Below are 144,179 nucleotides of genomic sequence, written 5' to 3' on the forward strand. Positions count from 1 at the left end.
AAAAAAAAAGCCATATCACTTTCTCATTAAATATGGTATCACAAGCTGTTCAAATACATTCAACTCATTTAATCCAGATGTTGGTTAAAAACGTCTTCTTGATTCTGGAACCTGAACGTTCATTTGCAGTGGAAGGAGTCAGTGCAAGTCTTGTCTTAAGTCTAGAAATTTCAGTAATCTTGTAGGATGAGAGGAAGCCGTGCAGCTTCTCACGGCCTTTTATTGCCCTTTGGTAGCACAGACAGATATTATTACAGTGTTGTTTACAAAGCACTTTAGGTTTCAGAACCAAGGAACATTTAAGTAAGAAACACATTCCATTTGTTCGCATTCCAGTGCAACTTACGACCTCTTTAGTGCCATTTTCTATGAGAAACATGTCAAGCTTTTCATAGTGCTCTTCTGGAGTTAGCCGGTCTGATTTTCATGTATTACAGAACCGACGTACTATCCAGCATGTTACTTACGTACAGTATGAAATAAATTTCCAGGCCTGAAGCTATAGAATATGAAGTTCTCTAGAGCTAAAATAATTACTCTGTTTTCAGCCTGCTGCATAAATAGCGCACTCATCCTAGAGCTTCCAATTCCCAACCCAGTATTTCCTGAGAGTTCCTAAAATTCGTGTCATAGGTTTAGTCCAATACATACTGATGTCCCTATCCAGGCTGCCGCTGCACTCCGCCGTACATACATGTAACAGTCAGGGAAACACGATGTTAGTTTTAAAAATTTGAGATAGGAAGGACAAACCTGATGTAAACAGGCACTGTCAGAGAACTTGCTTTTAAAAACTTGTATTTGGAGGACAATGAAGGTAGAGGTTTGTGTAACAGTTCACAAACCATGGCTGTGAGCTGGCATCAGTGTATTTACTTACATTTAGCGTACATATATATATATATATTTATTTGACATCAGTATATATCCAAAAGTAAACCAAGTTCCTAAACTCAGAATACGGTTAAATAGATACTGTTTTGTGTTGATAAATTTCACTAAGTTAAACCACTGGGGAAATCTAACATGTTTTAATTTCTGGGTTAAAGGCCAGAGTCAAAACACTCTCTGAAGACAACAGCTGAGGCTGGCTGGAGCAAGGTGCTTCTCCCTTCAGTGGACTCCTCACAGCTTGCAAATACTCACCTGAAACAAACTTGTCTGGCTCCCATTAACCTTAAAGGTATTCGGTCAGCTTACAGTAACAGAGAATCTGGTCCTGAAAATGGAATTTGTAAATATCTTCTATGATATTGCACAAATGGACACATATACTACAGGGGTTTGACTATTTCATTAAAATAAACCATCTACACGTACTTACAAAGTACATCCAGGTTTTTTGTTGCTGCTGTTTATCTTTTACTCAAAAAATAGTGTACTTTCCTCCCTCTCCTGAATTACTTACCATTACATAATGGTGAGTATTTGGGGTAAAGTCATACCCCAAAGAACTCTTAGAGAGAATCTGATCACAAAACCCAAGAAAACAAGGAAAAATGAAGAAGGAAAAAAAGGCAGACAAGGTAAGTCTCTTTCTTGTTTACTAGAATTTGGATACCTTTTAATCCATGTAACCTTCTGTTCATATATATTCACATATGAACATAGCTCATACCTTTTTAAGCATCATGCATCACAAATAGTGGTTTACTCTCCCCCAAGAGCATCAACTCTGAGCCTCACAGAAAAAAAAAACAACAACAAAAAAAAAAAAAAAAAAAAAGGAGAAAAAAAAGACCTGGCAATGAAACAGCCTGGCTGTTTGAATCTAGGTTGCGGCTAGCAATTACTCGCACAACTGAATAAAGAATCCCCAAGGTATGGTGTACATTACCAAGTTTCCTTTCGTAACCACAGGTTTGCAGGAGTCCACATGCAAATTTGTGACAAGCAAGCAAAATCCAGCCTGTCCAAAAACTACAACCGACCACAACAGAGCGGTCACTTCCCAGATTACATCCCCACCTAACCAGGCTGGAGTCTACAAAACAGGTATCTTTCATCACATCTTTGAGCAGGCATGACTGAGTGAAGCAGAAAGGATTCCGTTTAAAAACATGGTGTAGGAAGATAAGGAAAATGGCTGTTACCTCACTCTTTACTGTTTCAAAGTCGTCGTTTGTAACATCAGCTCCCCATTGATTTCCAGTAGATGGGAAGAGTCAAATGACTTGGGGAGATGACGCACAGAGGTTCTTTAGGGGCACTGAGTATGTAGAATTTAAAAAAGACTGTTATAAAAACTGCCATGCCAAAATGAAATAAAATCTTCTACCCAGACTCCAGTACCTCTCATCATCATGGCTCCAAGAACCAGGACTCCAAAGAACAAGCACCTTTACAGCTACTTCATCTGTTCACGTGCTAAAACACAACTACCATGTTATCAGGGAAGGGCAACGTAAAGCTTTAACCAGTGACTGAAAATAGATTCTATTTAAGTACATCTGAGTAAAAAGCTACAGCAGATTGGTAAACCAAGGAAACTGCAACAGTTTGTTCACAGAAAAGTCTAGTAGTTGACTCCACTTTCCAGAGGAACTACATTAACAAGAATTAAAAACCATACATGCAAAAACTTCATGTTCTGCTTCACTCATTTGCTATGCCATATGTTAAAAAAAAAAATAAACATCAACAGCAGAGTTTTCTGATCATGGTGTAAAATTTGCTTGATTTTTCAACTCTTTCTTTACTGCATGTTTTGGAAGTTAGATTCCTCCAAGACGAGAATGCGGTGCGACCTCAAAAATGAACACCACAGTTGTTCTGTTTGAGGTCTCTGGGCTTTAAAGAGTGTGCTCAGGATCTTAAGCAAGAAAAACAGGAACGTCACAGGGGATTACTTCGATGTCTCTCCTGCTTTTGCAGCTACCCTGCAAATGTGCACCAGAAGTACATGCATTTTTTATGCTCAGTAATCTAAAACTTTTATAAGAATTCTTAACTGTTATTCTACCCAACGTGAAAAACAATACAAACAGATACATTTAATTAGGCAGCCATCCGATACCTTACACTGCAGGACGCAGTCATGCTGCTCTTAAAGCATCCGTAATCTTAAATCTTATCGAGGAATGCACAACTTATACTTTCCTCACTGTATGTGCTGTCATATAATTATTAAATAAACGTATGTAGTCCCCACCCCACTGACTTCCACTGAATAAATCTGATTCATAAAATTCACTGATAAAACTCCTTGTTGGGTGGCAAAACCCTGTCATACCGCTGACCATCATGTTAAGAGCAAACACCTAACAAGCACACGCAGCAGTGAGCTTCTTAAACCAAGTCAGTAAGGTTTTAAATAACTCATTCTTAATTCTGTGGGTTTTTTTCTATTAACATCACGTTTTATTAAAAAAATAAGTTTCCTATATTTAACATGTATATTAGCTTGCTGTATATGACTGAAGATCTCGAGACCTTTAACAATAAATGATAATAAATCAAACACTTTCTTCACAGCTTTGAAAAAGGGGAGGGAGGAGAAGGGGAGGACAGGAAAGAGGAAGGAAAAGGAGGAAGCACCAGGCCATTCCTAGCAAAAGAACCAAACAGTTCTACAGCATCAAATTATCAACCTGCATCACAAACGTTAGAAGAAGGAAAACTATTATATTGATCAAATTTGGATATATTCCATATAATTAGAACAAACCATTGGGAAAGACTAGACTGGGAAGGACTGCTTTCTATTTGCAATTGTCTCTCATCTGTATTTCCAAGAAGTGCTTCTCCTGCCTTTACAACGAGCCATCACTGATTTCCGTGCATTTGTACGAACTACTGTTCCAGTACGTCAGTCCCACTGAAGCCAGGCATACAAGACCCTGCAGGGAAACAACCTGAAATCACACATTTTCTCCAACAATGGCAAGAACACTGGGTAAATGTGACGGAGGAAACACCTCAGTGGTGCGCATGTTACGTATTTAATTTGTAGTCCAGAAAATTGCCCCCACTTGCTTTCGACAAGAAACCTGTGTAGGAGTCATCTCTAACACAACGTATATACGTGGTGCTTACGTACTCTCCATGGGGCCCAGGGTCTAGGCAAGAAGAGAGAGATGAAGGAATGAACAGCCCCTAAATCCCACGGGTTGTCCGTGCAGAAGATCAGCAACCCACGGCTGCATTGCTCTGTGTGCAATCACTCAGCCCTGGTGAGTGAAGCCCCTTGTAACCAGAGGGTTTCACAGAGATAGTCACCCGTGCAGAAATGCCCTGGCAGTAACACCGTTAGCAGCCGCGTTTTCAGGGTTTAGTGAGAATGAAAGCTCATGGAGAACCTGATGTACTGGGTTAGACTTGATCTTGAGTATAAAAATTGATCTTGGGGGACACAGAGTTCAGCTAATTAATTCTCTGCTGCTTCTCTTTGGGAGAAAGGAATGACAAAGGACATTCCCAGTAGAAAAATCAGGAGAGAAAATGTATCTGCAAGGAGGAATAAAAGGTCTCTCTCTTCCCCCGACAGATTCCTTCCTGGGTAGAGACCGTTTCTGGTTCCCTTCAAAGATGTCGATAGCAGCAGAAGACTGGACATAGATATCCTTGCACAAACTGTCTCTTGCTTTCCTCACTGGAATACCAAAGCCCTTCTCTGTAACACCGATAAAAGGCTGTGTCTGCGGTTTAAGCAACGATGGCATTTGAGGTTGTTGTAAAATCAAACTACACTGGAAATATCCAAACAAATCCCAACACTAGTCTGATGCTACCTAAAGCCAAGAACAAACAAGCAAGCAATGAACACTGGTATTTTGGTTTTTTGCATGGATATTACAAAAAATAGTAATCATACACTTTTTTCTTTTTAAATGTTCATTACTTAGATAAAGCACATATGAATGTAACATTCAGAATTGTAACATAGAAAATGTAATGTGGGCAATCTGCTATTCCAAGTACACTTACCAAAATACAATTTTATAATGAAGAAAGTCTCAAAATACACCTGTACAACAATAGGGATCCACAAAATATGATTTAATAGTATCACTCAAGATCACTTCATTGAAATCACTTTATAATACTGTTTGAATAGTCATCCTTGGTCAAAGAGCATTCTCCCCCTTTCCCTAGCCAGTCCCACTAAAGCAAGGGTGGAATTTTAACTGCAATGTGTATCTTTTAAAACCCCAAATCTGAAGCAGTCCTATTGACTATGACACTGCCTACACTTAGTTACTGGGAGGATGGGAATCACCCTCTCTGAGGCCATGGTACATTGAGACACTTACCCATATTATTGTTTGTAGCGCAAGCAGAACAATCTTGTAAAGGGCAACTAAATAGGGTCAAAATATGAACTATTTATCTGACTACCAAATCATTCCCTATGTGTTAATTAAGCCTGTAACATTACATCTTTACTGAAAAAGAAAAAGTTAACCATTTTATCCTATAAATATTTTCTTTATTTGCTTTATGTTTAGAAGTTGCTATTTAAGTTCTATTAACAGAAATACATAACAAAAGCTCCCTAACAAGTGGAAAAAAGTAATTACAAATGCTGAAAAAGTTGGCCTCATTAACATATGTACAGACTTGCTTACTTAATACACATCTTTGTGGGAATTAAATCATTTTATGACACACATTTATACAGGCATTAAACATTCCCAAGTAACTTTGAGCAGAGAATACGCCAAATCTTTAGTCTGGGCAGACAAAAATGTATATTTCAGTTTTGATTGTGGAGCTAACATGCAACAGACACAACATTCAGTCTGAGCTGCTGTTGATAAGTTGTTCTGTTTTTTCCTGCAAAGATCTTTCCATTGAACTTGAGTCCTTTTGTCCCTTCTTTTCCTTGTTCTGCTGTTCCTGCAGCTTCAGGATTATGTTTCGTATTTCTTCTCTTTTGGTTTTCATTCTTGGGCGTGGAAACCAGTCTGTTAAGTTCATTGGTAGCTCAAAACTCAGAATAGGATTCTGAAAAGAAAGGTCATTTGGATATTACAGTAAAGAGTTACTACCTTAAAGACTGGAGAGAACTGTAGGGGGAAAAAGTACGTTCGCCCCCCACCTCATTCCATCATCATGAAACAAAGTTTCTACAATTTGCGTATTTGTGTGTTTTGTACATGTACAATTAAGGTAAAATCAATCAAGCTTCAGTATGTTACAGAGTAACATTCATCTAGACCAGGGTTCTGGTTATAAGAGTGCCCAAATAATCTACTCAGTTTGCTACATCTTTTTTTAGACAAAGCATTTTACTGAATAAATGCGTAAAATTGTTCTAATTAAAAAAAAAAAAAAAAAAAAAAAAAAAAAAGAGAGAAAATTATTGTAATGATATAGCATTTTTTTAAAAAATTATTTTTAAAAGATGACTAGCATCAATATCTAGAGCTGATTAGGAATCTGTTGCTAAATACTCCTGGCCTTATAAATACCTTTAGGACCGCAACCAACTAGTAACGTTAGTTTTGCATTTTGCCTTAAAAAACAGGGCCTGTGAAAAGCCCCCAGCTACCACCAGCCCTTCTTTACACTTACGTTCTGTTTTCTTGCTAGAGGTCATTCACCCAAAGAATTAAGAGAATTATTATTATCAGACATTATCTATGCCACTGCTGTGATACTGTACAAGGATTTCACCCTAACCAAACAACAGTTGGTGGAATAGTGTTTTCTCTCAAAGAAATTCCTCCCTCTGCGTATTCCAGTTTACATGGCTAACAGGGTTAAGAGCAAACGGCATTCATCCCTTGAGCCGACCCTAGCAAGCAAACACACACACATAGAACTACGCAGGAACATGTCAATGCCTAACGTTGCACTAGCAACACCACTCCACATCCAAAGAGAACACCAGCTGGGTAACACGGCAATAAAAACCCTACGTTGAACCGACCTCGCCAATGAAGCTACTTAACAGCAGCAGTAAGCAGCCTTCAGAAGAACGATGCTGAAGATGCAGAAAACCATGGGTGAAAACCGAATAGGTTTCCCCATCCTCTCCATGAGGAAACAGGCCGGACAAAGGAAGAACATCAACGACACCTGATTACCCACAACAGAGAGATATTTCAAACTAATCTGAACAAATCTGTAACTAGGGCTTTCCGTTGCTGCTGCTCCGTTTGGGGCAGACCAGCACGGACGTGGGGCAGGACCGCTGAGCGCTGCCCCGCTGCCGCCGAGCTGCGCCCGCCGCTTCCCGCGCACCGGCAGCGCCGCCCCGCCCCGGGGCCCTCAGGGCGGCGGGTGGCCCCTCCGCAGGCCCAGCCCCGCCGGCGGCCCCAGGGCGGCCCCTGGCGGGCCTCAGGCAGCCCGGCTGACCGGCCCCGACCGGCCCGGCGGGCCGACGGGCGGAGCTGAGCAGGCCCGGTGCGAGGGAGGGCTGAGGGAGGGCGTGGGTGGCAGCTGACGGGTTCGCTCATCAGCACACTCCCTGCCCTGCCAAACGAGTCTCGGTTTAAAAAACACACACCGTGATTTTAACCCTTACTGTTAAAAAGACGATACTTTAAATAAATCCACAAAGAAGAAAAAGATGTGCCTGAAATCCACAAACACCTAAGTAAGCACCCCTCCCCAGACACCCCCACTCAGCCTGTACAGCTGGGGAAAACAATGACACTTTGTCCAACTCGAACAAAAGCATTAGCAGCTGAAATGGTTAGTTCAACAATGGTAAGACAGCCAAGTACCGTGCAGCCAGGGCAGGTTTTCCTCTCCCACTAGTGCTACTTCCGAGCATACCCTGTGCTTTGCCCTCTGACATCCACGTGCCATCCCTCTTCCCCAGCAGACAAAGCTGCTGCACGCTGCAAGACCAGGCAGGACAAGGGATTCAGCCTGATGTAATTCAGCTATCGGTTTGCAAGAAGGAAGGGGGTAAGATTATTAAAACTTGGTCGCTCCTCATATCCCCCGTGTACAAACCAAGAAGCGCTCGAGGATGGTTCTAAGCTCTCAAGGACTCATTGGTAAAGCAAAAGCTTTCGGCTTCGATATGCACAAATGCACTCTGCTAAAGCCCCGCTGCTCTCATGTCATGTATGAACGAGGGGAGGGTGGAGGAATGGAGAAGAAACCACCAGCTTTCCCAGGAAAGGTCAGTTACAGGCGAGTTCAGGAATAGTGCTCCGAAGTACTATAGACTGTAAACAGAGTTAGCGTCCCATGCAGGCAACATCTCACTTGACCATCATTTCTTCTCCCAACCCAGCTCCTTAACTGCTACAGTCTCCACTGCTTGTGAAAGCAGATGTACCTTGAAGACCCAACAGTTAAAGTAACATTTTAACCAACTTCTTCAGTGGAATCAAGATTTGGCATTTAGCTTTAATGATTCCACTTAAACGTTTTAATGCAAGTCAAAAATACTAGCTGTAACACATTAATGAATTTATTCAGTCATATTTCTTAGGGAAGAAAGAACAATGTTTTTGTACCACATCTTGAGTTCAGATTTTGAACTCAAATTTGAACTCCGTTTCTTACCAGATAATTTTAAAGGGTATGCACTGTAAGAACACAACAGAAGACTAAATATATTTTCTTAACATTCTCTCAGCAAATTCCATGGCTTCTGATTTCTGATACATATGTGCAACTAATAATAATAATTAGTTTATTTTCCAAAAATAATAATTATGTATGTTAAGGTATAAACTAGTTTATAATGCATAATCTAATAAATAGGTATAAGAGCTACACCAGACATCCTTTTATTATTGTAAGAATCTTTCTAGCTCATACTTGATTGCTGCAGGAGACCCAAAAAAATAGGTACACAAACAGGTATACATACCTCAAAAAAGCTCTCCACATACTGCAGTATGTACACCCCACAATCACTGAAGTTATTCTGTTGTGGCACTTTTGGGTTGGAACCTTTCATGACGTCTTTGGAAAAGCTTCTTTTGGTGCCTTTCCTGACTTCCCATTCCACCTCTAAGTATCTATGATAAAAGACCATGCAAATTCAAACTTTCATCTTCTTGCAAAATTTTGAAAAAAAAAAAACAAAAACCCCAAACAAACAAAAAACCCAAACCAACCAAAACCAAACAAAACCCCAAATATGAAACTTACTCCCTTAGTGTTTTCACAACATTTGACCGGGAAGGGCCTCTCAGTGAGTCCATAAGCAAAATGCAAGGCCTAAGAGAGAACACAATTGTAAGCACACAATATTTTAGAGCAAGTTGGAAAACACGTTACACAGCTAGCTATGAAATAGTTTGTGGGGTGACCTTAAACAAAACTAGATCAATACTACTAAGTTTTGCCAGCAATGCTGTAATCCCCTAACTGGGATGGCTAAATGTAAAGTTACCTTTGGATTTAACCATACACTAAGAACAGCGAACCTCAGAATATACTTCGAAAACCTAGTGCTGTCAGACTGAAAGCAGTTGTTACAGGGAAAATCTAGTTGCCTAAAACCCCCTTGGGTGTCCAGCGCTCTTTTGATGCACAGATGTCTGGGACACTGGCAAGAGACTAGACAGTAAGGCACACAACCCACAAACATCCCGCAGCAGCCACGGGAGGGCAGATGCGACAGTCCCCAGCACCTAAGAGGACACCACGTACGCATGTTCAAGAAGCAATCCCAACCAATGAGTCTGAAAGTCTACCTGACAGTCACCCACAACCCACACATGTACATAAGCATCATAAGCACGTATGTGAAAGTCTTCACCTTTCTAGGAAACATTATATTCACAAAGAAGGAAATATAAAAATGGATAAATAAATTGTGAAAAAATACAAACAAAATTGTGAAGACAGCAATACTAGTAACAGTATTTCTAGATTTGGAATCATGCATTTCTGTCCCACCAAAATGCAAGCAACTGCAATCAATGACTATTAATAAATAATTTCTGGGTTTCAATCACCAAAAAATAAATTTTAAGAGTTTTGGAATCCAAAACAGGTTAAAAAGTAAACAAAAAAGATGTAATTGAACTTAGAATTGTGGAACATTCTTATTAGAGATAAAAGAACAGAGAGAGAAAAAAGAACAGAGAGAGAAAGAAAAGAATACTGCTAAGAACAGAAAGAGACAATAAAGGGAAAACAGCTAGAACATGTTTAGATAAGAAGTGGGGGCAGTTAAAATTATTCCCACTTTCCTGTACTAATGTGACTGGTGACAAAGGTTTTCTTTAGCATTCATTTCAGTTAATGATTTTCACTTCAAGACATTTTTTAATATAGAAGGATACATGTAAACATGTTTCTGCACTTTCTTTTGTAGGAATCTAAGTGCAACATATCAAAGAACAGCCTTATTTGAAGAAACAACCTTCAACTGCCTGAAGCAGCACACAGGCTTAACAGAAACCCAAAAACCTGTTACTTCATTCATAGCTTCATTCATTAAATTTTCTGCTCACTGAAGATGGTGATACTACAAGGCGTAAAATTATCTCCCAAAACCACTAATATACTACAAACTACAAACATACTAATTAAACTGTCTGAAAACTGATATATGACCTTTTCCCATAATTACTGTCTTTTAAATTTCATAAACTTGTATGAAATTTCCATTTTAACTGTTTTAATACTTACTGTTTGCAGATAGTAGGCTTCAGGTGCCACTGTCCCATTTCTGAATTACAGTTATCGTCTACAAGGCCACCATCATCACTACTGTCTTCCTACAGAAGCAAGATGTTTACAGGTGTTTAAAAGCTAATAAGTGTTTTTCAAACAGATGCAAAAGAAATCGCTTACACTTCCCATTTTTGTTCAAGACCAGTAACATAAGTTTAATAAAGTAGTAGTAGCTGTAATCTGAAACCATTCACTGTTTGTCAAGTTTGCATTACCAACTTTCAGTCACATGGTTTCTCAATCCCAAACTGGAACGACTCCGAGTGAACACTACTATTTATTTAAGGACTGCTAAAACTAGAAAAAAGCTGCAACTGACATTTTCAAAGCATTGCTGGCTTAAAAGGCATGCACCTCCACGATTTGGTTATAATCCATATTATTAATACTTTCCCTTGCTAACGATTACTAGAAATTTGCTTGGTGGCTTCATGTATGGTATCTCCTAGATGAAATGAGACAAAAGCTGACATGAACTTGGAAGTAAAATTTGGTCTTTGCTCTAGAACGCACCAACTTAAATCTAAGGGCAAGGGAAATTAAACTGCCATATTACATAACATGGGTTGCAAAAAAAGTCATGCCACAAACCTGGGAACATCCTTCGACCTTCTGATTTCAATAGATGGCTATGAAGAATATGGAAGTTTTAGGAACAAAACCACTAAGGTCTTGTATCTAAAAAATTATCCGTGGTTTCCTACCCTTCTACCAAGTTCACTATTACTCCCACAGACCATTGCATTATAAGGAAAGAGATGCTTTCCAAAAATGGGAAACCCTGGATCAGCATGATTTGTGAAATTTTTGATGAGAATTATGTACATTTCACTAACACACAGGATCCTATGACTGAAATCCTCATGCTATGCCATGAAGACGTTATCATATTAGAAAATACTGCCTAGTTCCTAATACACTTGTTTCTGTTGCAGCCTCAACTCCATTTTTGGCAGATGTGAAGGTGTCCTCAGTCCGTCATGGTCTACCATTTCTATACTTGCTTTGTGCATTCTATAAGCTATCAGTGACAACTTCAGCCTGAGTTAAGTTCATAGAAACACAAAATAATTTGGGTTGGAAGGTACCTTTAGAGGTCATCCAGTCCAACCCCCAGCAGCAAGCAGGGACACCTTTAGCTGGATCAGGTTGCACAGAGCCTCGTCCAACCTGACCTGGAATGTTCCCAGGGATGGGGCTTCTACCACCTCTCTGGGCAGCCTGTGCCAGGGTTTCACCACCCTCATTGTTAAAAATGTCTTCCTTGTATCCAGTCTAAATCTAACGTCTTTTAGTTTAAAACTATTACCCCTTGTCCTATCACAACAGGCCCTGCTAAAAAGTCCCTCCCCACCTCTCCTGTAGGTCCCCTTGAACCACTGGAAGGCCGCTCTAAGGTCTCCCCGGAGCCTTCTCTTCTCGAGGCTGAACAACCCCAACTCTCTCAGCCTGTGCTCACAGGGGAGGTGCTTCAGCCCCCTGATCATTTTTGTGGCCCTAAGTTCTAAACTACACTGCAACCAGGGAACTCGGCATCTTTTCCTCCTCTCAAGGAACACAGCTGGCCATGTGTTTTCTTCCCTGCCTTCATGCCATGTACTTGGAAACACTCTACTACTCTTTCTCCATCTTCATGAACCCCTAACTGCTACAAAATAGACAGAAAGGGACTTCCATCAGGTGAGAATCGCAGAATGTTTGGGCAAGTGGCATGACAGGAGAGGTGGGTTGAGTCTGTTATGAAAAGCATAGCTAGGTTTCAACATAAACTGGAGCTTTTATATGTATGTGCACAAATACATACTATTTGGAAGCCATTAGAAATAGCTGCAGACTTTGGAAAGTAATTGATTGTTCTGGACTCAAAGGTGAAAAAAAGGTAATTCCTAGACTGTATATTTGATAGCCTCCGATTCTTTATTTTGGACAACTTGGAGTCATACACCTGGAATATGAACAGGAAGGCTAATTAGGAAGAGTAAATGTGTAATTCCTAGCTTGCTCACATTGAACTTAACACTGTAGAAGCAACAGGGCTATGGAATAGTGTCCTCAGACCCACCAGGGAGTCAGTAAAGGACATTTTAATGATCAGTCTTTCCATAGCCCTAAAACCTAAACGTCTTCCAAACTGAACAAGAACACTACTCGATTACAAATCCATGTTGTTTAGATTTGATTAGGAGAAGCACCAATGAAGCAAAACAGCAGAGCAGCACACACTCGTAAATGTGTCTGTTTATGTCCAGGAAATGCAGCTGAAAGAACAGTAACGTGTTGTTGGGTCTGGTAGGTAAACATGGGGGTGGGGGAGATGAAAGACAGAAACGTGTTGACTTTCAGAGTTTCCATTAAAATCATTGTGTAATATTGTCACTACGCAAAAGACTCACAAAATTAAATGCAGGATCAGTACAGCAGTTTCCTAGTAAACAGATTAATAAACAATGTACAATCCTCTCCTGTCAGCTAAGTAGCAACTTTTTGTAGGTAACTAGTGCCTTGGATGTGACACTTGTAAAGATAACTAGCTTCAGACAATGCACTTTTACAATGTGTATACAGCTTTTAAGCTGCCCATTCAAAAATACAACACAATAGTTTGTATTTCCCAAATAAAATTGCTAAGTTCTTTACCTGGTTATCCTGGTCTTCAGAAAAATCTATAAGCTCATCTTCATTTAGTTTACTGCCATCAGCGGAGTCTTCACTATAGTTTAGCCTGATTTTGTGCAATCCATCTGCATCAATCACAGACAGTAGTATATTTAAATATCAAATACTATGGCATCTTTGAAGACCAAACTTAACTTTAAACACCACAATAACTGTGATACACCTGACATAACATTTTATTAATGCATATGAACAAAAGTTAAAAGTTTCTTTTAAGTAACACGGCAGAAATTGTTCCTTATTCTGCAAAATGCCTAAAAAAATTCTAGAGACTTGGACTAAAACCCACCACGAAATTACCCTGTAGTTCCATGAAGCCTTTACGACAGTATAAATTGGTATTGCTATCAAAAGGGGCAGTCTCATTAGGTCCCTAATATAACTGTTTATTCCCATCCCTAGCTCGTTTCTTCCACGACACCAAATACATCCACACACAGTGGAGCAGAGAGAGAAAGTTAGTCACAAGCTTATTATTTTCTAACTTGAATCAGTTACTTGGTCAGATTCACTGTGCAGTTATATGAAGACTTGTGCTGGTAAAAGGGAAAAGGCAGCTTGGGGAGACGCTGCTAAGGAGGGCAGAATGCAGGATCAGCTCTCGCGGGAGCAGCAGCTTAGAAATGTTTGTGAAACTTCACTGTTTGATACATAAAAAGATTATCTGTAAATTCACTTCCTATCCCCTCTACGTATTTAGTCACTTGAGTAACAGCATCAGAAGAAATAAAGAGTAATGAATGTTATAGCTATACCTGTGACAGTAGCAGGCACAGCAGACCTACTATACTACCATGCAAGATTTCAGAACAGATTTTCAGGGGAAAAATAAACTATGTGAGAATAAGTGAAAAAATTAATAACTCATGCCAGCAAAACCTGAAATCTTCATAAGCAAACTTTTCCTAGAAGGCAGCTACAACAGGGAACCTGCGTGCTCGGTTCCCTCTCTAAAATGCCTGTACACCAATGCATGCAGCATGGGGAACAAACAGGAAGAGCTAGAGATCTGTGCGCTGTCACAGGGCCATGATCTCGTTGTGATCACAGAGACATGGTGGGGCAGCTTGCATGACTGGAATGCTGTCATGGAAGGCTATGCATTCTTTAGCAAAGACAGGCCAACTAGGTGAGGTGGGGGAGTTGCTTTTTATGTGAGAGAGCACCTGGAGTGTATCGAGCTCCCCTAGGGGGGGATGACAAACGAGTCAAGAGCTTATGGGTAAGACTTAAGGGGCAGGCTAATATGGGGGACACTGTTGTGAGTGTTTGCTACAGGCCATCTGATCAGTGGGAGGAAGTTGAAGCCTTCTACAGACAGCTGAAAGCAGCCTCCCAATCACAGGCCTTGATTCTTGTGAGGGACTTCAACCACCCTGATATTTGCTGGAAAAGCAACACAGCCAAGAACCCACAGTCCAAGAGATTCCTGCAGAGCGTTGTTGATAACTTTTTGACACATGGTGTCGAGGAACCAATGAGCAGAGGTGTGCTGCTGGGCCTTGTGGTAACAAACAACAAAGGACTGGTTGGGGATGTGAATGTTGGGGGCAGCCTTGGCTGCAGTGACCATGAGATGGTGGGGTTCAGGATGCTCCATGGAAGGAGGAGGGCAATAAGTAGGATTGCAGTCCTGGACTTCAGGAGAGCCAACTTTGGCCTCTTCAAAGACCTACTTGGAGGAATCCCATGGGCTAGGGTTCTAGAAAGTAGGGGGCCCAAGAAAGCTGGTTAATATTCAATCACCACATCCTCCAAGCCCAAGATTTGTGCATCCCTATGAGTAAGAAATTAAGTAAAGGAGGCAGGAGGCCTGTTTGCATAAGCAAAGAGCTTCTGGAAAAACTGAAGGGGAAGAAGGGAGTTTACAGAATGTGGAAAAAAGGACTGGCCACTTGGGAGGAATATAGGAATGTTTGTCAGAGTATGCAGGGATGCAACGAGGAAGGCTAAGGCACACTTGGCATTAAATCTGGCTAAGGATGTCAAAGACAACAAGAAGGGCTTCTTCGAGTACATCAGTAGCAAAAGGAAGACTAGGGAAAATGTGGGCTTGCTGCTGAATGAGGGGATGAGGTGACAGAGGATACCGAGAGGGCAGCATTACTGAATGCTGCCTTTGCCTCAGTCTTTACTACTAAGACTGGCCCTCAGGAATCCCAGACCCTGGAGGTAGGAGAGGAAGTCTGGAGGAAGGAAGACTGCCCCTTGGTCAAGGAGGATTGGGTTAGCGATCTTTTAGGCAAACCAGACACCCACAAATCCATGGCCCCCAATGGGATGCACCTGTGAGTGCTGAGGGAGCTGGAAGATGCTGTTGCTGGGCCATTCTCCATGATCTTTGAAAGGTCATGGAGGACAGGAGAGGTATCTGAGGACTGGAGGAAAGCCAATGTCACTCCAGTCTTCAAAAAAGTGAAGAAGGAGGATCCATGAAACTATAGGCCAGTCAGCCTCACCTCTATCCCTGGAAAGGTGATTGAACAGCTCATTCTGGCTGTTATCTCTAAGCATGTGGAGGAAAAGATTATCAGGAGTAGTCACTAAGGGGAAATTATGCTTGACCAATCTGACAGCCTGGCTGGGTGGATGAGGGGAAGAGCAGTAGCTGTTGTCTGCATTGACTTCAGCAAGGCTTTTGACACTGTCTCCCACCACATCCTCATAGGTAAGCTTAGGAAGTGTGGGATAGATGAGTGGACAGTGAGGTGGGTTGAGAATTGGCTGAAGGACAGAGCTCAGAGGGTTGTGATCAGTGGTGCTGAGTCCAGCTGGAGGCCTGTGGCTAGAGACGTTTCCCAGGGGCCAGTACTGGGTCCAGTACTATTCAACATACTCATCAATGACCTGGATGAAGGGACAGAGTGCACCCTCAGCGAGTTTGCTGATGATACACAACTGAGAGGAGTGACTGACATATGCCAGAAGGCTGTGCTGCCATTCAGTGAGACCCGGACAGGCTGGAAAGCTGGGTGGAGAGGAACCTAATGAAGTTCAACAAGGGCAAGTGCAGGGTCCTGCACCTGGGGAGGAATAACCCCATGTACCAGTACAGGTTGGGGATCAACCTGCTGGAGAGTAGCTCTGTGGAGAAAGACCTGAGAGGTCCTGGTGAACAGCAAGTTGACCATGAGCCACCACCGTGCCCTTGTGGCCAAGAAGGCCAATGGTATCCTGCGGTGCATTAAGAAGAGTGTGGCCAGCAGGTTGAGGGATGTTTTTCCTCCTCTACTTGCCCTGATGAGGCCCCATCTGGAGTACTGTGTCCAGTTCTGAGCTCCTCAGCTCAAGAGGGACAAGGAACTACTGGAGACAGCCCAGCGGAGAGCTACGAAGACGATTAGGGGACTGGAGCATCTTTGTTATGACCGAAGGCTGAGAGACCTGGGGCTCTTTAGCCTGGAGAAGAGAAGACTGAAAGTGGATCTTATCAACATTTGATCTAAAGGGTGAGTGTCAAGAGGATGGGGCCAGGCTCTTCTCAGTGGTGCCCAGTGACAGGACAAGGGACAACAGGCACAAACCATAGCACAGGAAGTTCTGCCTCAACATGAGGAAAAACTTCTTTACATTGAGAGTGACAGAGCACTGGGACAGGCTGCCCAGGGAGGCTGCGGACTCTCCTTCCCTGGAGGTATTCAAAACCCGTCTGGACGCAGTTCTGTGTGACCTGCTGTAGGTGAACCTGCTTTGACAGGGGAGCTGGACTAGATGATCTCCACAAGTCCCTTCCAACCCTTACCAGTCTGTGATTCTGTAATGTATCTAAACAACCACAAAAATAGATGTGTTGGTTATGGTGTCAGTGAAGGACATATTACTTATTAAAGAAAACCAGGATTTCTATAAGAAATAATAAGTAAATAGGGCAATGAACTAGCTAACGGAAAAAATGGAGAAGACCTGCATTTGAGAATACTTCAATAGAGAATTTGATGTAACACTTTGGAAAGAGGTTACCAGTGGAGTTCCACAGGGAGAAACTTGGGAATTAGTCTTACTCAGTACCTTTGAAAAGACCTTAGCACAAGAAGTAGGCCATATACTAATGTGACTTACTGCTGACAGATTCCTAGAAGATAAAAATTGATATTGAGAAGAATCACTTCTCATACAATAATCTAGCAATAAAACCAGGGTTAGTTAAGTAATATATATATATATATTTCGGATTACTTCTTCAAAGTTATTTAGGTATCAACTTCTACTGATTTACAAGTCCAACACCAGGATTTAGTTTCAGATCAAGACATCTAGGTTTTGACTCCCACATATAGTAGGCATCTAGGGTCTCACAATGTTAAGTGGAGACCATAATCAGAGCAGAGCGCTACTCAACTGAACAGCTCCTCTATGTCTGCTTTAGGGTGAGAAGAGCAGGTCCCTTGGTTTCATTGACTATACTATCAAAGAGGCACCTGCTGTATTTTGAGATATCGTAGGATATCCAGGACGTACATATGGATTTGGTAGAGTCAAGAGTGGAGACCCACACCCTTCTGGAGCAACAGCTGAAAGCTGGGCATAAAACCCAAGGCCTACATCCTCATCTTCCACGTGGTTGAAATGGAAATTTAGATACACAGCACATCTAAATTTAGCTCCCTAAGCATACGCTTAGTGTCAATCTCCAACTGAATCTCACCCTTAAACCAGGATCATGACCCATAAAAATGTCTGCACTAATGAAAGGGTGCATCATCTGCAATAGCTGAGCAACAGAGTGAGTGTTTTAGTCAGCAACAGAATGACCATCAGCCACCAATACAATGCAGCCATAAAAATACCCTGTAATCCTAGCAAAAATGTATGTCATAAAGTAAGTTCCAGCTAATTACAGACCAGTAACAACAGCAGCAATCCAAGACACATGAGACCGTATCATACAGCAGCAATATCATAAACAGTAACACACATAAAGTGAAAATTCAATTCAAACAAGAGCAGATCTACACACGTACCCAATCCCCCACCAAGACCTTCTAGCAGAAGTGACAATGTTACCACAAATGAATAAATTCAGATTAGAAAGCAGGAGAGTACTTATACCCACAAAGATATTCAAGTTGCAATGGCCTGCAGTACACAGATTAGACCATATGATTGATAATCTTCTCAGAACTTGTACTGTAGGTTAGGCGATTACTTACTGTGAAAATTAAGTCAGTAGGAACACTATTGGTGACTAAAATGAAAGTTTCTGCATGACGAGATGTTGTGTACTCTATGCCACAAAGGGATCAAAACCTTGCAGCGAGCAGAGAAAACAATCTTTTCCTAAATGCTTCATTTGTTTTTAAAAGGTCCTTTGTTCACTTTGGTAAAAACACTGTTGCAGATCACTGAAATCAGCCTCCACAGCAGCAATGCATGGAGAAATCCTCTCTACATGTAACATGGAGGTCATGCAAGAGAATTATTTTTTTTAAAAATATTTTTGTCTTACTCATTTTATGTATCTTCTATCAGGACATTAAAGAACTTAATGGTGTTGAAGCAAAACCTCAAATGCTAGAAGACACTGGAATTAAGGTTGCTCACACAATCTTAACTCAGTTACCCCATGCACATGCATTATGAGGATCCGTGGTCAACTACTATTCTTGCCTTAACAATTATGGTCTTAAGTAGTATCTACAAAACGATTTTGTGCAAAAAAAGGTCACAAAACTGAAAAATTTATCTGATTTAGAAAGACAGTGGTTTAGCTCCAGCCCTTTGCCATAAGAGCTACGTCAACAGCCACAAAAACACTTTAAATGCAATGGCTATAAACTACTTATATTGCAAGCACTCAAACTTCAGCCATGTACTAAACTTTCAAAGTAAGAAGTTTACACAATTGCAGAAGTAGCAGTAGATGTGAAATCTCCAAATTTTTCACTAAAATGTGCGTATTTTTTACAATTACATACCCATAGACTGGCTAGCAGCTGTGAATTCACCCTGTATACCATTTTCATCTGGAGTCCTATGGTCTAGTTTATGGCATGCTGATTCCACAGTGTTAGGTTCTTCCACATCACTGTCTATTTGATTTAGTTTTTTGAAAGCAGTTTTTCCCCTAGAAGGACTTCTTCTACAACATGAAGATTCACTGTCCTCTGTTTCAGCATTTGGGTCAATTAAAGCTGTATTATATTTTTTGGTCAATGTCTTCTTTACTGTGGACTTGGAAGGCGAGTTTTGTGCATCTAACTCATTTGGCAAAGGAGAAGGTGTGTTGCTCTCTCCATCTGAAGAGGAAGATTTTAGCTGTGTTGTAGCATTTTCATGATAGTGGGGATTTGGTTCATATCTGGGTTTTTCTAAACCAGGAAAACAGATGACAGCCAAAAACCAGTGGGCACTGCAAAGGAAAAAATACATTAAAAACTAGTAATTACATTAATGCTCACAGTTAAACCTGAAGCTGGCAAAAAACAAACAAAACACTGAGTGTACATGCACACACACACAAAAAACCAAATTCTGTCCCCCCATTATCTAACATAGACTGTAATAGCTGTTCACTCTTCTGAGTAGGTTTTACTCAAGACTTCATGGTCTTCTCTAAAGGCAAGATCACTCCATGCAAGTAGTCACCAACAAATTCATTAATATGATGCAGTTAGCTGAAAACAGGTGCTGCCTGAATATTTATGTCAATTTGCTCATACTTTATACGTTCTTTTCCTTCTTTGAATTAAAGCTTATTCCTTTGTTAACATATTATTTACCACTGCATGAATTAGAGATTGTAGAATTCATGTTTTATGGCTGTATAAAGTTTTCTAGTATTTCAGCACTAGCAACACAAGTAGTCAGATCTAATGGTATAGCTCAATTGCCCGTATTCTTCCACCTATGAGATCTTCCAGTTGTATATGACACTTCACAATTTAAAGAAATCTTGTCAACAATGAATTAAAGTAGGAAACAAAAGAGAATGTTTGTAATACCATCACGACTCTGTTGTACTCCTCACCCTTCACAGAACTGACATTCTAACCCTTACAGCATCAAAAATAGTTATAACCCCCAAAATAAAATAAGATAGGAGATTAAGTTTTGCCCCAGTTTCTTCCTTATCTCCTTGCCTCTTTGGACTTCACTGACCTGCCACTCAATCAGAAATGGAGCAGCAGCAAATTCAAGGATTGAGGCACTGCAAATAAATATCGACTGACCTGACTTAGAGATTTTCTGAAGGTTCTCCAATTCCCTACAGCAAATAACAGAATAGAACCTAGCTATGTATTATGCAAGGGAAGCCACATTTCAGTGTGTTTTAGAAAAAATAAAAAGCAGTAGCTAAAAATGCATGCCTAACTCAGATATTGAAAAATTAATTAGATTATTATGAAGCCTAAATTAAATTGAAACCAAATGGCAGTTACAGTAAGTGGCCTTTGAAAGCAGTAAGTGAAGTATGGAGGCATTTTGTCTTGAATGATTCACCACACTTAGTAAATGAATATGTTAAGTGTTGCCAAACCCTGGAATTTGCGTGTGCTCTATTAATATAGTCTTTATGTACCAATTATGTAAATAGACTAGCAAATTAACCTGGATCTAAAAAGAAAACAGCTCACAACTTTTAAAAGAACAACCTATTTCCATTGGGGCTTGCACAAAAAGGACTGTACTGCCAAATGCCACTGATGCAGTCATGGTTAAATCAGCCATATTATTCCGATGTTAATTCTCCCCTAGATTCATCCTGCCCACCTCCAGTTACAGCAGTTTCACAACTTGTTAGACGATGAGCCCACATTCCCTAAACTAGTGGTTATGGAAGAGTCTGGTAAGACTTTCTGGAAGCAGATAGTGAAGTCCAGCAACTCCAAAGCAATCATTTCTAGAAAGTACTCTTAAACCAGATGGCAGAATAAATAGCTGTGTCCTAAAAGAAAAAAAAGCATCATTCTAGGCAGCACAGGAGAAGTGTTATCAGGAGTATCCATTAGCAGCATTCCTGTAATGTGAGAGAAGCTCTCAAGGTTTCTCAAATCCTAGAGTAACTTGTTTCACATACCATTTAATTCAAGACACAAAGAAGCAAAAGAAACTCTGAGATTGGTTCTCAACCAGACTAATTTTGCCACAGATTAAGGTCTGAGACCTTTTATAAATAGTTATGAATGCAGATTGTTCACTGGAACGAAAGAAACTCTTACATAGCTTTGATCTGCTATTGCACAGAGAAAGTTCTGTTTACAAGGACTAATTTCCAGCCAAACCAAGTGGAAAATTCCTGAAAAATATCTGCAGTGCTGCAACATGTCAGGTTGCAAACACTGGGAGAGTCTAGACAGCTCAAGGCTGTATGGGAGTTCTATGATCATAATCTATGAGGACAAGGAACAAAACGATGGAAGAGAAGTAGGTGGTAAAAGCCTTACTGCTCTGCTTTAGGCTGCACATACAGGTGTCCAGGCAAAGACATGTTGAAAAAATTCTGAAAACCAGGTTCTCCAAAACCCACACAGAATGGCATGTACTTTGTTCTCTATATACCACAGGCATTAACTGGCTCTCCCTCCTCACCACTGCTGCTCTGCTGCTAGTGTTTTCACTGATCCCTTGAAGTTATGACACAACGCCCCGATTACAAAAAAGAAAACCCTAGACAGCTAAACACCAAGTAGTTGGAGGTTATATTCTACTGAACATACAGCATCTAAACATCTCCATTCTGGTCAAAGCGCGACAGTCCTCATTTTGCAAGTAAGGAACAGGAGCATGGATGAATTTGGGGAGATTACATAATGCAAAAGAAGTCACACAAGGGGGTTTCTGAAAAAGCTGCAACTTAGTACAGATGTTGAGTCCCAGCCCACAGCCTTCATCATAAGGCCTCCATATTCGAAAGACTGCAGATTAAGAAGCCAACTGATACACAAATCAACACCACAAGTATCTAAAAACGTTGTATTTGGCACAAAAGCAAGGTTTCACAGTCCTGTTAACAGAATGCTACCTGAGGCTCTAACCTAAACATGATCTATACTGTATTTGCTAACCAGATCAGAAATCCTTCAGGTTAGTATTTTGCCATTAAGAAACAAAAACCAGCACTGATACTTATTGCCTCTTTTGTCAGCAGTATGTTTAGTTCTAAAAAGAAAACTTCCTGGTTCTACATCTGTATATTCTTGAAGCAGTACCGTACTGAAGTTAATGAAAATGAAACAGGATTTACGTGTCAATTCAACATAAAGAGGTACGTGTCAAAGAGAGATACTTGAAATAAAGTAACCAGCAAAACCTCGAAACATTTTTTGACTGAAAAAGTTAAAACAACTCTAGTTCCCTGCTCGTGACCCATTTTGAAACACAAGAATATATGGAAAAAAAGCAGCCAAATACTCAGTAACCTGGTAAAACCTGCTATTTTTCTGTGCCATCACTTAGCAAGTGACAGCTAGACAGAGGCCTAGAAGCCTTCATACTTGCCAGGTTTTGTGTTCTTCCCCAGGTAGCTCCCCAGCCTCCTCTCTGTCCTGCAATACCAATTACTCGCCATAATGACTATAGTTCATTGTCAAGTCACTGACTCCTTCCTAAATGTTAGACTCTCCCCCTAAAAAGTTCGGGTTTTTGTTCCTCAAAACTGAATGCTGGCTTTTGAGGGATGGGGGGAGTGACATGTTTGAGGGGAGACAGCATAGCAAGGTGTATCCAAGAAAAATACTGGCAGCTAATAACAATAAATAAATAAATAAAAAGAAGATCTAATTTATGCTTTCTTTGCCAGAAAGCAGGTCAAAAACAACAATAAGACCCAAACCCGCTCCCCCTGCTAAATCACTACTTTCTCCTTGCCCTGGATACTTGGGTTTTTTTCTGCTCTCCAATGTTCTTACTGTACGTATCAGGAAACCACATTTGCAAATTGATGTCCTACTATCACCACTTATCAAGCTTCAGTCCACAGTGAAGGACAGTTCCACAAGTGTGAGCAGCATCATTTCCAGATGAACGATGCACACAAAGAGTACATTTTTCATGCTTTAATCACTACTGGATGAGTGCATGAAACCAAGGCTAGTCCAAAGCATAATCCCCAACCCACACATGGTGTGAACATCATGTCTTCAGTACGAACTGTTTTGCTCTGCAAATTCACTCCGACTGAGCTGTAATACTCGCTAAGGTAGACGTTGCTTTAGTTGCTTAACAGTAAATGAACAAGACAGTGAAAACTATGTGCTAAGTTATTAGCAATATAACTAGTTCATATAACTTTCTTTTCATTTTCAAGTGACCTTAAGTCACATTGTCTGGTATTTGCAGCATGATCAGTCTCATTTCTCCATGCAAAACCAATGTGGATGTGTGAATGACACCACAGAGGATGGTGGGAAGTAAGCTGTATAACAAGCTCTAAGGCAACTAAAATTTAAGCAACAGACACGTCAACGTTCTGGCACTTAAAGATTTCGGGGAGAGGGATGGCAAGGACGAAGTCTGCAGTGGACAGCAGGAGTATCTCATATGTGTCATTTTCATCACCTATGGACTGTCTGTCTTGCCATGGCTGTGCAGAGGTCACAGCACCTCAAATTCTGAAGTCACTGCTTGTGAATAGCTTTCTCAGGGATTTATTCATGACTTTGTAACAAAGACAGATCTATAGTCAGTTACCTCCCTCATAACTGCCCCTCTACAGCAAGCCTCAAAATTCAGCTGGGGAAGAGGTGGGTAAAGAGAAGATTCAGAAATTCTCCTCCCACTGCACAACGGCACAGGATCTAGATAAATTTATTTTCAGAGCTTTTAATTAAAAAAGAACCCCCATTCTTTGAATTTTCAAAGATAAGTTAGGTTTGCCTATGATAAGTCAGTTACAATTTCCCTGTCTCTCTGTCCTTGCTTTATTTATGCTTTTACTGTGTATTTTTAAGGTGTAGTAGTTTAACTTTCCTAAATAGTTTGGCTTAAGAAATGTTTATTTCTTTTTGTGAAATGTAGAAATGTGTTTGTGACAACTTGCTTGCTTTCCTTAAGATCAGAGCATCATCAAAAGTCCTTAACAGCCATTAGAATGCTAACAGTCTGCTTCCTGACCCATGAAAAATAGCAGGACAAAAGGATGCACAGAAAAAGAATAAAGCTCCCAATACAGGGCAGTAGAGATTTTCAGTTGCATTTTCTTGCAATATGGGTTTATTGTAACTAAAGGATGTTCTCATCTATACCAAAGAGAACTCATTAGAAGAAAAAGGCGTAAGAAAGGTAAATCCAAAAGTTATCAATGGCAACAGCTTACAAGGAAGAACTCCAGAGAACCAGGTAAAAACCTAAGAAAAGTACCCAGAAAACTTCATTTTTGCTGTCTTTCTATTGTCCAATACTTCTTATACTACAACAGTGCACTTCAAGATCTCACATTACTATTTTGTTTCTATCGCCTGGAAAAAGATATTTATTCTCTTTAATTTTTAACTTCAATTCACACTATAATATAAATATAACTTTCAATTTTAGAATTACGAAGTTTAAGCTTTTGCCATGTAAATGTGATTAAAAAGTATATTTACTTACGCTTCATTAAGGGGAACAAAAATGAAATCTTTCTCAAAAATGTCAACATGCCGTGTCCATGTTTTTACACGCCCATGTCGTCTTTGTTGTATTCTGCAAGAAGAAACCAACACATGGTTTGTCGGGTGGCTTACTTTAACCGAAAGACTGCTTTTTCAAGTATTTTCACCTTGACAGCTTCTTAAAGTTTTCAAGGCATACTCTATGTTTGTTACAGGTCTGGATGCTTCCTAGAGTTCTATTGGTATCATAATATTGTCTGTATGGATTTTATCTCTGTAAAGCATCTGTTCTTGTAGTCTTTAGGGTACTTAGCTCTTAGTAAAATGGACTTATCAACAGACTTACGAAAGGTTTGAAGTTTCATGAATATTTCTTCTCTCTCTTTGATTAAGGCGTTTATAGAAGAATGAACTGAACACATGTATCCTATCAGCATCTTCTTTTTTCAGTTTTTCAAGTACCAAATACCTAATTAGTTAAAAAAAAAAAAAAAGAAAAAAATTCATGGAGGTGTTAACTCAAAGTATTCATCACTGGAGTAAAAAGGACTGCCAACAGTGCTACCTCCCCACCAAACTGTTGCATCCTCCCGCAAAATAGCTAGAAGAACATTAGTGCTAACTAACCACAGAAACTCGTTAATGCAGTACCTGTGTCAATATTTCAAGGTATTAAGTACTCTGCTCAATCAACAAGTTGTTCTGTTGCTCTTGTATCTCTATCATGGTAGGAAATAAAATTTTCAATGAGTTTGTTACATACAACCTACCTAGCTAAGACCCATATTTTGTAACTGAGTCACTAAATCTCCAAACGCTCCCAGAGCGATGCACTAATTTTCTTTCCACCTCTAAAATAAAATTTTAAGACTAAAAATTATACACATGCACCTTACGTGTAGCATAAACACCGCAGCATATAAAAATGTACTATGTTCCTAACATCTGTATCATGAGCGACACTAAAAAAATTAATTTATGTATTATGTTAATCAAAACTAATTAAATTCCAGGAAACACAAATACTCTGGAAAAATCAATTTAACTTAAAATATTATTTTTTCCTTGCAGTTCAAATTCCTCTTCAGATGCTAAGAAATTTTAAAGAACCTTTTTTCCAAGTGAGAAAAATGTCACTGTCAAGTCAGATAGGAGAGAAACCAAAATTCCTTGCAAAAACTACAAAACACCTTTTAAAACTGGAGCTATGCATAGTTGGAGACCAAGTGCTATCAATTGACCTATAAATTTTCAATGTCAGAACTTTTAAAATTTCAAAGTAAAATGTGACTAAAAACTGATGTGAAAGAAAACTTACTTTAAATAAAAATCAATAATAACATCATTTAAAAATTCTCCTTCATTCAGACAATGGAGGTCTTCGTTGGTCACAGAAATACCACCTTTAGCTGGAGGAGGTGGATAAACTATCAACCTGAAAAGAAAAATACATTCAATAATAAATATGAAATGCCAAAAAACCTCAGAAGATTGTTACAGGGCAAAGATAAATATCTTACTTTTCTATAGGACCAATAAATACTGTATGTGGTTCTCCAATTTCTTCATCATCATCAAAATATGGTAACTGTTTATTTCGCTGCGGCATTTTGGACTCAGAAGCAACCTTGCAAAAATAAAGTCAGTATTAATTTGTATACTGTGCTCAAATTTGCCAAAAAGATAAAAAAAGCTTTATAAAGTGCAGTGGTGTAACATCCACTGCTTTTGAGAAAGACTTCCAGTCAGTTTTTTACCTTTCCTAGTTCATTTATTACACTTAGGTCCACACTTATTTCTTGCAGGGCCACAAAACTCTCAAATTTTTTAAGAAGTAGTTTTGTTTAAAGAAGGCATTGATTAAATTTAACTACAACACTGCAACTTAATTTCTGGTTTGAAATACTATAACTTTTACCAGCAGATTAATTTGGAAACTATTATATCGTCTAATTAAAGTACAAATTTCTTGTCTCTGAATAGTTTTCACATGACAGCATTATTTGTGGACCATTGTACAACCTTACAATCAAACTAAACATGCTAAAATGTATTGTGAATGCACAGACTATTTCCCTTAGTCTCATAACCCACCATGGCCCAGTCTGGGAATCCCCATATAAAAGCCAGCAGCAGTGGTTTGGATTATTTTTGTTTGTTTGTTTAGGGATTAGCACACTATCTTCAGAGTATTTGCAACCCAAATAATATGACGACTTTGTTGTAAAACAAAAATATAATTACATTTTTTATTTTGTTTTCTCTGTGAGATGGACTTCCTTTGGAATTGTCTTCCAAGCACTTAGTAAATGCAACAAGCCGGCCATTTGCTTCTTCAAAGGAAATTTTCACAAAGAAGTCAGAAATATTATTTCTAATACCAATATCAGTAATTATTTTTTCAAATATTGAGTTTGCATGAGGATCAAGACCAGTTTCAAAAATCAAAATGATGTACTGTTCTTCTTGACCTACGAAAAAGCAGAGAGAAAATTTTTCATTTAGAAACAAAATAAAATGTCACAGTTACAAACAGATTTCAAAGAATCGCTGCAGGCCAACATGTGTACACACTGCTGACAGTACGTGCAAGCAGTAATACACATGTATGCAGACAGACTGAAGGATTAACAACCAAACACTTCTACCTACATTTGCAAAAAGAGTGCATTCAACTTCTGCCTTAATCTAGAGATGTTAATTATTACACCTGATAAATTTTGAGAAGACACTGAATGCAAAGCCAAAACATGTTCTGAAATAACAGCTTCTCTGATTGCTGACAGTAAGACTGTAATTGATACTTCCTCTTCTTATTATTACAGTTCCTATTCTATTGTTTCAATGCAATTGCAGAAATTATGTATTCAGCATAATTTCCTCTCTATATAGGGAAACAACCTATATAGACCTAATTTCTCCCAGGTCAACACTAAAAAGTCTAGAGCAGCTCTCTCAAAAACCAATGAAGATACAGGAATCTGTGGAAATTTAACAGAAAAAGAGAACTGTATTAAGAACGTAGATGAACTTTTCTTCCCAATGTAAATTGCTTTCATCTACTTAACCCCTTCAACATCTACACAGGATTTTATTTTCAAAGTTTTCACCCTGGTTTTCTCCTACTTTCAAACAGATGTGATTGCAAAAGGGGAAGGAAGGAAAAAAAAAAAAAAAAAGAGAGAGCACTAAGACAACACATACTAAATTAAACATATACTAAATTAAACAAGCAACAGTATATGAGACTCCATGATGCAGGTAGATTCATGGTCTGTCCTGATCCTAGAAGGCTACGCTATAAAATATTCTTGCTTTTTGAAAATTTTACATATTAAAGTCATTACAGCATATAAGCCTGAGGTCCCCAGCCTCACAGTCCATAAAAATCACTTTTACATGGATATACAGCACTGATATCTACACGTCAGCTGTTTCAGACAATAGAGATTCTCCAAAACAGTGACAGGCTGGAAAAAAAAAAAAATCATACTTTAACCTGGGGTAGCTAACAAGTAGGATGCAAAACTTGAACCACTGCTTAGAAACTAAACGGAACAGAATACTGAGGGGGACCAAAAGTACATTTTTGAGACGACTGTTTCCAGGCTTAAATGGGAAAATAAGCACGATGCTTTTTTAAAATGCAGATACAAACTGTATATCACATATTAGAAGCACAAAGTTCTAACAAAACTGCTTATACTGATTCTAGGCACATCTGTTGTTGGGCACATAAGTACAAAAACCTGTAATGGCAATTTCACAAAAGAAACAGTTATTTTTCTCTGGTCAGACTTCGGTTACCATAGAAACAGAAATCTCTTAAGGATCTCTGATCCACTGCAACCAGTTTTCATTTCTAAAAAGTGCATCTGAACAATGAAAGGAATCTAAAATGTCACAGTAATCAAAATTTTCATCTCCTTATGCAAGTAGACCACCCAGAAGAGCAAATCCCTGCTTTCAGGTCCTGTAATATAAACAAAACCAAACCGCTCTGCCCCTGGTGAACATTCTGTGAACAGAATACCATCAGGTGCTCTCTCGTGCTTACTCTTGCTAGCCCTAATAAACCTTCTATTTCTTTCGGTTCAGTGGCTTAGCTTCAACATGTCAGCCTACACTTTTACCAAAAGTTGGAGAACGGGAGTTGGGTCAACCAGCTACTGTATAAATAACACCTGCTCACATCATCTGAAAAATAAAAAAAGGCAGGAAGTTGCGCTATGAGGAATAATTTAGGCAGTCAGACACAGGAATAGCATTCAGGCTGCAAATCCCAGTTTCACGTAGCTGGCTAACTCAGAGCTGCAGGGACTTGCTTTTCTGTAAGACACACTCACAACCATTTCCTTTTGGTTATTCTTAACCTGGCATGCTAACTGTTGTGAAAAGTAATTTTTCAGCAGCATGTTTCCCAATTCACCACACACAAATTTAGATGTCCACCTGGATTTTGGGTGCTCCTGTTTTGGGAAGTGGGCATCTACACACAATTGCTTATACAGCTATGGATTCAGGCTTAAAGTAATTTCATTGCTCACAAAGCAAAGAGCAACTGTGTTAACACAAAAGTACTCATAAGTATCACGTACAGTAAAGCAGTTGGGTATAAAACTAGCTCAGCGCCGCAGCCTGAGAGGGAAAAGCTGGGGGGAGAAAGGCTGAGAGATATGGAAAGGGATTTTTTATTACCCAGACAACTCAGGAAGTTTTTCCTTTTCTCACTTGTGAACACCTATGTTCACCTGGGGTCTAATGCCTACTCCCAGGACTGTCTCTAGCTCCCACACACACTCTCCAATTACTCCTGTAATTATAATATTCCTTACAGCCCATACTTTTTATAGGAGATGGATGAGATTATCAGAACAGTATTACACGTTGGAAGCACACACAGTTCTGAGATTGTTGAAAGGATTATTCCTCCATTTGAACACATCATGTTATCTATGAAGCTGAGTACAAGTATAAATAACCACAAAATTTAACCTAAAGAAAAGCCTATTTAAGGTGAAAAGAACTTCACGCTAATTTAAAAAAGTGTGCATATTAAGATGCTAGACCATTATGAAAACTATGTTGAAATTAGACTTAATTTTAAGATACATGAAAACAATCCACTTATTTTCCAAGCAGGTATTTGTCCACATCACAACGTCCCTATAAGCATATGGGAAAAAACCGTAAAGTGACCCACACAGCAGTTTCTACTGAAACTAAGGCCTGTAAGCAGAACAGCACAGAAAGCAGAAGTATACCAAAAGCTGTCGTATAAATGTAAAGGTCCATATACAAAAGCTAAACAATCCAACCTGCTTTCATTAAGTACAAATATTAGAGAACAAAAGTTATACTAAACTGACTAAATGTTGTAACTAGCATGTGTCTGGACAAACAGAAGACTACCGTTTTGCTGAGCTGTTCTGTACTCCTCATCAGCCTGGGAATGTGACAGTGTCTGGAAAAACACTACACCTGTCCCAGGCAGTGATGCCAGTTTCAGTCTTTAGTGCATTCAGTCATGATCAAAACCATTAAAACACAATTTAAAGTTAATAGTAGACTAAAATTTTTACTTACTGTCTCCTTTACATTCGTACCAGACATTATCTTTACTCATTTTCAGCTGGTCTCTCAGGCTGCTACAGGTTGATGGTACTGTTTGTAGGAAAACTACTGGTAATTTTCGGACACTACACCATTCACATTTGGTAAGTTCTGAAGTTTTCAGGTTAATCTCTCGAATATCGCTTTCTGATTCTAGGAGAAAATAATTACATTATACTAAATTATAGTAAAAATATGTAGGTTTCCTTTACAATTTCCCCCTTGATTTTAACAAGAGATCAGTATGTGCTCATTAACTTTTAAAAAAGTTTTTAAAAGTTTGAAATTAACATATATCTAGGAAGTGACATCTGTTAATATCTTAAGAGGTCAAACTGAACTCCACTGTTACCTGTCAGGAAAGTAATCAGAAACAAACTGTTTTCTTCTCACTAACCTTAATCTAGTTTTTATTGCACAGAAAAACCACCGTTTCCAGTGACTTAAATTTGCAAGTATGGATATGACACATTTTACAACAAGCTTGTAAAACTTTCTTTGTAGATTTATCTTTGACCAAGTTCCCTTATGAAAAATAACTTTAAAATGAAGAGGAGAATAAACACATGCAGAGAAATGACTTAACTGCCTAAGGAAAATAAGGTACTGCTTTCCATTTACTACCAAAGACAAATGCCAGGAATATGGTAAAGTCTTGACACTACTTCTGATGCCGCCAATGCCAACGTTGAGTATTTTACAGATTCTACTGAATTATAAAAATGGAAGGAAAATTGTGTGAAGTCAAAGTTCTTCAAATATGGTGAAAGGATCCAAAAGTTCAATGCCAGTAATTATTTCTAGATCAGAAAAACTGTTAATAGTAGTCACTTAAAGCTTTAGTTAGTGACAGCTTCCACACATGCTTGATGGCAGTCTCCATCACAAAACACTATATCCCCTTACATAGGAGACAAAACGTAGACAGGACAAAAGGAGAAATTATGCCAATAAAGTCCTTCTAATAAATAAAAATCAATACAACAAGTCTGTCTCTTCCTCCTTTCCCTGTAAAAGGGAGGAGACACTGCAGGGAATCCTGAAAAGAATAAGTCTTTTCTTAAGTCCCCTCCCCGCCCCCACCATCCTTCTCTTGGCATTTAGCAGTCAATGTTCAGCAGCCACCTTCTACATCCTCCCCTCTTGCTGGCAACTGAATTCACACCCCTGTGTCTGCCAGAAAAGGAGCCTGCTGCTTGTAAAGACAGGGCAAACAGTTACCCAAAGCAAAGTATCCACTGGCTGCAGACCGGACGCGGTGGCCACCACAGCTCCTGCAGAGCAAAGCAGCTCTCCTTTCCTTCTAAACCTCCAATACCCCTGTCCCACCAGCTGGGGAAGAAGCAGCCCACCTCCGAGTCAGGCTGCAGCAACAACATGCTTCCTTCAAACTGACCGGGCAGCATTTACTGCTCAGAACAGCAGTTTGCCATCTCATCAGGAAAAGAGCAGCAGAAATATGTTGCATGGATCTAACTCGTCCATCTCCTTGCACTGATTCTCCTTTATCTCTGTAGCAACTTACATGGGAGAAAATGAAGCTAGTAACTAACTAAAGATTTATAGATGACTCCTAGAGTCTTCTTTTTATTTAAAACAAACAACAAAATAGCTTTCCAAGGCTAGGCTGTAATATCTCAGCCTCTATAATAATACTTCAGTTTTCTCCTTCCTAAATGAAAAGGCTTTCCTTAATTCATTTTACCTAACTTCCCGCTTTCAGAGGCAAACCGTAGCAATGACAATCCCAACTTAAAACCCAATTCAACCCATTTAACTGAGGCATACAGGTCCTCCCAATGCAGTCCAGATGGAAGGTCCTTGACAATACATAAGCTAGCTGGTCTTTGGAGAAAACCCTGAATCCTTGTAACTGTTTGCACTGAGATGAAGCATACTGAATTTCATGTGCGAGGAAGACTGTCTACTCTTCAGATGAAAATTTAAATTATATTCATCCTTTTGTGTTAAGACAGGCATCTTATAATACATTTCACCTTAACCTGTGAACAGTATTTCCTGTAACACTGACATAAGACAGACAATAGGATTTATCCTTATAGTTTTTTATGTGTTCAAAATAGAAAGTTGTTTCCTTGAAACACCAGTTGAGAGTTGCACAAAACTGACAAGGGACATGGAGAGAATTTTGAGAAGCTGACATATATTTATACACGCAAAACCAAGTTCAAGGCCGAACAGTACTGCTGTTTCTACAGCTGTTTAAACCATTTGCCTTTCCCTGAAAGAGCATGACCATTGTAATCAATCTAAAGAACAAAAAAAAAAGGTGTTACTTTTATTTCAAGACCCTTATTTGTATTAAAATCATGCAATGATTAGGAAGTTAACAGAAATGGAGGTAGCTGGGAATATACCCATCTTCCTCCAGATGCAAAATTCAAAAAAAAATTCAATGGAAAAGTGCTAAATGTTCCAAAATCCACAGCATTTAATGAGTCACCTTTTTTTAGGCTATTGAGGGAATCAAGCCCCATGGAAATAATTTCACCATGCAGCCGTTTTGACTAAAAATTGAAAGACCTTTTCGACACATTTTACTAAGCTTTTTAGTGTTTTTTTAAAACACATTTAATACATGAAAACTGGTAGTTTCTACGCATTCTGTATATTAGATGCAACAAAACTTGACTGAGCAAAGGCTATACTTATCTTTACAGGTTCTGAGACACCTTTTTGCATATAATAATGACAAAATACGATAGTTCTCTTTTACAAATAATAAAAGGCAAAATTCAATAGGACTGCATCTTCATGGAAACTTAAGATTAACAAAAGGAAGTAAAGCTACTTTTCAGGCCCAAAGCAAAACCCTACAAAAGAAAACAAAGGAAACACAGCAATAGTTGTAAGCTCACCACTTCCTAAACTATGTCACTGTATTTCTTTCAGTAACATGAAATATACAGCCTATATCCTAGAGAAGAAAAAACTTCAAAGGGAGATACAAACAGGAGAGGTCTAAGACACCTGTGTGGTTTTTGCTCTCTGCTTATGCACGTGAAATAAAAGACCTAATAAAGCACTAAAGAGGTAACATGTTTTACAGGAGGTTACTCTCGCCTTTTGGTTTTGTTTATCATTTTCAAGACAATCTTTGCCAACCATCACCAGAATATCTACAGTTCTTCAACTAGGACAAAGGGGGAGAACTAATGACCCAGTTGCACCCCCACCACCAACTGCTAATTCCCACTATCTGTGAATTTTCTTTCTGTCAGAAGGCGGCAGAAATAATGCAAAATAATTGGGTTTTGTTCACCAGACAGTTCAGGTCAAATTTATACTCTCGGGGTTTTTTTTCTCTTTTCTGACTACAGGCACCCAGTATAATTCATTACATACATACCAAAACCAGGACTGACATTTCATTATTATTCACTCGTTAATTCCTTTGACAGTTACTTCATGCAAAATACACATATTGAGTACTAACATAAACTGAAAGACATACTCACCTTCTAGACTTTCCAGGCGTATTTTGATATAATCCAGGCAAAACTGTGGAAGACAACACAATAATAAGAATTCACATCTTCTCCAAACAAAAACTGACCTAATGCCTTGTAACTGTTAGTAAACATCTTTCAATTGACTAAGTACTTAAGTAACGAAAATTTTAAAATAAAAATGTAAAATGTAATTTAAAAAAAAAAATGTGCATTTTAGCACAACTCAAGGAAGCAAGTATATTCTTTAGCATTCAGTGTCTCTTTCAGTCATACTGACTGTTGTAACTTAAGACCTCTCGTAATCTTTCAATTTCCAAAAAGGTATAAAATACTCTGAAAAATACCAGGAATTATAGGGAGAAAAAAAAAAAAATCTTCAAAAGATAATGTCACCCACCAGTATTTAAGCAAATCAAATAATAGGGTTTTTGCAGGGAGCTTGAAAGAACAAGTAACACCTCTCTGGTATTTATGTGGTTACTTACGCAAGAGGTATGCATTTTATCCGGCTTACTGCATACAACTAACATTCCATGTCTCCTTGAAAGTCTCCATGTAATTTAGACGGATAACAAAAAAATATTGTTCTACAGAAGCAAAATTATTCACCCGCAGACACGCTTCCTCCTCCCACCTATCAGTATCAATTTTTTGGTAATTGTTGCCTCCAGTTTCTCAACAAATGCATGCTAATCCATAAGCCCCTCCAGCCAAGTCAACAGCGTTTTCAAGGCTTTTGCAGGCACCATGTTTTTCTATTAAACACCAGAACTAGTCATATCTGTTAGTACGTAACAGTACTTTGGGATTCTTTGGGAATCAAAGCCTCTGAAATTAGAGACAAACTTACTGTTCCACAAAGGCAAAATATTATGTATGAAAAGTATGTCCATCAAAAGTATGAAAATAACAATGTCCGTCAAAAACTGAAAAGAGATTTGTCAAGTAACAAGCTTACTTACAATCACAGGTTCCACTACCATTCTTCGTAGTGTTCCTATTCGTATACTTCGACAGTTCAGAATGACACTTTCACAGGAATTTTGATAATTTAGAGGTACAGCCTCGGTTACAATCTCTTGAGAAATAACTTTTCGGCGTTTTATTGGAGTGTTAGACACAATGTTCCCAAACTGAAAAGTAATTTTCAAGGTTTCAGAATGTCTCACTAAGATTTATTGCTAAAACAAGCCTGTTACAAACTAGTGACTAAATTTTTGGCTACTTTTCTGTTAGCTAAAGGGACTACTTACTACAGCATCCACCTCAACCATATACACAAGGTAGAAATTTCTAAAAGGACTTTTCGGAACACCTGAAGATATTAATATTTCTAGATGGAAGAAAAAAAAAACATACGCTGACACTTGTAGACATTTTGTTAACACTTCCAAAACACAAATAATGCTTCTAAAATTGCCAAAACCGGTTTTAGTTTTTGTCATTTTGAAACACTGTTCAGCCTGGCAAAATGAGGTAATTTTTAATACATTTTATTTGTTTATTTATATAAAAACACTAACTCTGTAAAAGCAACACAGTATTGGTGGTTTCATTTTTTCTTTCAGTTTTTATTAGTCCAAGCTTTTGGTCACTGAAAACACTAAGTTTTACTGAAGTACAGTGCATCACCACATTAGCAGACATAGAATCTTCAAGAAATATAAATAAATAAGCCAAATCAAAATTCCTTAAAGCAACTCTACAGAACGGTTAAGATGCTTTTAGGATACACTGCAGGGTCAAAAGACTAAATACTGAAAGAAGGCCACGTGAAGCTTGGCTCCAGTTCAATAAAGTCTCTAGATGCTGACTGAAGTTCTAATGTCAATGAAGTCTCCTGTGTACCAACAGGACAACCTTAACAGAACCTATTAAAATGAAAGAAATCTGGCTGATAGCTGTCAGATTAATACATTTATTTGTTGTATTGCTACTATTGCTGTACTTTGTTGAAGGACTTTCTGTATGCTAGTCTTTTCTTTGGTATTTATATTGTTTCATAAAGCTGTCCATGAATAAAAATTATTTTGAGTTACAAAATACAATTAAACTCCCACAGAAAAACATTTTAAGGGATTCAATATTTCTATTAAGGCTAAATCTCAACAATTATTTTGAAGTCCCCAACCACTAGCCTATCTTGGCCATAATTCAAAATATACTTTTGGATGTTTCACCTAAATACAGTGGAGAAGTCAAAGACTGTAAATCCCTGCAATTAAAATACTTTCCTAGGACTCTTGTTGAAGACAGCTTTTCAGTTTTTCTGCTGGACTAGCTAAGTACTATCAAAAGCTTAAAACCCAATGAGACAAACAGTAAAACAGTAAGTAAACATTAAAGTGGTGCAATAGTCAAGTAGCATCTTCAGTAAAGAATTAATGTATATTTTAAGAGAAAAACAAATGAACAAAGCTTGTTAAAGCTTCTTCTACCATATCTGACAAAAACATTGTGATACCTGCAACTCTTGGTAGCTTCCTTGAGTCAATGCAGTTTGTGTTAAGTACCACCAAAGATATTTCTGTTTCCCGTGTTTTCAAAAGCAAGCTCTTTCCTACTTTTGTCTAAAATACGCAGTTAATTTCCAATGTTACAACTGGTTCTTAAAGACTAGTGAACAGGAACATAATGGATATACAAAGGAAAACATCTGTAACAGTTTCAGAAGTCTTAAGACACGAGTGCCTTCGCAATGCAATGCTTTCAGTTAATCCAGCACATAATGCCAGAATAACTGAAATTCAAAACTATTTATCATGCAAGCTTTTAGCCCACAGCTTTATCGTAGGCTAGAGGTTCACAGTTTTATACTGATAGTGGTGACTGATCATACACCACATTATAAACATCCATAATTTCATCCATTACAGCACTAGAATGTTGGCTTGTGAATCTCTACATAGCATGAAGGTTTTGGCATCATTACTTTAACCGTTCTAACTCAGAAAATACAAAGGATTTGAGACTGGAGGTGGAAAGCTGATCAGATACTCTTATTGAACCAAACTCACAATAGTGAAACCGGACAAGTGACCCAAGAATGGTTTTAATCAGCACTATTAATTCCACACCAATTGCCACATGGAATTTATTCTTCTTAATGGCTCACTATCGAGGTGATTAAGTTTTTAACACACCATGAAAGCTGTCCCCTTTGAAGCACTTGAGGAGTCTGCTCATAGTGCATTTTTGGTCATTGTTTATCCAATTCTTGCAGTGGTACTCAACTAAAAAATCAAAAGACCCACCATGCAACCTTTAAAATAAGTGCTACTGATTGGGACAGTTGTCACAGTATTTTACTGGGCCAATACTATTCCCAGTGTCTCTTTCCATGTGTGGCTTCATATGTTCAGAGTCTTACCAGACAACAGCTGGGACTGACATTCTTCTGCAAACTAAGCAAGCCTCTGAGTTTCATACAGATACGCTGCCCAGTCTCAAAGAGTAAACATTCAACGCAGAAGTCAAATCATTATGAATGCTTGTAAAAATATAATTAACATATTTTCTTATGTTTTCAGTATTATGTAAGCAGAGATACTATTCGATGAGCTGCTAAATAAGAAAAGCAATCAAATTTAGACAAATTCTGACAATGCAAAACAAGCCTTTACATTTTCCATTTATGATTTGATTTTTGTTTTCTTTAAACAAAGCATTAAATAGTACCTGATCTTTCATTCTTGCTTTTCTTGGTAGTGTGACTGCAATTTCTGTATCTGTTGTTATACTACCTATTCTCTGTTCTATTCCACAACTGTTTTCCTTTAATGCTGCTTCCACCTTTCCTGTAGAAGGAGCTGGGGAGGAGCGGGCTGAATCTGCAGGACGAGGTGAAATGCTTTCCATTCTCCTAGTGCTGCCACTATCCTCCTCCTCATCATCATCACTAGACAAAACAACTAAACAGAAAATATTAAATTCTCAACCGCTACATTCTTCTGTTAACAAATTTCTTTTCAAGCAATAGCTTAAAAGTAATTTATGTAATTGTCCTGCAGTGCCAAAAAAAAGTCCACATTTATCATTATATTATGCTTTTATTAATGTTTATTTGGAATCTGCTCGCAGGCGCTCTCTCCCTCATTGTTTATTTCTCTCAACTAATTATACAAGAAAATGGGTATCGTTAATCCGCCTCTAGATACACAAGTGAAACCATACATTTCTTGGTTCAATCAAGAATGGACAGTGAATAATAAAATTTAAGAAAAACTGACATGAGAAATTACGACTGAAATTGTTCAGATCAGTAAGACGACATCGTCTAGTAAACTAAGCATGGAACTAGAAACAATTTCCTAAATTCCAGTTCCTTCCTGCTTATGAACTGATTTCAGTTTATGCAGAGAAAGCACAAAAATTAACATTTTACAAGTCATAAAATTTAAATAAATGCATAGCTACAAAGAAAAGAGGGGAAAAATATAAAAGGAATCAAAGACTGCCTTTCCCTTTGGGAGAAAGAATAATGGAATTCTGCTATGAGTGGGGTTTTTTGTTAATTATAAAGTGTTAAGTCTTTAAAAAAAAAAAAACGAACCAATCAACCAACCAAAAGATTCACGAAATCATTTTTCTTGTCCCCAGTGTTCACCTTTCTTAGAGAGTACCTCAGTATATGAAAAGGCTATTATAAAAAAGTCCGTCCCTCTTCCCCAAGAACACATCCACAAAAAAATTCCATGTAAAATCAGTAATGGAAACTTGCAAGGACACTTCCTTCATTAGAGAATTATTTTGGGTTTCCCGTTTATGGCTATATTCATAAAAAGGTACTTACTTGGATCATTTAGTTCAGAAGGTCTTGTACTCCTCTGCCTTAAGCTTCCTGTAATTTTAGGATTTTTTGTCCCAGTTATAAGACCAACTTTTCCATTCTGTCGCAACATAGAATGTCCTACAACTTCATTATTCAGCAGAACATCCGTTGGACCTTTCCCAACAGCAGAACTATAAAACTTCTTTGTGTTGAACCCTGTACCTGAAGATTTTTGCCCTGCTGAATTCTGATGTATTGAAGAACGTGATAAAGGTCCCACAGATTCACTTAATGACACAGTTTGTCTGGAGACTCTTTGCAAATCCTTTAGAGAAGCACTTTCGCAATGTCGGCATTTGGTCTGATTTTCATTCGCCCGCCCACAATTTGGGCAATCAGTAGAATAATCAATTTGTTCCAAAAGCTAGAGGGGAAACACACAGACACAAAATCAGTAACTGTATAAGTACAAAAATACTATTTCCGTATCTTAATTTCTGTTCAGAATGAAGGTTGACATTATTACAGTAAGCAGAAAAAGCAAACATTAAAATACAGTTTATTTCATTTAAGAAAACGAAAAACATTCTAACAGGAACAAATTTATTTGTGGCAATTTTTAAAAAGTGATTAATGTTGGACAAGTCAGAATCTCCTTCTTGCCTTCTTTCTTTCCATATGTAAAAGGCTGCACACCATTCAGATATATCTATCTATCAGCAAGACGTTCCAGTTACATCGTTTCTGTAAAAATACTTTCACTGGACAAAAATAAAGTAACCTAAGGATTCACAGAGCAATGCTAAAGAGGACTAGAAGCAACCTCCCAGGTCATGAAGTTCATTTGTCCTCCCAAGATATCTTCTAACAGCCTGGCAAAGCATGCAGAAAAATCACTCAAAAAAAAAAAAGGAAAAAAAAATAGAGAAAGAAAAAGACAAGGAAATACATTGCTCTAGCGTCCAGTATCTCAGAAGAGAAAACAGGACTTGAAGAAAAGGAGTTCCCCAAACTTTCAAAAGGAAAAGGTAAAATGTATCCTGTCACTGCAAAGACAGAGATGTGTGTTGTTTCTCTCACATGTACTAGGTCCCACTGAATTACGTATCACAAGTGCAGAACTCGGACGTCTAAATCTAAAGGATTCAATACTAACACATAAGCTACTAAATGTGTACCGAGTTGAATACGTGACGCCTCTAAACAGAAATTCAATGTATGTTATTGTCTCCTGGAGCATTGAGCTCAAACGACATAACCACTGTATCGTGAACTACTGATGCTACTAAATACCTGCATTCCACCAAAAACTTTTTGAACCCATTTTCAAAACACAGCTATCACAATTTGCATCCCCCCACACCCCCAGCCATGAACGCCTTTCCAATGAAGAGGACATCCTCAGGTGTGGGATCTTTAATCATTTTTAAAAACAAAGGCAAAGACAAAAGTCATATAGACTATATTATTTTTACAGAGTTTCTGCAATTTAACAAAGCTACACATACAGTAGTGAAAAAAAATACCAAAAAAAACGTGTATAAAATGTATTGGACTGTTAAAACCTGAGTGGTGGGGTTAAGATAGCAAGTGACATGAAAACCAGCGCAGTGCCTCAGTGCTCAGTTAGAGGATGTAGTTCTTACAAAGCTAAATACATTGAAGAACTTCAACTAGGAATTAAAATATTCAACAGAAGCTACCCATCATTCCTGAAGGATCTTAAGTATAGAATAACTGCATCCCTCTACTTCAGCCACACACCAAAAACTTAAAACCAATTTCCCTTCCATGGTTTGAGAGCCTGCATTTTGATGGTAGGGGTAGCAGTGTTTAATTCAGAGGGGCATACTCTTTTTTAGACTCTCTTTTAAGATAAATGACGACTTAAGTAGATGAGTTCTACCTAAATGTGTTTGCCCTTTTAACTTGTATAATGTACCATTTTTTTTAAACTTTGAAATCAAAGTTTATACTTTGCAAAAACAAATTTGCAAAATACCAATAGTATATGCCCTATGCAAATACTCTGCCCTATCTCTAAAAGTTTCAGAAACCAAAACTTCTGTTATTTTTCAGGTTTTTTAATAAGCACATGTGAAGCTTTAAAAATTATGTACATTTTTAGCAATTAGAAAGTGCAGCCTGTTACAGTCTAGTAAGGTGAAAACCATTTGCACTTCACCTGACAAGCAGCTGTTTATGTCTGTAACTCCTCTGGCACAAAACCACAACCAACACTTCTGAATTGTTCAGAGGTTCCATAAACCTCTGATCGATCATCTGCACACTTTGGCAACTCATGGCTCATGAAAATGCATATCGTTCATAACAAATGCATAAATCATTGAAGCACTGTGTTAAATACCTTTACTGTAATAAAGGATAAAACTCTTAACCCATCTTAAAAAGAAAATAAAACCAAGAGTTGTGCTAGTGAACGCAGTTGCAGCAAGATCTGTTCTATATCCAGAGTGTATCCGCAAGCTACACAGCCTTACAGATTCTTACTATCCTATAGGATTGGAGTAAAGGTTCATCTAGCCCTGTGCCGTACTTTCAACAGTGGCCAGTGGTAGATGGCTGGGAGCACAGGGAACAGAGTGAAGACATATCCTCCTTACTTGGTGGAATTACCAATGTAGACATTTCCTGAATCAGCAGTTCCATTTAAATCAACCTGTTTAATGATGATGTAGCCTCACAATTTTTATCAATCCCTTTTTGACATCTCATCATACATCGCCTGAAAAATATGGGGTTATCACCTTTTTTAAGCTTACTGCTTGACAGTTTTACCATGGGCACTCAGCACTTACGTCTTAGAAAAAGGAACTGGTTTCCATTCATGACTGTTGGTGTTCTCAACTTTACTAATTCCTAAGATATACGTGGGAAAAAATACCAGATGCAATTACTAAATACTGTTTATAAGTGCGATCTGTCTGATGGCTTTGGAAATGAAATCATGCCCCTGGAACAAGGTAATTGAGTCTGCTGCTTTTTTATCGCGGAGACAGAGAACAGCTTGTTTCAGCAATGTGGTCAGCTACATGCAACCTGGCTCGAGGACACCAAGCTGCTGATGCTTCTACGTGCAGCTCCAGCCCTCACTTTCCACACGTATATAATGCAGGAGGTAGTTCTGGAAGTCAGTACGTGGTTTTGTAATGAGAGAGGAATATGCTGAAAGCACAGCTCACTTCTGCACGTACACAGAGTTTTCTAGTTAAGAGCTGGGAGTTACTGCAAATGGCCTACATAGATCACAATCCAGCCACAAATGATAGGGCTGCTCTCCTTCCTGTCATGCTAATTCACGTATTTGTAAGGAAGAAACTCTATGTATTAAAAGATGACATTTGTTAGATCTTCAGACTGAAAACTGTTTTATAAAGGCAGTGACAAGATTCCATTTCTTTTCAAATTGTTTTCTTCAATGACCATTTCAATCTAGAAGACTGTTTTCAGTCTAGAAGACTGTTTTCTACCTGACAGGACATACGATAGGCTGCAATGAATATTTTAATTCTTTAAACAAACATAAACAAAGTTTTCAATGTAATGATTAAAATAAACCTCACAGAACTGTAATGTCTTTGTTTTAACTGCTTTTGTTATTTTATTACTTAGCTTCCATAGAACGTATCTACATAGACATATGAAGATCAAAAACTTGGCTCTTAAAATTTCCAAGTAACATCATATTAACTAGATATGTAAAGGAAATACATAAGAGTAGTACCAAGTGTTTCATCTACAGCAGCAAATGCAAGCTGGTTATACGTAACAATCACAGATCTACTGGGTTTTCTTACTAAGATCTCACATTTTGCTTTGATAACCATACAGTGTGACCCATATGTGGGCACTATGAATCTTCCATAATAACCTGGGAAGATGGTAAGAAATACAGAGACCTTTACAGGAATTTCCAAAATATCTTATATCTGATATTCAGAGAAGTTCCAGACAAAACATCCTGGTTGACCACATCTAGACCAGAGAATGCCATTTGGATACCTGTGCTACTTCCACTGAGAAAGAGAGCAACTTCGTAAGAAATACTTGCATCTTTGCAGTACCCATATCTTTACTGAGCACAGAAAAACACGATACTAAAAAAAGAAAAATTCTGTTAAAGAGTAAAATATTGTTCCTCTATTTCATACGCAGCAAACCAAAACTATCAGCTACTGGTTTACCAATCAGCCTATCAATTTAAATACAGGTTCTATTGCTTTCCAGTGCAGCATCTGTTTGTTCAAATCAGAAAATAAATATTTCATCGCTAGTACCAATATTAACACTTAAATATCTCTATAACATTTTAAAAAATTTAATTATGTAAATCTTGTTGCCAACTCTAAGGATTTTAGATCGTTAACTTGTTTTACAACTGCATGTCTGTTTTTAAAATATGCATCAACGTTTAAAGTTAAACAGAAGTCTACATGTTTTTAAAGTCTAACCCACCTTTAACTGAGTTAAACATTTCTTTGTGGCAGAAGACAGAGTCAAGTCAGATTGATATGAATTGCACTGACGTTTCTGTTGAACCTTTCTCTTAATTTCAGATTCTGATTCTGATTCTGACTCTTCTGTGTTTTCCATTACACTGTCTAGGAGGGAAAAAAATGGAGAGACGTGAACAAGAAATGCCTACTCATATGCTGTTAGAATTATGATCAACTTATTTCTTCACATACACTAACTTCAACTAAACATAAAAACCTTTTTAAACATCCAACATGCTTCAAGTGTCACATGATTTGTTGTATGAATAAGAAAAAATTGCCCAAAGTAACTCTGAAAATGTTGTTTTATTAATACTATTGGTGTTTCTCAGTGACAATTTGTAGCCTATTATCTTTGGAGGAGGCTTTGGACTTGAAAATCTATACTAAATTCACCACAACTAGAATGGAGCATCCAGTAACAAAAGTGGGAGGAGATCCACTAGATTATGCTGACGGTTATTTTCACGAAAGGACCAATGGTGAACGCATTTAGAATAAGTGGAAATGTTCTGTGTAGTTAGGATTTATTCCTTCAACACAAGACTCGGCAGTACAGTGAACTATACTGCCAAATCCGGTTTTATGTTGGGGCATTCATTTAAATACTGGAGTACGGGAACAAAGAAACCCATAAATTAACAATGTACAGAGTCAGATTTTCTTTTAAGGAGTGCAGTATGTTTTACAAACACACTAATTCAGTTTATTGTAAAACTGCTGTTTATACTCCCTAGTTTAATTGCAGTGTCCATATTGGAACTTTTTAAAGTCTGTTTTTTTTAAATAGACATGAATACTTTTTCAATATACATACTGATAGTCTCACAAACATCCTACTATTAGAAGACACCTCAAAACTAAAGAATGATTCATTTTCAAAAAAGAAACAGTAATAGGTGGGTTTTTCCTAAGTTAACTTACTTTTGTGTAGAACTGAGGAAGTTCTGCTTAACATTAACCTGAAAAAGCACAGCAGAACACCTGGCCAGCGCAGATGGCTAAGGAGCTGAACAGCAGCTTTACAGACCGTAGCTGTACCCCTACTGACAAAGCTCAACCAAAGACAGTGATTTTTCTTTTTCATTTCACAACTTCCACATCTCAAAGCAAACTATATTTTCTCTATTGCATCTCCATCCATCGTCCCTAACCAATTATATAAGAGCACTATTTCAGCTGAGGTACAGAGCAGTGCTGATACTGCCTCTTCTGTTCATGCGCTGAGGTAGTGAACAGACTTCATACCATGTGTTATTTACCACATTACATTTTGCACGAACTAACAGTGCTACAGAAGTTCCTCAACAAACTCAAGGACAAGCTGGGGGCTTGGGCTTGGACTAAATGATCTCCAGGGATCTGTTCCATCTCCAAGTATTTTATAATTCAAAATTTTCCCATTTTCAGTTGTTTTTGAAGTAACTGAAGCTTAATTTAAAATCATAACATGACTGAACAGGCTGCAGAGACCTGTTAAAAAGGGCAAAATCCACCCTTCACGCACAAACTTGTATAAATCCAGAATCATGTGATATAAGGATATAAATAGACAGACTAAATATTACACAAAGTTTGGCAACACACCTGCCCGAAGCAGGTATTAAAAAAATTATTCTGCTTACAAGAAAGGAGAACTCTAAACCTTAGAGTTTAACTTACCCACTCCTTGAGACCGTGGTAACCTAATGTGGTCTGCTTCTACTTTCTGAAGCTGAGGAGGGTATTCTTTTCTGTAAAATGAATTAGATACATGGTTGTTCTTTTGACCGACACCATTACAATTTAGCCACGATTATACACGAACAAAATAAATCTGAAATGTATCCAACAGCCACAAATAAATAACCTCTCCTATTACATGCTATTTCTACATTCTAAAGAATATTACCAGAACACTAGGAACAGCTACAGTAAAGGTCTTAGAAGTGTTTCTGATCTCAAACCCCTTTAACATCAGTAGTTCAAGAGTCTCTCGGACTCAAGTCTTCAAAGACTGAAGTCTGCATCTCCTCCTCCTCATTTATGAAGTACAAGATAGACACTTTTAAAATCCCAAACCAGAAATAATTAGAAGAATCAGTATTTTAATATTAAAGTAGATTCCACAAGTTCCACAACTTAAAAAGCAGGAAGAGAAGATGCAAAACAGAGGAAGGAGATCTGATGTAAAAAATTGCTGTGGCCAAAAAATAAAAAGAACAACAGAGAAGACATAGTTCCTATTTATTTTTTTAATATAATAATATAGACAAATTAGTGTATAATAATATTTTGTTGGCATTATTTGCAGAATATACATACCACATTTTTTGATGCAAATTAATGCAATATAAAGCATTAGAGTAAGATTTTTCTGAGTCTCCTGAAAGATATTTTCAGTTTACAGAGAAGTGTGTCAAACCATGCTACTACTAAATTAAGATTCCTGAAGCTCACTGCGTCTCAGTTACTGTTTGTGCAGGTCTCTTTCTCTCAGCTGTCCTACCCTGCTCTGCAGCTGCAGATTATAGCTCCTGTTACAGCAGAAGATGGCACGCACCTGAAACACAGGAGGCCTCACCAACAGCTTCAGCAGAAACTGTTTTTATTGGCAAGTTAAGCCAGTGCACTGGGCTGCAAATGGGTCACACGCATCCCACACACTACCTCTAATTACATGGGCATTAATCAACAGCAAAGGGGCAAAGAAAACAGCTGCAGGCAGTAAGATCTCAAACCAACAGCTAAATTTTGAGGACCCACCCGACAAAAGTTTGGCTATGGCTGAAGTAGACTTCAGCACTAGGCATAACTTTTTATTTCTTTCAGCACAGCATTTCCTAACGCATCAAATGATAAAATCTTTGAGTTTTCTGCATTTCTAGCTAATATTTCTCAGGGTTTTGCCATATTTTATTATTAACTACCATCCTTGGAACAAGATTAATCTACAGTGCCTTTTGGGATACTTCTTACCTAAACACAAATACATTTTATTGTTTTGAGGGGCTGCAGTGTGAAGGAAAACTTGGGCAGAAAGAAGGACTGAGAAACCAGTGTGGATGGATTGCAACAGCATATAGAGATCTCGCAGTACCATGAGGGCCCATAAGCACACCACAGATTAAGTAGTTTATTTGTTACTGCTGTGTCAAATGTGTTCCTGAAGCAATCCTGCTTCCCCCAAAAGTTTTTTTTTTCATGCCTGCACACACAGAAACTGAATCAAAATCAGAAACTCAACACCAATATTTGTTCATAAATTGTGTAATTTTTTGGAACGTTTTCTTTGAAGATTCAAGTCACAAGGGATTACTTTAAAGGAAGAATCGGTTGAAATACAAGGCAGAGCTCAAACTAATCATTATACAATGTGAAACTGCTACTAGCAAAGCCAATGATAATGGAATTCTACAGGATAGAAAAAACCCTGTAACACCATTGTAAGAGATTCGAAAAATACAAACTTTGCAGTACGGATGCGTGAGCTGTTGTCTGACATAATTCTCTTTCTGTAGTATTTCATAACAGTAAGCCTTGTTCTGAACATAACTACTGTTAAAAAAGATTTCTGTAAAATGTTTTAAATATAAAAGATTTAATTGATATTTAAGAGAAACAATATTGAAATTATTTGACATTTAATTTAAAGCAATGAAAACAATATGGTAGATTTATAACACTAACATTTCATTTAAAAATTAGTTTGACAACTCAACGTCTCCGGACATTTTTAAGTTATGATTTTTCTCCTAAAAATTGTACACGTTTCTATTAAATTTTAAACATGCAACATATATTTATCTTTTTAAGATGACAAATTCATCACCATATACTGCTGAATAAGTTTTTAACAACAAATTGGAGTACAGTAGCATTATTTACCCTTGCCTGAATTGTGTGTTATCAGCATAGATTCATATTGGTACTTATTAAATGGCCAAACACTGGCAAGAATAGCACAAAACAAGGGCTAGCACAAAACGAGTATCTACCTTCTCTCATAACACAAGACTTACTCGTATGCTCACAATGAAACAGTAACACCCAAATCAAAGTTATGAAAAACAGCTCCTAGTCAAGTGAGGCTTCTGTGCAAAAGCCCTCCCGGGCCACGTTGTGACATCAGCCCCAGTCAAGACTGTGTTCTCATGCAGTGGGCTGGGACATTTTGCCTACTGGAGCAGTGAGCTGAGGCAATCTGGTATCTTCTCGTCCCCAGTGCAAGTACAGCGAGTTGGGACAATTAGGCAATCCCTAACCACACCCGAAACTCCTGTTGCCTGGGAAACGCACCCAAAATTCCTCCTGCCTGGATCTTAGCCCACTCTGAAGGGTGCCAAGATTGCCTGACAAGAATAATGGCCACAATGGAAAAATACTGACCGAAGTCAATCATCTTGCGACCCTATAAATACTGATCCTAAGTGAGGCCCTTTGAGCTCTCCAGAACCGCAGTAGGCTGTGGCCTGGTATCCCCCCCTGCCCCCAAGCTGGGACGCCTCTCTGGGTAGCTTTTCCAGAGGTACCGACAATCATCCACTGGCAAGTGCCAGAGAAAAGTGAGTAATTCACTATAATTTACTGCAGGCACGGTAGGAGAATAATTTACTGCAAGTGCAGTAGGAGAATATTTTGGTAATAATTTACTGCAAGCACAGTAGGAGAAAAGTCTTGGCCATAGGTTAACCTCTGTATCTGTGTGTGTGCACTTGTGTCTGTGTACAACTGAACCTTTATATCTGTGTGCACATGTGCATCTGTGTATGACAATCTCAGTATCTATCTCTGTGTGCATGTATTCGTGCATACCCTTTTTTTTTATTTTGATTTAAGAAGCTCTATCATATCTCTCACGTGAATCTTGCCATTCTCAAATCTTTAACCAAGTTGCTATGTTGATTATAGCAAATTTTATTAAATCATTCTGATAACCAGCTGATGATTATTGCTAAAAATCATATAACCTAATCTTGTGATTTACCGTACTAGTGTTAATAAATCTTAAATGGCTGCTATCTCAAAGTTGTGTAGGATCCATAATCAGTTACCTGCTGACAAATTGCTGTAGGCTGTTGTATGTTTCTTCCACGTAGTAAGTGACAGAGCAAACCCTGCCATCAAACTTTAAGTTGCACTTTTACAAATTCACATTAAAATCACTTTGGCTGATAGCTTGAAGAATCACTGTCAAAGGTATCTAAAGTACTCATTGGCAACAAACTGGCATAGCCAGCAGGATCCTAAATCAGGACTCTACAACAAGTGATTTAATTGATTTAAAACACTCATTCGCAGCAGCTTTCCAACACAGTTTAACTTGGTTAGCAATTCAAGGTCAGGTTTGAAGTTGCTTTGAGTTAGAAATAAAATCAAAGAAAATCTTAATTGTAGATTTTCTTTCTGAAAAAAATGCTTTCTTGGAGACAATAAGGGCCCTCCCACACGATAGCAGCAACCTGAAGCGCCTCCTACTAGTTTCCTTTCCTGAAAAACCCACACACAAACAAAAAGGCCAAGCCCACCACCACAGGGTTTTTGCAGATGACAAAGCAAAGGCTTCCCCCTCAGCACAATGTTTGTTGCCATTTGAACAGCTGCAGATCCATTGATACCTTCTCCAGTAAAGTACTTACTACACAGTACGGTTTAATTGTGCGTGAGTGCAGAAACAGAATGGAAGCTATAGTTTGGGTTTTTTAAATCAATCATGACACCCATCTTCCAAATAGTCTTTTTAAAAAAGAAAAAAATTCTCATAAGGAATTAAAAAACATATAGCACTGCAAAACAAATGCCTTTTTGCTGTCAAATCCTAACTTTAAACTAACAGTGTCACATTTCAAAAGGAATAAATGAGGGATCAGCTAAAAAGATCCAAGGTGCAAGACTATCTACACACTGAGCCTGACAGAAAAAAAACAAGAAATAAAATATTGATTGCTATTCCTACCATCCCAGCAAATATTAAAAATACACATTTTTTTTTGCCTATTAGGTTTCCTAACAATATTTATGAGATTTAGACTTTGCTTGAAGAATAAAGCTCCATGCTCAGTGATTAAATCATTTTAGACACCTATCCTGGTTTGGCTGAGACAGAATCCCAGCCCAGCCATGCTAGGCAGGCCGTCAGCAGTTTGAGCCAGCCAGGGCAGCTGATCTGAGTCAGCCACAGGGGTAGCCCACACCATAATGTCATGGTCATTGTAAAGGGGGAAGGTTGGCTGAGGAAAGGAGCTCCTGTGGGGTTCCTCCTGCTCTGGCTTCTCCCTGTCCTGAGGACTGCTATCCTGTTTACTGTGACTGCTGCACATTCATCTGGCTGCTGAGTATAACTTTGTGTACTTTTGTCGGTATTGGTGCTGTTTCGTTAAATCTGTTTTCACCTCAACCTGTGGGTCTCCTCTCCTTGTCCTGATTCCCCTTCCTGGCTGGTGAGGGGTCATCGGATGATAGAACAACTGCTATAGTTTAGCCCTGTATATGAGCTAAACATAGACAGCATCTCATTTATCTTGTCCATTATAAGCAGTTTTGCTTTTAATACCTTCAAGTACAAGGGAGGTAAACCAGTATTTGCTAAAAGCAACCTCAAAAAGTAGTACAGCATTGAACAGCAAAACATTAATTACAATACCAAGAACTTTCGACACATCTTAACAGCAAATGGTACAGCATTCTTGGCTAAACGTGTTTTGCCGAGACAGAAAGGTGTCACAGATTTAGTATCTTCAGCACACAATCAAGATTACTGCCATGTTCCTTTGCTGATGGAATAGGACCTTACTGTCTTCACCTTGCCCTAGTAGACAGGCCTCTGTGAAACCCGCCAACCAAAGTGAAATTTTCATATTAAAATTTCTTCTCTAGAGAAAAAAAAAAAAAGTGGGGAGGAGGGGCAACACACAATGACACAGGGATGACAATTCCTGTGTATGCCAGAAAGGAATAAATGTAAAGAAACATCTGGATCTGAGTATTTAGGATACGGTGCTGCCTTCAATCACAGCTTTCAAACCTGCCCACAGACAGGTATGAGCCACATCAAAATACTACGTATGTGCAAGACTGTACCAACTCCTAACTTTGTTGAGGTGTAAGCTCACACAAAAGCTGTGTTTCATGCGCAGCCTGGCTCTTTGAAAGGCTGCCTTATCCAGCCTTTCCTCACTCTTGACTCTGTATACTACTATTTGGACGTATACCACCACAGGCAGGCTGTTGGTTTCTACATCATTACACAAAACAGAGTAAAGCAGGAAATGGCAAGCTGCTGAGGTGAGATTTACCTTCACTGTGTCTTATAGGAAAAACAGAGTACAAAAGTCAAAGGCTGAAAGAGAGAAGAAGCAGCAGCACAGGGAGTTGGGTTTTCAGTACGCAGGTCAGTAGCTCCATTTGGTCCAGAAAGTCAGGAGCTGCAGCTGCACTTAATGTTGGTAATGATTAAAACTAAATTTAGCAGCTCGTGCCTAAATCATCTTCCCCTGCTAGGACAGCAACAAAAAGCAGGGAAGGAAAAGACATATCCAACAGTACTGGATCAAGAAGCAGCAGGTGTCCCCAAGGGAAAATTAAGATCACCAGCATGCAACTCAACCCTAGTCTTCTATGACATACAGTGCCAAATCAAAAACATTAATAGCTGAATGGTTAATTAATAACATAAATGCAGCACAAAGAAAAACAGGAAAAAATACACAAAGTCAAAGCCCAGGCAGCAAAAGGATGATCAAATGCCTTCTTAGAGGGACAAAACTAACTGGTGGGTACCTCTTTGATATTTCTTTTAAGAAATTACAAAAGGCAGTAAAACAGAAAGGCTTGATTTTACTACTGAATTTGAAACACATCTAGAAAAGCCTGAATTCACAAAGAACAGATCTACACTAGATTTCTGTGTTATTTATATCATTGCTGGCTAAACATTATATATACACTGTTTAAGCAATTCAACCTGATATCAAGTATGTACTGCCAAGAAACACCTACATAGATCGGATTATTTACAAAAACTCGATGAATTCATTACTAGCAACAAAACATTTCCACTAACATATACATTTAAGCTACATAGGAAGAAAAACAAATGTACAGTATTTCATATTGCTAACAAAATCTTACCAGCAGTAAAACAGATGCAAAATGAGTGAGAAATGAGCCTGAAATGAGCAATGAAAAACCAGTGTGCCTGGTTTTGCTATACATTTTCTGTTAGTTGCTTTAACATGTACACTTCACGAACAGAATGCACACAGTAATGCAATAAAAACCTTAAGTGCTATTCAAACCAAGCTGCGATGAGAGAGTGAAAGCCTACTAAGGTACACTTCAGAACCATTCTATTACACGAAGTTTGCTGCTCTATGAAAAGAATTGGCAGTGAATTCTTAAATTCCAGAGAAAGTTAAAATTTGTCTATTTTCACACTGGCTGTATAAATAGAGAGATAAATTTCCAGTGGAAATGTACCCGAAGTTCACATTAACATGGCATTATTTAGAGACGGATGTAAAGGTCCTTTTTTGGTAAAAGGGAGTAACTGAACCACAAAACCAGAAGAACCACCTCCCCCCACACATGAGCAGATATGATTGACTGAATTGAATATTCTTTAACCAGCACTGATAAAGCACTCATTCAGTTAATTTTCTTAATGCTCATTGCCATGCTCATTTCATCATCAGTAAGCTTACCTTTCCTTTCGGTCCAGATTGCTTAAAATATGAAAAAAGAAAAAAAAACATAAGATGCAAAGCCCCACATGTGTTGCACATCACTAAATTCAAAAGTTATTAAATATAAATTATAATTGTTTCATCGTCTCTTGCACTCACTGGACTAGTTTTCAAACAAGCATTATTATTTTTCACAGCATTTTTTTAACAGTATTTATAAACACACAAACAAATGTTATTTCACAGACAGCAATGGTCAGTGGTCTAAACACTACATTGTCTTGCCTCTTATTCAATGTGTAAAATTTGATTAAGTCTGAACTCAATCTGATCATCTCACTTAATTCACTGCAATGTAGAACCTGACATGACAGAATCGTAATACATGAATTAAGATTTCCAATTTTCCTCATTTCCAATCCCTGATCACCATGCAAAAGAAGATCAATTTAGATAACTTGTTTCGAAGTATTCAAAAAAAATACTTAAGTGTTTAAATTGAGAAAAAAAAAAAAAAAATCAGAAAGCACTACTTAAATATTTAGGAGACCACATGCAATCAGTTACTGGATAGAGAAGGATAAACAGAAGCAACCAGCCCCCTCCCGAGGTTTTGGCTAAAAAGAATCTCCAAAAATAATTTAAGAATTAGGGCCACTAGTTTCAGAATTGTCTCCTTCAACATCGGTGAATGTAGCTGGTGCTCACAACTCAGGTCCTTGTTATACCAAGACTGATATAAAAATAGATCTAACTAAGCACAGCACAAAGACAACTCGAAAATAGTATCTTTATCTCTACTGCCTTTTCAAAACTTGCAATACGGAATGCTGTAAGCTTTTAATCTATGTGGCTGTTCCTCCCAAATATCAAAAGCCTAAGAAACTTCCGTCATATATGCATTACACTAACATCATTCTAAAACAGAACAAATCTAAACTGGTTCCTGTTTTACTTCAGTCAAATTAAACACAGCAATGACATTACAGGGTAATATAAGCTCATTCTCCTTTCCTTTTCACAAAGAGAACACTCACAAGAATAGACCAAACTTTCTCCAAGTCTGTTACCCAGAGGAACGGCAGGATTGAAAGTAAACCAGGCAAGAAGGTAATCGTGATAATCCTATAGAGTGCAGTACAAAAACACATTCAACCTCCACAGTGCTCTGGGAAGAGAGTAAAAAGGAATTCAAAATTGAATGTGACCACTACAACTTAGACTGGGGTGGGGGTAATCAGCCAATGCTGCACGTAAGTGGAGAAAAATTGCTTCTACCTGGAGCTAGCCTTTACAAACAACAAACACCGTTTCTGTGCAGGTCACATCTGAGTTTATAAATCCAGTTAGATCCAAACCATGTCCATATGGAGCCATATCCAGTATCTTTGTGTCCTTGGCACAGTTAATATGTAACTGGGATTAACTGTTTACAGGTGCTGTAAAGAGTCACACTTAAGAAAACTTAGAGGCAGGAAAAACATTTCCAGAATGCCTGATACTGTACACTGTCATTAGATTAGATGCCTCACTTGTTTTAATATCATAGAATCATTTAGGTTGGAAAAGATCTTTAAGGTCATTGGGTCCAACCATTAACCTAACACTGCCAAGTCCACCAAGTCCTGTGTTAACATAACGCATTTAAAAGAACTCTCACTATCACATCTCAGAAAGATTAAGAAATGAGAATCCTGGCCAGATCCAGGAATTTTAACAAGCAGTGTCCCTACGAACTGCGTCATGCAGCTCATGCATATATGATCTGTTAGACATGCTGTACATACACGCTATTCCAAGGCCAAGTCTTAGAGACAGTCAGTCAATAGCATAAGACAGAACTATGCATCCATTAAATGAAGCAAAATAGTTTGAACCAACCACACTAGGCTAAGCTGTATCTGAAAATCTGTAGTATCACAAGCGAACACATTTTAATTTCATCCCCAGATTTCACTGGAAAAAACATGAATAATATTTATCAAAATATTATTTCAAAATGCTCAATTTTGTTGTACTGGAAACTTAGATTTTAAATATGAAAGAAACAGATACTAAGGCAGAATTTAAATTAACACGCATGTGCAAAAAAGTTGGAGAAAGATGAGAAATACAGTATACATCACAAGCTCCAAATTCAATTTGATAGATTTCCATTGAGTTGCATAATTAGCTAGCCCCATGTGACACTGACACACCATCCCCACTCAAAGAACCTAGCATAAAAACCAGAATCTGTAACATCAGTGCCAGACACTCAATCTGCTCAGAACTAATTTAATCACGTTTTTATTTTCGGTTATCCTTCCAATAAACCATTATAGATTCAAGAATGATATATTAGGTTAGTTAAAACTATTTTCCCCATGTTGTTACTGATTGCCAAACCATAAAACAATTCTACAAATGTAAACAATGTAAAAGAACACAACTTTGTGTTGCCTGTAAATCAGTATAGGAAAAAAAACCCAACACCCTAGAACTTAATTTCCATGCTACCAGCTTTTCTTTGTCTTGATAGATACCGAGAATTTTATTCTTGGTTTGCCACCCCCATTCTCTGCATACAATCCTTTCCAAGGAGACACCATTAGAAGTTACTTCTAAACTCAATTGTCTAGTGTCAGTAAAAACTAGCAAAAAAAGATATTAAAAAATTCCCCAACAACTAAAAATGTATGATAAAAAAATTTACCCACTTTATACGCACTAGAATTTTATGAACAGTTTTATAGCCCTATTTTAGTGGGGGTTTTTTCCCTATCAACTATTGTCTTCTCATCCATAAACCTACATCTCCCATATCAAGAAGACTTGAGATCCCCCTTCTATTTTAATTTAAAAAAAAAAAAAGAAAGTATGACAGGAGGCCATGTTCTATTAATTTGCAGTCCTCTAACTCAGAAACAGATTTAGAAGCTTTTAAAAATTAGTCAATTGAGTCAACTGGCAAAAGATACTAGGATTAAAAATCCTTTGCACAGTTCCTCTGTAAAGCTCCCCCTCAGTCAATTAGACCATGCTGGTTCTGACACTCTCCAGTAGCAAAACATCGCTTGAATTGTTATGATTATTTCCTGCCTTTGAAACCCTAAATTGTTCTTAGTGTAAGAGTTAATTGTCTGTTGTTAATGTAAATGAACTAAAACAACAACTCTAAAAGAAAACATATTTAGAAACATTCAAGATGACTACTATCCAATTACTTCATGCAATATTCAGCTTGCCTGTATTATGCATTAGTTTTCTTTCTGCGTGTCACACACATGAAGTCTCCCCTACTTTTTTTTTTTCCACATTACATTGTAGGCTTACAAAGAAGGAAATCCCACAGCTGAAAAAGGCAAGCAGGTAAGCCTAACATCCTCTCAAGATTAAGAATCTCTGGAGTGGACTCTTGCATGCTGAAGAAGCCTACAGCACTTAGGTAGGTAAGATGAATCCATGTTGACTGGCTGTTCCACAGAATCATCTTACAACAAAGCTTAATCATTACACTAATATTATTAAGGTCAAAATTCAGAGATCCGAGAAAGAACAGTCTCACATGATTTTGCTTACTCCAGATAATTTTAATTAGCACTGCAGATCCAGATTTTATCCCTTAGAATTGCAAAAAAAAAAAAGAAGTGTGAAAGGTTAGGGCACGAATGCTTAGAGATGCCCCATGCTTCCTCAATGGAACACTGAACAAAAATATTCTAAAAAGGACTGCATGTAAGAAGAAAAGAGTGCAGCTGGTTCAGCCTAAACCAGACTGATAACATAAACCTCATCTTTCCATTTAATTCATTGGAAAAGTTCTGCCAATCCTCCTTAGTCATCCCTGCCTTGCAGTGATGGGAAGAAATGTAAAGGGAGATCTCTGCTAATCTGCTATTACTAAGGGGAAGGAAATGTCCATGCTATTTTCCACTTACAGATGACAGTATAGTTCAAAATGGAAGGAGGCAACAATGGTCTAATTCCTCAGAGACAGGACTGCAAAATCCACTTTTCAGTCTGTTTCTTCAGTGCTAATTACTCTAATACATGTTTGGATCACATCACTCATTGACATTAGTGTATGGGCTTTGTTTTTCTGAAGATAGCAAATGAAAGTAAGGGAAGTGGGATAAAAAAAGAGGATGATGTCTACATATGGTCCCACCACCACAAAAAACCTACACTAAAAAACAGAGTGGAAAAAAGGGGGCAGAAGAAGGAGGCTACAAAACACTGACAGGATGAAGTACTCATGTGGGCTGGTGGAAATCCGTGAAATTCATAGACAAAAAGAGTTCTGAATGGACAAATTTTGAAAGAAAATTCCCTAAAGCAATGGTTAGCTCCTATGTTTGTGACACACGTTGGGTGTGAAAAGCCTGTAAAAAAAATAAAAAACAACCCCACAATTTGTAGAAGTCTGATGTAGTTTTAAGTTTTCAAAACAACTAAGTTTAATTCATCACAGCTGAGTAAGATTCCCTAGTTTCCAGTCATCCATTCTAACAAATATTTATATAAATGTAAAACCTTTCTTCTATGAGATGTCCCAGTTTATGTATTTTATGCTTTCTTTATAGACTACATAGGATAACAGATCTATAACTCAATCTTTAGATGTATTTTATTCAAGCTGGAGTTTCTGTGAATTAGTATTTGATGATCATGTCAGTTATGTGAATTTCTACTGCATACTATGTCCATTTCAAAGGATTTTCTAAATGTATTTCCATTAGCAGGTGCTCTCCTACTGAGTATATGCCACAGTGTGCTTTAAAATCAGTAAATTCTAAATTATGTAACAGTAAGTCCTAAATGGTACACTTTCTGAAACTTTAGTAATTAAAATCAAAGCTCACAATCAAGAATGCACAATGTAATTGCTTATGTTTCCTTAAAACATTTCATAGCGAAAGGAAAACCACTACATACAAAACCAGAAAGGACTTTTTTCAATTGAAACATCTGGAGAAACTAATGTAGTCTTACCTTTGGGCTGCTGTTTTTACTACTGTTGTCTGTGCATGCGCATGGTGAAAACGTCTACCATGTACTACAGTTACTGGACAAGACATATTCTGAGCATTTTCACTGCAAACATACAGAAAAAATGGTTTAAGAAAAGATTCTGGTATATTCATACATTGACTTAGCTAAAAATTGTGGTGTCCTGCTTTTACAGTAACAGCCATACAAAACCAAAAATCAATGAAGTATTTCTGAATCAATAATATCACTTGTTACAATGCTCTGACAGGCATAAGAACATTCAGTCTAGAATAGAAGAGACCAGTAAGAATATACCCAATTTTATTTTTCTTCTTTCTTTTAAAATTTTATCACCATCCAAAACACTGTGAACCAGCTCTCCTTCATGCAACCCTGCCACTGTAAAAAGACACTGCCTTTTTAAATGAATTACAACTATTCATAATTAATTTCATACTTCCATCTATACATTTTATTAAAGCATACTATAACTTAAAGGGGTAACGTGATCAGATTGAACTAGACATTCAGGAATTTCCCTCATCTTATTAATCATAAGAGGACATAAACACAGAACATTTATTGATGTAAGATGGCTGGTAACTGAAAAAACACAACACATCTCAAAAAGAAGAGAGAAGCATTCTTAGGTGCTCAAGTATCTCAGCAGGACTGCACAAAGATAGTATATTCCTCAATGTCTTTAGCATTTCTTTGGTTTATTCATTTGTTGCCTTTTGACACTTCAATTGCATTACTATGTAAAACAATTAGTTCTTGAGAGAAGATTACTTACCATTATCCTCTCTAGTAAAAGCTGACATAAAAATACTGTAGATCAATAATATAGTACTCCTTCAAAGATCATTAGACCCTAACAATTATCCCGCACATTTCTGTGACAGGACATGCAATATTACATTTGAAATGTTCCAAAAATACGTAGCTTTTAACAGACAGCATGTCAAAAAATTTCTTTACTGGAAGAGTGGTCAAACATTGGAACAGGCTGCCCAGGGAAGTGTCACCATCTAAGAGTCACCATCCCAGGAGGTGTTCAAAAAACATGTAGTTGTGGCACTTTGGGACAACACTACCAGTGGGCATGGTGGTATTAGGTCAACAGTTGGACTTTATGATCTCAGAGGTCTATTCCAACCTAATGATTCTATGATAATGCAAATTGTTAAATTGTTTGCAATGCTTAAATTTTGCTTGTAATTGCTTGGAAATTCCAATTGCACTAAATAAAATGATGTAAAAGAGCATTCTGACTGATTCAAAATATTTCTCAGAAATACCCAACAGAAGTTTTGCTCCTGCTGTTTGTCCCATTATGAACAATGAAAAAAACCTGAAGTACCAGAATTCCCCAAAAAGCTGGCAACCAATTCCTAATCCTTCCTCTACATTCCCCCAAAAGGTGAAAGGGAACAAACTGCTAGCTTGTTTTTTAAGTTTCCTTTCAGTTTAGCACTACAAACTCGTTTGGGAGCCTTACATCGAGTATCGTAAGTCAGTATTAGAAGCTTTTGGAGTATTTCTGACTGATCAGATGATGACTGTTATGATCTGACTGATCATAACATAACCATGAACATAACAAAATAAGACCTATCAATCTCTTTTCTAGAACATGAAGTTTAGAAACATAAATGTTCTGAGTTAACAGTTCAACTCTTCAAAACTAAACCTAATACCATCCTATTCAACCACCAACCTCTTGAAAGCTAAACACACCCATCCCACATGCTTCCAAGTCAAGACTATGCAACTCCAGCTGGTTAGTCAGCATCCAGACCAATTTACAGCCAACCTTCTGTTTAATTTTGTCACCTGAGAAATAAAAAGCTGGCAGCTACTTGCCCTAAATACTTTAGGATGTCTCAAATCCTCTCTGGTTTCCAGTTCAATGTCTTTGAAAGAGACACTAGAAAAGAAAACACAAGCAGAGTGCAGGAAAGCCTTCTCAGATGCTTAAGCAGCTTAAACAACCAAGCAAGTCTATAAACACACCTAATCTCACGTTTTATCATTTTACTTGTTGAATCTGAGCTTTGCCAAATTATCATGAGTGGGAAACTCTAAGTCTTGTGTCCCTGCAGCACAAAACACTGTTAAGCAGCGCTTCTGCTTTCTGCCTCACACTCTAGTAGTGAGAAAGTCCAGTAGGTGCTGGAATAGAATATCACAGCCTGCTGGGTGATCAGATTTGAGTCAAAGCAGACTGTTCTAGATGGCACATTTAAATGGTTCATATGGTCTCAGATATTCTTCCAAGTAGGACAGCTGTAAAACACAATCTGCTCTACAATCCTGTTCTTTATATACATGTCCTGCTCTGGCAGAGGGGTTGGACTAGATGATCTTTCGAGGTCCCTTCCAACCCCTAACATTCTCCGATTCTGTGATTCTTTGAATAGAACATACCCAGTGCAGACAGAATCACCAGAAAATTTAATCATCAAGCCCTAGCAAGCCGCAAAACGGGTATATCCGAACTGAAATCTGGGTTTGCAAATTTCAGCACACTTTCAAGAAAATTAATATACAACCCTAATGTAATGGTCAGAAAGTTCCTTGAAAGAACAAATGTTGTGGAAGTCTCACAGAACTTACAACATATTAACGATATATGTCTCCTTGACATGATCTCAGAAACCACAGAATCGTTTAAAGCCTAGGTTCTGACGGAAACAAGGTTACATTATCACATTCTGTCAACTCATCCGAGAAACTTCTTAACACCACAGATTCAAAAGGCAAAGCACAGAGGAATCCGGCACTGGGCAAAGGGATGGATCTAGAGGCAATGAAAGCACGACGTTTCAGGAACACAGCACATAACTACAGACTACATTAATTCTGCTGTTCATCAAACTTTTTTTATGGAATATTACAAAATTTAAAAAAAAATCTAAAAGGGACAATATGAGAAATTTTCATACAAGTTACTAAAAACTAGCAAAGATAAAAGCCATTTAAAGTAAGACCTCATGAATAATAATAAAAAAAAGAACCCAACCAACCAAACCCCCAACGAAACTATTAGGGTTAAGCTAGAATTTGATACTGGATTTGCTTAACCAGATAATAGATGATAACTTTTTGGTTGGTTTAAACTGTAGTACATGTAAGGGGAGTGGTACAAGGAAAATGTCTCTTCACTGTCCTTGCATATCCCTTCTTCTTATCACTCATTCCCTGAATTTTAGGGAATATTGTACTATAATACTAATTTGAGTGAAGTGCCACTGATCTAAAGAGTTTTTAATCCCTATTCTGCATACAAGGTGGAAAAAGAAAATATACTTCAATTTTGTGATAAAAATCACCATGAATGGCTCAATAATCTCAAGTATCTGATCTTCCTGCACTTAATTCAGTAGCTTAACGCATGATCAACATTCAGAACTTTCTCTAATTGAAATGGCCAAATATTGAAAGGGTAATTATTAAGCTCTTTCTGTCCTGCATGTCAAAGTGAACACACCACCAATCTTCACTACAGACAGTGACTGGATCACAAACCTTTATGGATTTGGGAATTTTGTTGTGATACATGTGTTATGAAGGATACAACACTATCACAATTAATGTATTAAATCAAGGTAATCACTTACAGCATAATCGTATTTCCAAGCAGACTTTGCGACCAAAATGTGAAAAGGAGTTAAATAATGCTAGTAGTATGAGTTTTAAGCAAACATCTTCTCCCAAGTAACTAGTGACAGGACGAGAGGAAATGGCCTCAAGTTGCGCCAGGAGATCTTTAGATTGGACATTAGGAAAAATTTCTTTACCGAAAGAGTGGTCAAGCATTGGAACAGGCTGCCCAGGGAAGTGGTGGAGTCACCGTCCCTGGAGGTGTTCAAAAAACGTGTAGATGTGGCACTTTGGGACATGGTTTCGTGGGCATGGTGGTGCTGGGTTGACTGTTGGACTTGATGATCTTAGAGGTCTTTCCAACCTTAATGATTATATGGTTTTAAGTGTTTACAGCAGTCACAGTGGCCTACACACATCCATTATTACCAACTAAATTCCTTCACTAATGACAGCTTAGTAAGAAGGTCGATATTTGTATTTTCCATTTAAATTCAGCATGCAGCTCAGTACTAGACAGAAGGTGGATGGCTGTTTTCAAAGCAGATGATGTGACCTTTAAGTAAGGTAACATACACACAACTGGTATTCCTTTTTTAGTTGAATTTTATAAATCATACTAGGTCTTAGGTTTTTAAGGTAGTATTTGTCAATAAAAGACAGTCCCAATCCAAGTAACTGAATGTCTGAACTAAATGCTTAGACTGTCTAAAAAAACCTCAGCAATTATTTACCTTAAAAACAAAATAATAACCCACATACCTTTCTGGAATTTAAGAAAAACACACACATACACAGTCCAGTATGACTGCTTTAATAGAAAAGGGAGAAAAATTATGTAATAAGGTTGGATTTCACTACAGATCCCACAGACAGAATTAAATTCTACTTTCCAGAGGATTAGAAGAATCTTACTTTAAATGGTTAGGTGCACTCAAAACAAACAACAAATATAATTTACATGCATGGGCTTCTTTACTACTCTTGTTTTGAGGTCTTTTTGTTTTTAAGGTAAATAAGTGATGAGGTTTCATAAGAACTGGCCAATTTCAAGAGAAAGCAATCCAGAAATCTGTATATAATCTTATAAATCTGTTGTGTGTACTAAAAAGTAAAGACTGAAACACAAAGCATCATTTGCATAGCATAAATCAAGGATAATGAACTACTGCACTAATTTGTGGAAATGTACAAAGAATTAAAAAAAGGGATGGAAGGAAATATCCATGCTCAGATTTAGCAAGAGTTGCCAAAGCAGCACTTGAACGTGTTCAAAAATAACAAAGCCCTGTGCAAAGGCACAACTTTTAACCTGTAACTTGCCATTCTGGATCTCTGGGGATTAGTTTTGTTTTTGGTTTGTTGGGTTTTTTTTTTTGTTTATTTATTTATTTATTTAAGACCATCCACAAGCTACAGAAAAACTAAATTAGTGGTATTGATGGCGTTTGGTTAAGATAGCGGGTGGTCACCTAGGTTGTGAAATTCAACAAGATTAATATGTCCGAACAGGTTACAACCACAACATCAAGGCAAGAAGAGTCCTTATTTTGACTGAAGTATATACAATTCTTGTATTCATTCTTCTCTATCAAACTGATGGACCACCAGCCCAGACTGGAAATTCTGGATTTGTTCCCTGCACGTGAGGTTCAAAGATCAGAACTGTAGGAAAACACATATACCATGCAGAACTTCAAGGATTTATTTCCTCAAGTGACTGTGTGGCAAGACGTTCCCACTAACCAACAATGTTCTATGGATCAGCACGCAAGAATGAAGACAAGGACACCCCTCATACAGCTACGCCTGGGTTAGGTACTCGATGACTGGCCCAACTGAGTGCACTTTAGCCATATGAAACACTCACAGAGAAAGTTACACAAATGTATCACTTTTTTACTGTCTACTAAATAGAGATCGATCTGTTACAAGCTAGGGATGGTAGTAACAAGCAAGTACAGCACTGAATACTTAAACACTACCCCTGTCAGCTCTAAATGCAAGTGACAATCTCAAGCTATCATGTAGGAGCACAGATATCTGCTGGATCCGTTAAAGGAATAGTCTGTGACTCCTAAATGAAATGATATTTTGCAGTAAGGAAAACAGAAAACTCATCCTGAGTTAACCTTGACAATTCACAGCAACGGAAAGAAGAAATTTTTGATGGGGATGTAAGAAACATTCTACTAGCTGCTAGCACTGTACAGAGGAAACAACAGCACATGCAGACAACATTGGTAAGGCACTGACAGGTTTGCCAGTGAATGCTTTAACTTTGTTTTAATAATCTTCTGGTATTTTACTAATGTGCTATTTAACATTCTGGAAGAGGGAAGACTTTAACAATCTAGTTTTCTATCTTTGCTCAGAAGCACAGAACAGCATACCTTCTTTAAACGCACAGCAGGTAATGCAAATTACTGCAAGTTCTGTTAATTTAGCATCGATTTATATTCAATGATCAAGTAGGTAAGTAAACACACAAAACTGGATGTAGTACCTCAGTTTCTTGCTATTTCCCATCATGTTGAGGCCAATTGAGTTCCCTTTAAAAAGTCTCAAGCTTCCAGCTTTGCCTCGCCTTGCATATGTTTTTATGGAATCACCACTGGTGCCAACAGCTCCAGGCCGACAACGAAGTGACTGTAACAACAGAATTCACATATGTTAAAATACTTGTATAAAAGTTAAAAGGAAAAAATTAATTATAAAATATTTATATAAATATTACTTTGGTTTCATTTTCAGACTGCTTTTGTATCAAATTTCGTGCAAAATATACCCCACCTACACCTGTACTCACTAGGATTCCTTACTAAACAAAATATGAGTATCTTCAAAGTATTATGAAGCACCTTGCAGTTGTAAGCTATTTCAGTATACATAAAAAGCCACAAAAAGCACGGGTTTTGCATATGTATCTTCTCCTTTTATATATACACACACATATATATGCATATGAAATTGGGAATCTGACAGGTAAGCAATCATGGGATATAATGATTAATTTTTTAAATTAAAAAATATAATCCCATTAATGATAATTGTCTAAACTTAAAACTAGTTATTCATGCTCATATTTTCAGAATACTATACAAACCAACAAGATCTGTAAGAGTAAGAGGAACAAAAACATTAAGGGTAGGCAGATAGGCAGCTTGAGCATATGCTGTTAAATCAACTTTCATTTTGTAATAAGGCACAGATGACTACGCAACAGCGTTTAAGAACCTAGCAAGCTTTAAAGATACAATTTCACTATGAGATAAACGGAGTACTTGCCTTCCTTTCTTCATTGGGACTGAAAGGCCCATCACTGTCATCTATGCTGAGCAGATTTGCCTCACTAGACAGGTGTGGGAGACAAAAGCAGATACATTGTAATGCAATAGCACAAAACATTTTAAACATGCAAAGGGCTTTTTTTTCCTTCTCTATTTAAATTCAAATGCAACACATACACCTTGTATATATATGCCTACAACAACAGGAACATAAAGTGGGCAACATAGCGATTGGGATGTATTATGTGAACTTGAACTTTAAACGTACATGAAATTATTTCACAAAAAGCAAAATTAAAAAGATTATATTAATTCAAAATAGAGAATACTATTGAACCTTCAATATTGTTACGGCAATATTACTGACATCATGAAAGATTCTACACAACCCTATGCATAAACTGAGTCAAATACTAAATTGACCTACAAAACATAGTCTTGGTTTGTTCACGCATATCAGTGTTCAAGTATGTGGTTTAAAAACTGCAAACTTCACAGTGCTTTACGAGAAGAACTTAAGTATAACTAAATTTCATCCCACAGCAATTACTGTCAAAATATGTCTTCCTAAAAATAATATATTCAGTTTGGCTCAACTGCTCATTAAAATGTGTTTCTTTAGTACTCCTCTGTCTGTAATCTTCAACCATTATAATGCTGAAGAAGATACAAAAAAAAACCCCTACCCCATGATACTGTGAAAATGTACTCTTTTCAGTAACAAGCAATTATCCTCAAATAATCTGAAGTATTTAAATTAAAACCCCAATCATACATTTTATACTGACAGCAGCTAGATTACGTTCTTGCTTCCAAGAGAAGCCACCTGCAGATAATCCCTTCTCATCAATCCTGGTACGGTTACTCCTGTCTTGGCCGCAACAAAACAATACATCTTTTAGCCAACTTGTAATTGCATGGTTTTGGGCTTTTTAATTAAGATCGTTCAGGCAGAAGTTAACAATGATGGAGGTGAAGGTGGAAACATTTCTCGGCTGCAGGTGCAACACACAGTTGACTTTAGTAAGGTAACCACTCGGTACCGCCCCCTCAATTTCCTAAAAACTTCTTCCATGTACAAGATTTCCCTTCATGTTACAATTTATTCCTCCACCTTATGCAATACAGATATTCCTACATCAAACAAACTAAAATAAAATCTTCTTGAGTCATACGGTGAGAACTGCAGACCCTGAAACTCAGGAGATTGGACTGTGCACAGAGCTGGTTTTGATATGGGAAGAATGATGTCAATGACAACATTTAGTTAGCAGCACTGTAGTTATTTTCCTTTCGTTTACAGACGACAACAAATCTAGGAGTATAATGGTAAATGAACAGTGTACTAGATCACCACTTATTTCCAATAGAAAGCGTCACAGACAAAAGAGTATAGTTGCGCTTCTGTCCAGACTGTCCATGGATATTACAATTTTAAAATACAGTAAAATTTTTTTAAACTCTCTTTCAGGATAGATTATTCTTTCAAGGGAGGCTCACTGAGCTTTCTCAACCCTTCGTCAGAAAGCAATGAGTTTAACAATTTCAGAAAATTTCCAGATCCTAAAGAATAAACAAATTCCTGCAGCTCAGACATGAACAGCAACCTATGGTACCTGCAGCTCTGGCATTCACCTACTGTGTTAACCTAGCCAGATCATTTCACCTCTAGATATGTTTTCCTCCTGCAGCTCCAGCCTGTGGAAAAATCACGATGACTTTTGAAACGTCCTTGTAAAGTGGCTACACTTCTAGGGATTCGAGATGCCACAACACTGCAACTATTTTAACAAGGGGTGTTTGGGTGGGTGAGAGAGAAGGTAACAGCCTGCAAATTAACAAAATACTGAAAAAAATCCTTAAATGAAACTGAACAAGAATAACCCTTATGATGCAACTAAGATGACATGACTAGAAAAACATATGGGAATCGGATGTTTTTAAAGAACCGGTATTTTTTAGATTTTAAGGAATGCAAAGAATATGCATCAGTACCTGAAAGGCTGTTTTTTCAGAGAGTAGAATACAGCAACTGAGCAATGTCTATTTGCTCATGTATCACATGCTCACAGTTGCTTAAAAGATGCAATTTATACAGACAGGGGAAAAAAAAAAACGAAACCACTATACCACACTCCCACAAACCAGACAATAATATTAAAACATTACCGAAATGAACCGTCAGTGGTCCTGCTGGGAGGAGGCCATTAATTGAAATTTTGTAACAAATGAAAGTAGTTAAGTCTTTACTAAAATTGGGGGGGGGGGGGGGGGGGTTGGGGGGTGGGGGGTGTAATTTAGGTGAACATAGTTCTTTCCCAAAGGGGAGTTCATAATTACATAGTCAAGTGTAGGCACTGAGCAAGAAAAACAAAAATAGTGTGTTTACTTATCTCTCATCACTTACCATTTCTTCAATGTTTTAAAACATTACGAACTCTGCGATAGCTAGTTAGATACCTCAATTGAATAGACCTATTTACTATCTACAAGCAACCCAAACTTTAAACCTCTGTTGATCTGATCACTCCAATGAGCTGCAAGCATATTTCTACCAACTACCAACTGACCCAGTCACATTTCAAACATAATTGGAATTTCTTTCTGGAACCTCTTACATATAGAACAGGAGGCTGACATACTTCCTCTCTCAGTGCACTGTGTACATTCTTTATCCTAAATTACATGGTAGCAGACAGCACATTAAAAAAAGCCCTGATACCAGAGGCACAAGAGAAGCAGTGGTATTATTCAACTCCCGCACAATGCCATCTCGTTAAAAATAACCTTAACTAAAACTGCTAAAAATTAAGAACTGAGGCTCTGAACAAAAAGTTCTTTATCAATTGCCTTACTAAAAGGGTCACAAAAGAAGCATAAAACATCTGTATAAATATGTGGGCTTTTTTGAGAAAGGAATAAAAAGAAATAAAGTACTAGAAAAAAGCTAAACAGAAATATTTTTTTTAAAAAAAAGTATCATTGCTTTTCCAGTCAGGAACACAAGGGAACAAGCAGTTCAATTCATCCCCCTAAATAAAAGGGGAAAAAAATTACAACTTTTTGAAAGAAAATGTTAGTCAAGAAAGGATACTGTAATACAAATAAATTAAACAGACCCATTTATTTGTATTCAGTCTTTTTGATGAGGCTATTACTGAACACATAGCAGTGGAAGGCCCAAGTCTGGACTATTAAAAAACCAGTATGACAGCCAAGAGAACATTGGGCCCATCAGTCTACAAAACCACTGTGGGACATATTGAGACATATTTCAAAAACATTTACCCAGATATTTAAAAGGAAGTAAATATAAATTATCCAAGATACTTCAAGACCATCTGTAAAACTAGAAAGCATCTTACAACATGTTAATTCCAGAAATTAATTTAATTAATATATTACTTTGGCCACATTTGCTTAAGTATTCCATCCTTCCATGTCTTCTGCTATGTAAGATACACATAATTTCCATCATTTATTCTGTGATGGTCTACACAGGTTTCAGCATGCTAACTGACCTATTGGTCTTTTTTTTCTATTGCTCTACATAAAGGTTCCTCTCCCTCTCTATGATCTCCAAGTACAAAGCAAGAAAAGTCTCAAGTCACTTGCTATCACTTGATTGCTACCTCAAGTAGATCAAATCTTGTAAATCATCACAAATAGTACTTTTCCTTTTTCAAGTGGACTGAAGATTATCTGCAGGCATTTACTTTGGGACAAGATACTTGTCAACTACCATTTTGGATTTCCGTAACTCTGGTTCCATGCCAAGTATCAACTCTAGCAGCATTTAAAAATTTATATATTGTGTTGGGTGATCATTTATTCTTCCAAATCTTCTTCAGTTACAAAAGCTCTTTTTGTGTTCATTACTTGACACCTTACCACTATGACACAGCCTATCTAATTCCCCAAATAAGCTAAACGACATGCTTCTTTTAGAATACCTATTCTAAAAATTGCTTTGGCAGGAGGTCATTAGCCACATATTTTGTGTTCATCTCACTGGGGAAAGATAATCCAAGCAGACATCCAGTATTGACCAACAACATTAGCAGAGGTCTCGTGGGGTAATACAAGAACACAGTCAAGCCTTTAAGTGCTGGAATGTTTTTCTTGGGCCCATTCAAAACAAACTTACTGTCTGTCTGCCATTAAGAGGGCAAAAAGCTGTGATAAGGTCAGACACTAAAATGCTAGTGCCTCAACAACAAGCATGAGATGCATCCAGATGCTTGCTTCAGATTTACACCTTTCTGCACAGAGAAATGCAGTAAGTTACAAGCATTGCTAGTAACTACCAGCATACCATAATGAACGACATTTTTTACAAACTGCCAGAATACATACTTAACGCCTAGCATACCTAAAATACTGGAGGGACACAAAGCTTTAAGCTGGAACAATTCTATGAACTAAAACTGCTAATCTTTGAAATGTTCTGCTAAGGCTAAAGCGAATTTAGAAAGGACAGGACAATTTATTGTCAAATCATTTGTTTTCTAAAGATTCTCTTCTGTCACCATTTTGTTATACAAAGTAAAAATGCTATCAGAAAAGCAAAATGCACAAATTATTTCAGAATGCTCAACGCTTACAAATCCCATCAAGACAAAAAAGACAGGTGTTCCTGAAAGTAAATATGTGGGCAGCTTAAAACATATAGCTCTTTCAGAGGGAGTGAGAAGTTGCCTGAAATGGTATCAGAGGATGGGTAAGCAAAAAAGGCAGGATCTCCCATTTAAATAAATTTTTAACTACTCTTTTATCTATACTTTCAGATAAGATTCTGCATAATTCACAAGTATAAAAACAAATTACTGATGCAAGTAGGTAATAAAATTTCAATACTAGCTATGGGAAAACTGTTTATTGTACAGAATATTTGAAAGGAATGAAAAAAATCACTCAGAAATAACATCTTAAAATTAGATACAATTATGTAAAGCATATGTTCCATGATCAGTTTTTCAAACTTCTCTTTTTTTAGCATCACTACACTATACATATCTCAAGTCAACATCAGCTGGAGACAGATGGAAAACAGTCGTAAACTACTATGCTTACAAACGTGAGCTACTTTTATTTCTGAAGAAAAGCAAATACTAACTGTATTGCATGTACTGCCACTACACTTAAAACATATTACTGTCCACCAGAAACGAACGTAAAACTGCTAAGGAAAAAAGCAAGCTTAATTTTATAAAACTAAAATGTCCTTAGTTTGAGAATCTTTTAAAAAGTGGTTTTAACTTCTGATACAATTCTGGTTTGACTCACTTAATGCTTACCTCACAACTTCCATGAACTCCTGAACTCATTTTTTAATGACTAAAACATCACATTTCTTAATGTTTTCGTAAGATTACAGCAGAGCCTGCTGCTGCAGCCTAAGTGGTTATGTGTCTACTTCCCTATCTCCCTTCCAACACAGAATATTTGGCAGAATATTACAAGACAAATCCATATAAGAATTATTTTTTAACAGGATTCAGTTTCTCCTTACTAGAGAACCATGCCATACTTTTTAAACTTGCAGGTCCTACTCTCCAAATATCTAAGAACAACAAATAAAGCTAACATGCATTCTTCACGCATGAAACTTGTTGTTCTTTTAGCAATTTGTTAGTCTTTTTGGAAATAAATACATGAATATCAAGAAAATTTATTAGTATCCATAAAACATCACAAGGACAAAGTATGTATTCAAACTACACATACAGAGTTTAAGTTTTAGTCGAAATCCAAACATACTAAGTAAAGAAATAAATGATCAGGGAACAAACTGGACAAACAGCCTGAACTCTATCCAGTGAGATAAGCACAAGGGAGAAAAAACCTACACAGTCTTTTAAGCTCAGTTTAACTTGCCATAGGCCTACAGCCACTGAAGTACCTTAAGCATAACTGTGAAGTATTGAGTGGCACCACCACTGAAGGAAAAGTTGAAGCTGCTTGGACGCCCTACCTTTCCATTTCCTTACTTTGCGTGTTGACATATTTCTTGTTTGTGTTCCTTGGATTTACATAGTAGCTCCAAAGACAATTGCGACACTCTTGAAATGTACTGTGCCCTATGTTGTGATCCCCATTTTCACAATTAAATTGACATTATAATACATTCTTATACAGAAATACTATTTAAAATAATCACTTATTTGAAACCATTTTTCTTAATAACTGAAATTTTTAAGATATAATATATTGTTTCTTATTAATGAATTACAACAAAGTATTTATTTATAAACAGACACTTATACTTTCAATAGCCTAAATAAAAGCATCCTTACTCTTTCTCTGCATCTCCTTCACTTTCTTCTGCATGATCAAAGCTCCAATTATTTTTAAAACCTCCATCTCTCTTGGACTGCGATCTATCCAAAGCTGAAATGAGAACAAGTTAAGATAAGTCTTGATTTCAAGATCAGTTATTAATCAACACAAACTACAGGAGTAAACCAGATGCATATATCTCCCCCAAGTATTTATATTCTTTATGTCAATGCTTAACTGTCATTTGACAAAATAAGTTCATCAATGCCATGGTGACTCATTTTCTTAAATACAAGTGAGTATCTGTCAACGCTTTGGTTACTAATGCAAAGAGTTAGCAAGGTATTAAAAAGAATGACATGGGGTAGTTTTACAAGGATTTCAACTGTTTTACTGACACCTGTAAATTTAAGGGTTCCTTCTCAGATATGAATTATATGCCATGCGCAGAAAGGGTCCTCACATTTATTATTTAAATGTCTAATACTCAAGCACATATTTAATTTTCCGTACAAAAGCAACAGTTCTGAACTGCCCCAAGTACAATTTCAAGATAATACTTTTCTTTTAATTGAACATCTGACACTGACCTGAATTAACATCTGATGCTAAGTAAAATTTCAGTGTTAGCATCAACTAAGTAAGAACTGAATTTTCCGAAAACAGTCACACTACATCAAATTTCAGATTTATCTACTGCAATATCCAACAGCATGGACATTCTCATATAACATGACGGCATGGGGGTATTCTTAAACAAGGGAGGTCCAGAGCATGGAGACACCACTCATTAAAGCAAGGCCCTGTTCACACCGGGCCCTAATTATTGTGACTAAGAGCTGTCTCACACAAATTCTGTATGACAAACTTTGCAGCAGCTTTGATCTTGGTATAATTTACATTTCTCCTTTCTTACTATGTTTTTCTTTACATAGTTGGAAATGCATTTAGAAATAATGAGTGCAACTCTATGTTTTGATAGAAAAGAAAAAAAAAATCACAACCAACAACAGATGTCTACAGTAAAGTATAAACAGTGCACACAGAAATATTTATTGTATATTCAACCTCTGCTTCCAGCTACTTGCATCTACTGAGGACTTCCTGAGCCATGGATGGTATTTTTGTGTTTAATGCTTTGCTAGCACTTTTCTTCTCCCCACTTGCTTTTTAAAATCAACCCTACTTTACAGAATCAATCTTGCAGCAGATGGTACCTCAGCTTAATTATACATTATATGACTAAGAATCTCCTTTTGTTTGTCCTGATTCAATCTGGCATCTTTCGCTCCTACTTAGTACTTTACTCTTCCAGTTCTTCTACTTTGGAAGACTGTAGTAAGTAATCCTTCCCTATTCACTCATAATTGTGTAGATCTCTGTTGTGTTCTTCCACAGCTATCCTTTTCCCAGGCAGAAAAAGAAAAACAACTGAGTCATTTTAATTTTTCCTCATACAAAAGTTGTTTGATGCCTTTAAATCACTCTCAATGGTTCTCTCTGAACCTCTTCTGTCTACTGTACCCTTTTTGAGGTGAGGATACCAACACTATGAGGAACATTCAAGATGCATACGTGCCATGAATTTCTATAGAAGCAGCATGATGTTTCTGGTTTGTTCTTTATTTCTTTCCTACTAAGTCTCAACACTGGATTTGCTGTTTTCACTGCCATGGAGAACTGCATTGATCTTCATGTACTAGCTAACTTCATCTTCCACTCGCGATCGGCAGGAACCAGTTCAGAGCCAATTACTGTCTATAAAAATTCTCTTTCCTACTTCTCATTCACCTAGATTTCTCTGCATTTACCTACACTGAACTTCAGACATGATTTTAACCCACATAACCCAAAACCTGAGCATCCGCAATTTTCTTTAAACAGCTAGCCATTATACTAAACCAAGTAAACTGCAACATCTACAAACTTTGTCACCTTGTTATCAAACCCTGTTCTTTGTATCTGTGCATCAATGTTAACACAGTCTTGTGGAATTCAATTGGTTACTCCTTCTATTAACAAAATGATCCACTTTTGCCCTCTCTTTCCATCTGTTGCCAGTTGTTCCTTATAAAACTTTCCATTTTATCCAGAGGCAACCTACTCTCTCCAAAAGTCTTTGGTAAAGGACTTTACAGAGGGAACGATGAAATTAATTCTGGTCTTTATTATAATTTCTATGAATTTGGGTTGTATGGTCACAAAGCTCGCTAATATAAAGTTCCTCAAATACCTCCACAGCCTTTTTAAAAAGTTAGTATCACAGTGGTGAACTTCTTTACCTGTAGCAGAAAGATGATGCTAACCAACAAGTAACATGCTACAGTCATTAGCTCCTTTATCCCCAAGCTCCTCTCACAACACTTGGATGAATGCCATTTGATCCTGCTGCCTTGTCCATTGTTTGCTTGAAGCACTGCGATTTCTTTCACTGATGTTTCATTTTGAGTCATACACCCTACCACATTCCTTCTTAAGAAATATTCTATCACAGAGACCTCTGTAAGTGCTGTCAAAGTGGATGCAAGCAATTCCATTTTTCAGCTATGACCTCACATTCTCCAAAGCTGCTTTTACAACTCAGTTGTCTACTGACCCTACAGATACTCCAGAAACTTTTCTGCTGAGTTTGATGAAATACTTAACAATAAGTTTTTATGCCTGTTGGGAGTTATTAATCAAAAAATTTTTTGCCTGCCTCATTATATATAGGTTAAATCCACCAGCTTTTTTACTATTCTCTATTTTCATCATTCGGACAAAAGATCAGACTCAAAAGGACAATGCTTTATTTCAGATATTCCACCTTACCCTGCTGTTTAGCCGTGACAACATTTGGGGGGCCTTTTGAAGCCTATTTAAACAAGCAGCATGCATGTGCTGTAAGCCTCCAATATGGTGTCTTTAATAACTCTCAAGCTGTCTGCAAATATTTTACACTCTGGCTGCATCTTTCAGTTCCTTTTCAAAAAATCTCTAAGATTTTCTGTACTCCATTTTTTGAACTAAGCATTTCTGTATTGCATGTTTTGTCCATCACTACAGACCAGCTCAGTTGTCCACAGAAGAATAGTCTTAATATGCCAGCTCTGCATCAATTTTCACTCTCTCTAGCATTCTTGGTCCTACCAAAAATACAAATCTACAAGTATACCATCATGTTAGCCAGACTGTTCACCTAACTGAATTTCTTGATCTCAATGGTCACTTGGGACCTGATTCTACATAGGATTTTTTTTTTTTTTTTTTAACAGGGATAACAAGTCATCTGTCACTCAGGCTAAGTTTCTAACTACTTTGTAGTAAGACTTAAATTTGGAACCTCTGTGTGGAAATTTTTACTACATATACTATCAAGGCCATCTTAATCATTCATACCCAGAAGGTGAAAATATTCAAATAAGCAGAACTGGCCCTAAAATATTGAGCCAATAGAAGTTAATTGCTATATCTCTGCCCAAGAAAGGCAGCATGCTGGAGCAGATTTCACTAGCAATGACAATTTTTCTTCCCACTACAAGCTCCCTTTGGTGCTGTTATACCAAGGAAGATAAGCAATCCTAAGACCAAGAAACTAGATGGAATTTAAACAGACATCTTAACAGATGTATCTAACATATTTCACTGCTTTTTTTAAACAATTGTGATCAGTTACATGTCATTTTTTAAAAGTCAATTAAAAAATTTCCTGAAAAAATGATTTGTATTTTACTTTTTATTACAACTTTTACGGCATTATTAACTACGTCCTGAAGCCAGCCTTTCAGAAATCCCCATACAGTCTTTTTGTGTAAAAACCAATTAACAATTTTTGGATTACAAACCAAAGTATGCTTGTAGAAAAAACAGCAGAAAGCAGATTAACACTTTTAAGTTACTGTTCTGTGGACTCTTTTGTAAACTTCTTTAGGAGGAGTTTCTATCATACAATAGTGTCATTAAGCAATTCCTAAATAAGAGGGAAAAAGTTCACAGTGAATCTCCATGAAGTCAGAGTAAAGTTGTGCATTTGCAAAAAAAAAAAAAACCAAACCTTTAAAGTTCTGCCTGTCTAAAACACTGAAGTGAGGAGTGATACACAATATTTAGTAAAGTGCTAGTATCCAACCGAAGATATCATCTTAGAAGATTTTTTTGCATGTCTTGTACATTGTGCTCTAAGGTCTATCATTCCATATGAATCTATGTTACAGCTGACCAGAAAAACATACCTATTTCATTATTGGTTTCAACATGATGCTGTATTTGGTTTATGTGGTGAGGTTCTGGTAGCCAGGGACAGGGGGGAAGGGCTACAGGGGTGACTTCTCGGAGAAGCTGCTAGAAGCTGCCCCCATCTCTGATAGAACCAATGCCAGCCAGCTCCAAGACAGACCCTCTGCTGGCCAACGCTGAGCCCACCAGTGACAGTGGTAGCACCTCTGTGATAACATATTTAAGAAGGGAAAAACACACCTGTGCAACACAACTGTAAGAGAGGAGTGAGAGCATGTGAGAGAAACAGCTCTGCAGACACCCAAGTCAGTGAAGAAGGAGGGGGAGGAGGTGCTCCAGGTGCCAGAGCAGCAATTCCCCTGCAGCCCACGAAGGTTAACAGTGGGGCAGATCTACCTGCAGCCCGTGAAGGACCCCACACCGGAGCAGGCAGATGCCTGAAAGAGGCTGTGATCCCATGGGAAGCCTGTGCTGGAGCAGGCTCCTGGCAGGATCTGTGGACCCATGGAAAGGTGCCCACACTGGAGCAGGTTTGCTGGCAGGACTTGTGACCCTGTGGGGCACCCACGCTGGAGCAGTCTGTTCCTGAAGGACTGCACCCTGTGGAAGTGACCCATGCTGGAGCAGTTCATGAAGAACTGCAGCCCATGGGAAGGACCTATGTTGAAGAAGTTCACGGAGGACTGTCTCCCATGGGAGGAACCCCACGCTGCAGCAGGTGAAGAGTGTGAGGAGGAAGGAGCAGCAGAGATGACACATGGCAAACTGACTACAACCCCTATTCCTGATCCCCCTGTGCCGCTCAGGGGAAAAAGGTAGAGAAATCTGGGAAGAAGGGAGGGGGCGGGAGGAAGATGGTTTAAGATTTGGGTTTACTTCTCATTATCCTACTCTGATTTGATTGGCAATAAATTAAACTAATTTCCCCAAGTTGAGTCTGTTTTGCCCATGACAGTAATTGCTGAGTGATCTCCCTGTCCTTATCTCAACACATGAGCCTTTCGTCATATTTTCACTCCCCTGTCCAGCTATGGGGGGGGTAGTGATAGAGCAGCTTTGATGGACACCTGGTGTCCAGCCAAGGTCAACCCACCACAGATGCCAGATGCATTTACTGGCCGCACGAAGACCAGCTTTTCTAGGAAAGCAAGCTTTCCAGATGTATCACTGGATTGCCAGAACTCCCTGCCACCTCCAGAAAGTAGAGACTTTAAGGCTTCTATTACAATACACAAAAGCTTTTACCAATCTTTTGTCTGCTGAGATCACCTCTCTGTGTGTTCAAGAGCCAACCTAGACATGAAACCTATATCAAACAAAGGTTTGGTTCAGGACCAAGATGTTTTTCCAGGAGGACCTGAAGTTTACATTCCTTCTCCCCAGTTACACTGGTAAAGAAGTAGTAATACAGGCTTCATCTTACAAATGCTTAGACCATCGCAACTGCAACCAACTTGTCAGATACTGCAGCATTCACACAAAAATGCAAATTAATTTAAATGTGCTCAGAATCATTGCCTTCATCCAGATTTATATTTAAGTAAATTAAAAAGAATGCTTCTAAGCTGTATAATCTGTTGTTCATTTAGAGTCATCACATACATTGCTAAGAGGATACAAGTACTCATAAAAATCTGACACAGAAATATTTTTCAATTGTTTTACTTTCTTGGTTGCATCATTATTCTTTCAGACAGGCTTCTTCAGGCTTCTAAGCAAAACAGCTTTTTATCTTCCAGCTTTAGTATTTTACCATCAGCTCTAGTACATCAACTGTGTACCCACAGTGAGGTTGCATTTTCACATTCTGAAGCAGCACTACAGGAATGGGTTTACACACCCCTCACACTTCCCTAAAAGATGGGGCTTCTTGCTCCTGTCCTGCACTCTGCGTATATCAGCACAGCTGTTTTTTCACTGAGAACAAACCTGGGGAAGGAAACTAAGTCAGACAAAAATAACTTAAGTGGCAGGGGAGGGGTAAAGATATTTTTCAACCATATCAATTCCCTCCTCTGTTCAACAACACTATCACAGCACAGCTGTGACAGCAGAGCAGAGGTAAGGGGCATCCAGGAACTGAGATTTTAAGCACTAAGGATACCAAAGAAATCTGCACAACCTCACCTATGCTTATATGTACATATTGAGAGATCAATTGCTTAGAAGATGCTTTAACTCTCCTCTCCCTAACTTAGCTACAGACGCAAAAAAAAAACCTGTCAAAACCACTTCCAATAATAGGCAGTAATCATAAACTGACAATGAGCGATTACATGAAGCACAGAGTTCAGTAGTAAAGTTCTATGATAACAGTGTAACAGACACAAAGTATAGATATTCTTTCATTTAATTTACAAAAAGTTTGCAAAGAAAAACCATTTATAAGAGGTCCGTAGTTCAAAGATAGAAAATCATCTGCATATTCTGATAAATGACTGGGGTTTTTTCTTCAGGAATTTCATACACATTGCGTTGCTTACAGTGCAGAATATCACGTAGAATGACTGGACTCAAGAACGCAGAACTGTAAGTTTGATCATTTGCCAAACCGTGTTTAACATTTTCTAAGTATTAACAAGGAGTAACAGAGTAGGATAAAAGGAGGATAGAGCTTTGAAGTATGTTAAACATTTTCTTTGCAATGTCTTTGAAAGCTTTTCTGGTAAGACAGCAGTGGTAACAACACAACTGACCACTAGTGTTTCTTGATCTTTTCTACCAGTTCTCCCAAAAGAGACGTACAGGTATTGCCCAAGGATGCTGCCCTTATGACAGCATCAGAAAACAATGCAGAAGTACTTCAAGAGAGCTTCTTTATTTACACCAGCAGCAAAAGGAATGCTACAGAAAATATGGGCCCACTGCTCAAAGAGACAGGAACATACTGACAAATGACACGGAAAAAATTTAAGAACTTGATCCTTTTTTTTTTTTTTTGCCACTCCAGATTTCAGTGCTAAGTTTAAGTTCTGCCTTCTGACCTCCCAGTTCTACCAGCACAATCTGCAGGCATGCAACATCACCCATTGTTGAGGAAGATAAGATAAAGGAACACTTAAGCCAGTTGCAGACATAGAAGTCCATAGGATGTATCTGATGGTGTTAAGGAAGCTTGTCAATTACACTGTTAGACTCCTCTACGTTATCTTTGAAAGGTCATGGCATGAGAGAGGTTCCCAATGACTGGAAAAACATCATACCTGTCTTCAAGATGGGCAACTAGGATGATCTGGTGAACTACAGGCTTCTGGTAAGGTTATGGTTCAAATCTTCCAGGAATCCATTCCCAGCTACACGATGACAAGAAGGTGAACTGCCAGCATGGATTTACCAAGAGCAAATAAACTGTTCCAAACTAACCCAACTGCATTCTACAGTGAGACGGCTGGCTGTGTAGGTAAGGGACAGCAATGGGTGTTGCAAGTCTTTGACATGCTCTTCCACAGGGCCCTTACAGCCAGACTTGAGAGATATGGACTGAATGAATAAACAAATAAAAAGGTGACAGGAAAACCAGCTGGACCATTGGGGTCAAAGGGCAATGACTACCAGTACAAATCCAGCTGCTGGCATCCCTCAGCAATCAGTACTGGAGCTAATATGGTTTAATGTCTTTGTTAATAATGTGGGTGCTGGGACCACGTGCACTCAGCAAGTTGGCTGACAATACCAAACTGGGGGAAGCAGTTGTTACACTGGAAGCTAGGGCTGCTATTCAGAGGGACCTGACAGGCTGGAGAAACGGGCTGACAAGAACAAAAGGAAATGCAAAGTCCTACATCTGGGACCAAATCAGCCCATGCAGCAGTGCAGGCTGGGGGACGACTGGCTAGGAAGCAGTTCTTCAAGAGGATCGGAGGGTCCTAATGGACAGGAAATTGAACATGGACCAGCAAAGCACCCTCATGGCAAGGAAGGCCAACCACATGACAGGTTAGCAAAAGTTTAGCCAGCAGTCAAGAGAAGTGACTCTTCTCCACATGGCAATTCCATATGAAACTGTAAGCAGAGTACAGCATTCAGTTTTGGGCTCTCCAGTGTAACAAAGACATGGACACACTACAGCAAGTTCAGTGGAGGGTTGTGAAGCCAGCCAGGGGGATCAAGCACATGACATATAAGGACATGCTAAAAAAGCCAGGTTTATTCAGCCTTCAGAAGGGGTAATAGGAGTCCTTTTTCCTATCTTCAACTACCTAACGGGAAGACAGAGAGAAGATAAAGCAAAACTCTCCACAGAGATGCACAGCAAAAGGACAAGAGGCACTGGACGACAGATGGAGAGAAGAAAATTCCAACTCAATGAAGGATTTTTTATTTTTTTTTTTTAATCATGAGCATGCTCAAGAGTGGACCAGGTTGACCCGAGAGGTCATGGAGATTGAACAAAGCCCTGAAGAACCTGCTCTAACTGGGCTTGGTTTGGACAGGAGGTTCCAACCCATGTGATTTCAACCAGCAGCCAAGCAAAACCACTGACTACTCATAAGTACAAAGCATCACCTAAGGCAACTGCACCATCACCATAAACACTTCCAAAATGAAGTACCTCAATCACTTTCCCTCTTTTCTCTCTCTGAGCAAGTCTGCCACCCACTCAAACTTTCCACACAAGTAAAAAAACTTAAATAACATCAAAAGCAGGACCCAACAACAAAGGAAAAGAAACAAATACACAAAAAAGGGTTTTTTTCATCTCTAGCATTATGAAAATATATAATTCTCTACTTACATAAGACTTCCAGTGTTAGACTAGAGATATACTAAAAATTCACTAAGGGAGAAGAAAGTTTCAGTGTTTTGATAGGAAAGGTGAATACAGGAGAGCTATCTTCCTATTTTATAGGAAAAACTGGAGGATAAAAAGTTAGAATAGTCTAGGGACAACTTCTGAACCGCCAATTCACTCTCAAAATGTGAAAAAGAATATAAAGCTAACAAGCCATTTCAAGGAAGAGAACACTGGAACAAGAATTCCAGAATACAATTTCTGTGGCAAATCAGCATGCAATGTTGATCACATATGATCTCAAATTCTGAACACTGGAAGAGTTTTATAAGATAGGCAAAACACAGTAAGAAACCTCACAGTATATCATGCATCTGATTTGCACACTTCTGAATTTAGACTTAGTTATGCACTGTGGGATCCATCTTCATTAAAAAGCAGCTAAGCTTCTGCAACTGAGAACATAGCAGCATTAAACAAACAGAAATCTATTTTTAGAAAGTGCTGAAAGGCAGTTACATACAGAATAACCTAGACTAACTACCTGGAAATTAGACAACCAGCACTTTGAGAAGGTTTCCAGGTTTGCTGCAATAATCAGAACATCAGGTTGCAATAAAGCACTGTTATCTACATACCAAAATGAAGAAAAAAAACAAAATCAAGAATGTGTATTATTTAAGACTTCTGAGTTTAGCCTGCAAACTTTCAAAGACAATGTCAGATAGGTATTATCCCCTCTATAAAAACATACAGATATTAAAGTACAGAAAGGTTCCATGATTTCTACAAGAAAATAACTCAAATGTAGGACAGAAGAAACTCTAAAATTAAATTGAAGCAGAAAAAAACAACACACTTCTTTGATGTCATCAAAATTCACCTGAAATGGACAGGGAAAAAAAGCACACGCAAAGAAAACACACAACTATGAAAACCTCAATAATTTGGTAAAATGAAAAAGGTACACCTCAGAAAAATCTGAGTAGGGAAAGGACAAAAGGAGGAGGAGGTAAACACTAAGCTGTGAGAAAAATTTGCATTTGTCTTTCTGTAAAGGCCAAAGACCTGGTTTTCCTCCCCCTACTCTTAGTGACACTGGCAAGCTTTCATACCCATACGAGAGGACAGTCAGCTGGATTAGATTGCTGATACGGCTGAAAAGTAATACAGACTAACTCCACCAACACTCCCCCCTCCCGGATTAGTTTTCTGCCAATTTAGTTTCTTCAGCCAACTTGCCATGAAGCCAGAGAAGTGCCGGTGTTGACTCAAGCAAAGCTGTGAGCACACTGTCTCTGGGAGGGGCAGCAGGACTGTCCCTCTGAGCAGCACAGAGCAGTCAGGCAGGCCTGGCTGTGCTGTAAAATGCTGGCACAATGACTTGCATGGCCCCACATACGGGGCCTGCTACGAGTTAGAAAATGACCCTGCAAACTAACATACAGTTCAAAATCAAGTAAATCATGTCCGCTTATTAAAAAAAAAAAAAAAAAAAAAAAAAAAAAAGAGAGAAATGCAACACAAATATAGGCAACAGCCTCCTGCTCACACTAGATACACTATATACTTCAATTCCCTTTGCAATTAGAGATCATCAGTGCAACGAGGCCTGATGCAATGCAGCTACATTACTGCATTAAAAACACAGAAATCTTTCTAATGGAAGTATCAAACTTCCCTAGACCTAACAATGAGTGCCAGGAACACTGACAACTGCTAACTAAACCACAGTATGCTAAAATACACTAAGCAGGCTTTATTTTTAAAAAGCTAAAAAATAACTTTAACATCCCTGGAAAAATAAACCTTTTCTCAGTAAATACTTGTAAAGGCAGTGAAGATGAGGAAGTGCTATCGATCAATTTATTTTTAATATAACAAAATAACACATGCCAGCTTTCTGACTGCGCTCAGTTACGAACCTACTATTCACAAATTGTCACTCAAAAGACAGCTGAAGCAAAACATCCAGCTTCTTAAGAGACCATCCTGCAACTGGAGACGAGTTTCAGCCACCTTCACCCAAACACGAAACCCACGCCTACCTTGATCTATCAGTTCCTTCTATCACAGGGCACAGAGTAAGTCTTTCTTCCAAGCAAGAAGCAATGCCTTTTCCATCTAACAAAGGCTTTGCTAGACAACAAAAAACTTCTTTACTACGTTAATGACACTTCTTTTTCCCCATGGTATTCATCAGGTAAAGATTTAGCTACAACTTATTTGCCTTATGGCAGAACTCGTAATCTCTTTAACTAAGGTTTACTGCCTCACTGTGCCAGGTACATGCAATCAATGACCTGGACCAGAGCAGTCCAGTAGTTCATTTTTGAAAGTTTATTCCCAATTGTAAAAGATCCTTAAACTGCTTCTTGAGCAGTAAGCCTCTGTACAAATAAAGTTACAACAGTCTAGTAAGCGTTTCTAAAAGAAGTGAGCTTCGGAAATTGCAAAGGCAATTGTAAATATGAAACCTAACATCTACTGCATCGTTCAAATTCCCATCTAATGGGTTCTTGAATAATCTTTCTGTTAAACTGTCATATTAAATTCTGTCATCAGCAGGATATTCATATTTTGCTAAATGAGCCATAAAAATTGGACATGCCCAACAAATACATTATATCCTACAACATTAATAAAAATACATCAGTAGAATTAATTTTAGTACAAGTAAAACAACTGTATGGCACTGGATAAAAACATTCTCATTAAAATAACAAATATTTTTGCAGCTGTTCCTTAAAGACATAAATTTCTAAGATTACATAATATTAATCATGTCATACGGCATTATGTTTTACCACACCAGCAAAATATTATTGCTATTTATCATTCCTAAAACATTGTTGTGGCAAAGCCTTATTAAAAACCAAACCAAAACAAAACAAAAAAACCCAGGGACTTTGCTCTAGCTCCAGCTTATACGGTCTGAAAACAAACGAACAAAAACCCAGGAAGGCTTTGCAATTTCTGAATCATTCAAGATTCAGTCAGAGAAAGATATCCCAAATTCAGTGTCTCTCACTCCAAATTCTTCTTTCACAGGAATTACTGGGACATGCATTCAGAAACTTTTCCTTGCCTCATGCAGCACTTGCAGCAGTGGCCCGTTAACAGAATCTTTTTAAAGGCCTGCTGACCAACCCGGGCAGAATAACCAGAGCCTGTTAATTTATTCCCTCCAGTCTTCACCATAAACTTGTTCTGCACAAAGTTGACTTGCTATTTAAAGTAATTTAATTTCCCTGGCCAGAATAAAGCCACTGTTACACAAAATCTTTATGCTAAAATTTATGTATTACACCTTAACCTGACTCAACACCTCACCATAGAGAGATGGCAGGGGGAATGTCCTACTCCTCTCACTGCAGTCTGCTCTACCCAATCCAAACCATTGTTCTGCCTCTCCTGTTCACCCTTCAGTGAGCAAACTCAACGGAGGTTTGGCAAAGCGCCAGCCTGGCAAGATGGTACACAGCAGGTTCAGTCTCTTTGGCAACAAACTGGTAAGCCTCAGGGGTAGTGGACAGTAGGAGACACCACAAGGCTGGAAATTGGGGGGGGCAAAGGGGGAAGAGAAGCAGACCTCTCCTCCACCAGCAGCAGTGAGCCCCAAGAGTACAGCTGCAACACATAACTCCCTCTAATCAGTTAATAATGTTGTTAGTCCCAATGCCCAAAGCAGTTAATTTTAAGCCTTGCAGGGAACTAGTAAGTAGCTGGCATGCAGCTTTGCACCCAAAATGGAGTTGCAACATGATAAGATAAAAGCAGCAATGTCACAGTTCACTGCTTTAGGGAATCCATACACCCCATTTGTCACTACCCTGTACAAGACAACTGCATGGCACCTTAATCATTTTACTCTTCTTTGGACAGTTTACTTTGAAAGCATTATTTTCAAATTTGATATCCATGCTGCAAATTGCTAGTGTACATTGACTAGAAGACATCGGTACTCATGCATTTACTACGATCCTTTTAATAACCAACTAGCCTTGTATTTAATTCCTTCCACAGATTATTCATAAAAACTCACTCAAACAGCAGCATTGCCAAAATGCTATTTCTTTAACTCACAACAGACATTACACCATAAATAAAAACAAAACAACTTCTCAAAAGTTATTTGCTCTTAATCATTCCTGTTAGCTACAGTACCCAAATAACCATTAGCCATTCTGTATTCTGATTTATACCAGACTGTAATTCAGAGACTAAAATTCATTTGGCACAATCCCCAGTTCTGTGCAGGGAGACTACACCATACAAGAAAATTAAGCAAGTTTTCAGTACTTTTATGACATTCTATTGAAAGTACTCAAAAGACATCTCATAAATGTGCCTATGTACTAATGAACTACTATGCTCTACTTACAACAAGTTAGTAGTTCTCAAAAAGAGCTTCCAACCTAAACATGTGTCACTGAATTAGGCAGTGACTTAATGATTAAAAACACACCATTTGATTGTAACCCATTATTTAAGAACTCATTATCTTCTCCACATTTCCTAAAGGAAATGAAATTTCATGGCCTTGACAGCAGAATGACAAACATTTATCTTATATTCGTGAAGGATCAGGGAAATAGAGATTGACAGGTAATTCATTTTGCTTCATGATATCCATCAACACAGGCTGCTGAGCACTCACTATGGAAGTGCCATTTACTCCTGTGAACAGGGCATTCATAAGCAACTGACTTGACCAAGACCAGTCACCAACTTTGACTTCATCACAGCTTCAGATCAGCTTCAGCTGAAAACATTACACATGCTAGGCTGCTAAACACAGTAAGAGGAAGTTTAAGAACACATGGTTTTAAAAATCAAATGTGTAAGATAAAATTACCACCAAGCTTAATTTGATATAATGAGTAAGAATAGTAATATTTTTACTGGTGCTTTCATTTTCCTAATTTTAAGCAAGACATAATCAAGTACAGAGCATCAGACAGATTTCAACCTATGTAAGACTATCCCTACCTTAAAAAAACCCTCCAAATTGAGAAATGAAATAGGTGCTAAAACATGGGCCAAAAGAAAGGAACTTTCTAAATCTGCTTCCCTGACTCCCACCCGCAACAGAAGTGCCTTTAAGAACAACCAAGTTAAGAGAAGAATGACATTTGCCTTTTTTCCCAGAAAAAAAAGAATTTGTTCCCTGTATCTCTATGGCCTTCCCCACCACAACAGCTCCATTTTTATTCATCTTGTTTCCTCAGCCTCCTGCAGTATCTTAAGCTACCTTGTACACTCTTCCACTCCTTTCTGCAACACACACAGAGATGGAGGCACGCACTGACCTGCGCACTGAGTCCTTGAGCTGCCCTGACTTCTGACTGCTCAGCCAATGTATGCACTAACACCAGTTAGCAGCACACTAAACCATGCTCAGGCAACACTGAAAACTTCGCTTCAGAGACACTAATTTTGACTTCTCTGTTTTACGGAAGCGGGCAATTTTCACAAAATTTCTAGCTATTTACCTGCGAGATCTCTAAGCCCCTGCAAACAAAAGGGTTTAATAGCTATTAGTGGGAAGGTAGGAGACAAAAATGACGAGAGATGACTCAAAATCCCCTCATATTCTTATAAAGCAATATTTCAAAGTGTCGATTTTGGTGTTAAGTCTCATATTATAGGACCTACTACAACACAAAACACCTTGACACCCCTCAGTTATCTCAAGAGATGCAGCTAAAACTCTATAGAAAAGGTGAAGACTGATACTGCACTGAAATCCACGTGTAGCCTTCCAGACATAGCAGTCATAAAAGCCAAACTTGTTGTTGAAACCATTACAATAAATAATCCATTATGTTTTATCCTTGTATATAAAACAAGAAGCAAAAGACTAAAATATCCAAATAGGCTGAATATAAAAGTATCTGTGCAAGCAAGACGTTCGCAAAATGTTGGTTTATGCTTGCTATCAAGCCACATATTCATGTTATTACTTACATCATTACTAATACTTCTGTATTTATACTTCCATAAAGAAGAGTGTAAGGATCTCTTTTAGGAACAGCCTCAATTTATATTTTTTTTTTTGCCACTAAAACCAAGTAGAATTTCTGTACTACTTCTGAGGAAAGAGTAGTGCTTTCCTAGCAAATCCAAGTGCCCGAAAATAAGATGAGGCATCCCACACAACTTAGTTACTCTTACACCTGAAGCTTTTATGTCCCACTTTGTGCAAAATTATTATAGCAGCAGCTACTTAGGAAAAACTACCAAATAATAAATGCCCCCATAACGAAAACTCGAAAATTGCACACAGATGCTTTCCAATTCAGAAAGCCGAGGACAAGCCAGGCTCCTAGAATCCTACATCTCAATATTACACAGGTGATGATGTAGTAGAGGACGTGGGCACAGGCTATTATTTTAGGATACGCTACGAAGCATATTACAATATATGTTACAGAGAATTAATAGATAAATTAAGTTTATTTTTAGTATCTTTCTACACACTTTAAGAAGCAGCCTGTCTTTCTTAGTATTTCATGCCAACTATCACCCATTAGATTGGCATATACAAAAAAATAGACAGTAAGAAGATCGTTTCAATTTGACTTTGCTGAGAAATAGTTCTCAACTAGTGGGTTTCACTCCTAGAAAACAATCTGTCACTGCAGCCAATGAGAAGGTTTATTATTCTTAAAACCACTGGAAAGGGCATCTGAATAAAGGTCTGAGAAGACACGTACACAGTGCTGGAAAGAAATTCTGAATTCATCATAGCACTGGGAGACATAAGCAAGCCATGGAAGAGTCAGAAATTTACCATTTTCAGGTAGAAAACTACTCTCAAGAAAAACAGAAGAGAGGAACAGAACATGTCTGGACATCGACAGGACTGATGCAAACCAGAGAAGAATTTAACAACATAAAGCAGGAGTTTGGATTATGACAAAGACACAGAAGGTGGTGAATGATACCTGAAACATCCCTTCCCCTCATTTTCAAGCTAATACTTATTTCCACTAGGTCATAAACAAAGCATCAGAGACTGCTTGAGAGACAATGACAACAATTAATAATTAAATTTCACTCTTAAGAGAAAAACAGTCATAGCAGGTAGGAAATTTTCAACTGTTCTATCTGAATACAAACTCGACTCTGCCCTACTAATCTGTATTACTGCTGTTAAGAGATTTCTCAACACAATTAAAAGAAAGAAAGAAAAAAAAAAAGGCAAGAAAGGCTGACCACCACTTCAAATAGAAACTCTATGTCTACACACTAATATACAAATGCTGTGTGTTTCTGTATCACTCCAGAATCTCAGCTACCTTTAAGAAAACACACAAGCTTACAACCCTTGCTTTGGTGAAGACGATGCTTTACATGTGAGCTGAACAAAAACCAAAGCAGTCTTCTAGAGTCCTCTGGCAGACAACTGTGAAGTTTCTGCTGCTGCTGCTAACGGGTAGTCCACATGGCTTTCTCCATCCTCATTAGAAAACTTGTAGCTAAGAAAATGGAATGAAAAATCGAGCAAATTCCTGTCATGACTGCACTGAAATCTCTCAGCAGCTCTGAAGCTCTTTCCTAGCCACTTCCTTAGAAAGAAGGTCCTCAAAAAGAAATTTCAATATTGGTTCTCAGTATCACTACTGTAACCACCAGGAGACCAAAAAGAGGGAACAGGAAGGAATAACACGCTTCCTCTTTCTTCTGGAAAACACATGCATTTAGGAATACTTTGCCTGTTATCTACTGCACAAACACAGGGAAACTTTAAATTTAAGGCTGAAAAAGAGAAATTACGATTTCCTTGCAACTCAATAATATCCAAGGAGGCAGAACATAACAAGAATTCCCAGAATTTTTCTCCAGGTGTAATGATCAACAGTACTATTTCTACATGTTGAGCATCACCCTATTCTAAATCCAGATAGATTTGCCTATCATTGCTTTGTATTTTAGGGGTTAGTATCAACTGAAAAACACAAGAATTCCTCTGGATGGAAATCTCTAATCACTGAATTTCTAGTCCTCCAAATCAGGAAAAAATTCCCATACAACAGCACTACATTGTTAGTGTGAATTTCTGCATATTCTGCCCATAACTTTGAAACCTTACTGTAGGAAAGTAAATTCAGAAAACGAGGGAGTTTTACTAATTCCACTTGCAAACTAGCTTAAATAACAAAAGTAAGGTACTTTCCACACTTCTGAACTCTTAACAGTCCTGACATTTCAAGAAGAGTAAACATGCAGGTTGTGTATCAATGTATATGATGTATATCTACTATTAGCACTGCTCCAGAATGATAACAAATGAAGCTTTCAAAAGAGCCAAACACTATAGTTCTAGGGATCTTCTCATTTTCCATAAAACAGTCTATACAACACAGCATAAAAAACGATGAAACATTAGATACGCCAAACCGGACAAAAACCACGCACTAGTATGAATCACTGTGTTCAAGAACAGCATTACCAGAAAGGCAACACAGAAATTGCTCAAGGAACACCCTTCCAGAAACACCATTTTATTTTTATTGGAGAATAAAATAAAAATATTAGAAGTAAGTACTTTAACAGCAGAATCACAGCCATGTTTCTTCCCAGTAACATCTGTTACACTAAATGAGAGGAAAGCAGTATCCCACTGGACACGTGGGCTCAAAATCAAAATTCTGAACAACTATCATACTTTAAAGCAATTAATTTCATTTAACTGTACTTTTACCTTAAGTCTGACTAATAGTCAATGTAAGTGCGACAGCATCAGAAGTTACTGTGTACGTATATGCATATATATACACACACACATACATATACAGGTACATATTTAAACAGCACAGTTTCCATTAGACTGAGTTCAATTAGTGATAGATCTAACATCCATTTGGCACATAATTCATTGGGTTTGCACATGAATGACAGTGATGGACAGAGGAGTTCTCCCCCTCCTCTCTATCACCCTTTAATATAACACTTGCAAAAACACCAAGTAAACATTTTTTGGTTGTTGCTTACATACTTAAAGAGAATCCATGAAATATACACACTCAGACTAGTTATAGATGTAACTCTAGGCTAATGTATTACATCATCATCTCGCAATAGAAGTTGCCATATTTCCTACTCTATACACTTTTATCCCCAGTTTTGTCCATGTTATACTTGTTTTGTAAGTCTGGCACTCTCGTGTTTGTCTAGCCTTTGGATAACGGTGGTTCTGACATCATTAGGTTGATCTAATGTGCTGCCATACGTTTCCAGATTACAGAATGCCAAAACCCCACATATATATACATACATATATATATATGCTATGCCTTTACTTTTTCCTATCAAGTCAACACCTCTAATAAGAACCTCTAAAATAACACCTGAAAGCCTTCTTTTCCTTTGCTTCAAATCACTATGTTTACCAGCTCTTACCAGATCTGCTAGAGGACTATCATTCCACTTGGACCTGGGCCACCCTCAGAAATTTTTTATCACTACCATCCACATAAGGTTTTCTTCACACGTGCGTGCACACTCACACACTCTTGAGTGTTTCTACCACATCATCAGTCCTAAAATTAACACATCCCCAAATAATGATAACTCAGCTAACCAGCTGGTAACTCAGTTCACCAATCAGGAATACTGAAGCTTTGAATGGGGACACTATCCAGTGTCGTGTTGGTACTGCTGGTGGAAAGAGATCACATAAGTAAAAAACATGTGGGTGTTGCATATGAAATCTCTTTTCTTAGCCACTTGTCCACCAGCAAGTAGCCAAGATGCACACAGAAGACAGTCACTAGTCATCACCCTGACACTTTTAGTTATCTGTGCAAACCTCACTATATTCTGTGGAGAGAGTTAGGAAAAAATGGAGCGTCTGCATTTCACCACCAAACACTTTACAGGTAGAAGGGAGATAACGTGACAGCCATTATTAACCAGAAAGAGTTTCTGAACATCGGAATTTCAGATTAATCAATCAAAACAAAAAGCAGTACTTTGTTCAGAATAGTACTTCTATTCCAGAAATAAAAACAAAACCCAACATCCTGCAGCAAGAGAAAATCTGCAAGAGGTATGTTCTGTATAATACAGGTACTACAAAATCTCCAATGCTAAACTTATCTCTGACTTGAAAAACTCTTGAGGAATAATTTATTTCATTAACACGTATTTTTCTTTGTTATCATCATGGTAATTTAGCAGAATTTAGTAGAAAAATGGCCTGTGTCATCCGAGAATGTGCTTATACCAATCTTGCAAGACTACAGTAGATTTCTTTTTAAATCGGTGAAACTGTAAAGGCTCAACAGTTAAAAGACACTCGAATTTCAGGAGACTTTTTGCATTATAATTAAGAGCTTTACAGTGACAACAAAAACGCCACCAAACCCGCACATCAAAAAAAATTACTCAAGGCTTTATAAATGCCAAAGGTTTCTTTCACTTGCAGCTGATGAGATTCAGCATCATCTTCGTTTCACAAATGTAAGAATGATCCCCCTCCCAAAATTAACCTCAGGCTCAAACCTTTAAAGTAGCATTTTAGAAGCAGACGAGACTCATTTTATGGTGGGGGGAAAGGGCAGGGGCTAGGCCGGAGCCTGGGAGCAGACTACAAGCAGGGAAACGCAGCGGGGAGGCGGCAGAGCACTCCTCGCTTCCCCTCCTCACCTAGCGCTAACCTTGCCCGGCCGCCCAGCAGCCCACCGCCCCTCCGAGAGCGGATCCTCCCGCTGCAACACCGGCCCTGCCGTACCAAGCCCGGGCTGCTCTCAGCGCACTGCCCCTACAAAGAAAACACGGCACTTCCAAAGCCTCATAACGTTAAAAGAAAGCAAGCAAGAAAAAGAATACGAAATCGAATCGCCCTCACTAACCCCTCCCTCAAAAGCAGGTCTCTTTTCACCAAATGAAACCACCCCTCACAGCACCCACCCTTCCCCCACCACGAAGCCACCTCTCATTGTCGTCGTCCCCCAAAGGGGACCCTTTCCCTCCCCCCCCACCCCCCCCCCCAGATGCACACACCCGCCCGCCTCCCCCATTCCCCAGTCTGCACCGTGCCCCTTACTGGTTGCCAGAAGGAAAAGGCAGCCCATGGGCCGCGTTCCCCCCCTCTCAGCCATGAACGCACCTTCCAGAAACAAGCTGTCTCTGCAGCCGCCGCCGCCGCCGCCACCGGCCATCTTCCCGCTGCCGAGCCCCGCTCCCTCACTCCATCGCCCAGAGAGGCGGCGGGGCCTGGCCCTTCCCCCGGCCTGCGCGCTCCGCCGCCCACCCCCACTGCGGAAGGCTGGGTGACCCGCAGCGGCGCCGCCGCCGCCGAGGCCCGGCCCTCTCCCGCTCCCAGTCCGCGCGCACGGCGGCCCGGGCCGCGCTGCCTTCCGGCCCCGTGCAGGAGGAAGCGGCGGCAGCGCGCCCGCTCCTCCCTCACCGCGTCCGCCCGCAGCGGCCCCCCAGGCGGTTACCGGCCGGGCCTGGCCCAGCGGCCACCGATGGCGCCCGGCGGGGGGGACGGGCCTGGCCGGGACTCCGCCGGCGGCGCCTCCGAGCACACGGGGAGGACGAGGGAACGGCGCGCGCCGCGCTGCCGCCCCTCTCCTCCATGAACGGCGCGGCGGGGCCTCACCAGCGCTTCCCCGCCGAGACCCCCGGCTCGTCCGGGCCGCCACCCGCAGCGGGGACCGCCGGCTTCCCCGGCCCCTGGACGATAAAATGGCCGCAGCAGGGCTGTGCCCGGTAACGCCTCGGGCTCTCCCGCTCCCCCCTTGATCAGCTCGGAGGCAGCAGCGTTTGGGAGGTGAGGAGGTGGACCGGGCTGCGCCAAATGAATGAACTTTCCAGAGTGCGGGAGGCCATGGCGCGGGGCTGGGGCCCGCCGGTCTCTCGCCTCGCTCCCGCTCGGGCAGAAGGCCACGAAGGTCTTAGGGATTTATATCAATCGCAAAATCCTCCTTGGCCTTCTCAAGGCGTATTTAAATCCGAAACTTGGATTCCATAAACCGTACAGCGTTGCCAAGCCAACGATACAGAAATTGCAAGTCATGGCTTCAGATGTATTCGATTTTTAAAATGAAAACATACTTTTCTAGCGTGTAGGGGTTTACATTTTAAAAAAGCTTTCTTGTGAAGCCCAAGTGCCAAAACCATTGGAAGTCCTCTAAAAACTGGAAGGTAAATTATGACAGCCTAGAGTTAGGGAAAGCTAGATACTCCTTTCTTGGACAGGTTCCTTCATCTGGAATTCTACCGACCCTACTTTTACTGCAGAAACAGAGAATTTTTATGTCTAACTTAAAAGTATCTACATTCTAAAATGACTAATCCCTGAAAAGTGAGCTTTCAAAAATGCTTGAACTTAAAAGAGTTTGTAGACTGAAGTCCTAAGTTAGGTAAGTTCAAGTACTTGGTGCGTATGAAAATTGAAAACTAGAGAGAGGAAAATTGTTTTCCTTTAAATCTTCTAACTTGCTTATGTTCTTTCCCAAATTTTCTGTATTGACACCAACCATGTTCATAAGCCCATGTGTTTAAAAATAACTTTCAAGTGGGAGTGCTCAGTTTTCACATAAGTAAAAGAGGTAAAAAGAAGCAGAGAAGGGTGCGGAGCTGGCCTGGAAGAAGAGACAAGAGACGTCAGACTGCCCCCCGAATGCTACGTCACACTACCAGAGCTAAAGAGCAATTAGAAAGAATTCCAAAAGCTAGCACAGTGCTGGCAAACCTATGTATCTCGATCTTCAAAATCTCCTTGGAAAAAAGATGTTCTGAAAGAGGGATCACAAAATACTATTCTTTCATTAATAATAACATTAACAGGAAACAATTAGGAAAAATTGGTGCAAGCTAATTATACAGAAACCAGAAGACCATATGTGTAATAGAAACCTAATATTAAAAACCAAACAAAATTAAAAAAGGAAATTTATAATCTAATTTTTAAAAAATATCCTGTTGTATCTCAGAAGGGCATTGTCTAGACACAGGGTTTACTGCAGAGGTTACAGGATTAATCCACAAAAACAAGTTTTTACTGACAGTTGAGACCAGACTGGTTCAGGTCTACCCAATTCTTCACAATTTTTTAAAAACTAAGGCCTGTGAGTTACAATTATGAGGTATTTCAATAAATGTTTGATACACAGTGGTGTGATTTTGTTGATCAAGTCAAGGCATCAAATACAGCTTCGTAGTCTTATTTTTAGTGAACTGAGGCACAGTATAGATTAAAATACCTTGTAAAGTAGAAGTGACAAGGGAAAAGTTACCAATATTCATCTAGATGCGTGGTTGATTTTAGACTTTTTGATTGATAATGTAACATTACTTTTTTATGGAGAACAGTTGCCCCAAAATTACATCTCACTGCAGTGTTCTTTTTTCCTTCATTTTGAAGGTCTTGAAGGATGCAAGAGAACAGTATGTAAAATCTCTTGTTCATTTGTTTTTCATTAAGCTTTTATTAGTAGTCCATTCTTAGCCTTAGAGTGTTTTTTTCGTTTGAGAAGTATTTGTGAGGGAATGCAATACTGATGGCACTCAAGCCTTACAAAATCTCTTCAGCATCTTCTTAACTTTGCTTAGAACCAGAGGATTTTCTTCATGTATAAGAAGTAACTGAGTGATCAATGAGAAAGAGAAAATTAGCATTCCCCTTCTTGCTAGGGGAAGTCATACAGAATTTACTGAGGTTTTTTTCTCTTCTCAGCCAAAATGTTAATTGTGTTCACGGAGAAAGACCAGGGATGAAATGCATCAGATCATCACTTCCCGGTCTTTAGCAGCCACTGGAAGTTGACTAGTCCCACTATGGGCAGTTGACAATCACAGGGCACAATCTTAAGATCCTGAATTTACAAACACTTGCATTTGCACAGCCCTGTTGGCACAGCACTGCATAGAGTGAAAAGCTGATTACCTCATTAGGCAATGATGAAGAATTTTTATTTCACCTTTAGAAATCTAATTTTTCCTTCTCTTTCCACAATGAAAACAATGTTATTAAAGAATGTGGCTTAGATGATTGAGAATGGAAATTATGGGGTAAATAGGTCTTTTTTTCTTTGTATTTTTGATTATTTCCAGTTACTTCTCATTTCCTCTGTTTTTTAAGGTTAGCCATCAAAATGGGGGTAGCTACTACATAGAAACACTATTTCCATACCTAAGGAAAAAAATAGAATTGGGATTGCAGTTTTGCAGCTTCTGTAGTTGTGCTAGTGTACATTACTTAATGTTTTTTACTGCTACATAAATTGCATATAGACATTTAAGGGAATTTATAGGCACCTTGAATAATTTTTTGTTATTTACAACCCATGAGCCCATTCTACAGACTATAAATCAATGCTTTTTAACAGTGCCACCATTCAGAAAATGATGGTTATGGGCTGAATTATTTTTCACTGTTTTCCACTGTTGTTCTTAGAACTGTTCCTTGAATGTATTAATGATTAATGATGGCTTCCTGTTACTGTCATAAACATTTTGAAAATAAAAAATCCCATTATTCATTGCTGTGGCTGTTGCTTAAATATCTGCTGCACTGTCTTAGTCATTACTGCATTATAACCATTCAAAGAGAAACAGTTTTAATTAAATCTGCAAGTTCTTTTGTTGGACAGTGAGATCCCGCAACTGTGTTGGGCTAAAAAAATTATGACTCACTGAGCATCACAGTGACATTTATAGATATAAAAGAGTGATTGAGCGATGTGTCAGCCACAACAGACCAGTTGCTAGTACTTTTGGAAATAAACATTCCTTGTTGCAGGGTCTGGGCTACACCTGGAAGGCCTTTTTTTCTTGAAGGGAAAAATACCAAAATTTGGTGCACAGCCCACAACTGTTACATCAGTGACCTCTCCTAAATAGAAAAATGGTTATGATCATGAGAAAAAGTAAAACTTTGTAAAATAGAATGGTTTAAAATGTATCCATGGAATCATACTAAAGAAGAAATGACCACTTACAAATCAAATATAAAATACTCCATCTGAAAAATTTGGGATAATCTATATTTTTAATTATTCCCAAGTAATGTACGTTGGGTAATTATTTTATGACAGATTTTGAGGCAAAGATTGATCTTTAAAAAAAAGCAAACCTGTTGATAGTAGTTTTGTAAGTGTTAAGAGGGGAGCACATAAAAGGCTCAAGAGAATACATCAGATCTGAGATACTTAGAATTTCGTTCCCAGTGTATATTCAAAATGTCTGTATAAAAGATATTTCAGTATAGTTTGACACACTTTAACGTATTTGCTGTAAGTTTCCTTACAGCAACTCTGTTGTTAATATGAAATAAACGTTTCCTTTTCTCTCACATTTTTATGGTGATGCTCTTAATGGAAATTTTCTTTTGCATACAGACTGATGAAATACATTTATTGATTGCAATCCGAGCTTTATGATTAGGCAACAGTGTAAATTTGTTGCTTGTCTTTCAGCGTAACTCTTTCACCGTTCTAACAATAAGAGAGAAGTTCTAACTGATTTAATGGAGGAAAAATAGAAAATATTGCATTTGTCAACATAAATAGTATGGCATAATCATCAACTACTAAAAAAAAGATAATGAATGCATCTACAGCACAAAATATTAAAATGAAAGACTATGTAATCAGGAAAATAAAATAATAGAAATTTTTACCCCACTAAAAATAAAATAAAAGCACAGCAAGACTCAGACTGTTACTTAAGGCATGTCAGGCATCCAAAAACATCCAGCATACAAAATACACTGTGCATATATGCACAGGGTCAGACCCTGCCTCTAGTTTCTGGCTTTTCAAATCAATGGGAAATACGTCTAAGTCGACTTCTGAAGTATTTTTAAACACATTTAACAGATGCTGAAAATTTTTTTGTATGACGTTATACAGAAGTCACTCTCACAATCATGCATGGGAAGAAATACGTGGTTTTAGTTGCCAGCTACCATAACTTGCAGATGGTCTTTCTTCATAATGGCCTCACACCCAACAGAAACAGAAACTCTGTTTTGTAGCTGGAATCCTTGGAGATACTTTGTCAGTAATGATTAGTGTCAAGATCTTTATGTTAGTAGAGATGTCTAATTTAAATAAATGCATATAATAACCAGAAAATATCTAACTGAAATTGTTTCAGCAGGGTCACATGTCTCAGAGGAGGATCACCTTTCCCCTGCCTGTCTGTTTCATTAGATGCCTTTTTGTGTAAAGCTTTTAAGAATAATCAGGTTTCAGAGCAATTAAGGCAATCTTTTAGCAAAGGTTATTACGTGTTTTATGTAGGAAACATCTGTATATATCCCAATCGTGTTTATAAAAAAAAATACACTAAGGGCACATAAACCAGCAAATATTAACCTGTACGCATTGGAGCAAAAGTACGTACTAAAGCCAAGAAAGGTTTGTGTATAAGAGGTTGTATCATAATCATAATGAAAGCAGAGACAAAAGCTTACTACATCCTACATGCATGACTTATTTCCCTACTGCTCATGCTGCTGTCTAAAACACTGAGATAGTTTCTTATATATGGCCTTTCTAATCAGAACTTCTGAAACCTCTTTCTCTTATGTACAAGGAGATTAGAGATCTGGACTATGATGATGAATGTGCTTCTGTCTGTGTACTTTAGAGGTTAAGTTGGAAAGACTTATAGAATCATTTTGGTTGGAAAAGACCTTTAAGATCATCAGGTCCAACCATTATCCTAACACTACCAAGCCCACCACAAAACCATGTCCCTAAGCACCATCTATACGTCTTTTGAACACCTCCAGGGATGGTGACTCCACCACCTCCCTGGGCAGCCTGTTCCAATGTTTGACCACTCTTTCAGTAAAGAAACGTTTCCTAATGTCCAATCTAAACCTCCACTGGTGCAACTTGAGGCCTTTACCCCTTGTCCTGTCATTAGTTACTTGGGAGAAGAGACCAACACCAGCCTGACTACAACCTCCTCTCAGGTAGTTGGAGAGAAAAATAAGGTCTCCCCTCAGCCTCCTTTTCTCCAGGCTGAACAACCCCAGTTCCCTCACCCGCTCCTCATAAGACATGTTTTCCAGACCCCTCACCAGCTTCATTGCCCCGTACTGGACCCACTCCAGGACCTCAGTGTCTTTCCTGTACTGTGGCGCCCAAAACCACACACAGTATTTGAGGTGCAGCCTCACCAGTGCCAGGTACAGGGGCACGATCACCTCCCTGCTCCTGCTGGCCACACTATTTCTGATACAGGCCAGGATGCTGTTGGCCTTCTTGGCCACCTGGGCACACTGCCGGCTCATGTTCAGCCGGCTGTCGACCAGTACTCTCAGGTCCTTTTCTGCCAAGCACCTTTCCAGCCACTCCTCCCCAAGCCTGTAGCGCTGCTGGGGGTTGTTGTGACCCAAGTGCAGGACCCGGCACTTGGCCTTGATGAACCTCATACAATCGGCCTCAGCCCATTGATCCAGCCTGTCCAGGTCCCTCTGCAGAGCCTTCCTGCCCTCGAGCAGATTGACACTCCTGCTTAATTTCGTGTCACCTGCAAACTTGCTGAGGGTGCACTCAATCCCCTCATCCAGGTCGCTGATAAAGATATTAAACAACACTGGCCCCAATACTGAGCCCTGGGGAACACTGCTTGTGACCAGAAACATTGCTTGTGACTTAAAATGTCACTGGCATATGCCCTTAAAAATCTCAGTTTAATATTGATCTCCAGTCTCCATAGATAGTGTATTAGAAAGGTAGGGGGTTTCCATATTAACCTAAATAATCTTCTCTACAAATAAGTTTCTTCTACCTCAATTAAGAGTTCACTGTGCTCTTTCGAGTAACCTTTCTACAGTGGGAGATTGCTGTTGCATCCGTATCCCCTGCATTCTCTCCCTATTGATCCTGCATGACAGCTATTCCAATGAAGATTGATAAAACTGTAGTGTGACATCAGAGCTTTCCAGTGATTCTCAGGAGACTGGAATACATGTCCCAGAGATGTGTAAAACGACCTTGATATCTGTGTAGAAGTCCAAAGTTCTGTGTTCTTCTTAGTCTTTTTCATCTTTTCCACAAGATGAGGAATGTCATTCTGAGACATTATTTCCTCTGTTAGAAGGACGTGGATGTCCACTGTGATTTTTGAAGATGTCATTTACATTCTTTCATATCCTAACAGCACTGGTCCACATGAAATAATCAATTATACATATAGTAATTATCAAATGGTGGAGTATGTGTTTGGAAGGTCTAAGGCAAGACAAAGTTTTCTCCAGAAGTTTATGGATGACCAAACTAGCCCCTGTATACTTCCTATGAAATAAGAGGTAAGAAATATTCATGGAGTAGAGGCTTAGCCCTGGTGGAGCCTGTAGAGACCTTTGGTTGGTGTAAGCAATATGAGCCCTGAGACAGGGGAGGTAAAAGAAAAATGCCTCATGTGCTCACACACTGTATAAGGACATCTCAGTGGGAGGGGATGTTCTAACTCCTAGTGATTTGTGAGTTCTGCAGTATTTGTTAACAAGCCATCCCAGTTTATAAAGTGGCCTATCACAAGCATTTGTTTTAACTTTAAAGATTCTCCAAGTCTTTATGATGCTCTTTGATAAATCACAGTGTCAGTCATTATGTATCTGTCTTTGATTCATTCCAGGTGTATATCATCCTTATGAGATGAATCTGGTTGTCACTGGTATATTATTCCTAACAGCTACCATCAGCTCATGTTCTTCAAGTAGTCACATGTAGCTGTTAAAAGTAGGTGGCCAAGAGGCTGGGAGACACTGGAGTCAGGGAGTAGCTGTTACTGCTCCCGAGTCCTGTCAGAAATCATTGGAGCCCCTATAACAACACACTGGTGTCACATAAAAATGTCACTAGTATTGCTGTTGATTTTGTCAAAAGCTAAGGAGATGTTAACTACTATGAGCAGAGCCAGTCTGTGATTGGTCTGCGGATATTTTACAGGAGTGGATTAGAATTGGTTTTGGTGTTTCACTCCTTTTCCTGCTAAAAATTCTTGAGAGTCACTTTGGTAGTTATTTGTCTTTTCTGGGAGTATGAGGTCCACAACAGTTTGTAAGCATATTGTGAACATATGTAAGCATATTACTATTTAGTACTCAGAAGAAAGATACTGTTCCTTTTAATATTCTGAAGACATTAATCTCTATTTCTTTTTGAAAAAACCCTGTAACTTGTGATTAGATTTGCTTACTTTATCGAATTCTGTAAATTTCTATAAAGGATACGTAGATCACAGGCACCGTTTTCTTTATTTTAAAACAAAATAAAGATATGAAAACTAATCAGTTTGCCATCAGGTTGAAGATATATGTACTTTGACTCAGGATTTATGGTTGCTAAAACAATGTGAAATTTTAGCAGACTGTTTAAATTACGGTTACCATATGAGGACATTTAAAGTGGAGCTGACCTATTATTAATGTCTGTCGTGTTCACTGCCTTGTAGTAGAGAAGCTAAACGTATTGTTTTAAAGTGCTGTATCAGTTTTCATCATAAAAATTCCAGACTCTCTACCACCCATAAGGATGAATAAAGATTGTAATCATTCTATGGAAAATTCAGCAAATGAAATGTAATCTTCTTAAGAATAGATAATATAATTTAAAGAAAGGAAATTAAATCTTATCCATTACCCATAAGTAGTTTTCCAAGAGGAAAATCATCAAATGACACTTGAAATGTATTGGGAAGAAATTCAATGCTGTAGAATGTTTCCTTTCTTATTGCATTAAACTTTGTTGCTTTCATACAGCAGAAGATTTGAAGCAGCCTTAGAACAATATATATGCTAGCTATACTAAACTGTGTTACCATGTTTTTGTGGTTTCTAATTTGTAGGATCTGATTAACAATATCTTTGTAATTTGGGCATATTTTGAGTTCTATTACTGTCCTCATCAGTGTATGTAGCAGCAACCCATCAGCTACCATCTTCTCTTCCTCACCAGACAGACTCAACCTTATTTTCAGAGTCTCTTTATCCACTTCTGTCTCACCTCTCCCTATGGCTCCTGCACTAAATGCAATCCTTCAGCTTCTTGTCTGTTGTTGCTCAAGTTCTTCCCTCAGTCTTTCCTAAAATCTTTCTCTTTGGCTCTTGCCTTCCATTCAGCCTCTGTGTTCAGCTTCTTTCCACCTACTCTCTCAGTACCAAAATCCCTCCCATGCTTCCAACAGCGATTTCTCCAACCCTTTTCTCCCCCAATTGCTACCCTACTCCTGCCTTTTGTTGTTGCTTCTGCTATAATAGCTCGTTAGGATCCATGATCCAGTTTCACCAGCCGAGGATAGTAATAGCTGAAATTTAGTTAGATAAATAAAAAGAAAATCTTATGTCTATTTCTTGAGTATATTTTCTTCAGTGCCCTAATTCAGTTTAGTAATAAAACACATTCTTCTGTTCTTGTATTAGCTAACACGTCATTTCGGTTTTAAAAATATTGCATACATACATGTAAGGCTGAAACAGCGAGCCAACAAATTTCATACTCAGTGCAAAGAACCTCAACAAAAACATTATTAATGCAATGCAATGTTTGAGATTTTAAGCCAACAAAAGCCAGACCATTTAGAGCTAAGGTTCCCATAGCAACCTTACTCTATCTCCTCCTGTGTCTGTGTGATAGGGTCTTTTTTTACATGACCACATATTGCTAGAGAATGTGCTGTATTATTCCATAAATAGAACATCAGTTTAATAGGCGAGTTAACTACACAAGGACTTACAAAATTATATATATGTCTTCAAAGGAAATGAAATCAGCATAGCTTGTAGAGGTACTGTACATATATAAATACTAGAAGAAATTTTCATGTAAGCTTCAACATGATGTTACAGCATCATTAACATAAATCCTGTCTGCAAGTGGATTTGGTGCATGGTTTTAGTTTGCCAATTATCTATTTCCCTGTATATATAGAAATATAAAGGCTAAATAATTATGGGAGGAAAATTGTTGGTATTTCTTAAAAAATAATACAAGGAGACTCTTCCATCTTAAGTGATTATTTTGCAGAGTAGGCAGCCACATAAAAGCATATGGGAACTCAAACCAGGCAAGCTTTAGTCAGACTTCAGGGCCTGAAATCATCCCGTTTAACTGTAAGCACTTAAATAAAGGGGCCAAAGTTATACATACCTTGTAATTTCTCTGCAGTTTCGGGGGCGTAGATGAGCATCTCCAGAGGATGATTCAGTCCTCCTGAGATGCGATTTGCCTTCTGCCTGTCTTACTCTACTGACTATGCAGTAGGTCTGGAGAAAACAGTCAAGATTCCTTCCTAGCCCAATTTGTTGCTTAAAGTAGGATAATCCAAGCTGTATTATGCAATAAAAAGGAATGAGGTTTTCAGACATTTATGAATACTTCGTGTGTCTTACGGGTTAGATGCAGGAGTCTCCCAAGTCTACACCGATATCAGCATCTAAACCCATGACTTCACGTTCACTTGGCAATACAAATTTGTTCTGGATTAGACAGGACAACACAGGCCATCTCTTTTGAGTAGATATACAAACAACACTGTGATTATTCTGTTTACATCAACTGCAGAAAGACAAATGATACCTTATTTGACTTAATATTAAAAAGATGCAGACAATAATACCTGATACAAAGAACTGTTGGAAAAAACTTAACTTCGTTTGTGTGTGTGTATGTATTTGAACCAGCAGAATGAGTCAACATTGACTCAGCACTTTACATTCTTCAGCTGTGACATTTTTGATACAGGACTGCCTCAGAGAACCTCGAAATACATCTTTACAGCCATTGGATGAGGTACATCAGGACCTAACACGTGAGTTTTGATTTCTACTTCTGGATGCTGGGTTAGGCACTGCAGCTCAAAAGCAATCCAACCTTAAGTTTTTGTTGGATCTAGATCAAGGTGACAAAGTGGAGATCCTTGGTAATTTATCTGTACCCTTGAAAAGTATATTTGGAATTGGAAACGTTTTGTATGACATCGATACAAAACTCTGGCGATCAGTTAATTTGGAGAGGATTTTAAAACAAGAATAGTATGATGAAGAAAAACAAGGAATAACATTGAAAGAAATACTCCTGATTTAAAAAAAAAAAAAAAAAAAAAAAAAAAAAAGAGAGAGAAATTGTCATCCATGTCCTCAGTTGGGCTGCATAATACATTTTCCATATTCAGTTTCTTTGTAAAAAAGTCCTACAGAAAAGACCTGGTTAATGTTCTGACAGTTGTTAGATGCTAAGCAGGTGGATACTGCTGGCATTCAACCATTGTTAGCTCTGAAGAAATCTGACACTCAATTAGATGATGGGCAAACCTGAAGTATCTGCTTTCCCATAACACTATGTAGACAACAATGAGAAAATGTATCCAAATAAAAGTAGGGAGCAATCTGAAAGATTGAACACTTCCCCAGAGAAATAATAATGAAGAACTTTTCAACTAGTATCTTCTTTCTCACAAGGATGCTATAAGGCAGTAATCATATTGTGCTATGCTGGATTAAACTTTGTTGGAACTAGCACTCTTTAATTATAAACCTTCATTTAAGATAGTAGTGAGAGAAAGTTAAGACTTTTTTTTCACCTAAGCAAAAAGCAAATGCATGAGATCCTAGGGATCTAAATGCTCTGAATGAAAAGCTTTCATTTAGATACAGTTCAGGAAGGCACAGTGGGGAAATAGCTCAGATGAAAATACATAAACAACAAATAGAAACAATGGGAAAAAAAAAGGTTGAGAGTTGAAGAGTGTGCAAATGCTGTTAGAAGTCAAGGCTTATATGTGAGAGCGCAGGCTGAAACCGTTTCTGGTGCTAGGAACAGGGGAACTCGTAAGTTACCTAAATCCTCTTATACCCAGGGAAGCAGAGCCTTGCAAACTCTCTGAAGTAAATGCGGTAGCAACAAGAATATCTGTCCTCTTTACCAATTTGTCATTTTAGTTAAAACACTTCAAAACGTTCTCTAGAGTGGGTCAATATACCTTTAACCTACAGTACAACAGCAGTAAGAGGAAATACCCTCTTCTCAGGCAGGGATAGCTGCAGTTTCTCACTCACGAGGAGGGCAGCACCCAACAGCCAACACCAGCCGGCATGAGGGACGCCATAGGCTTCAACCAACTGTGTCCCCAGATAAGAACCTCGTTAGCCCTGAGGGTCCACAGGCAAAAGTGTTGTTTTCTTACTGGGTTTTAGGTTGGTTATTGCTTTTAAACTGCTTCACACGTGGTTACTTACGGGCTCGTAGCAACTGCCTGGAGAAAGTGGATTTTGAACCAGGACAGCAAAACATCTTTCCTGCGTTGCCAAGGGCGAGGCCCGCGGGTCCGGGGAGGAAGGAGAAGCTTTGAGGTGTGGGAAGAACCAAAAAAGACACGAGTGACCTGTCGGGGCAGCCTCTGGCGAGGTTTGCTGAGGCAGCCGCTGCCCGGCGCTCCCTTCCAGAGCCCGCAGGGGAGCCCGCGGCCGCCCGGGCAGAGCTGCCACCGCGGGTTCCCCGGCGGTTGCCCGGACCCGCCCAACGGCCGCCCCAACGGCCGCCCCCGCGCCGGCCCGCCCAGGGCCTTTGCGGCTCGCCCCAGCGCCCAGGCAGAGGCCGGCCCGGCCTCTTTGAGGAGCGGAGGAGCACGGAGGCGCAGGGCTCCACACCTGCGAGGTGCGGCCTGCCTTCCCGCGGTGAATGCCAGTAGCCGAGCCGTCCCTCACAGACGGGCTTCTGGCACCGCGCCTTGGCGCTGCTCACGAAAAAGCGCGGGGAACGTTTTCGGCCGGGTGTAAAAAATGTATTTGCATCTATGTGATGAAACCTGGGGTTACAGCTACAGTTAAATATAGACACTGTGTTGCTGGTTGCTGTGTTACTCTAGGGAGGCGATTTACAAATCTGGAGAACAGAAACAGTATTTTCAACTGGAAAACTCTCAAACCTTTTTTTTTTCTTAGGCAGTGGGTCACACCATCGTTATTTTGCTCAAGCTATTTGTTATGAGCTTGATAAACATCTACGTTTTTTCACTTATCAGGTACAATATTTGTAAGTATACTGGTCATAGCACTTAGGGTTATATAAACAGATTAGTCTTGCGACACTTAGGTTGAGATATCTATGTGACACCAGCATTGCAAATAACAAATGCAATATTTCATTTTGTATAAAATGGTAGTAACCCATACCACAGGGTATGTGTTACCCATAATTTACGTATACCTGTAAGAATAGCCTACCACCAAGGGTAAGCACAAAGAGATAAAGTTAGCTTTATCATCAACATTTGCCTTTCTTGGGTCATGAAGATTTTCTTGAGGCTTTTACACTCCACATGTATCATCTGCAGGACATTTGCAAGCCATGGGAACTGTCAACATGCAAGATACCATAGAACCATTTTCGAACAGCACAATGGTATTCTGATACAGATCTCTCTGGTTTAAGAAATAACCACCACTTCTAGCTTAGATGAATTCAGAAACTGGCAACTTACATTTCAGAGGTAAAATTTTGTGGATGCCTTTCTGCAGCAGAGATTAGGGTTAGTTTGCTAGAGATCTAGCATCTATGGTTGTCTGAGGCATGCCTATGTCTTAATTGGAGCTTCTGGTGCAATAATTACTATTCTCTTTAGAGCAATAATATAACTTTTAAATCAGTTGTTTTCTCATAGATCCAAACAATAAAGGTTAGCAATGAGGTATCAGTGCTGCAAGGTACATTAACCTGGCAGCATGAGATAAATTAACAGTTAGATTATTACTCTTTTGCTTTGATGCACCATTAAGGAATTTAAGAACCATCAGTCAGCTGGGGAGAGGAAAACCCAGTTTTACTCTTGTTCAATTTTATATTGATCACTAATAAAAGATCTTGAAAGAAGTTGACAAGGGTAATTCATTCAGCTTTCAGACAGAAGCTATTTAATACAGCAGCTCTTTCAATTATGGGAGCAAGAAATATGAAGTACTGAAAACAGAGCTCAAGCTGAGAGAGGAAAGCAAATGAGAATACATGAGAGAAGACAAGGCGATCCAGATCAAGCTTTTAAGTCCATCAGCAGGACCAGATGGTGAAAGTTTTGGAGAATTGGGCAATTTACTTGGGCAATTAAATATGAAACCAGAAAATTAACATTTGGTCTTAGTTTGTGTTTTAGGAAACAGCTGTATAATACAGATAATGCTGGCTGGTATTGCTAAAACATGTGGATGAGGCCAAGTTTTATTAAGAGAAAAATATCTCACATATATATAAACTCAAAATGCCTACCCTGAAAGGTAAGGATTCTTTTATAAATGCTATTGTAAAAAGAAAATTCTGCTATAGTTGCCTGGCACATGAGAAGTCAGTCTTTGAACTATTCACGGCTTCTAATGCTGTAAAATTCTCCTAACAAATTAAGAAATACGGTTATCCTCACTTAAAGGAACATAAGCACGGACAGGGGGATTCATTTTTCCTGTCTTTAAATGAATGCAGAACCGTAGTCTACATCTAAGCTAGAAGTCTGGCATTCTTTTATGTTTAGAGGAGAGAAATAGGCACTTTTAAGGTATGACTCCGTTGAGATATTTTTAGGTATCTACTTTAGAATGAGGTGAATTGCTCCCTCAAATCTCCTGTTTCCTTCCATTGACTGTAAAGGGTATCTGTAAAGGGTCTAGCTCAGATGTAGATTTCTATAGTGTAGGAGTCCCTATGTGATTAGATGAATTGTATCTTGGGAGACTTATCAGAAAATACAAGCTGGCTTTCTGAGTTCCAGGATCACACATACATCCCTAGTCTTAAAGAGGAAAGTACTGTGTAATGTTATATTTCTATGCCCTGTCCAAGTGTCTCAAGATTAATTCTTTTTTTTATTCCTTTCCTCACTGATTTTTCTGGGCAGATTGTCTCCTCTAATGCTTTTGGACGCTGATTTATGTTCAGAATATGCCTACATGTCGTGCTTTGAGTAGGCACAGTCTTTCTGTGCTGATGCTGAAAGCTGATACCACCTCACACTGCAAGTGTTCTGAGCCAGCCGAGAGTGTGTGCGCTCAGTGCCTGGCCCTGGCTAATTAACTGTGCCGCGTAGCAGCCTTGTTAGCTCTGGCATGGTGCGACGTTTACTGCGCTCGCACATCTCTTGATCAGCACAGAACATGGGCAGGGTGATCTGGGGCCTGTCTAAAGTAACCGTGTAGGCAGAGCTGCAGAAAGGTTATAACCTTCCATCTGCTTTTTTGCAGCTGCACAGTCTGCTGGTCATCTGATTAGGATTATGAATGTGTAGTAGAGTAGGTCATTGCATATAAGTAAAATAGAAGAGATCTAATGATGTCTTGGAACTGGTGAATATATAGCTGCTTCTTTCTTCTGTGTGATGTGATTGAGTAGACAACTCTAAAGAAAAGAATGTCCAGTCTTCTAGATAGGAAGAGCCAAAATTTGGTGTTACACTAGTGTGAGTAACAAGTAACTAACAAGAGCTATTTTAAAACTTGCGGAGTAATTAAGATTAGAGGATGTCCTATACTGGGCAAAGGATATGATGTGTGTATTTGGGGTGTAGCAAGACTGAGATTCTCCCGTAAGATGGCCTTTACAAAAATGACATGTTAATGTCTCCAGGAAATTCAAGGGACGACTTCATCTCATGCAGTCTGCATCTATAATCATTGCATCCACAGTGTTATTCCCTGTTTTTCTTAGCTTCATCACTTACTGTGGAAACAGCTATACGACATTTTCCCTTAACTGTTGTGTTATCTCCTGGGAACAGGGAACTTAGAGCAAATTCTTTCTTATCCTGCCTCACACAGATGTCATTTTACTTGTGGAAGCAGCACCTTTAATCAGTTTTAGTTAAAACTTCTCTTTTCTGTCATCTCTGGAATGAAAATTTCTTCACAGCTTTTTCATCTCATGAAATTATGTTGTTATGGCAATGTTTTACAGTGCTGACCTATGCATTTGATGAATATAATTACAAAGTTTTAAGCAAGCATAAGAATTTATAGACTACTTGTCCGTGATTCAGAGTAAAGTGGAACACTGTCCTTCCACAAGTCATTTACAAAGTAAATTAAAGGATTATGTTATTTTGATTTTTCATTCCCTTACAAAGTTGAAACAGAAGAATAACTCTTTTCAAGTTTTTGAGGGACTGTTCTAATTAGTGAGCTGAAGAGCAGCTCCTAGAAATGTCAATAGTTAGGCAGTCTTGGCTTTCTGAAGTAATATGTGCAGTAATAAAAGAGCAAGTGTCACTGAAAATTACTTTGTCACCTTTTCAAATCATACTGTTAGAACTATACTTTTAGTCAGATGAATCGCAGCTGAAAATATTTCATCTTTATGAAGCTAGTCTTGACCAGATTGTGCCATTCACATACTTTTGTTTACAAAACAACAACAAAAAAACCCCTATCTTGACTGTCTTAATCTTCAAAATAGGCTAAACTAACTATGAAAGTATGTGTGAACATTTAACTTTTCAGAAGAATTAGTGAACCTCATGAAGTACCCTGGCATATCACTGAACTCTGTGACACGAGAAACCACAATGTTGGGATAAAAGTAACCCAAATTTGTGTAAGATATCAGGAGTTACAGCGCTATTTGATGACAGACCTCTTCTATGACTGGCATTTAGTGAATGCGTTATAGTGGACTTTTAGTGGACTGCATTTAGTGATGCTGTATTCTCACAACAGCATCAAGATGCTTGGATATAGCCAGCCCAACTTTGATTTCAGTTTCACTTACTGAACTCAATTAAATTTTTTGGTGTGAGACTCCAGGATTTTGTTGATCTAACTATTTTCCTTAGTCTGTCACAAGGGGGCAGATTAGTATTGTTGAAGTCTGTAATTTGTTCCAGCAATCAGCAGTAGCAGTTTACAAGGGAACGCATATGTTCAGACTGATCATTTGATAAATCTTGGAATACATTGTTGCCTACAGTTTGATTTTCTTATCAATACTGTTTGATGAGGGTTTTATTTAAATATTTTAATCACAAAATGAATGCTTGTTCTGGGGGATTGTATTTATAACTTTTTAATGCAAGAAATAAAATTGAACAATATAGTGTGATGGATTGTCCGTTCTACTTATCACACTACCCACGTAGTGTTCAGTCAAGCGCTGCAAATGTTTACCTATTGCCACTTTGGTAACTTTTATAACTTATAAATGCAAATGAGAATGTTTGATTCAACAAAGCTTGTTTCCGTAACTTCTAACTCTTTTACAGTTTCTGGTAATCATGCGACAATAGTGTGTAGTACCCCTTAGAAATAAAGTTTATTTATGAAGGTAAATTAAAACAGTAGAAAATTAGTTCCATAAATAAACCCCTTTCTTCAATAAACAAACCTTTATTCTCTCTTTACCCTTTACTTTTCAAACAGTATATTCTTACTTCAAACTGCATACCTCTCTGTTTATTTGCTAAAGCATAACTCAACAGTTCTCTCAGTCGAAGGGTGTAAACCAATTTAACTTGAATAGTCGTCATTTCCTTTTTCTCTCCATTGTTCTACTCATTTTTATCTTTTAATTTTCAGCTGAAAAGTAACATTCTAGGTTTCCTTTTTTGATATTTACTGAATTAAAAGTACACCATTCAAAATTATTTGTTATGATTGGGCCTCACTATGTTTGCATATGTATTGAAAGAGGGATAGTGCTCCAGCTTACAGATTTTTCAAGATAGGACTATGCTCAAGACCTTAAACACTTATCACAAGCTAGTGTCTGACCCAAATGAGCTGTTAAAGGACCCCCTGAATTTTGATCTAGAAAATAAATACCAAAAATTTACTTTGTATACCACAGAAAACCAGTAATAAATCCATTTAATTTACTACATGCTGTAAAGAGGAAAAAAAAAATTGTGTTTGTGTTAAAATTCTTGCAAAATTCTGTTGTAGCATGAGAGTATTTCCTGTGCAGTTTTAGACTGCACATGTACTGCAGTACTTGGTTTGAGCAGGTATTTTTAGAACATATTTATGTGCTAAAGAATGTCTCATTTTTAATACCTATGATTCTAGGAAAGTAAATATGTAAATAATCGATCAGTATATTAAGAAGCTGCTAACAGGAGAAAGATGAAAGTATCTTCTACTTAAGCACATATAACAGAAATGTTACCGGTGTCACCTGGTGAAAAGAAAATAAGAGGAAGACACATGATGAAATGAAAGCAAGCCTAATCAAATCTCAGGCATGAATTTCACCAAAATACTGTCTGTTTTCTAGACTCCAACATGGAGTCTAGTCTATACAGATAGAATCTTCTATCTGCAATGCTCTAACAAGCAGGCAAAGTTTTAAGCACTTGCCTCTTAAGTATGTGCGAAATAAGATAATGCAGAAGGTTATTATTTGATAACAAATGGTGTCTTTACATTGTAAAAGCAACCCACTGTCAGAAGTATCTGGTCTCTTATGTAAGACAAGGCAAAAAAAAAAAAAAAAAAAGAAACGTGCATTTAGTAGAGCTGCAATCAAACTTTACTAGAAGATGGCAAGAATTTTTTTCTGAAATAAAAGGTCTCAAATAAAAATAACCTGAGCCTGAAACTGAGATCCCATGTAGAAAATTTGAGCTCAGATGTCTAAGGTATGAAAAAACTATAGAAATTAGAATCTAGTTAGTAATTTCACATACTATGTATATGCGTGTGTACATATATGTATGTGTATAAATATATACGTAGTGATAAATGCTCTGTCAAAGGAAATGGCATTTGACTAAAGTAGTTGACATGTGATATTCTGATGCCAAATTCAAACACAAATTATTTAAATAGATTATATGTCTTCACATATATATATATAAATGCATCTTCAGATGTCAGTACTTGTAAGAAATAAGCAAATGCCTTAGATATCTGTTCTCAGTCTTTAGGTCGTATGTACGTGGGATGAAGTACAGAGTGGTGGTTGTTCTAAGATCAAAAGAAAGGCATTAAAAAGCCTTGTTGTTGAAATTTATGCTCTATTTTTAAAAGAAAAAGCTGACAAGTTGCTTTTGCTTTTTTCTACATCAAAACGGTGTTATTTCAGTTTCTATAATTATTATATCTACTTCTTGTGTTTTTAAGTGTACCTTGGTAATAGTTAACGAGAGAAACAGAAATGTGTTTTTTATGCCAAATATTTATTCCATGCTGCCATTACTCCTACTGGTAAATCTGTTGTGTACTGACCTTATTCATTGTAACCAGGACATTATGTAAGGGAAAAATATGCATAATGTTGTTGCGGACAGTACATCCCACACTTAAACAGAATCAAAGTGTTCTTTAAGAATTTTCTAGAATCTAACCAGTGATACAGACCAGATGGCAAACATTCAGCATACTGTGTTTGCAGATTTCAGCTGAGCCCTCTAAGAGATCTTTCTGGATGTGAATGGACTTTTTACTCTCTATACACTTTAGACCATCATTCAGGATCTGTATCTAATTTTTTCTTTTTGATTTTGAGTTCAATAACAAAGTAGAATGCCCAGAAACTTTTGGAAAACAGTGACAAACGCAATGGTAAGAAAGTGGGGGTTTTAATTCGGTTTTATGTTATAAGGCTCCTAGAATAAGAATGTTGGAAAATTAATTTTTAACCTTAATTCAGTGGATGAATGGACTATGTTGCTTAATATCTTTTCAAATATTGCCCCCATACCAAATGCAGTATGAAAGAAGACCTGATGTCATTTATACTGTTGTTAAAGTTTATGTTGTTTGACTTAGATTTTTTGGCAATATATACACATGCATATATGTAAGGTGTATGATATTTAGTACGTTTATTACAGTTAGAAAAAATAATTTGGCTTCTAATTTTTAGGAAGGTATTTTTATCACTGTTTTACTGATCTCATGGCAAAAGATTATACATTTCTACAAGAAGGCAGAGGGTACACAACTGAATGGGAACAATAATGTTTAAAAACAGTCATTAACAAACCGAAAAGGGTATCACGTGCTTCATATGTTACTCAGTCTTGCAGTGAAAATGGCTAGAAATACACCATCTTAAAACAAAAGCTTAGAATGAAAAAGGCTCTTCAGGAAATATCATCTAACATAGCATCAACACTGGTCTCTCTGTGATCTCTTTGGAGACCACAGGGTGCAAGTGGAAAAGGGAGAAGAGTTTCTGATTATGGTTCATTTTATCCACCTACTTTTACATCACTGTCTAAGACCAAAAGAGTTGGCAACACCTTCAGACTGGGCAGTGAGAGATGGTTGTAGCTCATGTATTCAGGACTGTACTGGTATACATGAATGATGAGAGAATGTCCACTTGTAAATAGTTTTACTGTGGAAAGAAAACAGGAAATACACAGGCAATGCTCCAGGGGCCTAAATTTCAATTTTGAGTCAAGTCTCTGAAACAGGAACTTTGCTGTCCAGTGGCACTGTGCCTAACTATGCTGGAGGCCTGAGAAGGTTGGCGTAAAGCTGCTGGAATATTCATAAACCATTTCTTTCCATTCCAATCTGAATACTCTGATGTACAGGAGGGTACATCTTTACTGGTAAATTAAACTGGTGCAAATTATGGGCCTGAGCACTGACACATGACCATACCATTAAATTATCAAGCAGAATCCGCGACAATTTTAGTTTGGGCTTACCAACATTTTCCTAGATAGAACCTGGGAAAGGTTCAGGTTAGCACAGGCCAGGGTCTACTCCCACTAGGCAGTCTGGAAGCAGGTAGAGCCATGTGGTCACAGTATTACTTACTAATACAGGTGTAGCCAGGCATAACGAAGCCAGAAATAACCCAGTCTCATATTAGGCTGGTAGGAAAGGGTTTTTTTCCAAAGCAGTTGTATAAAGGATCCAGTAGAATAAGAGCCCCTGTGGTTAATCTTGCTTTACAGGGAATAGAACAGGGGGCCATGTGTACAACATGGCCCCTTCTGCACTGACTGTGAGGTGTGACCTCCATAGGTGGAGCATAATTGTTAAATGTGAAGAGTTATATAATCCCACTAATATTATTTTTTGCTATATACCTTATGTTTTCTTTTGCTAAAAGCTGAAATATATTTGTATCAGTCATGAGAATGTGTGCTATATATTTGCCCTGAGACTCTGAATAACTTGTTAGTTATTGTGCCTGTTATAAATGGATAATAGTACACTTTGAAATCTTTAAGTTTAGAGGATCAGTTTATTTTAAACACCAAAGTCGTAGTTGTGATGATTTCAGTCATCCTAAGTGACAAACTTTAAATTTAAGCAGTTTTCAAAAGAACTGAAGCCCTATGCCACTAGATGGCATTATGTAGTCATTTAGGAACTATGGAAAGGCAAGAATACTAATAACCCATACAGATAACATGGAAACCAGTAAGTATTACTGCACTGCAATAAATCTTATTTGTTTTCAAGCAGTAATAAAAACATCTCATAAATCTTTTTATGGTGTCGCTGTAAGGGCAGGACATATGATATTTGAATGTTGGTTTTGTAACAGCTTGGCAGTAATTGCTATCTTACTAACTCAGACTAGCAGTATATACCCACTTAAAATGATCTCTGGAAATTGTAATAATATTAAAAAATGGAGACAGATGACAAAAGCATTGTGAATGCAATGCACTCACACAATGTAAGATTTCTTCTGCAGTTCCTCCATTTGTATCCAGCCTTGACTTACAGCTACAGATGGGTCTCAGTTAAAACCCTGGAGATGAATAACTCCAAACCCTGATGATGTTCGACACTCATTTCCAGTTAGGAATTTTGCAAATGTTCCCCATGTTTAGAATGGGACTAACTCCTGGAACCAATTATTCATGAACTTTGGTGTGCTTGAAATCCAGTCTCAGATCCAAAATTTGCAGCCTCAGTATATCTCTACCAAGAGTACTGCGGCCCCTGGGACTTTTTTAACAAAGCCTATTCAGTTTACCATTTACTATGATGCCTTCATAATAAGAGAAAATATCCATGAGAAACTAGTTTTCAAATGCCTCAGTTCTGCAGAAAATTACTATAGCCCAAAGGCTTGTCTTATTAGTAATGCCCCCAATTCTGACCACTTCTCTACAGGCATATAGCTCCTGTTGATTCACCTTTATAAATTAGGACAAACTTAATCTTTAAATTTCTCAATAATTTTGATAAAAATTCAAATTTTACTCATCTGTAAGTCTTGTTTATACATGTTTTTAGTTAAAGTTCCTAAAAAAAATCTGATTTCTGACCTGTATTACATTACCTGTTAGTAATGGTGCCAGCAGGGAGTAGAGAGACTTCAGAGCTGTTCATGGTGGAAAACCTCAGTTTGTGGGACTAGTGTATTCCAGATCCAGGAGACTGCCAAGGTTTGCAGGCAGCTTTTTAGTGAATGCTTGAGTAGACACACTCTTCAGTGGATCACTACAGGAAGGAGCTTTTCATCCTGTATGCTTTTAATATTTGTCATTAGGATATGTGAGTAGAAGATATAAAAATAGATGTTATTTTGAGTTTTATTCTTTTTAGGATTAACCTAATAAAGTCTTATTCAGATATGGGTATAATAAACGTAACCTGTTCTTTTACCAGTCACACTTATTCACTGTACACTAGGTAGTACAGTAGTATGACATCTATATAGTGTACAGGGACATATATATACAAATGTAGTTAACTAATATAGCATGGTAAGTGTCTGCTACCAACATAAATCTGTCCAAGGCAGTCTAATTATTTTCTTGCGCTTTTTTTCCTTTTTTTTTTTGTTTTGTTTTGATTTGTTTGTTTGTTTTTGTATACACTGAGCATTATGTAGAGTTCTTTATAAAGATCTGATGTAAATAAGGCTTGGAGCAGACTCACTAAACTTTCCTGACATAATCAGGATGCTTTCAAGAAGTTTTGGTATTTTGTGCTGTGCCCTTCCTTGTTTATACTGGCTTCAGCTGATGTAAGCATGACCACAGAGGTAGTTTACATCAAGCTCAAGTAGAAAAGTCATGTTGAAACTTGGAGAAAAACATTATTATCTTAGCTAAGAGCATTCATTCCCAAGGTACATATCTCTGTTGACCCTTAGTAGGTCTCAGTAGGCTTCACTGTCTGTGGCATGATTTTCTGGCTAGACAGAAGAGCTGAAGAAAAAGTGGAAAACATAGGGCTGCTTAATATAATGAAAATGGAGAACAGAAAACTAGCTGTTCGAAATAGCTGCTTAAATGAAAACTTCAGATTTGTGAAGGAAACGCAGGGTTTTTTTGGGGGTACAGACAGATACCTGGGATCTCAAAACAACAGTTAAGAAGGTAAGAGTGAGACTCATGTAATCTAATTTCAGATGTCAGGGACATCTGATTTAACCTCAGCATGTTATGATCAGTGGAGAGAAAGAAACACTTCTACAGAGTGATTTCACTGACTGTGTTAGTAGGAGAGGAACTACACTTTAGAAATGCTTGTTTCTCTCAGCAGCACAGGGAGATTGGGCAGCTAGCTCAAAAGCATTCATGAACACTACAGGTTCCTATATTAGCACAGCTGAATCCCAAGCTGATCATAATGTATATGATCCACGGTACAGGTATCATAACATAATGATGATGACGGCTCTCTCTTGCTGCTCAAATCAGAGCATGAGGGTAAGAGCCTTCTGCCCCTGCTTGCCCCTCCTCCTTCCTGTAGAAATTCCTCTGGTTTAAGAAGCAAAACTCCAGGTGTTTGGTACCAAAGGAATAAATCAGGGAGACTTTAGCTGCAATTTATTGACATCTTTCTACTTACCATCAAATGCACAGTTATCTAAAGCTCATGGTTGTGTTTACTTTCTATTTAATATGAAGGTTATTGGCTGAAGCCCAAAGTTACTTCACCTGAAGTTTTGTTAGACAGGAATATCTCATCTGAAGTGCCTTCTCTTCAGGTATCAGATTTCTCACAGCCACACTCCTTGTATGAAGAGCAATTGTGGGATTTCTTCTGACCGGTAATAAGATGGTGCATTTCTGTATAACCACTATTAGCATCCTGAATTAGTCTCAGACCTGTGACAGAGTTTGAGCAATATTTTCATATTATAATACACTGAAAAGTTGTGTTATACAGTTTGCTAAACTGATGGAGCTAGACAAGTAACAAAAGTTAATTGGGAAACTGCCGTACTGGGTTTTTAACAAATTGTGCTTTGCTGTTTTACCATGAGGTGTACCCCAGAAAGAATGAGAAGTTTTAGAAGCTATGGGCAGTCCAGGGGAATGTGTATCTCTGTGATTCCATTTTTGGCAAAGGTCAGGTGAAGGCTGACTTAATTTTGGTGGTAGCTGGACAGAAGACAAACGTGTTTACATTCCAGAGGAATTAATTTCATGGCTGTGGCAAAGTTAAAGAAGAGGAATTTGGGAGGGTTTGCTCATTAGCGATCTTTCAGAACATTTCCGTTCTCCTCCTTTTCCTTTTATATGCTTTAAGTCATCTATTTTTATTTTATTCGAACAATATAGAAAACAAAAATCTATTGTCTTTGTTTCTGGAGTTGTTCTTTATAAATAGGATTTGCTATAGTTGTGCTTGTTCCATTGTAATGAGGTAATTTTGTAATATTTATAAAATTCTAATTTGTGCAGATAATGATGTTGGAAAATTATTGAAAACATGGAGAATTTATTCTGCTGCTTTCTCTTGTACTTACTTATTCATTGAAGAAACCTGAGGCGAGATCTGGGATTGCAGAAATATTTACATAAAAGAATAGGGTGATGTTCATATTCAGTTCTATAAATGGGTTTAAAGTTTGCATGACCCATATATATTTGGGCTAGATTTTGTTCTTTGTGGAATCTCTCAAAAGTACAGATCTCGGTATTTGTGGAGTAACCTATTTTTCCATTTATTGTTGTAATGTATCCAGGAAAAAAATCTGGGATAGAGTAAAAGGACATGCGCTAGCTAGGATTAAAGAAAAAAGCAGGGAATCAGTGATAACAAAAAAAGAGTGACTAAACAGTCAGAGGGTATTCACTAACAGCCCTCCTGCTTCTGTCCATGACCTGAAGACAGTAGTGGAAGGACCTCTTCCGACTGTGCCTCTGTGAAAGTTTTACTGATTTTGATGGAGAAAGATCTCAAAGTAAGGAAATACTGCTCTTCACTAGGAAGCACGTCCCTTTTTCTTAAGGGTGCAGTGTTTTCCTGGGGGTGACTAGTCCTGCCTGTGTCCTTGCCACCACAGTGGAGACTCTCTCTTTGTGCAGTCAAGTGCTACTTGTAACTTCAAACCCTGACCATCCTTTGCCTTTCTGTGAGTCTACTACACTCAACTCCGGGTAACTCCCTTATATTCAAGAGGAAAAGCGTGTAGCAGGGAGCTGGTGAGAAGCTGTATCCGTTCCTACCATCCTAATAGAACTTCTCACACGTAGCTCTCATTCTACACCCACCTCAGTTCCACCTCTGCATCCTGATGATTTGAGATCAGTAGTTTGATTGCTCAGGAGTGTCACATAGATTATAAACACTCTGAAATACAGTGTTGGTCCAGGTTTGCTTTGTCCCATCAGTTCTAGGTCTTCACAGGGTGCGAAAGGCCTGTGATGTGCTGCTGTACTGTGCAGGTCCCACTTACAGCTCCAGTGACTGTGTGCTGCTGCCTGCTGCACTCTGTTACTCGTAAGACCTACTCCAAACGTGCTGGTTAGCAAATGCAAACCAGTTATTTTCTGTATTTTTCTCTGTCTGTTTTTTCTGTACTTCCTGAAGAATTGCAGACAATATTCCCTTTGCAGTTTGAACACAGTGATTAGGCTGATCCTATGAGTGACAAGATGTAAAATGCTTATATGTGTGGAAACAGATGGAAAGCGTACACGCTGCTTGCCTGTCACTTCACTGTACACAGAGACAGGCTGCCCATTCCTTTCTGTTGCTCCCTTTCAAAAACAAATATTTTGAAGACACAATGTTTGTACGACGTTTTGGCCTTTTAAAAATGAATGTTGCTCTCAGATGGGTTCCAACATCTTGAGTTAAAGTCTTTCTTTCAGGTCTGAGTGAAGCTAGTGTTTAAAGTAATCTGCGTTTGCAGGAAGCTACTTTCTACTTCAGTGTAATAGTTAACTGGCTTCTGGTTTTTAATTATCAGTATAGAAAACTATTTCACATCGTATTTATCTTCTGATGTTAACACTAATCCATGAGCATGCCTTTTGCTTTAATGGTTGTTGAAGTTCATTTAGATGTTTGGAGGCAAATTGGTTTATTATATGTCTTTATCTTCCTATATTTATATATATATATAAAAAAATCAAATCCCCATGTTTGCAGCTAAAGGTCTGTCTTGATGGCTGCCTCTTGCTCTGTGTGATGGCCCCTGTTTTTATTATGAATGATAGAATAAACCTCAGTGCAGGTAAAGGCTGGAAACTCATACTCCTACTAGGAAGTGTTTATTATTCTTGGATTTGGAGGGACTTACATTTAACTATGTCTGTCAGCTGGCAATGTAAGCCAAACTGATTGCACAAAACACTCATTTATTTCTAGTTAGGTTCTTAGACTTCCCTCATCACTGAAACTTCTACACTCCTGCTACAATATATTTGGTACACACCTCTTCACTGGTTTCTCGTCTTGTCTGTGTCACCATATTTTTCTATTTTCTTGCCTTTCATGGTTGGATGATTTGTTTGGCTGTTTCTGGAGAGCTTTTTCTCTCAGATTTATCAGCTTGTTGCTTAATAGAGAAGGCACAATTCCTACTAGTATTTATGGTGAAGGATGCAGAGCTCTTCATCAGATTTTCGTCCTTCTTTGACTAGGAAGCAATTCTTTTGGCTTCTTTGTCTTGTAGAGCACTAAAGCTGTATGTGACGAACCAGCCATATCCTTCAGCTATAGCAGAACTAATCTTTTCCTCAGGTGCTCAGGTTCTGCTTCAGTACTTTGTTACCCTCTGTTGAGAATTATTTATTTTACTTGTTTTGCAACGTTTTTCTGATTTGTCTTGGTTTTGACTTAAAATGGTCACGTTCACTTCTGTTTGAGTTAATTCCCAGCTACGTCACTATGGTCTGGAGAGTAATAGCCTTGTTATCTATTACTTATTTTCTGAAGGGTAAACTGTCCCTAGAAGAGTCTTAGTGATGGTGCCCCGGAGATTTGTTATTTGCTGGAAATTTTTTATATCCCAACCTATCATACATGCAACACTAAAAAGCAAGCAATGCAGAAGCACTTAGTGGATGATCTGGAGGGCATCCTTTTGAAATACAGAATAATAATTTGAGATTCATGAGTGTCTTCTTGAGTTTTTAGAATGATTTGCTTAGACCTGAAGGAGAAAGAAGATTTGCTTAACATGAAAGAGTTGTGGGAAAAACATGACAAAATAAAGTAAGCCTTGGTTTTGAGAGGTATATATGTGGGAGGGAAACACAAAACACTTAAAAATCTTGGCCTCCCGCCTTCTGTAAAAGGAGGAATGTGACGGTAATATTTGCCAAAAAGAGATCTGTTTCTGGTTAAAGGAATCTTAGTCTTAATACAGATTCTAGGGATAATACAACAGAAGTAGCAAGAAGTGCATCAGCTCTGAATATTAGTTGAATAATAAGTTTCTTCAGTATCGCTTAAATGTGTGGACTTCTCTTAGATAGTTAAACTCTGACTTTGAAAGGCAGATACTGTGCTCTTCAGCATTGGAAGACCTGTAGCACTTAAATGACCAGGAGAGCGCTATCAGTGTGACCAAGTTTGCTGCCTGGCCCTATTTTGTTTAGCTAAATATGAAGATTTGGGTCTTAACAGACTAGAGTCTTGAAAACATAAAAATAACCAGAACTTCAGGAATTTCTGGGGGAAAAAAATAAAAAATCTTCTTTATTTACTTTCTTGTTGAACTTAGTTTACTTCTTAAAAGTATGTTACGTAAAATACACATGAAAAATACTACTAAATACCCTCATGAAAATAATACAAATTACTACTCTGGAAAAATGATAAATATAAGATGTGGAATTGTGCTGCAGACTAGATTCTTCTCACATCACTCAGACTATGCAAAAAGGAGTGTTTAATCATCTCCTCTGGATGAAGTGATTCACTTTGATTGACTATAGAGGAAGCATAAACAACCAGCTCAGATAGTATGCCTAAGTTCATGGCTGATTTAGGTGATGAAATCTGCTCTGATGTAATGTTCATTTTTTGCGTTGACTCCATCTTTGGAGATTCAGAAGCTGTCTGGACATGGTCCTGGGCAGCCAGCTCTAGGTAACCTTGCTTGAGCAGAAGGATGGGGTGAGATGACCTCCAGAGGTCCCTCCCAATCTCAACTGTTGTCTGATTCTGGGACAACTTTAAAAAAAAAAGATGACATTGCAAGTAGAAAGTAGCAATATTGTTATTTTGTAAAAAGAAAGGTAGCCTAATAAAGTAAATAGTATGATACAATTTCCTTACAAATTTCTCTGGCATCTCTGCTCAGCAGCCTTTATGCTGTTATACTTTTGAGAACTGAAAGAAGGGACACTCAGGAATTAGCTGGATATAGATCTGCATAAATTAGCCAGGTGATGAAAAAGAAGAAAACCTACAAGGCTGTCAGTGGTGCTTGTTGCTTACATTTAACTTAGTGTGTACCTCATTCTGTTGAGGTTGCTTATACCCCGAAAACCAATAGTTTGGTGGATGCAGAACATTTAACATATATACTTTGTTTGTCTCCATTTTCTATGAAGAGGTGGTTTCCAAGGAGGCATTCTGCAGTGCTCTTGCTACCACAGTTTTAATTTCATCTGTTGCTTTCTGCACTGTGCAGTAACACATTTCCCTGTTGCCTAGGGATTCCCCATCTCACTTCCCATCACTGTTTTGGTTTTTCTAAAAATCTGCATTCTTATTTACAAGGAGTGAGAGGAACTTCAAGTAGTTTCTTCTAACTTAGAGGTGTTTTCATCTCAGTAATTTGTGTTAGTAGACAGGTATTGGACTCCAGTCTGTAGCAAGATTATCAGATATTCATTGCAGGTTTTGGTGCAGATGGATTTTCTAAGCGATCGAATAGTCACTATGGATGGAAGAAAAGGGGTTATACTTGTCAGTTTGCTCTTTCGCACTATGAATGTACTGTTTAAGTCAGTCACGCACTGATGTGGTCCTGGTTTCCGTTTCCTACTTCAGTGCTAAATTCTCCCGTGGGTGATGTTCTAGCGTGGTGCTTTGTAGTCAGAGTGAAGGTGGCATATTTTATATTCAGTCCAAATGTGTTATAGTTTAAACTTTTTCTGTTATTCCAACTGCTGACTTACTGGTAATAACAGGAGTAGCATTTGTTTTTTTTACAGAGAATGTTTTCCAACAGATATGTTTTAAAAATACAAATCTTCCTCCTGTTTGTGTGAAAAAAAAAAAGTACTTGTATAGTTTTAGTGCCAAAATATACAGCAAGTTTGTATACTAATATGGAAAAATTAGGGAAACTGGCCCTAAAGCAATAAAACTTTTTTTTTTTTCAAATTTCCTATTTTTATCCTCACTTGTTACTGTTAAAGTTTTGTTATTGAAATTATCCTGCCCTTGCAACATTGGATACAAAAGATAAACCAAATCTCCCCTAACACTCCCCAGTAAACTGTGCTTAGAGAACTGTTCTAAACATCACCGCTTAAAAAACAAGGCGTTTTGAAAGTTTTATTTTTGACTGTCACTAGCAAGTAATGGCTCTTCATGCAAGTGAATGGAACACCAATTTGACTGAGCCCTCTTCATTATTGCTTACCAAATTCTTAAATAATAGGAATCAGAAAGAAGTGCTTCAGCAGATTCCTCTTCCCTGCGTCTGTGAAAGTGAAACCACAAAGTGTAAATTATGGCAAATGTTCAGAGATATCTGGAGAAGAGGGCCTATTTTTTGCTGAACAGTTTAGCAGAAGTAAGCTATTTTGCATATATCCTCTTTATATTTAAAATGGCATGTCTTTGATACTTTGTGGAGATTATAATCTTGAATTTCAAAACTCTACGTCTGGCCCCTTGCAGAGATATTCCTCAAGCACAGATTTGTGTCTGAATCTAAATATATTATCCCTTCCCTCTTGTTCTCCTGCTCAGAGCACACAAATTATTCTTTCAAATGCTATGACTGTCTTTGAGACATGTATGTGTACCGTTGGGTCATGGGACTGGAGAGAGTTCTTCATGAAAAAGTTAGTTGGACTGTTATTTACAACTGGATTAGATCTGTGGCTCATCTCTTGGGCTTCTTGTCCTGAGGCTTCCAGGGAGACAAAATTAGGAAAGGCTTCTCCTGCTAGCCTACCGTTTCCTAGATGAAGAACTCCAGGCAGGCACTGGAGTTGAAACTATCGGGATGCTTATATATGTTTTAGCCACTCCTTTCTCCTCAGCAATTCAAGCTCTACAAGTCTACAAGTCCACAGATAATGTAATAATGAGTTTAGGCTTCTGTCAATAAAATCTTCAGGAGTACTAATGGTATGAGTGTTAACTTACAATGTCTTCAGCAAAGTAATGTATAACTAGTCAGAACTTGAACTGAAACGGGTAAATGGAACTGGGAGACAGAAACTAGTGTCTTCTGGGAAATGTAGCTGCAGTGGGGGATGTGCAGTGGAAGAAACGTCCCTCCAGCTCGCAGGAAACCAAGCGAGAAAGCAATGAATGGTGCAGAATTGGGTGCAAGGAATACAGTCCCCTCTCACCATCCTCTCCCACCGTCGACCATGAATTAACGCTAACGCATAGATAGGTGGCACTGTGTTCTTGGAGATGTCAAGAAAACCAGAGCTTCGCCTCCTATGGACATCCAATAGTGCATGACACTGTTTGCAAGGGTAGAGGTGCTCTTCTTGGTGTCCTAGTCCTTAAATGTCGCAGCTTTAATAATACATCCAGGTGACCTGATTTGTTTACTTCTGGTCTGAATATTTATTATGTAATATTCTTAGTTTACAAAGACTGCCATATTTCACTTCAGACTGCTGCATACCATTTGATGATGATTTATTTGTATGGAGGAGACAGATCTAGTAAAGAGCACATCTACGGCAGAGGGATCTTACCAAGTTACGTCGAGATCTGTGCTGTTACATAATTACAGTAATGAAATTGTATCTATTTGATAATTCTCTTTTCCTGCGAGCTGTTGGACTAATGAAGGCAAGACAGCAGAAAGAATTGAAGCCATCTTAAAGATAAATGGCTAGACCCTCCACTGGTATAAAATACATGTTGATCGACTGACTGCAATTAAGCTACAGTTTTCTGGTTCACAGCTTGTTAGATTTTCTGAAAAGACTGGGGTGCTAAGTGGGTTGGACACAATTAAACTGAGCTACAAGGAGAAGAATGTTTTGTTTGGTCTTATTCCATTAAAAGTGTAAGTGAAGTTTGTGTTTGATTCGTTAAGAGCAAGTGTGTGTAATATTCTTTGCATGGGCTACTGATAATTACCTACCTGCAGCTGATATGTTCATTTTCCTTTCCAAGTGTTTTTTCTCTTAGAATTTTATAAAATTAGGATTAATACTAATATTAAACAAAAGGTGATATTTCATTTACATTACAAAAATCTGTAGCAATTCTTTTGGACTTCTTTCGGGGTTGAAGAGTGCACAGACAAATCTTGAGAAAATACAGGACTATATTCATTCAGTGCAACATCTCGTAATAGGACTATTCATGGAACGTATTCTAGGTGTCCTTTCAAGGAAATATCTAAGCTTCAAAATAGAATTAGATTTTTATATGTATTTATCCATATTTATGTGATGGATAATCTAATGTCACAGGATTAGACAAGTAGGATGCTTGCTTATTTGCTTGTGTATTTTTTAGCAACTGTAGGTAATCTTTCACAATATACAAATATCTGCTAAGGGACAGTAAGAAGCTGATTATATTTAGCTCCTAAAAGAGAAGACTCGGAATTGGCTTGATAATGATTTGTAATTACCTATGCAGTGAAAAGTGATGTAGAATTATTTTCACTCTGTGGTGCAAGGTCATCTGTGCACTATTTCCAAGGGGGCCACAAAACCCAGGAAAAACACAGCTAGTTCCTGTAGGCTTAATTTCTTTGCAGGGTTGTTAGTCTCTGCAGGAACATTTTTAGAATTGAACAAATTGAGAGAGGTTGAAGGCCGCTGACTAGCCATCTCATGGGCTAGGAGCTAAAGTCAGCCAACGTCAAACTGAAAATAAATTGCAAAGTTTTGGTTTGCTTGAAACAGTAAGCGTAATTAGCTGTTGGACTGCATTATACATTGCTCTCACAAATTATCCATGTTTGATTTAGATAATCTTTCTGAAAGATGTGCTTTAATTCACTGCAACTTGCTGTTTTGCATGAGCAAAATTCCACTGCCTTTCCCGTGTAGGAGGATGTATTAGATAGTGAAAATAGTTTATTCTGGCTTTAAAACCAATTAATCCATGTTCAGCTCATTTTTACCATAGCCTGTGAACAAGTTGCCTACCACTCCTTGGGTGTGGCAGCAAAGAAAATAAGATTATTTACTCCATTTCCAGAAATCTAAGTTGGCACTTTCCTCCAGACTCCTTGCTTCAGGCTGTCTCCATTTGACCCTACTGTAAGTGAGAGCCAGGTTCTGGGGCTTTGGACTCAAAAATGTCCAAACATGATTCTAAAGTTATAACTATTTCACCTGTCATTTTTCATAGACAGTGTTGTGCCCCTCTAAGTCTGATAGGCCATCTGATGTTCTTGATGTGGCTATGTCTCTGTCTCAAGTCATCTTTGAATTGCACCTCACTTCATTTGGAGGAGACTTATGAAATGACATTTTTGTTGGCAGAATGGAGGAATACAAAATTTAACATAACTGAAATGGCCAGGTCTCTTAATATGTTTCTTTCAAGAAAATTACAAAAAAAAAAAAAAAGGCAAACCATGCTTTTTGAAGACAGCATATAGATCAAGATAGCATATGAACAATCAGAATGAAAGACACCCTGTTTTTACTTCACTGATAAATCATGCAAAACTATTAAAGGAAAGACTATAAAACTCCAGTAAATGTTCCCGGAGGTTTGTGACTGTGGCAAGGACATTAAGGCAATGTTTTTTTTAATATATCTGACATGTTTACCCCTAGCAAAATTCAGATGAATAGCATATGTTTTGCAGATGTCAAAAAAAGAAGTAAACAGTGCAAGGAAAATATAAATAGCAGTGTTATTTATGCAATTAACTTTTTAATTCTACATGATTTTCTTAGGAAAAGAATTTACGTATCTGGGAAAATATTTGGATTGAGGGATGTCACAAATTTTTTTCAGTTTCATTAATTTGGCAAGATTATAAAATAGACAACTAAACTAAACCTATGAGTTAAATGACAGAAACATGGGGTTTTTTCTTTGGTTCTAAAAAAGCAGGCAGGTGCTTGAGCTGAAGATATGGCAGACCTAGTACCTAAAAAGCACTATCAGCTTTTATGACATGACAATAGTATCTGGAAATATTAAACCCCCAAATATCTAGCCCTCTCAAAATATAGATTTGAGGGCATGCAGCCAAGATCAGATTAATCAAAATGTGATCAAACACCTTCCCTTCCAACATACTGTAAGGCAGCACAAGTTATACTATAAAGCCAAAACAAAGCTAAAAACAGTAGCACAATCTAAAATAATAACAGCTTTTATGGAACTGAGCAATAAGTATTACAGGAGCAGGGTGTCAGAAAACTATGGTGCACTACCCTTCAAGGAAATGAACAATTAATTTTTTAGAAACTAAAATACTGATGACTCTTCAATGCACTTTAAGGAGCAACTTAATGAAGAACTGACAGTAGTTGCTCACACAGAATTATACATATAATAGAGCTCCTCAGGACATACAGTTACGAAACTCTAAGCCCATTTAGATAGATTTGTTTCTAATATATTAGTCCAGCAAATGGTAATGTAAAATATTTGAAAAGGACAAAGGTAGAAGGCTGTATCTCTGGATGCCGCTATGACTTAAGAGGATGAATTAATTGTGCACTACAGTGACGGATAGTTGAAATAGAAATTATATAGTAATACTATTGCATATGTTCCAGAAAAAGCTTATTTATGGGCACACATTTTAAGGTCAAGAAGGACCAATAAGGTCAGAAGAAGCCATCTGTTTTGATCTTCTCTATAAAAAACTATGGACTTTCTGCCAGTAATTTCTGTCTCAAGCCTGGAATTTCTCTAGAGCGGCTCAGGTCATAAAAATTTTTCTTCCATTTTCTAGTAAAGTAAGTACAGAGAAATATGATAGCATGAGCAATGACAATTCCTCTTCTGTATTTGTGACTAACATTATCTCAAAAAATGGAAACGGGACCTGCTGCTGCTCTTGTTCACTCTAGGCCACATTTCACCCCTTTTGCTTTGTGTTGCTCTGGCCTTTGGTGTTTTGATTGAAATAACTCTGAGAGCTTTGGCTTCCATTAAAAATTTTCTTAAAATTATTTACTTTGGACTTGAGTATTCTGGTTGCTTAATTAAGAGGTAACATAATTATCAGAAATTATAAGAAAGTCACTTTTTAGGCTTAGTTGTAGGGTGTCACTAGGACTTAGGATGCTGCTGTATGCAGACATTAAGACCTAATGTAGGATGACAAACTAAAAAGTCTCTTGTGGTTCTGTTTTTTCTCTTACTCATCAACCTCCAAAACCTATCTATTTATAAATATTTTTTCCATCATTCAGTAGAGGAAATACCTAGATGTGAACCACTTTCATACTGCAAAAAGTTAAAAGTTTTACACTTCCAGTAATGCAGATTAATTACATTATTTTGTATGGTAGAGGTCCTTACAATTTCTTCGATTCACTTGCAAAATCATCTATTTTCCCCAACTTTTTGCTGAAATTCCCACTGTGTTACAGGATTAATATCTGTGGTGCACAGCTAGGGAGTAAGTGTACAAGAATGAGGAGACTTGCATCAGCAGGTCACTATTGAAACCCACACACAAGGGCTGGCAGCAGAGATTGCCTCCTAAGAAGTTGTATTGTTTTCCACTCAGTGAATGTGCCACTAACTAATGGGAGAGAAATGCTGAGAATCATTCATTTTTTCTGAGATTTATGAGCCAAGATAATTGTTTTGTTTGCCTGATTTATTATACTTGAATGGATAAAGTACTATTAATATTGCACTTTGAGCAAGAAGCTAAGGCCAGAATAGTCAAAACATTACTCATCTGATTGGAGTACCTCAGTTCTATATGAGGGAACAAAACTAGATGTTCTTTTTAGAATGTGGATATATGTAACTCATTTCAGTTTAAAGTATAAGCATGTTAGCACCAAACTTTGTGCCAATATATTCTCTGTCTCTACAATAATCTTCCAAATAGCTGTTTCTGTAAAATAGAAGTGTTTCTATTTTTATACATTCTAGCTATTCTGTCCAAGTCAAATATTGAAATGGACAACATGAAATTAGTGATTATTACTTGGTTTCCAAAACAAAATATATTTGACACAATGGAAGTGTTTGGGGCATTTATAAGTGTGTCATCAATGTCTAAATATTTACTTCATTTTCTTCTTATAAGCTCTTTGGAAATATTTTTATATTTTTCCTTGCTTGTTTAGACAATAACACAGATCAAGCGGCAGTCATTCCAGAGACAGGGTTAGAGCACTGGGCTACAGCTAATCCTAGAGCTGCTTCCCGTAAGGGCTTGTACTCACGCCCTGGTATTTCATCTAGTTGTGGCCAGTTAGGTTCCTGCATGTTGAAATCACCCCAAAGAGCATGATACCTTTTCACTACCCATCCCACTATTTGTGCGGTGACCCAGCATCACTGAAAGATACTGTCATGATTTATTTGAATCTTCTTTTGAAAGGTTGGAGTGTCTCCATGATAAATATCGACAAGCAAATATTTTAGCATCTTTCTACTTTTTTTCTTCCCTTTTATCTTTTTTTCCTTCCTCTTCATCTAGCCCTAGATAAATATCACAAATCATCTCTAGGGAAAACCTTTCCAAAGGGGTCCCATTCTGCATTTCACTCCAAAGCACAGCTCAGATGAGAACAGAGTTGTTGGGTTAAGGAATTTTCCTTGCCAGAGACATTTACAGGAGCTGTTCTTCCATGAGGTGGTAAAACTTCACTCTGGAATCTGAGATCTGCAACATCTTTGGAGCATCTTGATATCATGGTGGTTTGTGGGCTAAAAGCTGCCCAATGTTACTGCTGGCCTGTTGATTAAGAGACTTGTGGCTCAGAATTAGGACCAGTAATTAGATCCAGAAGCAAGCGTGGATACATCAGAATGTATACAACCCTGGAGTAATGCGTTTCTAATACTCATATCAAACAAATCTGGATTTTTGTGGCTTTCCTTTTCTTCTTCAGTAAGAGTTGGAGACATAGTAGGAATTACCGTAGGAAGCTCTTAGTCTAGGAGAAAAAGGTTGTCTTTGGAATAAATATCACACTGAAAACTTTCCAGCCTAAACCTTTCATTAATTTCTTCATGTCATCTTAATATATTTAAACTTTGTAAAAAATTATGCTGCAAAAAGTTCTCTCCACGTGTAATTTTTCCTCAAGTGGAGTGCATACCTTTCAAATTATAAACTTCCTACTTGTCCTAGGAAAATCCTCACTATATAAATAATTGAACTCATCTGCTGTGAACACAAGTATTCTTTCTCTAGCTGTCTAAAATATATGCCTAAATACACATCTTGTACTTAGTGCTTTAAATAGTAATTACTCCCGTGAAGTCACTGGAAGCCCTTAAAAGGATTTGACAGTTTCCCCATAATCTTTCAGTGAATGTAGTAGCTGGGCTGTGCAGTGCTACATCCACTGATAATTCAGCAGCTGAGGAACTCAGCAAAGCCTGCTCCAAACTTCTCAGCTGTTGACAGGCTTGACTTGCTGAGAACACTGGTTAAATATAGCACAAGAGAGCTGAGCTCAACAAAGTCATTGCTGTAACACTGTGTGAAGAGACCAGAAGAGGGGAAATACAATCTGAGAACTAAACTGCCAAAGCCTAACACCACCTAGCAACAGTTGAAAAAACTTTTAAACAAAAGTCCGGGTGAGACACAGACAGAGTATACCTCCTACTTCTCCTGCCTGGGATTTCTGTGAGAAGCAGCTCTGGTCTTCTGTTCTCTACCCCATTTCCTTCATTACTGCAGCTGCTGGTAGACCTAGAAAAGTGGGAAAAGTTTCTCTCTTCGTGTTCTCCTGGGCTGGATCAGTGCTGTGGGACGACGAACTACTGCGATCTTGTGGTGTAAAGGATATATTCCTGGGTTCGTGTTGCTGACAGGTAAGACTGAGCTGACCACTCCAACGCATTCTTTTTAAAAGAAGTGATTTTCTTTTTTACTGACTGTTGTCTCTTTCTTCCTATGAACAATCTTCTGCATGATTTGGAAATGTCAGTAGATGGAAAGCTGGGATAAAAGTTCTAGATTTTTTTTTTTACACAGAAAAACATTGCTTAAATAACTTTTACGTTTCTTAGAACAAGTATAATCAAGCAGCTAGCAGTAATATGAAAAAATGTGTATAGATTTTGATATGTGTCTTTCTTATATCTGCTTGCATGCTAACAGAAGACAAACCAACATTTAAGAATAGAATACATATCATCCCTTACCAGTGATAGTCTAGCAGCTATTAAAAACAGTGACAGCCTGTGTGATAAGTAAAAGGAAATAGCCATTTGGTAACTGAATTAACCGAATACTTTGTGACCCAGCGCATTTGCACTTTTTGTCTCCTTACTAACTTTTAGCACACAGGCACACCTGGTGCCTTTCGTATTATCCTTGTGAGAACAGTTCTTGGTTCTTCCTCTTGTGCTTATTTACATACAATGAATATTAATCTCTGGTCGATTGATTAGCTGTAGAATGCAACTGTACTAAAGACTGACCTTATGTTTACTGTACCCAAGTGTGCTTGAGCTGGATCATTGTTGTTAAAGAGTTTGTTTCTTTTAGCAAAATAAATGAGAAACTAGTTCTCAGATGTTTTACCCTGACAGCAGAATGGAAGCCTGTTTGTCTGTTGGAAATGCATATCCTATGGTTCCATAATGGTCATGTAACTTAAGGGAGGAACAGTTTAGTATGATTTGCTTTGTCTGAACTGACAAAAGCTGTTTGGTCAATTGAAGAATGAACACCACCCCCCCCACCCCCCCTTTTAAAGCCATTTTTTCCAAACAAAAGAAATCTAGTATGCATGAATTTTTAAAAGATGTACTGATTGTGAATTCGTATGCAATATGAATTCAGTTATGAAGGTAAAGATTTAAAGAATGCACTTAACCCGCACAAAAACCCTGTTCACAGATTTTTGAAGAATTGTTTCAGATGAAAAATATTTCTCCTAAAGAAGGAATGGACTGACTGAGTCTATGCTGACTGTCTGTGGTGTTTGATACTCAGTCTGTGGACTCTGGGACTGCCCCAGGAAGATGAGAAGGTCTTGCTTTAGCTAAATAAGTCTAGTTTCATCCCTGCATACTATATAAATGACATCAATACCACATCTTAGCAGTGACATGCTTACGGATTGGATGAAATTAAAATACTCTGAAGCAACTTTGACTTGGCGGCTGAGAATTTAACTGCCTGTGAAACAATAAAATAAACAAAGTATTAGGATGGAGGAAAATTCTTACAAGCAAAAATAATATAGTTTACATTTTATTTCATAACAAGGGGCATGCTACTTAATCACTAAATAGGAATACTTTTTTGGTGGCTGCGATTTAATGTGATAATCATTACTGTGGAATTACTACAGCACTATGGTATCCCAAATCTAAATCTCAAAAGGAAACTTTGGTATTATTTTTTAACATAGACAGAACCTGAGAAAGTTGTTTTTTCATAAGAAAGCTGTACAGCGAGAAGTAAAACTGCGACAATGTGATTTGTACAGTTTTTGTCATCTTGACAACAGAGTGAAAATTACTGTTTCACTTTTGACTGAGTTAAGTGACAAATAATAAACTGTGGAAAAATGGCAAATTTGAATATATAGGGATGGGAAAATTCTGAGCTAATTATTGACTGTTTTTTCGGTTTAGGTTTTGCTCAGCATATTGTATGATTTTACAATTTTACTTTTCTTACACAATTTACTTTTAGCAAAGTTTCTAAAAACAAAAGGCAAATTTATTAGCCTGAGAACTATCAAATGAAGTGACTTTTGAACGGTCTGATAGCAACTTCGAACACATGGAGTTGTGGTTTTACGTACATCTGTCTTCCTTTCCACTTCACAATGGAAGAGGCGGCTAAAATTACTCTTCTCAACAGGTGTCCACAAAGAGGCTCTGGGATTTTCCAATCAAATCTGTGGAATATGTAATGTGGCTATTCAACAGATGGTTTCATATTTGAAGAATAGCCAATTCTACTAATGACTACAGTGAAACCAAGCTCAATTTTATATCAACTCAAAGAGTAATTCAGATCTTGGCGGTACTGTCCATTGTAGAGATATTCTTGGAAGACAAGTAGACATAGCATACCCATTTATTTTCCCCATTATGCATTATTTTGATTTTGTTTATATTCCCATAACTGTGGAATGAATGGTTCCTTTCATGGTGCTAAAGACTGTGTATTCCTCCCAATCTGAATCCACCTCCAGACTCTGACTGTGGCTTGTTGTTTTGCCTTCATTACAGCAATATTATAATTTACAGCCTTTTAGCCAAACTAGCCACAGCTAAAATCATCGTCTTAACTGAGTGTTTTGCCATCTCCTCAGTCTTTCAACCTCTTTATAGAATATCTGGTTCTTTTTATCACCAAATTCAAAGACTTGAAATTCATCTTCAAACCTCAGCACTGTTCTGTCCCTGCTTAGATCTGCCCTGATTTTCCCATACTCCTCCTTCTCATACCTGGTAGACTATTAAACTTCAGCTCTGGTGTTAACTGGTCCGTCCTCTGTGCTACTGGCTTTGGTAAGCTTGAGATTGACCTAATGGCATATGAGTTTTCTATAGTGCCTCTCATTGTAGCACCTGACACTAATGTCATGGAAAGACTAAACTTGTCTACTAACAGAGCTATGTCAACCAAGGCAGGACTTCTGAAGATACAGTTGTGCTTCCTGGAGGCAGCTTGTGGAGTAAACATATTGGGAAATCTCTGCTTTTACTAGTGTGCCCTGCTTTGTTCCTCTGGATCACAATTTCACCAGGTATCCATTTCCATACTAAAAGCTTATTACTGATACAGATGTATTTCCTCCTGATACAGGCAATGTGGCACAAATTCCACACATGCTTAGTTTAAGGCTTTTGGTAATCTCATCTAACCCAGTTGATGTGCCTCCAGACAAAAATTAATAATGTGCCTCAGGGCTATGTGGAGCCAGAGGCCAGGTTTATGCCACTGAATTCAGAGTGAGATTTCCTTTGAGTTTAAGAAGATCAGGTCTTAGTGTCCAATAACTAACAGATAAATTTCCAGTCCCCTCAAGAGCATTCAACAAAATGGATCATCTATATTCCTGTCCAAATAATTTTTTTCCTAAGAGACATTTTACTTTTCCTCTAATTTCCTGTTTCTTCCCTTCCTTTCTTAAGGTCTGTTGTTGCAGTTTGCCATACTATTTTAATATATAAACCGAATTTGGGGTCATGGATTTTGTCCTTCTACATATCTAAAATGCCATTTGGTCTGTTTCACCTGTAATATTTGTGAAGAAGCCAGACAAAACAACAAGACAAAGGAGAAGGAACTCCACTTTGTGTATTCATACTTCCCATTTCACCAAAAATATTTAGTATATAAAACCTAACATAAGAACTGAAAAACAGAAAGATAAAATAGTGTGATAAAATAATGATAATCCGTTGTATAGAAAAGTTTAAATATTTCTTTACAAGAAGCAGAAACATCTATACTGTTCAACTTCATCATCTTATTCTGGTGCTTTTCATTTTTAGCCTTTTTCTCTCAGTGTTCTCTACTGAAAGTTGTTTCCTAATTTTTTACAGAATACTGGAAATTATATGGGGAATACAGGCTTTCCTTGATATTGGAGGATATTGGATTACTGAGGAAACAATTATTTCATAATGAATTAAGATTTCTTAACCTTTCTCTTTCTCATTTAATAGCTAGTATTTGTTAGAAAAATAAACCATTTATATCACAGTCTTGTAGTTATTCTTTGAGGTACCGTTGTCCAAAGGACAGGAACAATTGTGCCTATTTCCTGTTCAGGAGAGATAGTGGAAGTCTCTAATCATGTTGACAATTGGGTGACCCCTAATGTATTTGTGAAAATAGTGCCCTTCTGGATACTCGATTAGATTTTTCCATTTATTTTAGGTCTTTTCACCTATTCTTCTGGCTTCTGCAGATAATCTGCACTTTCTGTGTTACTTTTTATTCTTCTAAGCATCATAGCAAAATAAGTAATAATATCAATGCGAAGTCCTCCTAAATTGGGACAGGTTTGTTTTGTTTTGTTTTGTTTTGTTTTTTTAAAGTCAAAATAGCTTTGCCCTATCATTCTAATTCTGCTTTGGCTGGACTGTAATCTTTTCCACAAGTGAAGCATGCAAATGCTAGCTATAAAGATGATATGTAAGAAACAGAGTTGCGGTCTTCTCCAAAATGGTTTACACACTTGGCAAATACAGAAAAAGAGACAATTGCTACAATTAAAAGCATATATGCCAAAAGCTCAATTGCATTTTATTTTGAAATCATTCTTCTATAGATATGCAGCTGTTAAAAGAATGTGATTTACACTGTTTAACGAGTTATGTTCTGAGGCAATGAAATGGCACTGCACTTTTTCTCCCCCAGCTAATAGAAAATTGCTATATGTGGTATTATAGAACTGAGAAGAAAATGAAGAATTCCAACATCCAGTTCCTTAATTTTGCAGCTCTATGAGAGCTGAAACTTAATCAGAAAAGAAATGCTTTTTGGCATTACAGAATGCATTACTGAGGGAGTGGGACAAACACAACCGAAGTACAGGGAAATAGGCTGGAGCTTGTATTTTTTCCCTTAAATGGGCAACCCGTCTAGTTGCTGTTAGCTGACACAAGCAAAGGGTTGTGTGAATCTAAAAGACTGCTGTACATTATCCAAATCAGTTTCATTTCAAAGCTGATAAAATAGCAATTAAAATCTTAATTATCTATGATGTGGCCAGACTCATTCAGATACAAACCAGTGAGGTCTCAGAACATGAGCAAAAATCTCGATGAATTTGCAATAAACTGTTTCAGTTTGATTTATGTACTTTAAGAGCTCTTTAATAGAGTAAGGGTTACTTTCTTTGCTTTTCCTTTTTGGGGAAATGGTGTCAAAGAGTATAATGTTTTGTGATTTATGCTGTTCAAAAGTTTGTTCCAGTGCATATGTAAAAGTAATATTTTGGAAGCTAAATCCATTTTCTATCTGAAATCTACATTATTTAAGGTCTTGCAGGTTTGGGGGGGGGGGAGGGGGCAGTATCTAACTAGATAGTGTGTTATGGCTGCGGATAGCAAGAGCTACAGCTTTACTAACAAACTTTAAGAAAAAAAATCAGAAAAAGTGGATTCTGTTGTAATAACAGAAAAGGATTTTTTTAGAAACTGGTTTTAAGGCTGTTCCTATTAAAAAAAGTAATTGAAAATGAAAGCTCATGTGTTCTTGGTACAAGAATTTTCATTAGAGTTTATCGGACTGCTTGTATTTTTCAGAAAACATAAAGCAAATGAACTCAACAGAAAGCAGGAGACTGCTAACATCAGTGTAATCAAATTGCTGCCAACTTGCCTTGTTTATCTAAGAGATCTCTGTGAAAATAAGGTCTTTCCCACACATGCATGAGTCATAGGATGTAATGGGGCTAAGCAGACTCGCTTCAGCTTTCTAATGCGCACAGATCTAAACTAACCTGTTTTAGTGCCTGTTCCTGTAACTGAATGAGATCTGGCTTGACAACAGGAAGGGAGAAGTGGTGGTGAGTTCATGGTGCTATTTCAGTGCAATAACCTGAATGCTAAGGAAACGATGCAATTTCCACTTATTGGGAAAACCGCAGTTACTGTGACAACAAATATACACTAAAGGAAAACATATACAATTTATCCTCAAGTTCAAATTCGTGAACATAGTAGATAGGATATTCATAAAACCTCACACTATGTAGTTATGTGACTCAAAGAACATTCTTACTTTAAAAATATATAATCTGGATTGTTGAAAAAGTATCACTTTAAAAGCTGTAAGCAAGGACATAAATGAAAGGGTGGCAAAGCACATGTGGTTAACCATGACTGGTTCAGTGTTGGGCTGACTAAAATTTTAAAAAAAAATCATTAAAAAAATATTTCTCATGCTAAAGCTATTAAATTCCTGTGCCTGTCATTTATACTTATCCCCAGAATCTCACTTGTCCCACCATCTGTAATCATAAAACCTCTTGGATCTAACTTTTAAGGTAAAGGTTACAGTGGTTCTTCTATAGTTTCTTATGTCTCCTCCTTTTATTCTTCTACAAGGACTTCTGTCATAAAAAGAAACATTAATTTTATTCCAGTAGATAAAGATTTCAGTTCCTCAATCTGATAAAATTCTTTAGAGAAAAATAAACATTCTAATTTGTGGCTCTGGACAGGAGACAGAAGGAATGGAATGATGCCATGCTAGATGTCCTCATTCATGTCAAACATAGCGCAGAACAAGATGTCCCTTCTGCATGGAGCAACACACATGGCAGCAGAGCTCCTGAGTGCCAGAGGAACCATGTGTTACGAGGCAGCTGGCTATGGGAACCACTGCTGCTTCGAGTGGCAGGTGCCAGAATCTAGAATCCAAGTCATGAAGGCATCACATTGCAAAGTAAGAGGCAGGGTCACAATAGCATGTCCTCTGAATGAGAGGTGCCACTTACGGAGTTACAGAACTAGAATTTAGGTAGAAGGAACTGACAGAAGTCGTCAAGTCTCACTCAAAACTCCAGAGTCTGATCAGGTTGCTCGGAGCTTTGATTATTTTCAGTTACCTTGAGTATTTTTAATTGGTAATTATTCTAAGGTCTCACATCTTATTTGAATCACGAAGTTTTGAACATGGCTGGCTGAGGAATATTTTGCCAGTGATGATAACCAGTGTACCAAAATCTATACAGCAAATAAAACATGGCTGTAGAGACAGTTAACAGTAACATAAATCACAGGCCTTTGGCACTTTCAAAATTGCAAAAGAAGCAGTATCTGTAGGGTTGTTTTGTTCAATATAGTTGTTTGATGAGTTATAACCCAAAATAAGGATAATAAAAGCCCAAAATCTTGTATGTCATTTTCTATCCTAGTTCACGCCAGCTTTTAGAATGCACACCCTCCTCCCTGCCACATTCTGTCTGAAAGCCCAACATGTAGAATTAGGATGCCATTAAGGTGCCATCTATCTGCAAAAGAAGGTTAAGTATATTCTATCTTTATCTTTCCAGGTAGTGCAATCAGCTGAAAGGTTAGCATTGAGGTTGTAAGCAGCAAGCAAATAAGGAAGGAAAACAGAGATGCTGCTTTTGAGGAAGGAAACCCCGGAGACTGCTTCCACTGCTAAATTCACTTTTCTTACTGAACATCTCTTTCCAATTGTAACCTAATCAGGAACAGAGCATGATGCACATGTGGCAAACAGGATTTCTAGATGGAGTTCTGGTTAACCTGAGACTAGTTTAGGCTCTTTTAGTTTAGAAAAGCCTTTGGTTGTGGAACCATCTAAATTTAACTGGCGGTGGTCACTGTAGTACGAAGCAAGGACAGAGTGTTGGTCTTGTGGCACTCAAAGGGCTGTGGCAGGCAGTCTTTCCATATAGGATTTCCCATACCTATTAAGAATAACCACTGAAGACAGGTATTCTTCTCTTTAGGTGAAGAGCAAGCAATGTTCCTAAAACTGGATACTGTAACTAAAGTTTTGCCATCATCAGTACAGATGAATGGAAAAAGGCTAGGGAATTCTCACAGCCAGTGGAGTACAGAGGTCTCAGATCCCATTGTACATGTCTACAGCAAATTTGGCAGTTGCTGCAGAGGGGATCTTGAGAAGCTAATATGACTTGCACACACACAGATCATAAAAATGACCCTTGCAGCTTTTTTAATAAATAAAGCTGCCATATGCTTCATTGGGGGTTAAGTTATTGAGAAAGTTAGTGAGATTTATGAAGAAGTGATCATGCTTTGAAAGACATCAGAACAGTCTAGGACAGACAAGTGCTTCAGGAAGCTCCATGTTTTAAAGCTAGGGGCCTGTAAACCATGGGTTAACCAGATTACAAAATCTTTAACTACCCTGCCTTGAATCCATACGGGCAGTGGTTTTAAAAGTCGCTTATGGGTTGGAGAAAAAAATAACTAAACTCATTCTCCTGCTTTCAGAGAACACATTCTTAAACTCCAAATTATTCTGGAACAGTTTTTTATTAGAAAGATGGAGGGGGTACACTGTATGTACCTTTGATAGTGAATTTGGTCTATTTGCAAATGGAAATACACAACAGGATTGCTGTGGTACTTGGTGGCCCAGAAGAACCTGTTCAGAATACTCTGTGACAGTGACAGAGCCGCCTGGCTCCAAGAAAAGAAATTCCCTGCAGTGATACTACTTTCTAGTCCCTGTTCCATATCACTACCAGGCACGCAACCTCTGTCACCGTGGGTCTCTTGAGAACTAATGAAGTGCTAGAAAAATACGTTATGTTAGCTATAGACAGTGTAATGAGTTTTGCCTAAGGTTAGATGGCACAAAGGAAACACGGGAAAATGGCATAAATAAACTGAATAAACTACATAAGTGTTCAGTGAATACCCTGAATATAACACAACAGTTTGTAACAGTTTCTTAAGGAATAAGTAGAGCAGGAACAATTCTACAGGCTACTGCTCTCAACTCAAAAAATCCCTCCAAAACAGCAGTGAGCATCTAAAAATGAGGCAAGCATAACTGCATACAAGGAGAGTTAATTTAGATACCTCCAGTGTTAGTTATATAAACAAAGACTAAACCACACTGCAGGGAATAGGATGTAAGAGTGATAGGACCTCTGATAGATTGCTTATTAATCACAAACACTTTGCTAAATTCAGGTTCCCTCTTCAAAATATTCATGCTGTGTTTGAATTTTGTGGTATACCCCTTTCAAATACTGTTACCTTAAAATGTGATGTGCTTGGAATCATACTGGGGGAGCGGAAGGCTGGTTAAATGGCTGGCTTTCACATCAGTGACTCCTGTATGGCTCTCAGCAAGTTATTTATTTACTTCTACACTTTTAATAACAACTCGGGTGTTACAAGACTAAATATAGTAGCGACTTTGACACCCTGAGATGTTGCAGTATTGAACATCGTGTCAATGCCTTTGAATAAGGAGACTTAAATAGCCTTCCTTGGAAACAACATTCTGCTGGGATAAGTTGGGATAGAAGTTGAATTAGTCTGAATAACAAGAATATATATTTTTAGAGAAGCTCCTCAGAGGGAAGCATAGCTGTACCCTGAGTTGTGGGTAGCAAGAAATCAGCCATACTGGTAAAGCACAGCAGAAAAAGGAAAGAGGAGGAGGACCAGGGATGTGACCAGGAAGCTGCAAGAATAAAACCATACCAAAATAGAAATCAAAATAATGTCAATACTGAGATGTTTCAGGAAAAACAAAACCGTGCCCTTGGGTTCAGTTGTACCAGGAGTGATTCACAGGGCAAAGATGGTGCTGTCAGCTTGTGAGCTTGTGGTTATTTTGGGAGTGCTCAGGACAAGCTGCCTGGTACAAGGAGGCAGCAGCTGGGGAAAAAAAAAAGCTTGGAGGAAAAAGGACCTTTGAGGGAACGGGTGGGCAGGCAGTGACTGCCCAAATTAGCTGGTGTTGGGGCAGCCCTGGAGACGCTGTGGGGCTGAGGGGAGGCGATGTCTCCTGCAGGCTCAGCCAGTAGCCAGGGTCTCCAGCCCTGCCAGCTTTGTTAAAGCAATGGCGCCAGCTCAGGTGGCTTTCTTGGCATTTGAGATTTTTGTTAAGGACTTACCCTAGGGATTAGGTTGCCATTACACGACTCTCAGCTTTAATTAAAAACAGAGAAAATTATAAAAAAACAGTCCTGATGGCTTCAAGAGAGTTGAAGTCTATGAGCTCTAGATGATGTGATACTATGATGTATTGCTTTAAAGTCTCCTGAAACACGACTTTGGAAGATTATCTCAAGATTTTGAACGTGTGTGGTTGGCAGTACTAGTAGACAGGAGGGACAGTGAGTCTGAGATCAGGGCAGAGTCCTACACTCACATATGACCCACAGCAGAGAAGAAGCAGGCCAAGGTTCGCAGCCTCAGCTGCCGAAAAACCGTCAAAGGCAATGCAGGTCTACCTCACCATGCCCTGCCACCGTGTAACAGCGGTGGCAACCGTGAAGTTGGGCCCAAAGCTAGTCTACATCAAAGTAGGAGGTCTGGAAATTATTTCTTAGTTTAATTGAGAGCCTTTCCAGCAGGGGGAGAATGGGGTAATAAATGACCCTTCCTTTGATTTCATGAAAGTGAGATCAGGTCTTTATTGTGAGAGCTTTCCCTGATAAAAAGTGTGAAATGCAGAAGTCCAAGCAGCCACCCACATATCTGTGTGTACCACCACAAGCTGCATGGCGAGAAAACTGCTCTGCATGTCCTGCTCTGCTGGGAGAGGCAGTGAAAGCTGTAGTCCTCCCTTGGGGCACGACACAGGGAAGGATTGTGGGAAGACGAGGAAAACAAACCTACCAAAAAAGGGTAGGGGAGAGTGAAAAATGAAAGTCTCCTGGGGCGGTTATGTTAAGCTGCAAGAAAGGGGAGTGGAAAGGAAAAGAAACCAGTGACACCCTTTTGTGTGATCCCAACTAGCTTTAGGAAACTAGTTAAGTTCACTCGAAAAATAGGTACCCGCAGGAACGTTTTGAAGGCTCAAAAATTGCCAGGGAGTTGTGCACATGCCATAGTACTGTACTGAAACATAGCAGCATTTCAGCAAATGATTTATTGTTGTGGAGAGCAGCTTCTCCCCATGTGTACAACGGTAGCACCTATAGTCTTACAAAAAAGTCATATGAGTCTTTAGCAAACCATAAGTTCAACAGGTTTATTTAAAGTCTTGCAGTAAATTGTAGCATATCAGGCATTTTTTTAATTAAGGTTTTTGTTTTGTTATTTTTTAATTTTTTTTGTTGTTGTTGTTTTGTGATTTGTTTTGTTTTTTTTTGTTGTTGGTGGTTTTTTTTTTTCTTTTTATTGTGAAAGAACAGTTAAACCCTCAGGGTTTTGGACCTACTCTCCCAAGGCTGACCCTAATATCTAATCTCTAAGTTCCCCTGGACAGCCTACTTCATTCTTGTTTTCCTGGTGTAAAAACAAGGGACTCTGAGAAACAGAGAGCTGGTAACTTCATTTCAGGGTGGTCATTGAGTTGCTTCTTGAATCAAGCAGCTTGAGATGCTTGAAAACAACTCAGTGTATCTCCCCCGGAGGATACATATACATCATATCTCTGATGTGTCTGAGCTCCCTTGGCCTCTGTCCAGGAACATCCAGATTTCCTGACTCATGGCAGTGTACCCTGTCTGCTTGTACTTCGTTAGCAGCAGTTCAAAAATCAGAACAGTATTCTGCTGTTGCATAAGTTTTTCCAAGCAGTAAACAATAACACCCTGCCACAAGCTTTATTACATTTATCTTGGAATTTAAGATCCAGAAGAAACTGCTGCTTATTGTTTTCTTTAATGGCAACCCAAAAGACTGTAAGATATTATTCTTTAATAAATATTTTCAGGATAGCTTAGTATCTTACTAATTAAATGTTCTGAAAAGGAAGACTAAATGCTATAGAAGCTGTAATAAGCCAATAATTTTTCTTCCAGCTGAGAAATATTTTTATTGTCATATTAATTTTATTGTTATATCAGCACTTATACACTAAAAGGGAGGGGGTAAACTTAAAGCTACAGAAGCTGAAAAAAATTAGTAGGAAAAATTACAGTATATAGAAGCAGTAACGTATCTTTCAGTAAGTCCTGTTCTAAATAGCTCTTCTTTACTTGCATCTCAAGCATTTGTTTAAAACATTTTAAAAGCAGTAGCATTATTAACTGGCTCAAAGCTGGTTTGAAAATAAACAGTCCATGACTATTACTGGGGTTCATTAAAAGAAAACTCTGAGTCTAAAATCTATTTTGGAGCTATGCTCCTCCACTCCCCTGCTTGTGGCATGATGCAGCTGCTCTTTCTTTAATATTTTTGCTGACAGCTACAGCTGACAGATAACATTTCGTTTCACCCCAACATCAACCCTATCTCAAGGCTCCCTTACTTAGGCTGAAAACACTCCCTTCCTCCTGGCTTTACCTGCATCACAGAGCAACTCTGTAACTGCACAATTATTCATACTGGTCACTAGTGACGGAGCAGCAGAAATAGGGCTGGAGTCAGGGCATGTGCTGGGGGAGCGCATCAGCCACCCCGCTGTTGCTAATGGCGCAGCAACAGCTCCTCTTCTTTCCCTTCATCTACTTTCCCATGCTCTAAGAAAACGGGCACCTGAATCTGGGAATAAAATTAATATTGCATATATAGCTATGCAATATGTTGATTGATACTTTACGTTAGTTATCCCTGTAAATCTTTGTTTTAGTTGTATTTGTTACCATGGTCAATATAAATAATATTTTTTCCATCTTAATGTGTAATCCCCTAGCAAACAGGCTTTGATTTCTTGATTCATAAAAGTTTTCATGTAAAAATCAATCAATCAGTAATCAATCAATCAAAAATCAATTTGATTCACCCACAAAAGTAACTTTTCACAAACGCATCACTATTTTCCTCCCAGACAGAACACAAGAACATTTACAGTGCTCTCACTTCTGCCCCTAAACCTATGAAGCTGTAAGAGAGAAGAAGATGGAGGATAGTTTTCAGAAGTAGCCAGCATGTAAAAGAGAAACCCAAAGAGACAAGTGGGAAGGAGGCGTTGCTCAGTTAGTCCTTCAAAGGAATTCGCAGGAAAATTAATTAAGACTGTGCATATATCTGTACTTTTTTGATTGATGGCTGAATCTAAAAAGTAAAAACAAATAAAGGTTTCGTTATGCTTTTTCAGGATTTGCAGTGAGGTACATTAGTTTTTGTTTGTATTAAATATTTTAGTAGACTGCAAAATACTGCTTGTACTATGGGGCTTTTCTATCAGAATTTAAAGAACAGGAAGACAAGTGGGAGTTTGAAAAAAACCCAGAAAAGAAAAGGTTAGAATACTTTATTGCTACAATATAGGGATTAAAACACAATCTTCCACCTCCCAGGAAAATACTTTAAGTACAAGGTATTCTGAGATGACTGCTTCACTCTTTGCAGAAAAAAAGATGTCTACTTTACGTGAGACACTTAAATACTCACCAGAGCAAGAGCTGACACTTGGGAAAACCTGAAGCTACATGCAAAGTCATGGAGTGACTTACGCCCTGTGATCCAAAATTCACCCATTTTAATTCAAATACCCATTTAAAATCATGCAGATAATTTGAACAACAGTTTATTTCTATATAGCAAGAACTTGAAACACTACTGGGCTTTGACAGAAAATTGGGATATGCGGAAAAAGAGGGCAGAGAAACCATTTTCTCATATTTTTCTGCTTGACTCTGATAGTACCTCTGACTTCTTGTGTTGTTAGTATGTGGGGGAAAAAGAACAGAAATAGCAAAAGGAACTGTTTCTGCAGTTCATACATTCCATTTTCATTTTTTGGTTCTCTGAAACTTCATACTGAATTTGACTCAGATCTGCTGCTTCTGAGTACTCAAACCCATGCTTTTAGGTGAGATGAATTGTTTACTAGAAGAAATTGCCCAGCATAATTTCAGCTGCAGGCTCTAATCAGACGTCTCTTCCTCCAGTCCCTCTGGGGCAAAGCCTTGGCAACAGGACGGATGTAGCTGTAACAGCAGGGGCTAAGTGAGAAAAGCACATCCTTGAGCCTTTAGAGGTAGTGTGCAGGTGTCCCAGCCCTTCTCTAGGCCACAGGAACTGTTTTTGTGCTGGAGAATACGGGCATTAACCTCATATTCCCATTTCTTTCCATAGAGAGAACCTAAGCAAACACAAAGCCATCACTGAAACAAAAAATCTACCAGTACAAATAAATAATGTGGTGTCACTATACTGTGAAGAAAGCAACAAACCTAGGTTTTCTATGAGTCCAGTGATAATGCTAGATTATGTAGCCCTTAACAATTTAAGAAATACCTACTGTAGGTACTGTAATATTTTAATTTTGTTTTATTTTGTCTTCTTTGGTGCAACTGTCCTTCCACTGGCTTTGAGAATGGCAAAAACTTTGCAATCCTTTCATGCGGTTCAGTGGAACCATCTGGATTCTAACTCTGAGCGGTAACATTTCATCTGTGTAACCCCTAAAATCAAAACAGTTTGTTTATGGAAACAAGCCTACCTTAAACAGCTTGCATTAAAACCCCATTGTAGTTGATAGGTCAAAATTCCCAAGGACATCACAGAAACGTCTGGCAGAGTGTCAGATAGGGTCATCTTAAAAATACTGTCAGAGAGCATTGCAGGCAGGAAAACATAAATTGCAGACGTCATGTTATTTTTATATAGCTTTAGAGTGCTGCCAAAATAGGTCATTTGCGGATCAAATAAAGGAAAAAAATTAGCAAGTTTGGCTGAAACCGTTATAAGGAATATTTAGAAATTTCTTAGAGCATCTCTGAGAATGTGCTGTACATGTCAGCTCACCAATCACAACCATCTCCTTTTTTCATGTACTCTCTAAGAAACCATGAAATCCACTGAGAATAAGATAGTGGAAGTCAGAACAGACACTACTTCCGATGTTTTAGTTGCAAACAATAACATATGAATGTATTTAATAACAGTAACATACGAATGTATTTAATAAAACCTCTGCTTCTATTTTTAGCATCTTTAAAAATGCTTCTTTTTGAACACAGAAGGGAGGGAATGGCTTTGTTGATAAGCAGTCTTATCAACATAGGAACATTCTGGGTCTCATCTGTTTAATTCTAGAAAGTGAATTAGTTGATCTAGGTCAACTGCTTCAGTAGCTTTCTCTTAAATTTTCTTTGTCAGTCCTTCCTTAAGGTCATGAGAAAACTGGGAAAAATCAAAATGTTCCATCCAGATACTTTTGAGAGGCTGACACAGATTTCTCTGACCTAGAAAATAATCTGCAACTGTTAATAGCGGCATTTGAAGGATTTCTGTTAGTCTCAAGTTTTGTCATCATGTTAGCAAAACATAGCTAATCAACTGGGAATTGGCAATAGGTGAAAATGGGAAGTATAAATGTGAGCAGATATTAAATGCTATATTAAAAGTCAGGTATGCCAATTGACTTAGAAATGCGATGTTAAGCTGGGACATACAAGAGAAGGCATACTACAGAGCAAGCCGATAACAAGACCCCTATCTAAGTTTGCCTGACATTTTTCATAAAAAAATCTAGTCTTGTATGAAACCCAGTTGTTTACAGCTTTTCCAAACTTCGGTTGTTCAGGATGGATGTCTGGCTGAGTCCAAATTGGTTTTGGAAGTTTCAACTAGAATGCTTTGAGCATTTCCAAGAACGAGATGAGAGAAAATTGTTGTTTGCCCATGTGAAAACAATCCCATTTTGTTGAAGAGCTTTAACATCTCCCTGTTCCAGAGTGATCTACTGAAATTCAGCCAGGGAACTGCTCTGTGGCAGTGAATGTACTTTTGCCATCCGTATGAAAATTATGCTGGGATAAGAGCCTCTGAAAAAGGTATTTCACTGAGGATACTTGGTAGAGATTTGTAGCTAACTTCTCAGAATAGCCCACATATGCTGATGCTGTCCCAGTTCCTCACATCTCACCTGTTGCAGCTTGTTTATGCACACACACCATTTCCAGAGAGCACCTCCGTCTTGGGCTTACAGGGTTAAGCAGTACTCTTCCCACAGTTACTTCTTCATCTGATGCTACAGCACTAAAGCACAAAAAATGAGGTGAAGGCTCTCGGTTTTTTTCTGTTTCAACAATACCTCCTCAGCAGAGCCTGTGCCAAGGTGGGAAAAAATGTATGGACAGCATGATTGCTCTTACTGCTAGGGAGGGACACTGGGAAGGAATAGCACTGTGACAAGCCCTTGTATGAAACCTTTGTACCAGTCAGTCAGGATCTCTTTGCCTGTGATAGGTATTGTCCATCACCTTTGCCATGGGATGGAAACACTGTGTCAGGGAAGGCAGAGGACAACCTACAATCACACTGACAGTTTGCCAGTATAAATATGCTTTTATTAGGAATTTATCTGAGTCTTCAGCTGACTCATTTGGAATCAGAATTATCTCAGTTCACATCTCTCGGTGGTCTGAGATTTGTGTCATTGCTCTCTTTGGCGTTCACCATTGCCTGCCAGGTGAGCTGGACCTCTCCCTGGGTCCCAGAGTCCACCTTGGCTGACCTTCCAGCTCTGAGCTTTGGAAGTGATCATCCCTGGTCCCTCTCTAACAGCTGCAGCAATGCAAAGTCCAACCTCAGCCATCTACATGGCACTACACTTCCCTGCAAAGCTGTCTTCTTGCTTCTTCCCTTTGGATTCGGGCACAGGGCAGGCTCCTGAGGCAATTTGCTCATCCTGCTTTACTTTTGTAGAAACAGCGATGGCAGCTGCTAATTCCATATTTTTATCATGCTTTGCTGTTCCTCTTCTCTCTGCTGCACTCCCCCTCAGGAATTCATTCCATCTGACTGTGCCATCTGTCTGAGTGCTTCTCATTTTCGTGCCCTCCTCTCAAAAATCAGGGCTTTGCAGTTCTGTTGAGATTTTGTGCAGCAACAATATGCATTTCCACTTCTCACAGTTTTATCCTTGTTTGCAAGCAATGTGGGAACGACCATACAGAAACTGTTGAGAATTTATGGGTGACACTTTGGCTATGTCTGTTTTCAGGAAATTAGACAATGCCAATAATGCTGGTTCTCTGACCCTCAGTCCAGTTGTCACTGGCTGGTCATACCTACAGTATTAAACTTCCTTAGCCTTCAGAACAGGTTGGCTATGTCCAGGCTGCCAACCCCTGGCTAGGCTTGTCCCCAGCAATGGCTAATTCCTGAACCATTCCAGGAAGACCACTGGTTAGTCCACGCCAAAATTTTGACAAGCCCTGGCACTGTATAATCTGCTAGTTTAGACATAATCCTCATGTCATACTCATTT

General features: G+C 38.2%; 1 protein-coding gene across 1 annotated transcript; it reads right to left on the bottom strand.

Annotated features, from left to right (window-relative positions):
* Nucleotides 1–5,479: 5,479 nt before the first annotated feature.
* On the bottom strand, nucleotides 5,480–107,412 carry SENP6 (SUMO specific peptidase 6). Its single transcript, XM_086460466.1, has 26 exons — nucleotides 107,331–107,412; nucleotides 102,152–102,706; nucleotides 90,059–90,847; nucleotides 70,010–70,103; nucleotides 63,712–63,775; nucleotides 62,930–63,072; nucleotides 56,818–56,919; nucleotides 51,862–51,882; nucleotides 44,843–44,913; nucleotides 43,140–43,285; nucleotides 38,685–39,087; nucleotides 37,571–37,803; nucleotides 34,855–35,025; nucleotides 33,899–33,941; nucleotides 30,393–30,572; nucleotides 27,051–27,277; nucleotides 26,327–26,433; nucleotides 26,125–26,241; nucleotides 25,153–25,275; nucleotides 24,805–24,897; nucleotides 19,191–19,624; nucleotides 13,237–13,340; nucleotides 10,555–10,643; nucleotides 9,064–9,132; nucleotides 8,780–8,930; nucleotides 5,480–5,946 (listed from the first exon to the last, which is right to left on the bottom strand). Exons 1-26 carry the CDS (start codon nucleotides 107,410–107,412, stop codon nucleotides 5,737–5,739), a joined length of 4,821 nt encoding a protein of 1,606 aa, XP_086316592.1. The 3' UTR covers nucleotides 5,480–5,736.
* Between the last annotated feature and the right edge of the window lie 36,767 nt (nucleotides 107,413–144,179).

This window comes from Leptosomus discolor, chromosome 2, assembly GCF_034619465.1.
Source record: "Leptosomus discolor isolate bLepDis1 chromosome 2, bLepDis1.hap2, whole genome shotgun sequence".
In the NCBI taxonomy this organism is placed as follows: Eukaryota; Metazoa; Chordata; class Aves; order Leptosomiformes; family Leptosomidae; genus Leptosomus; species Leptosomus discolor.

What these genes read in the sequence shown, in the direction of transcription:
- SENP6 (XM_086460466.1), bottom strand. Translation starts at nt 107,412, where the DNA reads ATGACGACTATTCAAGTTAAATTGGTTTACACCCTTCGACTGAGAGAA. An exon ending in GAGAAAACAAAATAAAAAAT is followed by an intron (nt 26,434 to 27,050) that starts GTAATTATATTT and finishes TATTTTTGCAAG; the next exon opens with GTTGCTTCTGAGTCCAAAAT. An exon ending in AGCTGCTAGCCAGTCTATGG is followed by an intron (nt 13,341 to 19,190) that starts GTATGTAATTGT and finishes TGATTGATGCAG; the next exon opens with ATGGATTGCACAAAATCAGG.